General features: G+C 41.0%; 2 protein-coding genes across 10 annotated transcripts; one reads left to right on the plus strand and one right to left on the minus strand.

Moving 5' to 3' along the window:
- The first annotated feature begins 15854 nt into the window (after positions 1-15854).
- On the plus strand, positions 15855-32709 carry LOC127421955 (ADP-ribosylhydrolase ARH1-like). 2 transcript variants are annotated; one of them, XM_051665211.1, is made up of 8 exons: positions 15855-16013; positions 19913-20027; positions 20225-20333; positions 20427-20525; positions 20776-20881; positions 23455-23721; positions 24517-24731; positions 31772-32709. In XM_051665211.1, the coding sequence occupies exons 1-8, from the start codon at positions 16000-16002 to the stop codon at positions 31918-31920; spliced, it is 1074 nt and encodes a 357-aa protein (XP_051521171.1). In that variant the 5' UTR covers positions 15855-15999; the 3' UTR covers positions 31921-32709. The 2 variants fall into 2 exon arrangements, with proteins under 2 accessions (XP_051521171.1, XP_051521170.1); XM_051665210.1 differs by lacking the exon at positions 15855-16013 and having other exon boundaries at positions 17700-20027.
- An 11686-nt stretch (positions 32710-44395) lies between these two features.
- Positions 44396-110737, minus strand: neu4 (sialidase 4). 8 transcript variants are annotated; one of them, XM_051665193.1, is made up of 8 exons: positions 110484-110737; positions 110149-110361; positions 109785-110040; positions 59328-62691; positions 56681-58572; positions 56436-56574; positions 55964-56271; positions 53598-55649 (listed from the first exon to the last, which is right to left on the minus strand). In XM_051665193.1, exons 1-4 carry the CDS (start codon positions 110490-110492, stop codon positions 61850-61852), a joined length of 1320 nt encoding a protein of 439 aa, XP_051521153.1. In that variant the 5' UTR covers positions 110493-110737; the 3' UTR covers positions 53598-55649; positions 55964-56271; positions 56436-56574; positions 56681-58572; positions 59328-61849. The 8 variants fall into 8 exon arrangements, with proteins under 8 accessions (XP_051521147.1, XP_051521149.1, XP_051521150.1 ...); XM_051665194.1 differs by having other exon boundaries at positions 55955-56271; XM_051665191.1 differs by having other exon boundaries at positions 55914-56271.
- Positions 110738-112669: the final 1932 nt, after the last annotated feature.

A 112669-nucleotide genomic window follows, 5' to 3' on the forward strand; every position in this document is an offset into this window, starting at 1 on the left:
AAAGAAAGCTTAAAATGTCTACTTTTAAATAAAATAATTCAGATTTAAAACAAATATTCTCCTGCAATGTAATCTGTATGAAACAAAGAGATGTACAGTTTCTCCTGGCTCAGCTCATTATCTCTAATGTGATCACATCCACCAGCAGAGAGCACTATTCATACGGTAATGTGCTGAGGCGATCAATACAAATGGTAAACGCCCCCAACAATGCCTTAAAAAGCATCAAGTTCATTCACTTTCCTGCGCGTTTGGAAGATGGCACACTACACAGGTAAGGAAGCTCTACAAATGGTCCTAGATAGTGACGAAGTGTTCACATTTTCTCAGAAGAAGAGCGGGAATCTGACGAGGAATGTTTGAAGAGCGACTTGATCCAGCCATTTAGTTTTAATTACATATTAGTTGACATGCTATTTTATATAAACATGGACATATTTTACTAGTTGGACTATTTCCAGACTTGCCAGCCAGGATTCAGAGTACTGAAATTTGAAATATGTCCTAATAGGTAAGTTTTAGTTCATTTAAATGTTGTTTCGGCTAAAGCAGGGATTTCAATTGTATGCTGTATGATATAAATATGTAATATGATATAAAAATAATATGAATGTTTAGATTATATTTTAACTAGTGTTTATGCTGCCTCATTATCATCAACGAAGCTTGTGCTTGCAAATATCTGTTCGGGTGTAAATGTGTAAAATGTGCTGTAAATATGCCCATATTAGAAAATCAGCATATTAGAATGATTTCTGAAGACTCATGTAACACTGAAGACTGCTGTAATGATGCTGAAAATTCAGCTTTGATCACAGGAATAAATTGCATTTTACAATATATTCAAATAGAAAAGTTATTTTAAATTTTAAAAAGATATTTCACAATATCACTGTTTTTGCTGTATTTTGGATCAAATAAATGCAGCCTTGGTGAGCAGAAGAGACTTTTTAAAAACAATCTTACTGATCTAAAACTTTTAAATGGTAGTGTAGGTCTAAAGTAAAGTCTTTATATAAAGAAAATGTATAGTCAGATTACTTTTAACTTCAACTTGATTTTGTGAATAAGCTACAAACAATACATTCAATCATTAAGTCTCCTCACATTCATTCTCTCTCAGGGGAGGGGTCTTTGTCTCCTCAGGTGTGAATTACATTAATATTCATGATCATCCACGCCTCTTCACATATGCCCTTTCTAACACTAAAAGTGTCTTACAAAAGTTAAATGACTATATTGTTTTGTATGAATGAGTGATCAGGATGGTTTTCACATAATTGTGTAGCAAAAACTCTAAGCTACAAGATCCAGTCCTCAAAAGTCTTGTGAACAAATGTTTAGTATGTTATATGGCCTTATTTCAGTGACTTAATTTTTGTTTTTTCAAAATCCATGCATAAACGTTACTTTCTCAAAAATACAAACATGTACATACATGTTGCTCACATATTATCGTAGCCCCGTTTGTGCTGAATACAGTGTTTTAGCCATTAATATGTTTTTAAGCAACTGAAAAAAGCACAAATGTCAAGGCATGTCAAAACTTCTCCAGGGCCCAAAACACCCTCAGACCCCAGAGGGTTAAGACCCACACAGACCGCAGGGTAAGCAACTCCTGATGGTCAAACTAACATCTTCCAGAAGCAACCTTAGTTTTCCCTAGGTCTTGCATCCAAGTACGGACCAGACTCTGTTTAGCTTCAGTGGGAACCAGTCTAGAGCTACAGAGTGATACACCGTCGGATGTTTGACTCTCCCACTGATAGCCATCAGATATGAAGAACCCCCAACTATCACATCTGTAATGCATTATTATAAGTATTTAAAGAAAGACCATTTATTCATCATACTCAACATGTGCCAGTTATGGTCCTCAACAGCAGCTCATCAAAAAAGATGCCATTGTGAACACAGCTCAAGGGCAGTGAAAGTAGCCTAACCCAAAACACTGTTTTCATCTACCACAATGTTTTACATATGAATAAAAATGCATAGATGAATCCGTTCCATTACAAGTGTGCTTGGCGAGTCAAATATCCTTTTTATACAATGCAATTAAAACAAAAATATGAAGCAGACCATGTAAAGATAATGTACTGGTGGCTAATGTAAATAGCCGCTTTACCACCATCAGGCTGAATGGTCATCATTACAAACTGTGCCAGTTGGCACAGTTATGGTTTCTTTTTCCACTGTGGTGATTTAATGTACATTAAATGAGTCTGTTGATGACAGCATGAGAGAGGTAAACATTGTAGTGAGTGCACCTTGAGGGCGATCACACATTCCAATTTTAGGACTGCTTTTACCCCGGTTTTTACTCTGCTAAAGCACAGGAAGAGACACGTCACATATCGCAAAAAGCAAAGAGATTTACCATCATATTCCAAGGAGTTGTGTATAACACACAGATAGGTAAAAGATCCCAGACTAGGACATTTGACAAAATATTATACGAGCAATATAACGATAGGAGTTTTAATGAGCTAACCATCATCATAAAGTCATGAAGATACACTAAACTAGTGCCCGGCCGATATTAGCCTTTCACTGATATATCGGTATTGGCGTATATTTTACTGATATGCGCAGATATGAAAACTTTTTTCAGAACATATAATACAGAAAACAAAGCTTTAGAATTGGTGTCATAGCGTAGTTTATCCAGCAGAGCGCGCTCCGACTCCATTGTTTACAGAGCTGACTCTGAGCTGACGGTGGTTCTGCAGACAGGGCGGAGTTAAACGGTGTGGATTTGAGCGATCTCTTCTCGTTAAATTGCTAACTAGTTTGTGAAATACACACTGGAATGTTAAAAAAAATGACCCCATCATTTTATATAATATAACATTAACCCTGTCCCTGACAACCATGTCACTCATGTCTGTTTGCTGTTAGCCATCTATAGTTTGTCAGTGCAGTCAGTAATGTAGCAGATTGAAAGGTAAACATCAGAGCATCTTTTTGCAGCTCAGCAGACAACGGTGCGGTGGTGGATTGTGTCTGTTGAGTGTTGATTTCACACTATGTTATTACCTAGTTGGTGAGACTCAATGCTGGAAAGTAAATAAACCATGACCCCATCATTTTCCCTTTTCAATATAACTAATATAACATTAACCCTGTCCCTGACAATCATGTCACTCATGTTTATCTTTGCTATTGTTTGCTATGTTAGCCAGCTATAGTTTGTCAGTGCAGTCAGTAATGTAGCAGATTGAAAGGTAAACATCAGAGCATCTTTTTGCAGCTCAGCAGACAACAGTGCGGTGGTGGATTGTGTCTGTTGAGTGTTGATTTCACACTATGTTATTACCTAGTTGGTGAGACTCAATGCTGGAAAGTAAATAAACCATGACCCCATCATTTTCCCTTTTCAATATAACTAATATAACATTAACCCTGTCCCTGACAATCATGTCACTCATGTTTATCTTTGCTATTGTTTGCTATGTTAGCCAGCTATAGTTTGTCAGTGCAGTCAGTAATGTAGCAGATTGAAAGGTAAACATCAGAGCATCTTTTTGCAGCTCAGCAGACAATGGTGCGGTGGTGGATTGTGTCTGTTGAGTGTTGATTTCACGCTTTGTCGTTACCTAATTGGTGAGACGCAATGCTGGAAAGTAAATAAAGTCCATCTTTTACTCTCCGTGGCAACGAGCTTATAACCAACTAGCTAATCACGTAGCTACTTTCATTGTTGTCAGCATATAAACATGTATTCACTAGGGATGTGCGTTATGACTAATTTGACTGTTGTTTAAACTGAAGTTTTGTAACCGACTAGTCGACTAGTCTAAAGAGAAACCAACCTTCAGAAAATCGTAAAAAATAAAAGTTATGCGACCCATTTAAAATACTTTATTCCAAATCCGATGCTAAATTCCACTGAAAAGGGGCATTTAACTGCGACGTGCTCGCCTTGAATTATGATCATTGTACATTAAATACAGAACATGACACACATTCACTGAATCAACATTAGCGAATATTTAATAGACATATTTATTGAAAACAATTGAATGAATAGTGCATAATCATTGGAACAACCCTAAAAGCCTGTTCTAAACAGAAATCAACAAGTAAAAGTTACTTAACATATTAAAACAGTCAGGACATTGTAGAAAATAATTAACAGGTAAGCCAAATCTATGAGAAAGAAAAAAATGTGCTGAAAAGTTGCACGTATTTCAGGACGTGCAGTCGTGCATTAACCATTGATCTGATATGACAGCTGTTCGGTAAAGAACGTCAACCAATAACAGTTACGATGTAAAATACGCCTGTGCTGTAGCCTGCAATAAACCTAATGTTTTCTAAACATGACGTGCACACAGAATAAAAGATAATTTATCCCGTTAAGCAGTCGGCACCTCGTTGAAAATAGCCTTCTTAATCAGCAGGTTAAAAAAATGGCATACTTAGTCTAAAACAGTTATTTTCTAGGCTACTTACTCAAAAGCATACATTTTTGATGAGTAAAATTAACACGTCAACATGGTCCGGTGAAAGACGGGACTTGACTCACCTGAGGCGGCTATCCTGCGCTTGATAAAGTCCGCTCATCGGAAAAATAACCTACAAGCATGCACAGATGTAAAGAAGACTCAAATGTTAAAACATCCACAGGGACTTTCAAACATTTGGAAAGCCGATTCCCGCACCACCGAAGTGATTTCATAACTACTTTGCTGAGTTTTCTTGTCTAGTGAGAGGACATTTTCCTGCGCGTGCCACGAGAGGAAAGAAGCACGCGCAGCCTGAGGTGAAATTAAACTCTGTATCTGCTCCAGAAATCCTCTTAAATATTTGTATTATTAATTCTATTTAAAATGTAACATTAATATGACAGTAATTTAAGTGCAGCCTCTGTAAAAAATATAAAGCCAAATGTAAATGTGTAAAAAATGATGATCAGTTTAATGGGGGAAATATTAACCGAATAGTAATTCCAGTATCGACTAGCAGCATCAGAACCGTTTATTCGACTAGTCTCGCACATCCCTAGTATTCACCAAACTGTTTTGTTCAGGATTCACAGTTTAGTACCCCTTCAACTGAACAATTCCAGTCGTTGCATTTATAACATTTAATATTTAAAAGTCTGGTTTTCCAGACATTAAAATAGGATACGTAATAAAAGTAGATTTAATAAATAGTATAATTGCCCTGTGTAAATAATAATATATAGGAACTGTTAGGATGGAACACATCCAAAACAAGCTGAAAAATGAGCTGAATTACATGTTGCTGTTTTATACATCAGAAATCTAACCATGAAAAAACAACTGAATTCAATTTGAGTAATTTACACAGAAAGTGAGGGAAGCGTTACAAGTGACAGAACTAGACACTTTCATCTAATTCTTATTAGCATTATTAGAGTTGTTGGCAATTCTAAGGATTTGCGAATTTACAAAATTTTTAGATGTGCTGTAATTCACATGAATATGCCGGTTTGTTTTAAAAATGTGTATGATATTAAGGTGCACATTTTCAAAAGTCATTACGGAAGTCATTAGTTTCCATCCATGTATTTTTACGTGCATTTTGGGGATATTGCATAAAAACTGCTGAATGGAAACACCAAGATGCAAATAAAATCTCAAATGTGCATAAACTTATTCACTCACTTGTGGTTAAATATTTTATTCGATTAGAAGCAATGCGCATAAACTATGATGGAAAAACATTTACCAAATAACTCCTATTGAATTTAAGATGCGCATCAAAAGACATGTGACTGAATAACTCCATAACTGGACGAACCAGCGGACAATCATTGCATCTGAAATGGTGCCTTGGTCAGCCTGAAATTATGGTGTCCTGAAAATGCAAAGCCTGTATAAAGTTTGCAGAGCAAATAATCGAATACAAACTTGAACAGAGTTGAAGAGCAGGTTTATTGACACTTTAGAAAATTATACAGGTGCATCTCAAATTAGAATGTCGGAAAAGTTCATTTATTTCAGTAATTCAACTCAAATTGTGAAACTCGTGTATTAAATAAATTCAATGCACACAGACTGAAGTAGTTTAAGTCTTTGGTTCTTTTAATTGTGATGATTTTGGCTCACATTTAACAAAAACCCACCAATTCACTATCTCAACAAATCTCAAAAAATTAGAATATGGTGACATGCCAATCAGCTAATCAACTCAAAACACCTGCAAAGGTTTCCTGAGCCTTCAAAATGGTCTCTCAGTTTGGTTCACTAGGCTACACAATCATGGGGAAGACTGCTGATCTGACAGTTGTCCAGAAGACAATCATTGACACCCTTCACAAGGAGGGTAAGCCACAAACATTCATTGCCAAAGAAGCTGGCTGTTCACAGAGTGCTGTATCCAAGCATGTTAACAGAAAGTTGAGTGGAAGGAAAAAGTGTGGAAGAAAAAGATGCACAACCAACCGAGAGAACCGCAGCCTTATGACTGTCAAGCAAAATCAATTCAAGAATTTGGGTGAACTTCACAAGGAATGGACTGAGGCTGGGGTCAAGGCATCAAGAGCCACCACACACAGACATGTCAAGGAATTTGGCTACAGTTGTCGTATTCCTCTTGTTAAGCCACTCCTGAACCACAGACAACGTCAGAGGCGTCTTACCTGGGCTAAGGAGAAGAACTGGACTGTTGCCCAGTATTCCAAAGTCCTCTTTTCAGATGAGAGCAAGTTTTGTATTTCATTTGGAAACCAAGGTCCTAGAGTCTGGAGGAAGGGTGCAGAAGCTCATAGCCCAAGTTGCTTGAAGTCCAGTGTTAAGTTTCCACAGTCTGTGATGATTTGGGGTGCAATGTCATCTGCTGGTGTTGGTCCATTGTGTTTTTTGAAAACCAAAGTCACTGCACCCGTTTACCAAGAAATTTTGGAGCACTTCATGCTTCCTTCTGCTGACCAGCTTTTTAAAGATGCTGATTTCATTTTCCAGCAGGATTTGGCACCTGCCCACAGTGCCAAAAGCACCAAAAGTTGGTTAAATGACCATGGTGTTGGTGTGCTTGACTGGCCAGCAAACTCACCAGACCTGAACCCCATAGAGAATCTATGGGGTATTGTCAAGAGGAAAATGAGAAACAAGAGACCAAAAAATGCAGATGAGCTGAAGGCCACTGTCAAAGAAACCTGGGCTTCCATACCACCTCAGCAGTGCCACAAACTGATCACCTCCATGCCATGCCGAATTGAGGCAGTAATTAAAGCAAAAGGAGCCCCTACCAAGTATTGAGTACATATACAGTAAATGAACATACTTTCCAGTGTAAGGCTGGCACCAGAATGTCTACAACCAAAAGGCGCCATTTCCGGTAAAAGTCAAAGAACTCTGCGAGAATCAACGTCATAGAACTCTCTCACAAAAGCTGAAATCTACACCTGAATATCACCACAGTGTGATAAATTGCAAATCACCTTGCTGCCCCCCCTTCTCTCTCCCCTTTCTTCCCTTCATCAGCTCTGGACCAACACAAAAGACACAAGATTTATATGTAAAAATATAACAAATACCATGAAAACAAAGAATGCAACTGTATGTGTTTGATATCATTTAAGAGGTCTCTGTGGGACTGGTATAGTGGACTCTTTCCCATGCTGATAAAACTAATGGTAACAAAGTTATAAGGTCTTTGCCAAATACTGCATAATTCTGGAGGTGGCTCCCCCTCCTTGACATACAATTGAAATTATCTCCTGTATGTTAACAAGGTTAAACCACAGGAAGTCAAGAACCCATTCACCCCCAAATCCTCATTGTTCAAAGGATAATACCATTTGGTACACAATGTTTATTCTGTCTGGATATTTAAGGAAAGTTGGCATGAAGCTCTGGGAATCTGTAAGCAGATCTCTCATGCTGTACCGCTGCATGTAGTTTTGTCAGGTATGTTTCTTTGACTTGTCTTTTATTTTTAGTAATGCTTGTTTATTCTGATCATGTGAAATTGGCTTTGATCTGAATTTCTGCAACAATGTTTTATATCCTACCTGACAAATAAATTGTTATTATTTGATTTATTCTGAATTCCTCTGAAATCATTACTGGAGCTTTAATATAGGAGGAAGCCATTTAAAGACTCTCAGTTTGAATTTAAACCACTCAGGACAACCAGGTAGGACAACCACCTAGGACAGCCGGGTAGGATTTGAATTTCATTAGACCAGGGTAGACCATACTGGAGCTTTAATATAGGAGAAACCACTCAGGACAACCGGGTAGGAGAAAGCCATTTAAAGACTCTGTCACTGCTCACCGCCCATCTTAGCAAGTTGTATGTATGTGACTAAACGGCAATATCGTCTGGTTATGAGAAAAGCCAAACCAGATGATATTAGTTAACCCTACAACCGCTGACTAAGAACGGAACTGGCTATCCATTTTCGAGAGGTTTACGTAATTTAATAACAGCCGGCTTAAGTCTCCAAAGATCAAAAGGACAATGAATAGAAGAGGATTTAGAGTAATCAATAACCTAAAAATGTTAAATTAAAAGAATGATCAGAAATTAGTTAGAGCTTAAATATAAATTAGAGGTCAACTTAAAATTGGAGTCAGATTAATATAAAATTGGAGTCAGATAAAATGAATAACGAAATTAAATGTGTGTATTAACAATAATTGATTTACTTCAGTGCTCAGAAAAGACAGAACAACGCAGAGACCTTCAAGGGCAATTTATTGAAGTTCCACTCCGGAACAGATATGAAAATTATCTTCTTTTTTACACCAGAAGGCCAACAATTCACTAAAAATGTTTTTTTTTATTGGTCTTATGATGTATTCTAATTTTTTGAGATAGTGAATTGGTGGGTTTTTGTTAAATGTGAGCCAAAATCATCACAATTAAAAGAACCAAAGACTTAAACTACTTCAGTCTGTGAGCATTGAATTTATTTAATACACGAGTTTCACAATTTGAGTTGAATTACTGAAATAAATGAACTTTTCCACGACATTCTAATTTATTGAGATGCACCTGTATCTGTGGTCTGTGAAATTATCACACATTATCTAGTTAGTGAAGAAGAATAATGAGTGATTAATTGCTTAAGCTTTTAATTGGTAGACATTACCTACATATTGATATTATGTAATGTCATTTTATAAATAACATTAATATTCATTGACTAAAGGAACTGTAAATACTTTATAATCCTTTGCTTTGGCCAATAAAACCAAGTGTAAAATTCAATCCATCCATTCTTACTTATATCCATATCTCATTTATATTCTTTAACATATCCTACCTCTTCTTCAATACATCACCTGCACATAACTGTATATCTGTATATAAAATATTCAAATAACATTATTGTGCTACTGTATATTTCTCTTTTTTTATCTGTTATATCTTATTTTATTTGTTTATGTCTATATATGTCTAAATGTTTAAATGTATATGTATATTTATGTATGTATATATGTTGCATTCTCTTGTACTGGAAGCTCCAGTCACCAAGACAAATTCCTTGTATGTGTAAGCATACTTGGCAATAAAGCTCATTCTGATTCTGGAATGGAATGTGGGTGTTATAATAATTATATTCTATGAAATTTATAGAATACAAATTATTTATTAGAAGGGCTAAATATAAATACATAAAGCCCTGTCTTTGCAGTGAAGAGTGTGGAGGCCTTTCCAATGTGTTCTGCATTAAAAATATTACAGTATTAAAAACTTCCCATTAAAAGTTATAGCACATGCAAATCTGCAGTGTGTTAGACTGGAAATGCCAGAGTGAAGAAGATTTGTTAGGTAAAGGTTGCATTTTACCATAATATTGCTTTAAAAGTATAATATTGTGCATAATCTGAAATTCCACACCCACTGTGTCGCTATTAAAAGGGCACGCATGCGCTGACAGCCTCTGAAACTTATTGACATCTACCTGAAATAAACTACTCCGGAGCAGGTTATGTTCAGGGAGTAAGTTGCTACGGCTACTAATATACCCTGAAAGTTACCTCTGTTTTTGGAACAGAAAGCTGAGGTTATCCGCTTACTCTGAGTAAATTTACCCAGGTAAATCGCTTAACCTTCTTTCTGGAATACCTCTCTGGGATGGCATGAGGATGAGTAAATGATGAGAGAATATTTGGGTGAACTATTCCTTTAAGCTTAAGCTATTACCCATCACTATATATATATATATGTAGCAGGATACACTGTCACCGTCCTGCTTTAGGTAATGACATCATTCATTGACAGCCTATCAGTGCTGTAGCCAGTCAATTTAAGGCTGTTGAATGTTACCTGGGGAAGTGTCTTTGTCAACCCTGCCCTGCTTCTGGTGTCACATGGGTCAGCTGAGTGCTAATTCCCTTTAGCTCTTTGACTAAGTCATGGCCTGTTGTTTGGTCAGTGCCAGCTTACTGGTAGCAAACTTGAGGATGTTTCTGATGTTGAGAATCTTGATGTTGGCTGTATATCCCCAGGTATTTTAAAGCTTTGTTTATGTTTGCCTCTCTGAGCTGTTACAGCATTGTAAATCAGCTGAAAATTTGCCTTTTTTTGAAATTGTAATAGTAATTTTTCACATTATTAATGTCCTGACTATACATTGTGATCAGTTGGATGCCACTTTGGTGAATAAAATTCTGTATTTTGTAATATGTCTAATATAGATATGAACTACAGTATATACATTTGAAGAAAAACATAGTTATGTACAGTGTGTATATATTTTTGAGTATTATTTGTCATCATACTCAAAACCTCTCTAATTTAGTGAGCCTTTGTATTCTGACATTTGCTCATTCAGACTTTGTTGCTAACAAAATTTTGTATGATTGTTAAAGGTCTTCAGAAAGCCCACATATCCAAGACACCAACTGCACTTGTAAAGCAGGATTAGGACACTGCAATCATTTATTTGGACTACTCTACACACTGACTCACTATATAAAAATGTGACACAAATCGGTACCACCCACAACAAGTAAAACCTCTTTGCCTCAAACATGGCATGTGCCTTCAAGAACATTAGGATTAAAGCCAAAGCCAATCGGCACAGTAAAAATGTCAAAAGTAAAACCAACAAATGTTGGTCCCCAGAGAGTAAATCGAACAAGTGTGGGAATTATCCCAAATGTTTACTGCCAAGTCCCCCTTCCATTACCCTGTGTTGAATTTGGAAATACACTGTTGGAAAACTTAAACACATTAGGAAGCAGCAGCCACATGTACCGTATAAGTTATTGACAGCCATTAGGCAACAGAGAAAAACAAATCTCCACAGAGTTTGGAGACCTACCCAGTAGCGGCCTTTGCTACGTTTCAACCATTTCACTTGCCTTGTGCTCAAATCGCAAATTTCAGTGCAGTCTAAGAGGACTCTAGTTTTGGGGTAGAGTGCTCTAAAATACTCTGGCATTAGCTCATTAACTGCAGCTCTGCTTCCTAACATGAAATACAAATAGTTTGCCCATAAAACACAGTTCCAACTGACTGTGCACACAGCAAGATCTTGTTCAAGAAGGCCCTGTCTAATGAAACATGAAAAACCGATTAATGAGTGAGAGATGTTGTGCCTGGAATCCAAGCTTCATTGTATGCTGGAGGGTTGGACGACTTCTTTGCACTTGTGATCATGTGCTCTGCTGTAGGCTGTAGAGCCATAAAACCAGCTTTGAGTGTGTCATAGTTTTGGAATCCTTGTAGAACTGAATGAGTTTTAGATCATCTTGTAAATCTCTGTGGCATGGCTGTGGATTGTTGTTTGCAATTTGAGAGAGAGAGAGAGAGAGAGAGAATCACTTAAAAAATCATTATCTGAGAACCAGAGTTTTGATCATCAAGATCATTAACAGGCTTTTAGATCCATATGCCCAGTCTAAAGTAAAAGCATCTACACATTAATCAATCACCTTTCTTCACGAAAGGAATTAGTAGAACTGGAGAGACCTATAATGCCAATATTACACACATGGCTTCATTTTGCGTTGTTGTTTGAAATATACAACTTCTATATTAAGATTGCTGGCACACAAACCTGATCGAAGATCTACATTCGCACACCTATTTTAGTTACACTATTTTGGTTACATACACAATAGCTTACATTCTTATTTTCTCATTTCTTTCGTCTTCGTCACATCGTTCTTCCTCTGAACTATTCTTTCTTCGCCTGATGTTGAACAGAAACAGGAGCAGCATTGACCACTACAGTAAGTTATAAAACAAGTTTAAAACAAGTTTATCTAACTCTACTTATGCAAAACGCTCTAATATTAATTATATAATGGTAACCAACAATTCAAAATTAAATGTAAATTCAATACTTTCTACTTTATTTCACCGTTGTGTGTGAAACTCCCAGGAGATCAGCAGTTACAGAAATACTCAAACCAGCCCATCTGGCACCAACAGTCATCCATGTGATTATCTAATCAGCCAATCATGTGGCAGCAGTGCAGTGCATAAAATCATGCAGATACGGGTCAGGAGCTTCAGTTAATGTTCACATCAACCATCAGAATGGGGAAAAAATGTGATCTCAGTGATTTGGAGCGTGGCATGATTGTTGGTGCCAGATGGGCTGGTTTGAGTATTTCTGGGATTTTCACACACAACAGTCTCTAGAATTTACTCAGAATGGTGCCAAAAACATAAAAACATCCAGTGAGTGGCAGTTCTGTGGATGGAAATGCCTTGTTGATGAAAGAGATCAACAGAGAATGGCCAGACTGGTTTGAACTGACAAAGTCTACAGTAACTCAGATAACCACTCTGTACAATTGTGATGAGAAGAATATCATCTCAGAATGCTATTTTGAGATGCAGGTTGGTGCTGTTTTGTCAGCACGAGGGGGAACTACACAATATTAGACAGGTGGTTTTAATGTTGTGACTGATTGGTTTATACATGCAGAACTGTGGCTGTATGTATAAATATAATGATTTTTGCAATCTGTGGTGGTGTGTGAGATGTATGTTCTCCTTTCTATATATCTGACTGTTTTAAGCACATGGGTGCAACCATCCAGGTGTCTGAATCATAATTATTTGTTCTCTAAATATTTAAAAAGATGGGGATTATATTTTGTTCTATGTGCAGTTTGTTTTTCAGAGGTTCTTGATTAAATGATCTAATCTGTCAGTGTGTTGCTTGGAATTACTTAATAAAAACAAATAATAAGTTGAAGTGTGTTCCTTTAACCTTTCTGTCAATGACTTTTCAAATGATAATTTGTAAAACTGCATGTATATGAAAAACGTAATGTATGAAAATGCCGTTATCAGACTAAAGTCTTGAAGTCTGTCCCAAGCGCACACTTTTATTACTCATGACCCCTCATGGACTTCCTGACTAGCACCCCATCAGTCTGCACTCGCTTACATCACCAAAGTCTGGACTCAGAGGAAGACTGCAAGGGCTTAGGGTGTTTGGGACAGGACCTTAGAGTCAGAAATGTAGTCTAATAATAATAATAAATACATTTAAATAGTAGACCAGTAGGTTGGCTTTTTTAAGCCAACCTAAATAAAAATAAACATATCAATATTTTATTACAGAAAGAAAGAAAAAGAACACAGAGGTGCTTAATCAGAAAGTACAACAAGGTCTCATGCTTTACAAATTTGTTATTTATGTTGTTTTATTTTAATTGTAGTTCTGGCCACTGATTGACTTCATGCAGTGCTGCACAGTCCGATCGGTGCTGGACTTGAAGCACTGCATGTCAGTTAGAAATGTTGTCCTATTTGAGACGGCGGCATCTGTGCGTCACTGTGATGTATGCCATCAATGTACCGCGAGAACGATTTGAGATAGCCATCTGACGCAGCCGGAACAGTTTCTCCAGAGCAGCTGCACGAGTCTGAATCAAGACACAGCTTATCCATGATTGGCCAGACTCACAATGTGACAACGGTTTCACATGGTTCATGGGCTGCGTTCATAATAGAGCGCAACAGTCTAGTTCCAGAAGTAAAAATCCCATGCATTTATGAATTGCTTTTCATCGATAACTTATAAACCTTTAAAGACATACCTACTGTGAGCTACAAGGATGTTCATTGATGGTATATGCTTCTGTTAATGCCATCACTCAGGATTTTTAAACAATGAAAGTTGAAATAACACGGTTTGATAGCGGAATTCATGATAAACAACTAAGTTACCCAAGGTACAGCAGAGAAAGATCCACCAATCAGAGAACCACAGCCAACTAAACCAGCGAAGAAATGCCTCGGCACAACCGCACACTCCGTGACACACTGTGAATGACGTAATCGAGTTGTCTCCCTTCACCCTTAAACTAATATATTTGTACATATCAGAATATTTTGCAATAAACATAAAATGTATTATTTCTGTACTCATCAACAACTTTAAATCAATATTATTATATATTCCCATAGTTTTTTATTCAGTGACACCATTCACAATGCTTCATGGGATTGTAGTCTGTGCCCTCATGAAAGATGGTAAGTACAGAGCCTTGTATCCTTGTCTTTGTCCAATTTTCAAATACCTTTTTTGCTTCAAAACAAAGTTTGTAATGTTGCAATTCACCTCGGAGCTGGTTGGTTTGGTTCATGGCTTAAAACTCTATGGGAAAAATAAATGGGTAAAATACTTCCGGAACCCAGACGGCTGAAAAAGTGGGCGGGCACTGTTGTGCTCTATGACATACTACTTATACTGCTCTTACGGCAGGTTCACACATCCTCCGGCACGGTCACGTCTCTTCCATGAGAAACAGCAGCGCCACTGCACAGAAAATAAAGTTATCTATGGGATCCTGTGCCAAATGTATTCTTTAATAAGGTCATAATAAGCTGAGGTTATTGCTGCTTCGAGGACAACAGTGGGCAGTCACATGCATTTCATCTTTATCAGCACACTTGGTTGTGATTGGTTAATGTTGTGCCTATACTGTACACCTATATACACAGAATGGCAAAAGGTCTGGCAGTTTATTAATTCTTTCTTTATTTTATTGAGTTTACTTGCATGCAGACATATCAATTGTAGTGTACTATAGGTTCGGTTTGAATAATTTTTATTTGTTTAGTGTCTTTTCTATAATCTCCTGATTATTTAGTGTTGTACTGCACCCAGAGCCGCTGATCTCAGCATGAGCCGCGCTGCAAAAATAGGCTCAACGGCGAAACTATCCGCTCACTACCGCGTCTGGGCCTCACGACTCACACTTGCAGTGTAAACGGTGTCATCTGTTAATATGGGCACCGAAACGGAAACGCGCCACTCATGTCCCGCTCACGGAGGATGTGTGAACCCGGTGATACTGCTTCTGCTATGTCAGTCTATTGCAGAAATAAAAGTCATGTTATATTATGCCACTACCAAGGTGTTTTTTCTGACACCTCCAGTTCGGCAATACTCTCACAAATCCATGTTTTCAAAACAGAACATCATGTTTTATTATGTTTGTCAGAGTAATATTTATTACGAAATTAAAAAAACATTTTTATTTTATTCATAAAAAACATTCAAAATGATTAAAAATACTGAATCCTTTTTTTTTTGGTATTAAAATAATACTGGCTTTTATTGGACTTTGTGTACACACAACAGGCACTGTATTAAGCAGAACATTAACCTTTAAATGAACAATGTTTCTGAATATTTTAGTTTAAAATTAAAGCATCTGTCTATATGGCTTCCGCTTCGTCTGCAAACATCGCGCGATTTTCCGTGACTGGTGTAGGTTCAGCACAAGACGGAAAGAGCAAAGTGGGTGGTGTCTAGAAGGTAACCCCCAGTTACCTAAAGTCTCGCGAGAGCGGCATTGAACAGTCACACACTGTGACTTTTGTGTGTATTTAGAGTCCTACAGAAACCCTACCCCTACCCTTCACCTTAACCCTACCACTAAATCTAACCGTAAACCTAACCATAGTAACAGCGAATGAGACTCTCGCGAGACTTAGGCTGCCGGGGGGTTGTGTCCGGCTTGAAAGCTCAATTTTTAACTCCTCCCCCGAGTGCATCCGATCGGTAAATCGAGGAGCAGTTCAAGTTTTATAATAATGGAAGCAATAAGGTAAGTGTTTGTAAATTAATATAGTTGTATTGTATGTGAGTCAGAACTTAGGGACCGTCTATAAAGTGTGTGAATCTTCAGTTTGTCCGATCGGCTTGCTTGCTTTATTATTTTTGTATGTTATGTCTTTCCTGTACTGACAATAGGTACATTTCTACTCTTGTAACAGATACTGTCTATATTGAAACATGTTTTTCAAACAACCATAAAGTGATAGTTGACCCAAAATGAAAATTCTCTCATCATTTACTCACATAAAAGCACAAGTGGAACATGATAGGGTTATAAACCAACAGAACTGAGATAGTTCTGCAGAAGAAAGTCACATACATCAGGGCCCGTATTCGCAAAACATCTTCAGGCTAAAAGTCTTTTACTAATGCAGCAATTCTGTATGATTTAATACGGAACTCAATTTAGTTTCATCAAATAAGGAACGATTACATATTATAAATGACTCAAACGATCGAAGCATGTCTGCTGCCAATCCACATTAAAAGCAATATATTAAAATAGTATTATGACATTGACCGTTTAAAAAGATATCACCTGAATTGTGAGGGTGTTTTCATTATTATAAACTTAGGTATGCAGGTACCTCTTCATCATTGTGAATACAGACACTGATTTAGAAATATAAACTTTTAATGATTTTTGATTTTCTCTTAATAAATAAAAAGTGAGAAGCTTCTTCGTGTTGAACAGGGTCCGTGTACGTTTTGATAGTTTGTTTTTTAATTTGAAAGAAATAAACAGGAGGGAGAAAACAACACTACAATTCTGCTTAAATTTTTAGTTTTTTGGTTGATTGTTAGAAAATGGATAAACAGCTTAAATATTTGATTTGCACATGAGTGGGCATGAAACGGCACTTTCCACTGATTGGTCAACCCGCGCCCTCATCGGTTCTTCCTCAATCCCGTGTGACAAAATAAAAGTCCACCGCTGTTATAGGATTCTCAAAGTATTCGGCTGCAACGACATGTTATCTGTGTCAACAGGACTAAGGATTGCCTGTGACACAACCATACTAGTCGGGGCAGGGCCTAGACAGGGCTTTGTGCCAGCTTTCTACTGTGTTGGCATGGGTTTGGCAACACAACTTTAGGATGTTTTCTTTAGATTTGCTGCAAGGGTATTTCACTCAGCCGAGTTATGAAACCCATTGGACTACTGGCGAAGAAATAAATGCTGTTTTCTTGCATCGGTCCAAGCAGCACAAAAATATCTGTCAGCTCCTCTAACTAGTGTGGACAGTGAGCACTTATTCTCTGCTGCTGCTAATGTTGTTGATGAGAAACGAAGCCGAATAGCATGTGAGAAGGCAGATATGTTCCTGTTCCTTGTTAATTCAAAGTATTAACCCTATCTACTGTTTTATTTAAGCTGACACCTTTAATTATGAAGTGCAGAATATGACGTTGCTCTATTACAGGGGTCGGCAACCTTTTTGACATGGAGTGCCATTCTTTATTTTCCTGGTCAATGGCTGTGCTGACAGCCCCCCATGCACATGTTTGAGATTTTCCCAAGTTTGAGTCTTCTTGTAAACAATTTTCTATTTTGCATTTTTCTATTTTAACCGTTTATTTCTCATTACAAATGATATTATCAGCAAAACAGTTTGAGTTAAAAATGTGTGCAAAATCCGATGATTATGATATAATCATGATCCTGCGTGTGAATTTTCACAAAGCATCTTAAGTGCTTTAATGAAAGAAAACCTGTCTTTTTGTACGAAATGAGTTAACACAGTTAATGTCACAAATTTGCTTATTTGATTACTGATCATACATTGTGTGGAATGTTTTTTTTGGATTTTCTCCCCTTTTCTCCCCAATGTGGAATGCCCAATTCCCAATGTGCTCTAAGTCCTCGTGGTGGTGTAGTGACTCACCTCAATCCGGGTGGTGGAGGATGAATCTCAGTTGCCTCCGCGTCTGAGACCGTCAATCCGCGCATCTTATCACGTGACTCGTTGAGCGCGTTACTGCGGAGACGTAACGCGTGTGGAGGCTTCACGCTATTCTCCGCAGCATCCACGCACAACTCACCACACTCCCCACCGAGAGCGAGAACCACATTATAGCGACCACGAGGATGTTACCCCATGTGACTCTACCCTCCCTAGCAACCTGGCCAATTTGGCTCGTGATATGCGAATGGCATGCACGCGCTGCATGAGTCTGTTGGGTATACTGCAGTCTCGTCACATTTTAACTTTTTGTTTAGCCTCCCATTCAGCTGATGAAAACACGCTGCGAGATCATGAGGAAGGATTACATCAAGATGTAGATTGAAATGCAGGTGCGAATTTATATAAATAAAATAGTCTACTCCTCTCTCGCCGTTGCTGGCATGCCAGTGATCACCCCTCTGCGTGCCATAGGTTGCCAACCCCTGCTCTATGACATTTGTCATTGAATTTTGTTTGTTTATCCAGACATGGGCTTTATTTGTGTTGGTCAGTCAACTGCTTAACACTTGAAAGAATAATTAAATAAACTTTCAGGACACTGTATTTTAAAGATAATTTTGTAAAAATCCAAATAACTTTACAGATCTTTATTGTAAAGGGTTTAAAATGTTTTCCATGCTTATTCAATGAACCATAAACAATTAATGAACATGCACCTGTGGAACGGTCGTTAAGACACTAACAGCTTACAGACGGTAGGCAATTAAGGTCACAGTTATAAAAACTTAGGACACTAAAGAGACCCTTCTACTGACTCTGAAAAACACCAAAAGAAAGATGCCCAGGGTCCCTGCTCATCTGCATGAATGTGCCTTAGGCATGCTGCATGGAGGCATGAGGACTGCAGATATGACCAGGGCAATAAATTGCAATGTCCATACTGTGAGACGCCTAAGACAGCACTACAGGGAGACAGGAAGGACAGCTGATCATCCTCGCAGTGGCAGACCACGTGTAACAACACCTGCACAGCATCGGTACATCCGAATATCACACCTGCGGGACAGGTACAGGATGGCAACAACAACTGCCCGAGTTACACTAGGAACGCACAATCCCTATTAACCATTATCTATTAACCATGACCTCTAGAAAGTTTAACACAAATCTCATAATTTTTTGATTCAACAAACAGCTTCAACAGCGATCGTCAAGGACATTATTTGATATTTTTTACTTTCAGAATCTGGATGAACTTTATTACCAATTGCTGGTGAAATCTCCAAGCTGCAAATGTAGGAACTGAATTTGGACTTTGTGCTGAGAGGTGATATTAAAACGTCTTAGCGCAATGACATATTTCTCAGGAAAATAGCAAATTGCGATTTGCGGCACTTAATTTACATACAATACACCCACAGTTTGCACGCATACACCCAGAGTAGCACAACACATACACTCCCACCCTCGCCCACTTGCGCTGGCAAGAAAATTGCACTTAGATTTGTGAAAATTGGATAAGATGGTCATAGCGCTGCGCTTTGCGAACTCAGGAAAATAGAGCCAATAATTTGTAGACGGTACCTTAAAGATTGTTCACCACCATCTATAGAGATCAGTGCTTTGTTCACTTTTTAAAAACATTGTTCAAGAGAAAACAGCATTGTAGTTGATTGATATACTTGCCAATATTAATAATTAACTGATACCAACCTTTTTGGACCCACCATTAGAAACCAATTGAGAGAAGAAATGTTATATATGAAACCAACTTTACCACAGTGTGGAGCATGGTTAAAAACCTTGGTATTACTATAGTAGATTTTCAGAACACCATATGGAATTACCATGGTGCCATGTTCAAAAAACTTTGTTAGTATGATGGTAGGCCTACCAGACCTCAAGTGAGTGTTGCATGACCTCCTGTCAGAGTTATAATGACCTATAATGTGTGGATATGAATGGATGGATGTTCTTGCAGTCCTGTCTCTAAGGAACATTATAAAGCGGGCATGCTGCTCAGTGGTGTAGGAGATGCGATGGGATACAGGAACGGGCTGTGGGAATTTAACAATTCCGGTCCTGCCATCCACAAGGTCTGACAAACTACAATTACAGCATTCAACTATTTTCTGTTTAATCTGTTGGTACATCTTCAACCTAGAATAATACCAAATAATTGATTTTTAAATATGTGTTTATGTCAGTTTTTGAACTGATAAATGTGAGCAACCAGAACATTGCTTTAAAGCTGGTCAGTATTTGCCATCAGTCATTTATTGTGATCAAATAGGAACTGCAAAACCTCGGAGGACTGAAAAACATCTGTGTAAAGCTTCCTGATTGGCCAGTTAGTGACGACACAGTGCTTCACCTGGCAACTGCTGAAGCTCTAGCAACAGGTTGGTCCATCAGTCGATGTGTTTGGACAAGAAAACAGAATGATGTTGATTTCACTTAAAGGTCATTAAGGAGTCGTCATTGTTGTCTTGCAGGTAAAGAAGGTGAGGCGTTACTTCATGAGGTTGCCTTGCGTTATGTGAAGGCAATGAAGGACATGGATGACAGGGCGCCAGGAAATACATGCATTCTGGGTAAAAAAAGTTTTTAATTAAGGCAACTTTTCTGTCTGTTAGGGAACATCTGTCATCACATATTATACCAAAATCCACTTAAGGGTTGATCAAGACCATTATCACATCTTTATTCTAGGACATAAAGAAAACAAAGAACATTGAAGCTACTGAAAGAAGGAAATATTATATATTGTAACAGTGTAAGTTCTTGTGTGTTGTCCATTCATATCTCGTATCCTTCTTTTATAAATGCTTTCTCTGTGTAAAGGGGTTTCACAGTTGCGTCCGGGCACTGAAGGGGGTTACAGGGTCCCCTACAATCCAAGGAGCGCTGGGTGTGGGGCAGCTATGAGGTCCATGTGCATTGGCCTTAGGTGAGGGTCAAACATGTTTGCATTTGTATTATCAACCCTGTAAAGCCTGATGTATGAAAAATTGTCCAAAAATTCTCATTTTTTGACATTGAACTGTTTTTAGTTCCATTAGACAAACTATAAAAAGAAATCATTAAAAAAAACAAAACAATGTGCTCTTTTTTTTTTTTTTTTTTTTTTTTTGAATGTATCATATTTGATATATTAGACTTTAAAGGTCACTATCCTCCTGAGGCCCAGCAATTTATTTTTGTATAGGACTTTTGTTTTTTTTCTCCCCAATATGGAATGCCCTAATTCCCAATGCGCTCTAAGTCCTCGTGGTGGTGTAGTGACTCTCCTCAATCCGGGTGGTGGAGGACGAATCTCAGTTGCCTCCGCGTCTGAGATCGTCAATCCATGCATCTTATCACGTGGCTTGTTGAGCACGTTACCGTGGAGACGTAGCGCGTGTGGAGGCTTCACACTATTCTCCACGGCATCCACGCACAACTCACCACGCGCCCCACCGAGAGCGAGAACCACATTATAGTGACCACGAGGAGGTAACCTCATGTGACTCTACCCTCCCTAGCAACCAGGCCAGTTTGGTTGCTTAGGAAGTGCTGGAGTGGTGGTGGCGTAGTGGGCTAAAGCACATAACTGGTTGCTGGTTCAATCCCCACAGCCACCACCATTGTGTCCTTGAGCAAGGCTCTTAACTCCAGGTTGCTCCAGGGGGATTGTCCCTGTAATAAGTACACTGTAAGTCACTTTGAATAAAAGCATCTGCCAAATGCATAAATGTAAATGTAGGAAGCCAGGCTGGATTTGAACTCGTGACTCCAGGGGTTATAGCCAGCGTCTTTACTTGCTGAGCTACCCAGGCCCCATAGGGCATTTGTTATTGAGGTTTTTGTACAGTGGTAAATCTTGGGGTATTATCAGAGGACTCTATGGGCTTTTCAGAGATACCAAAATATTTGAGAGTGTGGCCATGACAACTTCCTCTGCTTGGTCAATAAATATGGATTGAAATATATCACATTTCAAATACAATATGAATAAAATATTTCTTTTCAATAAACAGTTTTTATCATATGTATTTTATGCACCAAACAGTATATTGACATTTAAAACAGGGAAATTGTTCAACTTTTTTCACTGGGTCTCATGAACTTATGGTAAGATGACATCATAATAGCTTGTAATGTAAAATAGTGAGATCTTTATAATGACAAAGCACGCTGCATATATGAAAATACACAGAAATATTAGTCCACACTTTAATATATCTTATAAAATATGTCAGAATTTTCAAAGGGGGTTTTTCAATAAAATAATATTAAACATTTAAACTGAGCACAAGTTGCTTATATTCAGCAAATACTCATTTTAAAATATCAGTAACAATATAATCATTACCATCACTTTTACTTTATTAAAATAAGATGTCATTTATCCCAACACAAGATTCACTTTTCGTGCAAGTCCGCCACCATTTTAAATAGATCGATATAAACATTGAAACCACTTTTTTCCACAAATAACCACTAGGTGGTGCCATAAACATGTGAAACTTGCATACCATAGTTTGTTTGGTTCATCAGCTTGAACAGAGAGTGAAACTGGAGCCGTCAAACGTTGTGTATCATATTTGATACACACAGTGTTATAAGGTTAAATACAGTATATTTGGCACAGGGGTGGCTAACTTTATTTGTCCAATAACTGACTAGTCAACAGCATTGCCAAACTCCTTCCTCTGAAAATCTCCAGAACCACAATCAAAAGTCAAATTTTTTCACAAAAACACTGTATATAGGTCTGACGTATGTGTGTGTGTGTGTGTATAGAAAAAGCATAGCTATATATATATATATATATATATATATATATATATATATATATATATTAGTAAAAAGTTAAATTAAGGACTGTAATTTCTGCAAGCAAAAAGGCCATATCATATGTGAAAGATGGAGTTCACAGTCCCAAGATTTCAAGTAGATGATTTCTGATGGCTTGTGTGTGTATGTTTGATAATATTTGCTTAAAGTCACAAGATATATTTAAATACAGCATAGCCAAAATAGCTCCTTAGCACAAAACCTCATTAATAGTTGCAGCAAACAATGTCGCTAAATTTGGTGAAAAATTCCCCAACTTGGCAACACTGCTAGTCAATTAGTAAGGTTGATTTAGTTTCAATATTTTACTGGCACTGCTTTAATTAGCATGCTGTGCTTTAGCTGTTAGACAGTTTGCACAGTGAACACTCTTGGATAAGTCACGATTCGCATTGTTTTTGAGCACCTCACACCATGAGCGTTACACTGTTAAAATTAGAAATTGTACGTGTCTCGAGATCCTGCAGTCTGTTTCATTCTATTGCATGCCGTCTGTTTTTGAATGCAAAAATGCATCTAATGTAAAAGCCCCATAACAAACGTGCATCTGATGATGGGTGAACCTGAAACTGGCCTAATTATACAGGGCTTCCTTAAGACAGATTTTGAAAACATGTAGTTTTGCACGTCCCTAATTTAGCAGTGGTGTTGTTGGTAGCTACAGTAAGTGTCTTTGCTCCACAGATACCCTAATCCCGAGCAGCTGTCCTCACTGGTTGCAGTTGCTGTGGACACTGGACGAATGACTCATAATCATCCAACTGGATTTCTCGGTGCTGTGGCTGCAGCTTTGTTCACTGCCTACGCGGTCCAGCGCAGACCAATCATGAGCTGGGGTTTGGGTTTGTTGGAGGAAGCTTGTCCTGTAGCAAAGCAGTATGTACAGACTGCGGGATATGCTGTTGACGAGACAGAGAAAGACTGGGGCTACTTTACTGACAAATGGAAATGGTGAGAAACTACATTAAAGGCAACAGTGGGGTTCTGGAATAACAAATTGAATGCATTTTCCTCATAGAGAAATTGGCTTAAACAATAACATTAAAACCATTTTAGACAGACTGACCATGAGCTCTGAGGTTGTTAAGCCACAGAACAATTGTATAATCATTGAAATGTAGTCATTTGAAAAATAAAAATGCATATTCAAACACAAAATCTGTGCATTCGAATTCATGCCGATGTAGGTGCTACTGGTTGTTTAGATCAGTTTTACTATCAGAAATAATCAATAATTAATTGTTATGAAACAGAAATGTATGAGATTTGTTAAACTTTTTGAATGTTTTATTAGTAGTACTACTATAGTAGTAGTAGTATTGTTTATATTGTTGGACCTTGATTTTACTGCTGATTTGAAATATGTTCTATGATTGTAATCTTGACCAACCGTGGTCTTTCCCCATTCAAGTAGATAGGAGCTGCACTGGCATGACTTTGGGAACAACTTGAATTTTTGTCTGTTCATCATAAAAAATGATCATAAGCCTTCAGAAGACTTGGGATATGAGGCGTGAGTCACATGGACAACTTTTGTGTGCTTTTTAAACTGCTATGGAAATGAATGATCGCAACATTCTTTAAAGCATCTCCTTTTGTGTTCCACATAAAGAAATTCATATGGGTTTGGAATGACATTGAGAACGAGTAAATAATGACGGAATGTTCATTTTTGTTTGAACTATTCCTTTTATTTGACCATGAAAGTTTTCACATGTGAGATATTTTCATTTCTTCATTCTTAAGGTATTTGGATCTCCGGGGTTTGTCTTCTGGTACTGGTCCAGTTGTCTGGCCTGAACCATACGGTTTAGCTGAACGAGACGGTGCCTACAAGAGCTTCAGCCTGTCTGGGTGGGCTGGTAGCTGCGGTCATGATGCTCCAATGATAGCTCTGGATGCTCTGTTGGCGGCGGGCTCAGACTGGGAGGAGCTAATGAGTCGAGCAGCATTTCATGGAGGTCAGTAGGCAGTCCATTAACTTTAGGTGTGTTCGACTTCATGGAGCACTGAGCAGACCGATTACCACATGGCTTGATGCGATGCCAGGGTTCCCACCTGTCCTGGAAAACCTGGAATTTTGCAATGTAGTTTTATTATTTGTTATTCTTATATTACATCTGTTTATTTCTCAAAATGCTTGAATAAAGTAGGCTTTTCCCCAGATTTCTACTAGCCCTAGCTCTGTAACCAGTGGAATCTCAAACTCAAAATTTTTACAGTAGAATGCTACTATAGAGGACTTGTGAAAATTTAATGTTCCTATCTGGTCCCCCACCAGAGATAATCAACCTGAAATTGAAAGGAATTTTAAAACAATGGCACATTCTTGTCCCCATAAAAAATAAAAAAAATAAGAGAAGTCTCAAACTTGAAATGTTCTGCATGCACACTACACTTACCTAGGTACCCCCTAAAAAAATTAAGACTGAGACTCGAACACTTCCCATTATAAACTGACCCTAAATGTGAACTTTGAGCAATCTTGAGCATTACATTAGGACTTAAGTTCTAAGTCTAAGGAACAAGAATGTGCAAAATGTTTATATATGTCCATGTTCTTTGTAATGTGCTCTAGAGATAATTTTTTGTTCCAAGGAGCTAGGACCAACCTGAGCTGAGATATTGAGGTTTCCATAAACCGCTGTATAACCAAAATGTGTCGTGTGCCATGACACAAAGATGGCCGTCATGGTTAAACCAAGTAAAATAAAAAACTGGTGGTTTTGCAATACCAATACATGGAGGTAATCACAAAAAAATAGACAAATTAAAAATGGTTAAACAACTTGTATTGGACCACTTGAGATGGACTGAGCCAATATCAACATATCAAATAGCATGTTATGACTCCGGCTCTGAATATCTCCAGTCATGATCACACACAGGCAAAGCTCAAATCATGAGATTCATCCACCAGAGTAATAGTGCCGAAACTCGATTCACGTAAAGTGTTCTTCTGCAAATTGCTTGCAATTTTAAGTCTCAACCACAGATGTCGCTAGAGAGCTCAAAGTTACACAGGGCAGCTTTAAGTATTGATATAAAGCAAAATTAGATTTTTGTTTTTGTTCCAACATTGCTGTAATGTTAACTAAAACATTTGAGTTTTGCTTTAAACAATGACAACGGGGGCCTGGGTAGCTCAGCAAGTAAAGACGCTGACTACCACACCTGAAATCACAAGTTCGAATCCAGGGCGTGCTGAGTGACTCCTATCAGGCTTCCTAAGCAACCAATTGGCCTGGTTGCTAGGGAGGATAGAGTCACATGGGTTAATCTCCTTGTGGTTACTATAATGTGATTCTCACTCTAGGTGGGGCACGTGGTGTGTTGTGCGTGGATGCCGCAGAGAATAGCGTGAAGCCTCCACACACACTATGTCTCCGTGGTAACGCGCTCAACAAGCCACGTGATAAGATGCGTGAATTGACTGTCTCAGACGCAGAGGCAACTGAGATTTGTCCTCTGCATGAAATCATCATTCCAACGGTGAAATACGATGGAGGGAGTGTCATGATTTGGGGCTGCTTTGCTGCTTCGGGCCCTGGACCGCTTGCCATCATCGAAAAATGTATTCCCAAGTTTATCTAGATATCCTACAGGATAGTGTCAGGGTGGCTGTGCACCAGCTGGAGATCAGTAGAAGTTGGGTGATGCAGCAGGACAATGACCCTAAACATCAAGGTAAATCCACTACAGAATGACTTCAAATAAAGTAAATCCACCTTTTGGAGTGACCCAGTCAGAGCCCAGACCTTAACCCAATAGAGATGCTGTGGAATGACCTCGAGAGAGCTGTTCACACCAGACATCCTAAGAATATGTCTGAGCTGAAGCAGTTCTGTAAGGAAGAATGGTCCAAAATTCCTTCTGAACATTGTGCATTTCTAATCCGCAGCTACTTGAAACGCTTGGTTGAGGTTATTGCTGCCAAAGGAGGATTGACCAGTTATTAAATCCAAAGGTTCACTTACTTTTGTTTAATGGGATGTGTTCAATAAAGACGTAAGAGTATAACTGGTTATGTGTTGTTAGCTTAAGCACATTGTGTTTGTCTATACTTGTGACTTTAATGAAGATGAGATCACATTTTATGACCAGTTAATGCAGAAATACAGCTAATTCCAAAGGACACAAGCCTACCGGACATAATTAATTCCTAGTGATTTTCCCCCAGTGTCTCAACCTGATGGCTCCTTTTCAACTCCTCCACTGACTGCAACTGTGAGGTGAAGTTGATGTCGAACACACCTCATATGTATGTTTGTTATATTGGGTACAGAAATTACATGATTCTGTCACCAAATCTTTACTAGCAGTTCTGTCAGAAAATATTTTGACATTTTATAAAAAAAATATCTTAAAATATGAAATGATCATCACATGTTATTTAGGCTCTATATACGTATATTTCTGGGGAGTCACATGACGCCATGCGAGTATCAGACATGTGAATGGCGAGCTTTGCGCACTTTGCTGATGTGGTCAGAAGAGTGGGGGATGTTGAGAAACGGATCGATTATCTGGAGTCATCAGAGAGGGAATTATCTGCTAATCCGCTAGTGACCAAGGTGGATTTGGAGAGTGTCTGGGAGAAGTTGGAGGACATGGAAAACCGTAGCCAGCCGAATAACGTCCATATTGTGGGAGTCTCGGAGGGAGCAGAGGGACAGAATATGGTGAAATTCTTGGACGGGCTCTTTCTTAGTCTGCTCGACATACCAGGCCATAAGCTGGAAATCGAGCAAGCTCACAGGGTTCTGGCTCGGCGAGCAGCTGAGGGTGACAGGCCCCGATCAATTCTGGCCAAATTTCTGAGATCATCTGATAAAGATCTCGTGTTACACGAGGCGAGGTGTAAAGGAAGGCTTTTTTGGAAGAACCACAGCATTTTCTTGTTCCCAGACTTTGCAAACTCGACAAGAGAGAAACGTGATTGATTCAAGGAATGCAAGAAACCTTTACATCAACAAAAGGTCGCTTTTGCACTGATATTCCTGACCAAATTGAGAATAGATGCTAAGGATGGCCATAAAACATTCACATTCCCACAGCAAGCGATGTCCTTCATTAAGTCAAAGGAGTGAGTGGGTCGTGTTGTGGTGCTCACATTGCGGCCAGGTGGACCGGCTCACTGAACATTCACTTGACTGTTTGAAGAATCTGTGCGCTCATTTTGTACTGGTTCCGCCTATCAGCTGGAGTTTATTTTGTGGAGTGTTTCTGGCAAAGTCATTGGAGTGAGTAAGTTATTTGCTTACACTCATGTTGCAGCCGAATGGACTGGGTCACTGAACATTTTTTTGACTATCTGAAGAATCTGCCTGCTCTTTTTGTGCTGGTTCAGCCTAGTGGCTGGAGTTTATTTTGTAGAATAATACACCTTTAGGACAGTTTTATGGATGAAGCTACACGCTCTTTGTGTTTATTCTGCCTATTGGCTGGAGTTTGTTTTATCGATTATATTTTGCTGTGTAATTCTGTATAGAATCACCAGACTTGAGAAATCTGACGGCAAAGTTGTCGCGGAGGTTCTCGTAGGCGTGCATAGACTGTTTGAGTTTGGAGGGATGGATGCCAGTTGGCGCTGTCGTAAGCGGGGTTAATGCGCACTTTGTTTTTCCTGTTTGTTTGGTTCTGGGGAATGTTCGGGGTTAGGGTTAGTAAAGAAGGAAGGTAATTTCTCTTCTTAAGCATAAGAAATATGATATAGTGTTTCTTCAAGAAAAGCACCTTTCCCCACAGGAAGCTGAAAAATTTGGAAAGATATAGGGTGGGCATTTTTTTTATAGTGCTAGCTCAAGTAAGAGCAAGGGAGTCATTACACTGATAAGTAAACATCTACAAACAGAGTAAAGATAAATTAGGAAGAGTAATTATTGTTTTAGCTGAAATTCAGTGACAAAGTCTTATTTTAGCAAATATTTATGCACCTAACGTTGATGATCAGGGCAAGCCACTGGCAGCCCTCATGATATAATATCGGAAGGAGATTTTAATCTATTGATGGACTCAGTCCTTGATCACAGTAAAGCAAAAGTGTGTAAACCCCCTAGAGCAACATTGACACTTCACAGAATGTGTAAAAATCTTGGTCTTACGGATATTTGGAGACTTTTGAACCCATCTGGTAGGGACTATACATTCTTTTCATCAGTCCATAAGATTTATTCTAGAATAGATTATATATATATATATAAGTCCCTCATTTCCTCTGTTGTTGATTGCTCAGTTGGAAACATCTTAGTCTCAGATCACTCTCTGGTGAGTTTAGAGGTGATGCCACATACAGAGAAAAATAAATCATATAGTTGGCGCTTTAATGTATCCCTTCTGCAAAATCCTGATTTCCAACAAATGTTAAAGACTGAAATCAGTGTTTATATGGAGACCAACTGGTCCTCAGTATCCTCTGTGGGCGTGGCTTGGGAGGCACTTAAGGCGGTTCTTAGGGGTTGGATCATACAGTATGCCTCATTCATCAAAAAATCCAAAGCACAACAACTTGTGGAATTGGAAGAGAATATTAAAAGTGCTGAGGTAGAACTGAAGCACTGAATGTCATCTGATGGCCTCAGAGAATTGACCTGATTGAAATATAATACTATTTTGTCGCGGAAGGTGGAGTTTTGGTTATTCAGGGCAAGACAGTCATACTTGGAGTTGGGGGACAAAGCAGGGAGCTTTTGGCAAGATATATAAAGCAGAGAGAGTCTTTTTCTATCATTCCCTCAGTGAAATCTGCTGGTGGTGAAATATTTACCTCAGCCATTGATATTAATAATGCTTTTAAAGAATTCTATCTTGATCTCTATTAGAGCCTTATTGATATGGGATTTTTTAGACTGATACTGATTTTAGAGGGGGAAAATTCACTGATAACCGATATGGTGGCCAATTTAGTTAATTTTTGAGCTGGAATGAAAACAGAACTTTTCTATGTGTATTGTGCACCAATTTGACCTATGACTATGCAAAGGTACTCAGAAGGCTGCTTTCTTAAATATTTTTATCAAAGAATATTTGACATTATGATTATACATTGTCAACAAATTCTAGAAATGAACACTGAGAAAATAAAGAATAAATAAAAATACAATAAATAGCTTCAAAACATCAGTACTGTTTAGTATCAGTCAGTTGCTAATTATTATTATTATAAAGAATAAATTAAAATATTAGCTAAATAAACATCAGTACTGTATGTTCAGTATCAGTCAGTTGCTGACCATTTAAATAAATAATAAATACAAATAAAATAAATAGCTAAATAAACATCAGTAGTACTGTTTAGTATCAGTCAAATACTGATAGTCAGTTAGGGGCAGGTTGTAAAACAAGAAGCATTTACACCTGCCGAGTCAAGAGATAAACAGCGGCAGTGGTGTTACACCGTATTCTGCTATACAAGTTCAGGGGAAACTTTTAAATATTACATTTTGTAAATACAATGACTGGAATTGTTCGGTTGAAGGGGGTACCAAACTGCGAATCCTGAATAAAACAGTTTGGTGAATACATGTTTACACATTAGCTTCCACTCAGCTGACAACAATGAAAGTAGTTATGTGATTAGCTAGTTAGCTATAAGCATGTTGTCACGGAGAGTAAAAGATGGACTTTATTTACTTTCCAGCATTGTGTCTCACCAACTAGGTAGCAAGGTAGCGTGACATCAACACTCAACAGACACAATCCACCACCGCACCATTGTCTGATGAGCTGCAAAAAGATGCTCTGATGTTTACCTTTCAATCTGCAACGTTACTGTCTGCACTGACAAACTATAGCTGGCTAACATAGCAAACAGATGTGATAAACATTAGTGACATGGTTGTCAGGGACAGGGTTAACGTTATATTAGTTATATTGAAAAGGGAAAATGATGGGGTCATTGTTTTTTAACTTTCCAATATGTATTTCACAAACTAGTTAGCAACTTACCGAGAAGACACCGTTTAACTCCGCACTGTCTACAGAACCACCGTCACCAGAACTACATCAGCTCAGCTCTGTAAACAATGGAGTCGGAATGCGCTCTGCTGGACAAACTACGTTATGACACCAATTCTTAAGCATTGTTTTCTGCATTATATGTTCTGAAGAAAAAAAGTTTTCATATCTGTGCATATCGGTAAACATAAACGATACCGATATATCCCCAGGTTTCAATTCTTTAGGTATTTACAGCTGCACCGCCTGCTTTGTACTATTTTTGGGAGTAGCATACACCCTCCTGAAGTGGCAGATCCTCTGGAAGTGGTGATTACTGCTTTTGGAAAAGGCCATGAGGCATCAGTGTATTACTCCCTGTTAATTCAGAGTCTGGGGGATGGCGCTTTAACTTCTATCAGGAGATTATGGGAGAAAGATTTAAACTTTGTATTGGAGGAGGGAGTGTGGGCTGGGATTCTAAAAAATGTCAAGTCTACATCTAGAGATGTAAGGGTGCACCTTAAGCAATTTAAGATTTTACATCAATTCTATTAGACCCCCTCTAGATTGTATAGGCTTGGTCTTAAAGACACACCCACCTGCTGGCGATGCCAATCAGAAGATGGAGACACAACATGTTTTTTGGTGGTGTGTTAAGATCCAAGATTTTTGGTTGAGGGTTCAGAGTTTTATGTGTGACGTATTGGATGCTCAAATTTCATTTTGCCCCAGACTCTGTATATTAGGTGATTGGGAGGTCATTAATATAGGGGATAAATATATAAAAAATTGGGTCCTAGCCAGTGTTATAATCGGCAGGCAGGTCATCCTTAGGGGATGGAAGTCGGCAGGAGCGCCTTCATTTCAGGAGTGGTGCACAGAGATGGGCAGGGTTGCAGCATTCAAAGTTTAAAACATCCCCTTTTTGTGTTTCACAGAAAGTTATATGGGTTTGTAATGGCAGTAATTAAATGCTCACAGAATTTAAATTTTTGGGTGAACTATTACTTGAATAATATTTGTCTGTTGAACTGAAAGTCTTTGCATCATTCTCTCTCTACAGGAGACAGTGACAGCACCGCAGTGATCGCCTGCTGCTGTTGGGGTCTGCTGTACGGGACAAGGGGAGTGCCCAAGTCTAACTATAGTAACCTGGAGTACAGGGACCGACTGGAGAGCACGGCTAAAAAACTGTATGCTCTTTCTCACTAATGAAGAGGCAAAACTCACACAGGAAAACACGCCTCATATAAACACAGAAAAAGATGGAATTAAAATAATTAGAGTTTTTAACTAATTCAGTAAATTAAGGTATGCCAGTGTTTAGAAGTGTTTAACTCGTTATTTAGCAGACTTTTGTGTATTTGCATAACGTTGAACCAGTGTTATTTTCATTAACAAAAACTAAAGTCAGTTTGATTTGTATAGCACTTTTCACAACACACATAATTTCAAAGCAGCGTTATAGAAAATTATGCTTTAAGACATTACATATATTACAGCTTCTTTTTCGTTAGTCATAATAGTGCAGTTTATTAAAAAAAACATGATTGTAAATTGTGCCTTAAAATAAATAAAGTAGTATAAATATATAAATAATATTTGTATTTAGACCCCTGAAGGCGACTGTGGCAAGGAACACAAAACTCCATATGAAAAAATAATTTTCGTTAACTGAAAAAAATCTACAATAACCCTGATTTGTCGTATCTCCAAAGGTTGCTGACGGCTCATTTCGCCTCAGTAACTTGCGGCTCAGTTGCTGTGTGAGTGCCTCTTTAGTTGTTTTTTGTACATTTTAATTGACATTTTTTTTACTATTTTTACCTGGATTATGTTGAGAAATTAAGGCTTTTCATAGACTAATTTTCACTACTGTAGTAGCTGCAGGATATCAGTATCCAAAAACTTTTAGGATGCACATGCATGATTGCTGAATTCTGTGCTTTAAAACCTTAAATGAGAAATACAGTGAAATAAATGATTCATCAGACAGTAAAAGTAATGCCACAATGTTTTTTTTGTGTCTTCTGTTTTATTATTTCCTCAGGGTAAGGGTGGGTAAGATAAGGCCAGATGGGTTGGGTATCTGGTAAAGGCAGGTTGCTACAGGTATAATTCATTATTCAAAGCTCCTTTTCTTGTCAAAAGTCCCATCAGTTTCCTTCCAAGATTCATTCATACTTGAATTTTGAGTCCACAAGTCTGCTTGTTCAATTAAAACCTCTTCATTTATAGTGTCCACCCACAGTCTGTGCCATTGTTGTTTGTGATTGTTCATCTAAAACAACGATTTATATGCCTTTTTCTTCCACAAAAAGCAGATTATTCAGAAAAAAACGAATCTGAAGAGACCGCTCTCTCTAAAGCCACGCTCGGCAAGACAGCAGGTGTGTTTCTTCCCACTGCCTAGAGACTGCAATGGTAAGATGTACAGTGAAAAAGGAGTTATATTTTGGTCATTTCTCACGTAAAACCGATTAGATCGCTTCTGAAGAAATTGATTAAACCACTGAAATCGTATGGATTACTTTTATGCTGTCTTTATGTGCTTTTTGGAGCTTGAAAGTTTGGTCACCATTCACTTGCATTGTGTATAATAAAACAGTTTATATTGTAAGTATTGTCACAGAACATAAATATATCGCTGGCAGTGGGAAGAAACGCACCTGCCCTGGTCTCATCAGGTCCAGGAAACGGGTAACCGAGTCGCCGCCATGACCCTTGCTTTCTGCCAGCCTGTGAGGTAGCAAGCCACTGGGAAAAGCCACCAACCACGTGTTCCAGACTGGGAAAGGTGTGCATGTATGCACCCGTTTGCCCCACCCAACGTTTAGTGAGCCCCGATCACAACGAGAACACCGCGTTTACTTTCAGTGATATCACACTCCCCTTAGACACTTTATTTACACCATTTGTGTTCATTTTTATTTAAAATAAATGACTTTCCGATGGCATGTACAGCCACTGTCTGACTTTGCTTACATGGAATAATAAGGGGAGAATAGTGAAATTGGCAAAAGGTGGACTTGAACCTGGTTCACCTACACAACTAATTTACTTATCTCTCTGTGTCTTTTCTTCAAAGTGTATGTAAGGTTTTTAATAGTTTTGATAGGTTCCATGGGATTGGTGTTCATATAGATGGGATTTTTGCCCAGTGCTATTTACATTTATTGCATTATTTGGCCACACTGAACCCATTATGGGGGCCCCGATGGCTGCGGGGCCCTATGCAGTCACACATGTCGCTTAATAGGCAGGGCCGGCACTGGATCCAATGTGACAACCTCTGTCTCTATAAGTCGCAAAAAAAAAAAATCAAACAGGCACTGAAATGTACGTTAGATCTGAACAGTGGTGGAAAGAGTACTGATTTTTTTACGTAAGTACTGCTGCTGAAGAAATAATTAGCTGAGTACAAGTAGAAGTACTGAGAAATATTAAGACTCAAGTAAGAGTAAATAAGTAGTTTGCCTAAAAACTACTCAAGTAATTACGTTACAAGTTACTTTATGAAAATGATATTATATATTGTATATACGCTTCCATTTCTAAAACACAAAGACATTTTTGTTCTTGAAAGAAATTGATGCTTCCTTTCACCAAGGATGCATTAAATTGATCAAAAATACTGCCAAAATCATTCATTGCAAATTATTATTACAGTTTGAAATGATTGTTTTAAGTGGTATTTATTCAATTTTGTCTTTACCCATGATGGCAAACATATACTGTGTCACCTATTCTTTACAAAAGCATTCTAAAGTGCTAATTTGTCTTATTATTAGAACTAATTGAAAATTGTTGCACTACCATGCAGAAATCACAATACAGTGGGTTTTTCCCCATTGGCTGAAATATTGAGTTACTTTACTCTTGCAAATCAAATTTTGGTTTTAAAAATAGGCAAAAACATTGCTGTAAGAGGATTCTTGGACAAACAGAACATTTTAAGAATACATCATTTATTTAAATAGAAATAGCCATTTGTAAAATTCAAAATATCTATAATTGTCTCTACATAATGTGCATTGTGACTGAAACATTCCTATTTCAGGTTTATTCTCATTCATGTATGTCCAAGTATTTTGGCTATTAAGTTAACATACTGTACAAAACTAATATAATGCAATATCACAGAGGAGGAAATTTATCCTCTATGATATTGCATCAATTATCCAGATATGGAATGAGATTATTAAGCAAACTGTTATCAACTCCTACATGCCAACTGTATGCAAAAATAAACATTTCACACAGTGTTTAGTGAGAGATATGATTCAAACACTAAAAGTGGCTGTTCTGTATATGTATTATTGTATTACAGTAGTAATAATAAAGTCTTAATTAACATTATGGTTATTTAACATATTGAGATATTATTATTAAGTATTGTAAATTGTAGCATTTGGTTTCATTATGTTTTGTGATTTCTCTTACCTTCTTTATATAACATGCATTCCTTGTGCACTTTTGACCTCTACCAGGTGAGGCTTTTCAGGCAGCTAAACAGCAGCACAGGGCAGAGTACAGTACAGCACCCTGAGTGAATGTATTACCCGCTAGAACAGTTTATTTTGAACAAGAGGGGCAAACGGTTACAGAATATAACACGGGAGTTCAATACCGAACTGATGCGGATTGATAGACGTGGAGAGCCCATCTGTGCGCACGATGGTGCGAGGAACTGGACGGTGGGAATAAAAAATAATGTTCAGTGAAAAGTCAAAAGAAGATCACAATGTATGTAATTGTGACTATATCACATATTATTAATAAAACACTGGAACTGTTTGTGTGTGCATTTTTTGCATCTTTATTTTGAATTCCGGGTGGCATTTTTGCACCAAGTCCCCGTTCATTTCCGACACTATTGCCATTGTATCTTTCTAAGGTATTTAAAAAGTTTGTTTTAGACATATAGTAGCAAGTAAACAAGATAACCCCAGATATATGTCAAACTACATTGTGTTATGTTTGACACAGTTAAAACATTGCATACCTTAAAAACAAGTGAAGTCTGGTCAGTGGTTAAAAGTTTTCAGACAGTTCCCTCGTACTGTACATGAATGAACGGGTTCTTTCCAGAATAAAATTAAATATGCAGAAAATCACAGTATTACAGTTCTTGTATAGTGACAGGGCAGAAAGTCTTGAAGAAGCAAGAGAAGAGAGGACACCGGCGGCATTTTATGCAAGCTGCTGTGCTCATGATGCTGAACCCTGCGGGCTTCTGTTGTGCCGCACACAGAGCGTTTTAGTTTATAAACTGATTTAGCGCTTATAACTTTCTTCCTCCCAAAAATGCAGAAATATATATATATATATATATATATATATATATATATATATATATATATATATATATATATTATTTAACTTTGTAATTGTGATGAAAATAAATGTAGTGAAGCTGAATACTTAATTTTTAATTAACTAAAGTAAAAGTATTATTATTTATTTATACTTAAAGTAGAAAAATGTGAAACATTTACTCAAGTACTGTAACGAGAGTAGTTGTAATTCGTTACTTTCCACCTCTGGATCTGTACACATATCTTGATATATACATAATAAACTGTATACAATTCCATACATTTCTACAATGGCCAGTTCCATTCAAATGTAGGCATCAAACAAACATCACTTACTATAACTTTAAAATGAAGGGAATTGTCTATAAAACTATTTACATTGTTCATGTCAGTACTTGAGTGAGCAAGTGAGCACACAAATGAGTGAATTGGAAATTAGGAACTACCTTATCATCTAATCAATGCATTACATTTTAAGTTCTTGCTTCTGAGAGTAAATCTAGATAAGATGTGGGATTATAATTACCCATTTTAAAGGTATTAAGAAGTTTCTGCAGTTTTATAGTTGGTAGTATGTCACTGACGTCTTCTAGTTGAACAAACATATAACATATACTAGTGTTGTCAGTCAATTAAAAACTTTAATCGCGATTAATCACAGATTTTGAAAGTGCTGAAATCTGACTCAAAATAAACGTCTCTTGTCAAAATGCACTTATTTCCATTTTAGGATAAAACATAATATGTAACAATATAATGCTTTATTAACATTTTCCAAACAAAGCCTTCCACAGTATAAAGATACAAATACACAAAAATAGCACCAATTCAAGTAACATTTTCAGATGAACATTTTTATTGGTTGCTTCACATCATGACACATAACAAAGCAAAACATTCATATACAGAGTCCACCATTAAACCCCATTGTTTCCCTTCCCCCCCTCCCGATCCCCAACTCCCCCCGATTCCCAGTTGTGTATGTATGTATAATATATATATAATAAAAATAATAATAATAGATGTTTACTTATCAATGTAATGACTCCCCTGCTCTTACTTGAGCCAGCACTAAAGAAAACATGTCCACCCCATGTGGAATATTTTTATCAAGTTAAATATAAATTAATCAAGTATAATCAATGTAAATATAGCCATTTTTGTCTACAATTATTTCTAAAGGTCAAGCATGGATTTTACTGTGTGTTTGGGTGTGTTTAGTGGCCTGTGGGAATGAGGCCCCTGAAAATGGAATGTGTAATCACATATGGTACTCATATATGGTAAATTTGAGTCTCATGTTTTGACACTAGAGAAAATATAGGATAAGGCCCCGTAAAGAGGTTCCAGATGGAGAGGGTCCTCTCTCATAGTTTAATGTTTTTAAGCAGACTAAAGACACAGAACAAAATGTATGGGGTGTATTGGTCACGCCCTAGGTGAATATGTGTATATAGGCCTGTTTGAATACAGAAAGTCAGTTGTGCTGGGAGCAACTCGGCTTTGCTATCTCTGATAATAAAGTCTATCTTCTGGCATCAAAACCCTAAGACTTCAAGAGTGATGTTTCACAGAGGTGGCAGAATCCACAACAAATTGGCACCCCAGATGGGACACTGGAAAGGAGCAGAGTGGAAGCCACAGCGAGCTATCTGGACAAGCAACTCAAACAGTGGCCACTTAAAAAAGGTAAGCATTTTTTGCTTATATAATTAGTTTGTGTTGCTTGCCAGAATCTGCCCGTGGTGGTAAGGACATTCAAAAAGCTCCTCCAAATTCAAAGAACAAAGGGTTCTGATTCCAGAAGAAATAATTGCATGCAACGGTCTGTTTTTACTGTTAACGGGGCCTTGACGGATAACAGTAAATGAAGAGCAGATATAATTGCATGCAACGATCTGTTTTTACTGTTAACGGGGCTTTGACGGATAGCAGTAAATGAAGAGCAGATATAATTGCATGCAACGATCTGTTTTTACTGTTAACGGGCTTTGACAGATAGCAATAAATGAAGAGCAGATATAATTGCATGCAACGATCTGTTTTTACTGTTAACGGGGCCTTGACGGATAACAGTAAATGAAGAGCAGATATAATTGCATGCAACGATCTGTTTTTACTGTTAACGGGGCTTTGACGGATAGCAATAAATGAAGAGCAGGTATAATTGCATGCAATGATCTGTTTTTACTGTTAACGGAGCCTTGACGGATAACAGTAAATGAAGAGCAGATAAAAAACCTAGGTAGGCAAATCCTGCAATGATCTGTTTTTACTGTTAACGGGGCCTTGACGGATAACAGTAAATGAAGAGCAGATATAATTGCATGCAACGATCTGTTTTTACTGTTAAGGGGGCCTTGACGGATAACAGTAAATGAAGAGCAGATATAATTGCATGCAACGATCTGTTTTTACTGTTAACGGAGCCTTGACGGATAACAGTAAATGAAGAGCAGATAAAAAACCTAGGTAGGCAAATCCTGCAATGATCTGTTTTACTGTTAAGGATGAATAACAGTAAATGAAGAGCAGATACAATTTTTAAAATTTTAAATAAAAAATCCAGGAAGGCAAGAGAGGCAAATCCTGCAGGACACCAAAGAGGGGTGTTTGAATAGTTGCGTTTAAGAATTTTATAGTATTTTTTTGAGAGCTCTGTGTTTATAAAGGCCTTGTGTTTGTAAAAAGTGTGAAAGTTTCTGTGAGAGTGTTTGTGTCTGTGTTTGAAAGTGTGTGAAGTGTGACTGAAGTGCAATTGCGTATGGAAGTGTAAGATTGAGTACAAATATGAGCCCAGTAGAGGGACTGGAATGTATGATGTGTCCTTAAAATAAAAGGAACACAATATGTATGTATGTTATAGGAGTCCTATAAATAAGAAGACAAGTGTGAATTTGAATGAAATATGAGCCCTAAAAATAAAAAAATATTTTTTAAAGGGACACGATGAATGGAGTAAATGTCTAATAAAGAAGGATTGTCTTTTATATGTTGAATGAATGTTGGGAATGAAAGTCTATCTCTTGTGAAAATTTGGAAAGGAATTTCCTTTGTTAACACAGGGAAAACTAAAATGTTTCAAGATATTGGCATTGTAGATTATTCTAGAAGCAAATAAATTAAAGTAGTAAGATATAAGTTTATCCTCTAAATTTAATGATTTATCTAAATGAATGGTGATAAAATAATTTTTCATTCTTTATATGCCAAGTAAAAATAACAGTGAAAGAAATAAAGACTCAGCTAATCTAAGAAAAAACAGCTGTTATTGTGATTTGGCACTATTTGGATACAGAGTGATCCTAAAAGTAAATTGATAACATGTAGAATATTTGGACATGTATGTGGCATAATAATTATTAAAGTGCATGTTATAGAAGAAGAAAAGGGAAATTGGTTGATAAATAAATGAAAAAAAATAAATAAAAATTAATTAATTTCTTTGGGAAGATGATGTTATTCGAACAAATAAAAAATTGTTACAAAAACTGATACATTGGTAAATTTGTAAGGGTTTGTTGTATTATAGGAAAAATCATGGCAGCCACTCCTGTGGACAAATTAAAGATTAAAATATCCATTGTGTAGAGAACTCATAAATAAGCTCTCAAGCAAATGGCAAAAGAGAACAAAGATATGATGACAAAATGGCCAAAGGAAGGGACATCTGATGTAGCGTTGTGTGAGAAAATGGAAACTTTGATAAAAAATTATACAACTAAAGATCAGAGTAAAAAATTAAAAAAAGAAATGTGCTAGCACTGAAAGGAGAAAATTCTAAGAAAAGATATGGCAAGAAAAATACTGAAGGATGCAGAAAAAGAGATAAGTAAAAAAGGAGAGGTCCTTGTCAAATCACCTCCATATGTGCCCTCTGAAGATCAGTTCCCAATACTCAAGGGAACTGTAGAAGTTTTAGTAGAAATGCAGATGGAGGGTCGTGTGGAGTTTGAAAATAAAGAAAAACAAGGCTGGGACCAAAGAAGGGAAAGGATAGAAAAAATGAGAGAAACAGAAAAATTAATACGAGACAGATAAATTGGTGAGAAATAAAAGTAGACTATTAGACAGTAGGGAGAGAAAAAGTGAAAAGTGGGCACAGGGAAGAGAAAAGGGCTACAAATCAGACTCCTGTTAATGTGTTAGGGAGAGATGCATTATGTAAATTGGGAATGTTTTTGGGAATTGCAATAATGATAGGAGGACTATTGTTTTGTTGTGTACTTCCTTTATTGAGGTCACTATTTATCAAAGCCACGGTTAAGCAAATGGAAATGTAAGATGTCAAGAAAATGAGGAAGAGAAATTAAAAAGAAGGGTGAAAATGACTAATAAGAAAATTATATTTTGTAACTTGAGTATGAAAAGTAAACCATAAATGTGAAAACGTCACATTCATGTGTCTGTTTTATGTTCTGTCTGGTGCAGTTTATGAGAGAATACAATATTTTTAATATTAAATTAAACACTATAAAGTCTTGATATCTAAATGTAAGAACCTATGATTATTTATTTTGTTTTTGATTTTCTATGTGTTTAAATATGTCTGGAGAACAAATTTACATGTGAGTTGCAACTTTATCGGTGTAAACTTGATCAGTCAACAAAACTAAGATAGGTAGAGTTTATTATTTTTGTTAGGGACTGTCTGGTGGAGAAATTGAGTGAGACCTGTTAGAGCCCTGAATAAACAGGGACCTATGACCCCATGCTCTGTAAGGAGAGTGAGCGGGAGGGGTTATACCCCTTACTCTCTAAGGATGGTGTCTGCAGACTTTGAATGGGAGAACTCATCTCTCTTGGTGTCTCCACTCAGACGGGGCGCCCCGAATTTAGAAAAAATAGATAGCAGATTGTTTTAGTTAAGATTAGATATTTTTTATTTTATTTTTTGTTTTATATAACAGTGTAGACAATGGTTGATCATGTGTATACTGAGAAGATGCCTTTGAAACAAAAATTAAAGGAAAGAACATTAAGAATAATTTGGATCATTTCATGTTCTCTGTTTTTTCAATTTGCTGAAGTTGTGCTCTTAATATCTGTTCTCATGATCTTTATGTGTGACAACCTTACCAACATTGTGATGCATTTTCTTAGGTTTGTTCTGTGACCAATCATGCCAGATAAAATGGAAAATAAAGTCCCAACCTCCAATAAGGAGACAGAACTAAGCAAACGTTGTAAACAGTTTTGCTCAGATGCTCTGATATCTAACAAAATGGAAGTTTACTCGTGCTAGAAGTTCTGATTTGAAGATGTAAGAAATATCTTGGACCTATTTGATTGTAAAAATGATTGATAATGCTAAGGAAAAATTAGTGATTGGTAGTAAGTGAAACGCGTGAAGAAACATTAAGATTAAAATTGAACATCATAAATAACTTCATACTCATGCATCTAGTCTTTGATACTAACCATGTTTTATTTCTGTTATCATCATTATGTGTATGTTGTTTCATTAACTCAGTCTGGAACCAGTCTCTCACCATTGCAGATGGCTAGGCCAGATGATTTATTAAGCTGATAATACTGCAGGAAGAAGTCCGGAGAAAAAAGACTGAGAATGATGTGGGCTTTTATATGATTGATCCTCCCGCTCACATGACTGCTGGTAATCATTACTGATTTAACATTTCAAATGTAGATTCAAATCTCTCTGGATAAGTTGATTTCAGTCTTATACCATCAATGGGGTGTATAATTTACCAGACTGCCATCAATGGGTTGAATACCCAGGTCTAAATTGTTCTGAGGGTCTAAATTTAAATCCAGCATCTAACTGCCGATTTATTGATTTAAAGAGTAAATATTACAAACTTGATGGCAAAGTTAGAGTTACCTATTGGATTGGTTACTCCCCCAAATTTTCCAGAGAGTACCCTCACTTTAAAGAAAAAGGTTAGTGGGTGCTACAAAGAGTTGATTGAGTTTCTTTTTCTAGTAAACTATTTCTATTTGGAGATTAATCCATGAAAGTATCACTTTAGAGGCCTACAGTTTCTGCACTGTGAATCTTGATTTTGCCATTTAACTGAATCATTTGTCAAAAAAATACTGAGAAGTATAAAAGAATAATAACTGAAAAATCTTATTGTTAAATGATGCTGAAACAGTAAATAAAATAAATAAATAAATAAAATAAAACAAGAGAATGATGGGAAAAAGAAAGTTGTATTAAATGTAAAGAGAATGTTGGGGAAAGAAAGGCAAAGTTTGTGTTTTACTAAAGATTTGATCATTTTTGTTTTAGGGATCATTTGGGAAATCATGCAAGATAAGCAGTTGTGAAAAAAGACAGAGATTATTTTCACAATATTGCATTCGATCTCGTTCTGCTCAACTAACAGAATTAAAATCTCTTACTACTGCATGTCAGTTAGCTAAAAGACAAACAGTTCACATTTTCACTGACTTGGCTTGTGCTCATGGTGTTTGACATCTATTTGAAGCAATATGTAAACAAAGAGGTTTTAGAAAAAGTGATGGAAGCTTAATTTAACATGCAGAACAGATTGAACAGTTGATTTCTGCAATGATGTTACCTAAAAGATTGGCTATCATTAAATGTCAAGCACACAAAAAGGGCAATGACTTTGTCATCAAGGGAAATAATGCTGTAGAGTTAGAAGCCAAGAAGGCTTTGGGCTGTCAATTGAAGTATTATTGAATCACAACCACAATAGGATGATATAATTCAAAATAAAGGTCCATATGAACATACTACATGGGAAAATAGGGGTGCAAAGAAAATTCACAAGGTATATGGCATTCTCATGAAGGACAGATTGTTGCATAAACTACATTTCTCAATGTTTGTATTTACGATGCGCATGGTTTGACCATTGCGCGAGGGGGAAGTGATAAGGAAAATTAAACAGCAGGGATATTGGTCTCCATACTTATATGCAAGGATAGACGATTTTCTGTCCACATGTGAAGTCTGTACTCAAAACAATGTCAGAAAAGAAATAAAAACACCTATAGGTAACATACCAGTGCCAGAAGGACCATTCAAGCATTTGGTTATGTATTATGTGGACATGATAAAGAAAGTGCATGGAAAGCATTATAAGCTTGTAGTAATATGCAGACTTAGCAGATGGCTGGGAGCAGTACCATCAGCTGCTCAGGGGTCAGGAACACTAATCAAATTTATAACAAGAGAGGTAATACCTAGATTCAGAATACCAAAAGGTTCTACAGTTTTTGATGTATGTTGTTTGAATGGACAAAAGTATGTAGGGAATGAGTAGATTGAAAGTTCTGGAAGAAGTTTTCTTGAAGATGGTCTAAGATGGGAAAGTTTGAAAGCAGTTCATATAATGAATTATTATAATAATCACTATTTTTACTGTTGAAGAATAACTTAAATATATTATTGTGAGATGTAAAATGAAAAAGAAGGAGTGACTGTAATGACAGCGGAGACAGTGTGGGGGAGTGGAGTGTCCCCCTCCGAGTTCCTCCCTCACCCGGCACTCTTTCACACTCTCAGTCTAAGTTTGATAAGTGTCTGCTTGAGACAGAAACACATAAGCAGATGTTGAAGAGTGTGCTAAAAGCACATCTCTAAACTGTTTTATTTTCTTTTGATTTTCTTTTCTTTTCTTTTTATATGTAAAATGATGTGATTTGGCAATGATGTTAGATACAGTGAAATGAAGGAGAGGTTCAAACAGCTTTCCTCATCATGATTAAAGATTTTATATATTCAGAGGACATTTTGAAGTTGTGTTTATACTAAAGATAAGAGATTCAGTTGAACATTCATCTGAAAGAATAAATGTATATTCAAAAACTATCTAGAGACTATTATTGAATTAAGGTGATGTTTTTTAATTAAGCTTCCTAGAAGTTTGACAGAGGCTATACTTTATTTTGTTTTGTTTTGATGTTAGTCCCCACCATGATACATGGTCTTTTGTGATGTTTGCTAAAGGAGCAGAAATACAACTTGAATGAAAATTAATGAACTGTAAATGAGTTCAATTGTAGCATTCTTACTTTTACTTTTAATTTGGACAATTTTAATAGATTGTTGAATTTTGAATAATGCTTTGTGAATTTAACCATGTTTAGAACTGTCTCCATATTTAAGCATTGTAGATGGTTCCATTGGCTGTGACGGTTCTCAGGTGATACTCCCTGAAACAACAGAAAATATCTGTTTACTGATACAAATTATTAAGGATTGGCTAATAGGACTGAGCGGTATCAAGACCAGTGTCAAGAGGTGATGGCCCAATGACGGGTAAGACTCTCCAATGGCAAGAAAGGGGGGCAACCTAAGGCTGGGCATCACCATCCTGGAAGGGGTGATATGGGTTTAAGGAAGTGGATGGATGCTTTGAGGTCAGAAGCATCAAAAGGGTGGTATAGAAGAAACCTGCCCGAAAATTGTGAGTTCCACTCAACCCGACTGCATTTTAATAACCGCTTTATTAAAACATATTATCATAGTGTTAAATACCAAGCATTCTGACACTGTGCCAACAGGGAATCATACCCTGTGTAGAAGATTAATTATAGAATTTGGGGGTAAAGTTCTGAGAACCGTTGCAGACAAACGAGTGCCTGACTTATTGAAGAAGTATTGAAGAAACCTGGGAATATTTGTATGATGAAGAATTAAGATTGAAAGATGATTTATTACTTTTACTTATGCTTTTATTGAACTCATGTACATTTTAATATTAATGAAGAATGGAAAAGAAGACATGGTGGTGACTAAAGATTAACATTGCTTGTCTTGTTTGTTTATAAATTTAAATAGAATTGTTTAAAAAATGGGGTGTATGATTGGCTAAAATTGGTATAATGATTGGAACAACAATCTGTGTGGGAGGAATAATATTCTGTTGTGTGTTATCATTGGAAAAATCATTCTTGATCCGAGCAACAGTGAAGCAGATGACACTGATCAATGTGAATGATCCAATGCAATACAATTACAACTACCCTGAATGGACAGAAAGACCAGATTGGGAGGAAATTGATTCCTATATGATGAAACAAATGATGCCCCGGGATGAAAGTGCTAGCCTAACCTCTCCCCGGAGGTAACCCTCTACGATGCGCAAAGTATCTGGGTTGAAGATATCTACACTACAAAAGAGAACTCTTAATATGATAATGAATATTTGTTTTATGTACTCTACATAACTGTGACAACCACAGGCAAGGCTGAACCAATTGCACGCTCATGATTACAGTATAACATGCTTATAGGTTTCATTTATTGAATGAAGATATAAGGAGACAGAATATTTTTACTCCGTTCTTAATCAAACTTGAATAGTGATGTTTGGTTCTGCAAATATCCACCGGAGTGCGGTCATTGGTAAAGAAGCTGTGTGACTTAACTTAGATACTAGATAGCATAGCTGAGGCGACTGAATTATGAAACTGCACTCTGAATAAAGAAAGTGAAGATGTGGCATCTGAAAGTCACAGAGGGGGGATATGTAGAATATTTTTATCAAGTTAAATATAAATTAATCAAGAACAATCAATGTAAATATAGACATTTTATTCTACAATTATTTCTGATGTTCAAGCATGAATTTTACTGAGTGCATGTTTGTGTAAGAAGTCTGTCTTGGAATGTGGGGCTCCTCACATATGATAAACTTGAGTCTCATGTTTTGACACTTGAGAAAATATAGGATAAGTCCCCGTAAATAGGTTCCAGATGGAGAGGGGCCTCTCAAATAGTTTCATGTTCTCTAAACAGACTGAAGACACAGAAGAAAATGTATGGGGTGTATTGGTCACGCCCTAGGTGAATATGTGTATATAGGCATGCTTGAATACAGAAAGTTAGTTGCGCTGGGAGCAACTCTGCTTTTTTATCACTGATAATAAAGTCTATCTTCTGGCATCAAAACCCAAGACTTCAAGAGTGATGTTTCATAGAGGTGGCAGAAGTCACAACATCACACAACCATATACACTAGTGCAATAGTGGGTGAAAGTCTTGGGTGCAGTCCTGAGCAACTTAGCAGTCATGACAGTGATGAGACATTTTCCAATTTACAATAAACAGATTTACACATCACAATTTACATATCTAATATACACATAATTACACACAACACAATATACAAATAATAATATACAATGTACAGTATACAATACACATAATATAGAATACACATACACACAATATAGAATACACATTATACAATAAAAATAGTATTCATAGTACATATAAAATATACAGTAGGTTGTATTGTACTGTATTGACATTCAGGCTGTCAGTTGATAGTCATTTGCCAGTGTGTTGTTAAGAGAGAATATAATTTATGACAGTCCAGTGTGAGATAATAAGATTAATAAAGTGCAGTGCTGATGTATATTGATCGTGAGAAATCAAGAGTTCAGAAGTCTGATTGCTTGGGGAAAGAAGCTGTCATGAAGTCCGGTGGTGCAGGTCCTGATGCTGCGATACCGCCTGCCTGATGGTAGCAGTGAGAGCAGCCCATGGCTCGGGTGGCTGGAGTCTCTGATGACCCTCCAAACTTTTTTCACACACCGCCTGGTATATATGTCCTGGAGGGAGGGAAGCTCACCTCCAATGATGTGTCTGATAGTTCGCACCACTCTTTGCAGGGCTTTGCAGTTGTGGGTGGTGCTATTGCTGTACCAGGCAGAGATGCAGCCAGTCAGGATGCTCTCCACAGTGCAGGTGTAGAACCGTGTGAGGATGTGGTGGTTCATTCCAAACTTCCTCAGCCATCTCAGGAAGAAGAGGTGCTGATGAGCCTTCTTCACAACGGCCTCAGTGTGGACGGACCATGTGAGTTCCTCAGTGATGTGGACACTGAGGAACTTGAAGCTGCTGACTCTCTCCACCGGTGCTCCATTGATGGTGATGGGACTGTGTTCTCTGTCTTTTCTCCTGAAGTCCACCACAACCTCTTTTGTCTTGCTGACGTTGAGGGAGAGGTTGTGCTCCTGACACCAGCATGTCAGAGTGTGCACTACCTCTCTGTAGGCCGTTTCATCATTGTCAGTGATCAGACCTACCACCGTCGTATCATCAGCAAACTTAATGATGGCACTGGAGCTATGTGTTGCCTCACAGTCATGTGTGTGCAGGGAATACAGGAGTGAGCTGAGAACACAGCCCTGTGGGGCTCCAGTGTTGAGGGTCAGTGATGAGGAGATGTTGCTGCCCATTCTAACCACCTGGCATCTGCTTGACAGGAAGTCCAGGATCCAGCTGCACAGCAAGCTGTTTAAGCCCAGAGCCCGGAGTTTCTCATAAAGCTTGGAGGGCACTATGGTGTTGAATGCTGAGCTGTAGTCTACAAACAGAATTCTCACATAAGTGTTCCTTTTTTCCAGGTGGGAGAGAGCAGTGTGTATTGTAGATGCAATGGCATCATCAGTGGAGCTGTTGCTGTGGTAAGCAAACTGCAAGGGGTCCAGCGATGGAGGCAGCACAGAGCAAATGTAATCTCTGATTAGTCTCTCAAAGCATTTGCTGATGATGTGAGTCAGAGCAACAGGACACCAGTCATTTAAGCAAGTGATTTTGGATTGCTTTGGTACAGGCACAATGGTGGCCATTTTAAAGCATGTGGGGACCACAGACAAGGAGAGGTAAAGGTTGAAAATGTCCGTAAAAACACCAGCCAGTTGGTTCGTGCACGCTCTGATGACGCAGCCTGGAATGCCGTCTGGACCCGCGGCTTTACAGATATTCACCCGTCGGAAGGATCGGGTTACATTTGCTACAAAGAGGTCCCATGGACCCCAAATTTCACACAGTGGTAGCCCGATGTCCCTCGAAAGACATATCAGCAGCACGAGGCTCTAGAAAAGAGGAAAAGTATTTTTCAGACTTCATGCAAGATTCTCTCACACAGGCTTCTTGCACTCAAAGCTTAACAGAGACTCTTGAATTAGACCGGAGACAACTAGGGTAGGGTTGGGATTTACATTGAGGAAGGTTCTAGAGACCCCAGATTTTGGGACCCGATTCGGGGGGCCCTGACAGTCAAGGATCTCAAATTTCAAGGTCCTGTGACCTTTGGAACCCCCTTTTCTAGACATCCCACTTGCAACTTAAACAACGCAAAGTCCATAAGTAGACCATGGCCCTTTTGGGCCAATTAAGTATTAAAAAAGGTTGTAGGGCTGCAGAACTCTGGTTCCCTATCTGTTACTCACTCGACATTGTGTCGATGCAGTGACATTAGGGGTCAATCTTGGGAGCCCGAGACACCTCTGGTCTTTGATAAAAGGCCAATGACAATTGGTGAGTGGTATTTGCATGCCACTCCCCCAGACATACGGTTATAAAAGGAGCTGGTATGCAACCACTCATTCAGATTTTCTCTTCAGAGCCAAACGGTCATGCTCATTGAGCTGAATTACTACTGTTCATTCACCTCTGCTGGATCTGACGGTGCATTTCAGCGACTTCTCCCTCCTCTGCATTGGTGCACTGCAGAGAACACCCCTGGGCGCTTTGGCATAAAAAAGAGAGTATATTTTCTGAAAGAGTTTATTTCTCTAAAAGAGTATATTTCTCTAAAAGAGCGGCACACATGGAACGTCTTTTTAAAGACGCGTCTTTTTAAAGATGCCTTTCCGATTGTGTGTTATTCCTGGTTGCGGTCGTTATCTCTCAACTTCGGATGGTCATGATCGCTGTCTTTCGTGTCTGGGCATGACCCACACGAAAGCAGCATTCGTGGATGGTTCATGTTCTCACTGCGAGAACATGACCATGGCAATGTTGCGGTTGAATGATGAAAGCAAGCCACCCCAGCGACTTCCCGCCTCGGTCCTTCTACCTATGGGTTTGAGGCCAGTGCGGCTAGCACTGGGGGTGATTTGAGGAACCCAATAGGATCGCCTCCACCGGTTATCCCCCCCTGGACCTCCCATTACCCAGCACGCTTGTCTGCCCCAGTCGGGCTTCCGGATGAGTCCGCCGGCTCGTCTCACTCCGAGTCTGGCCTCTTGTTCGGTGCCCGCGAAGATGATGAGCTCTCGAGCGCAGCATCGGAGAGCGGGCTTGTCCAGTCGGACACAGAAGCCTCAGCTGGGCTCCCCCCCTCGGGGACGATTGCCCAGTCACAGGCTGATGCACAGATGATGGACATGCTTTCATGGGCGGCCGCAAGCGAGGTAAGTGCTTCGATGTCCCTCGACTCAGCACGGCCATGATGTGGTGTGGCACCTTGAGCTCTGACCTGCCGCGAGGCCCCACCTGCCGGTACGTCCAACGACATTGTCCCTTTGGTCCCCTTGAGCGGAACTTGGATGCATGGCTTGCGCTTTCCAATCCGTTGCGATGGCTGGTCTGGACCGTCCGACTTGGCTACATGATTCAGTTCGCCAGGCGCCCGCCCAGGTTCAGCCGTATCCACTTCACCTTGGCGAAGGACGAAAATGCTGCTACTTTGCGCGTGGAGATCGCTACCCTGCTACGTGATAGAACCTGTCCCTCGGCCGAGATGAAGAAGGGGTTTTACAGCCCCTACTTCGTCGTACCGAAAAAAGGCGGTGGGTTGCGGCCAATCTTGGACCTGCGAGTACTGAACTGGGCTCTACACAGATTCCCGTTCAAGATAATGACGCAAAAACACATTGTGGCGAGCGTCCGGCATCAAGATTGGTTCGCCGCAGTAAACCTGAAGGATGCGTACTTCCATGTCTCGATCCTACCTCAACACAGACCTTTCCTGCAGTTTGCATTCGAGGGTCAAGCGTATCAGTACAAGGTCCTCCCTTTCGGCCTGTCCCTGTCTCCTCGCGTCTTCACAAAGATCGCAGAGGCAGCCCTTGTCCCGTTAAGGGAAGTGGGCAATCGCATCTCAATGACTGGCTAATCCTAGCTTACTCTGGGACAAGTTGTGCACACACAGGGACTTGGTGCTCTCACACCTCAGCCGACTAGGGCTTCGGGTCAACTGGGAAAAGAGCAAGCTCCTCCCAGTTCAGAGCATCTCCTTCCTCATTTTGGAGTTGGACTCAGTCTCTTTGACAGCACGCCTCATGAACGAGCACGACCAGTCGGTGCTGGCCTGTTTGAAGGCGTTCAAACAGAAAACAGCAGTTCCACTGAAACTTTTTCAGAGGCTCCTGGGGCATATGGCATCCTCAGTGGTAGCCACCCCGCTCGGGTTGATGCATATGAGACTGCTTCAGCACTGGCTTCAGACTCAAGTCCCGAGATGGGCATGGCGCCGCGGGACACATCGCGTGGTCATCACGCCGGTCTGTCACCGTCTTTTCAGCCCTTGGACCAACCTCTCATTTCTATGGGCAGGTGTTAACCTAGAACTGGTCTCCAGGCGTGTCGTGGTCACGACGGATGCCTCCAAAATGGGCTGGGGCGCTGTTTGCAGCAGGCATGCAGCCGCCGGCTTGTGGACGGGCCCACGACTGCATTGGCACATCAACTGCCTTGAGTTGTTAGCAATTCTGCTCACCCTGTGGAGGTTTCGGCCGTTGATCCAGGGCAAGCACGTGTTAGTTTGGATAGACAACACGGCAACGGTAGCATATGTCAACTGCCAAGGCGGTCTTCACTCTCGTTGTATGTCACAACTCGCCCACCGTCTCCTCCTCTGGAGTCAGCAGCACTTCAAGTCGCTGCAAGCCACTCACATCCCGGGCAACCTCAACACTACAGCGGATGCGCTGTCACAGCAGGTTATCCTCAGGGGAGAGTGGAGACTCCACCCTCAGGTGGTCCAGCTGATTTGGAGTCGATTCGGACAGGCACAGGTGGACCTGTTCGCCTCCCAAGAATCCTCCCACTGCCCGTTCTGGTATGCCCTGACCGAGGCCCCCCTCGGCATAGACGTGCTGGCACACAGCTGGCCCCCTGGCCTGCGCAAATATGCGTTTCCCCCAGTGAGCCTACTTGCACAGACCCTGTGCAAGGTCAGGGAGGATGAGGAGCAGGTCATCCTAGTAGCACCCTACTGGCCCACCCAGACGTGGTTCTCGGACCTCATGCTCCTCACGACAGCCCCCCCAATTCCCCTGAGGAAGGACCTTCTTTCTCAGGGATGGGGCACCATCTGGCACCTGCGACCAGACCTCTGGAATCTCCATGTCTGGCCCCTGAACGGGACGCGGAAGACCTAAGCGGTCTACCACCCGCGGTGGTAGACACGATCACTCAGGCTAGGGTCCCCTCTATGAGATGCCTGTATGCCTTTAAGTGGCGTCTGTTTGCTAAGTGGTGTCCTTCCCGACGGGAAGACCCCCAGAGATGCGCAGTCGGATCAGTGCTTTCCTTCCTGCTGGAGAGGTTGGAGGGGCGTCTGTCCCCTTCCACCTTGAAGGTGTACTTTGCCACCATATCAGCACACCACAACGCAGTCGACGGTAAGTCCTTAGGGAAGCACAACCTGATCATCAGGTTCCTGAGAGGCGCCAGGAGGCTGAATCCCTCCAGACCGCGCCTCGTTCCCTCATGGGACCTCTCTGTAGTTCTTCAGGGTCTACAGAGAGCCCCCTTTGAGCCTTTGCAGTCAGGTGAGCTTGACTGAGACTGCCCTCCTGACTACGCTCACTTCCATCAAGAGGGTAGGAGACCTGCAAGCGTTCTCTGTCAGCAAAATGTGCCTGGAGTTCAGTCCGGGCTACTCTCATGTGGTCCTGAGACCCCGACCGGGCAATGTGCCCAAGGTTCCAACGACCCCTTTTAGGGATCAGGTGGTGAACCTGCGAGTGCTGCCCCAGGAGGAGGCAGACCCAGCCCTATCGTTGCTGTGTCCAGTGCATGCTTTAGGCATCTATTTGGATTGCACACAGAGCTTTAGAATCTCTGAGCAGCTCTTTGTCTGCTTTGATGCACAGCGGAAAGGAAGCGCTGTCTCCAAGCAGAGGATCGCCCACTGGCTCATTGACGCCATAGCTATGGCATATCATGCCCAGGCCATGCCGCCCCCGGTAGGGCTACGAGCCCATTCTACCAGGGGTGTAGTGGCCTCCTTGACCCTGGCCAGGGGTGCCTCTCTAACAGACATTTGCAGAGCAGCGGGCTGGGCATCACCCAACACCTTTGCAAGATTCTACAACCTCTGGGTAGAACCGGTTTTGTCCCAGGTAGTGGCACGCAATACAAGCGGATAAGCCCGGGATAGCCGGCCGGGTGTATCGCTTGCACATAGCACCTTCCACCTCTTTTGAGCTGAAGATGTGCGCCATTAATTCCCAGTAGTGTTCACAAACTATGTTCCCTGGTTGTCCTCCGAGCCCTGTGGCAGTCGAGTTTTCGGAGAGACTCGCTGCCGGCCCAGTACACGTGCTAAGAGCCCTGTTCTGGGGTAGGTGCTCCGCATGTGGCGCAGTTCACGTAACACAGTTCAGCCAGTTGTGGCGTTTCTTATAGGGACCCCTAGTGTCACTACCTCGACAAAACGTCGAGTGAGTGACAGATAGGGAACGTCCTAGTTACTTGTGTAACCTCCATTCCCTGATGGAGGGAATGAGAAGTTGTGTCCCTCCTGCCACAATGCTGAACTACCTGCTGAAATGGCCAGACCTTGTCTCAGCTCCTCAGCATAAAACCTGAATGACTGGTTGCATACCAGCTCCTTTTATACCCATATGTCTGGGGGAGTGGCACGCAAATACCACTCGCCAATTTTCATTGGCCTTTTATCAAAGACCAGAGGTGTCTCGGGCTCCCAAGAGTGGCCCCTAGTGTCACTACATCGACGCAACATCTCATTCCCTCCATCAGGGTTAGAGTTAGGACCAGGATGATTCCGACACAGGGCACCGTGATGAGACATACAGTATATGTCAATGTTCGGATGATCGGACCTCTCTAAGTGCTGTACACGAAAAGCCTATGGAAATGAATGGAACTAGCTGCATGTGGGATGCACTGTAGCATCGCTCCTTGAGGTCCTGCGGAGTGCCCCTTATCGACATACTGAGAGGACTAAGGCCTAGGATGCAAAAAAGTATTTTTCATTATTTTCAATAGATCTCTCTGCCTGTCATAGAAGTCTATGAGACAGACTGCCTGAGAGGCCTAAATGCACCAGTACATCTATCAGATAATTTATAGTTATTTGGATGAGTTTTGGGATTACACCACAGCATTTATGGCAAAAACACAGGAAGTGCCCTCTTCTGAGCTAACTAGCTGACTTTTCTCAACTAAACCACTTGTTTTACACCCAGAAGAGTCAAATAGTGGTATTTATCAAACTTGCAGTTCAATAAAGTGCATAATTTGCAAACAAAACCACTCTGTCCACAGAAAGCCTATTTGAATTAAAAATAGATTGCATGTGGGATGTATGCTGGGATCACGTCCAGGGGGTCATACAGACCCCAAATTATACATATATATATATATATATATATATATATATACACACACACACACACACACACACACACATACCCATATACACATATATACACATACATATATATGCATACATATACACACACATACACATACATACATACACATATACACATATATACACATACACATATATGAATATATATACATACACATACATACATACATACATACATACATACACACACACACATACATAGTGCAAATCTAAATACAAATCGGTTATGTACAGTGCAAGGGAATGTAATGGCAAAAGGGGGAAGGGGGAAGATGTCAACTCATAACTTATATAGCATGTATGGGGGATCCAAATTCAACCTACAATCCAACGCACCTACTATTCGACCAATGGCAGCTTAAATAAACAGGAAAATTTCCATGAACCACCTAGTTTCCCTCAGTGGGGGGCGTTAGCCTGGGGAGTCATGGAAGACGGGATGGCCTCCTCGTCCTCCAAACCCTCGAGAAGGCCCACATCATCCTCGTCACCAGAACCAGCTGGATCATTTTCGAACGAGGGATCCCCTGAGAAAATGACCTCAGGGAACGCCGTGCTGCTTTGATCGGCCCAGCTGAGAGAGGCTGTGCCCCGGGAGGTCCCCAGGAGTGCGTTGTCATCACCGTTTCCCCCGTCTGAGTCAGAAAGTTCGGGGTCAGCACACTGAGCAGCGGCAACCTTGAGCCTCTGGCGCCAGAGTTTTTTGGGCAGCACCAGGCAGTGGCTACAGTTTTCTGGGAATTCTAGAGCCTCCTCCATGTATTTTAGTCCCATGCAAATGACACAGAAAGGATGAGGGTCTCTGGCGGTGGTGAGGGCGCCTCAAGCGGCCGGGCAGCCACGCGATAGGTTGTCGCTGGGGGTAGCCGTAGGTTTGGAAAGTGCCATACTAGAGAAAAACTCAGTAAAATCTGTGGCGAGCTGCTGTGGAGCAGGGGAAGTGGTGAGAGAGAAAGGTGGGCAGCCTGATTGGTAGGAAGCGAGGGTGGGCGGCTTGCTGCAAATTGAAACAGCTAACCTGGCTGAAGCAAAACAGTCATGTCTGGGGGAGGCTGATCTGAATGATGTGTCCTCCTGTAAACAAAATTGTGAAAGTCCAATTCCAACCGAGCTGAGAGAAACAGAGGTTGCGAGAAGCGAATGTCAACTGAGGAACAGCAGCGCGTGTGGGTCCTTATATGCTCTCAGGTGAGGGGGCGGGTCCTTACCTGGCATAGGTCATGCACTTCTGTCTTTCTAGCCAGACTTGGTGCAGTTGGATGCTTCTGCAGAGGTCAGGTATGGATGCCCTTCTCATAGATTAATCTCAAACATAAGATGATGAAAGAGAACTGCTTTTTTGCTAATTACGTTAATATTTTGACTAATGTTGCATGTGTTGGGGAATACTACCAAAGTTATCCTGATTAAAATTGAGGTACTCTGACATGTTCCCTGTTAAAAACAAAATGTGTTTTGATTCGTTACATTAGCAAATTTTCTAAGAGTACAGCAGATTTTGTGAGTTCATACTTCTGTTGTTTACATAAACAAATGTGTAAAAAATAGTTGTACTTTTACATGTTTTAGCTGTCATATTTACTGTAACCGTTCTCCAACAAATCTGCATTCTGCATTATGACCAGTAGTGTTATTATAAAGTCCTGATTTGACAAAACAGAGTTTCACTGTCAGCAGTGACCTTAAACACATGAGGACTGATATTCTTTAAGAGAAATATTTACAAACTAATCATTGTCAAATATATGTACAGTTGAAAATTACTTTAATTAAAAAGATGGACGCGAGTTGACTGCACTATAAATAGTTGCTCAGTTCAGCAACATCATATTGCATTGCTGCAGTGAAGTAAATATCCTATGGCTGGCAGATTTGACATTGTTTTGTAAGAGGAATTATTTGCATAAAATAATCAACTAATTAATCTGCATTTTATATCACCTCCTTTCTGTAATTATGTTTGAAATCTACAATATGTAAAAATTTGCCAAATTCCTAATGTCTCCTTTGAAAGCACAATTTTCTTTTAATTAAAAGTTTGACAGTGAGACACATGTTGCTTCCCAGATCAATATTTCTCCTATGCAGTGATGATGTCTCCTCAGTCAATACAAGCTTTATTCTAAATAACTGTTTTCTTGTAAGTCAGTGTCATGTTTTCCTTCTTAGGTTGTAAGACGAATGAACCAGGTTCCAGTCCCTCTGACATGCATGGTACACCATCCAGGCTTAGAACCCAACCTTTTTGAATCCCTACACCCTGCAGAACATCCAAAACATTTAGAGAACTGACTATGGACCTCTGAGGCACAGAACAGAAGAACAGTAAGTTTTTGTTGCATGTTATGACATACAACTGTGTAAAAAATAATATCATTAAAATTAGGTTTCATTATACCACAGTGCCCAAAACACAAATGAAGAAATGTGAAATAAATATTGTCCTCAAAATAAATGTATTTGTAACAAAATATAAAAATAAAAAATTGTAAATACACATAGAAACCTACATATGTACACATACTATTTTTTTTCTGCAACAGTAAGCGTCCAATTCTCTCTTACAGGCTTTACCGTCATCTCGCCTATCGCAGCTTTGTCAGCTGGTGCTGGGGCTACTTAGGACGGCATGAGTCATCCCATCCTGTGTTGTTCTCCGGATACACCAGGAGTTTCCTGATCCAGCTGGTCACTATGTTGGCTTCCAACCACCCCTTGACTGAAGCATAAGACATGGCGGGCAATCACTTCCTCCTTTGAGAGTCTCTCAAACTGGGATGACAGATATGTGGGAATGGGGATTTCCTTTAACTCTTCAACAAATGGGGTGGGGTCCTCAAACACCTCATCAAAGATGAGCCTCATCAGGTCATCCACATAATCTGTAAAAAGTTTTGCATACAGACAGTCACTCTCTTGTGTTTCTAAATTTAAGGACGATTCAGAGTCCCCACCTGCCTTGTACATATTACAAGTGTGTCCATAATTATTTATTTTTTAAATGTATTTTATTTTATTTGTAATAAATATATATTTTACAACTTACTGTATGCAGGGGGTCTGTTTTTATTGACTTCATGGTGCATTCACCCTTCTTGGACTTGGGGAACACGACCTTGTAAACAGCTTGTCCTGGAGCTGTTGTTGTTTGATTTTTATTGTAATGCATGACCGCAAGGTACAACCTGCAAAAATTTATAAGCCATAGATTAATTTTGACATATGACGTAGTAGCCACTAATGAATAACTTTGTTATAAGATGTTACAGAATCCATTATAAAGTGTAGTACCTGCACAACATTCCCTTGAAAGGGAAAACCACATTCTTGGGTGCGAAACGCAGAATCAAGCTGTGGAAGGCCTCCAGCGATGATGTCTGGTAGTGGTGACAGAGCTTCTCCACATCTTTGAGAACTCTCTTGTTGTTGAGGACATTTTGTGGAGTGCTATTGAACTTTGAGTCACATTAAAAAATACCATTATAAATTACCTGCCAATCAAAACAGTCTATACACAAAGTGATTGTGATTAATACACAGATATTTGAAGGGATATTAGGGATTACTTTTTTCATTGTACACATTATGAACATTAACACGTTAATTACTTAGAAGGCACAATTTCAATACATATCTGGTTGGAACCATTTCTTTGGATCCCTTGAAACTCTGTATGTTCACACTTTGTGAAGATGGGGTCTTCATGGACGTGTACGTTTTGAATGTGGTTGAGCAGTGAAGTCCACTTGGCCACCTTCTCAGGCCCTGATGTTGAGTAAGTTGCGCTCCAATACACGTGGTTTTTAATGCTGCGCAGCCACTTCTTCAACACCTCACAGTCCTTTATTTGTGCAATTTTGTCTAATTTCTTAGACAAACCTGATAGAAAGTACATATGCAATTAATTAATATTACAGACACTCCAGAAGATCTAGACATCGCTTTAGGCCCTCCTTCTCCATGTGGTAACTTTCATCTACTTCATTGCTCTGGGGATGGGTATAAAAAATAGCAAAGATGTAAACATATAGGAAAATGTTTCAACATGTTGCAAGGCAAACAAAATATATTTTCCTAAATGTACAACACACCTGAACAATCTGAAGGTCCATGTAATTATATAATTATATATGACTCTTGAGATCGACTATTTTGTTACACAGTTTTAGGTAAAAGCTGGCCCACAGCTGAATAGTAAACCCTTACCAAAACAATAACATTACATTGCAAGTTAGCCGAGCACTACCGTGGATTGCAGATGTAAAATGACCATTTGTAAAGATAAATCCATCTTCACACTTGATCACTATTCATAGTAGTAAGAACAACAAACAATCTGTATAATTCTACACAGTTGTAGGTAAAAGTGGGCCCGTAGCTGATTAGCAAAACTATTTCAACACAATAACTTTAGCTAGCAGGTTAGCAGAGGCCTATAGCTGTGCACTGGGTGTACACCGTAACTACAACACAAAACTCCGCATTTGAACTCTCGGTAGCAGATAAATCCACAAATAATCAAGCATACTTACAGGTTGTGATCCTAAAGCACCAGATTGTCCCAACAAAGTGGGAACTGCACCATCTTTCAGGAGTAACTGTCTTGAAAATCGGGCATTGGTTGTGGTTGTACTGCTGAGGAAGTGGTAAAAATACATTTTAACCACTGATTCTTCAATTCATCTGCCTTTGGAAGTCCAAACAAAGAGGTTTTGCTTTCGCAGTTAGAAAACAGTGTCTTCTTGACATGGCGACAACACTAACCCAACTCATCTTGGCTTCAGCTATAACAACGTTTGTTTGAGGGCAGGCCAAAGTAATGATGACTGCTCTTATTTAACAAAATATTTTTTGTCATTTAGTTGACAAATCTTTTAATGAGTTCTATCAAGGCATTTTGAGGTAAATATGTTTTAAAGAGTGTCTGTTTTTTAACACTTTAAAGCAAGTCTGTTGGCTAAAAGGTATGATTTTTTGCTTACAAATTACAGGTTGTCATGCATATGACTACAAAAGACAATACATTTGAGTACATGTATTTACACACAAACACTGGAACTGAACATTACAACTGGAGTTCTTGCATTTTGCTCGAGTTTGTTGTACATGAACATCCTCATTGCCACGTCATGGTGTTGTATCAGTTGTCTGTGACGGATACTCCTAGTCAGGGTAAGAGCATTCTGCACAAATGATTGGAAAAAATAACAGTTATACGTTAAAAACAAGTTCATTCCTGTACAGAAAAGAACATGTTACACAAACAAGATTGGGCCATGGAGCTTTGTGATGTCTTAACACCAGTAGCACAAAAGTCCCACAACTGTTTCCATCTTTTTTGTGATGTGGAGCAGAGAGCACCAGTTCTCCAGTATCCTTGCAACTCTTTTATTTTTATTATTAATGTTCTCCTTTATCTCACAGCCCATATACTTCCTGAGTAAATAAGTGAAACACGCATTGTTTTACAGGGTTAACATTATTATTTCTTGTGAGTAACATTGGACTGGTCTGCTATAACACTAAGTGCTAAAAATATAAATCTTTTGAAATATTACTTCAATGGATTTTTTAAATACATTAACATAGTGTGAAACCAAATTATTGGCATAGCAGATCTTGTACACTGTGTAATATAGGGTATTAATTTATGGTTTGTGCTCCTAAGATCATCTAATATGATTCATGTTTTATAAAGACACTATCTGTACTACTGAACTTTTGTAGTGTCTAGTAGTCGGTTTGGATCTGCCATGTAACTTAAGAGTAAAGGATCTGATGACATATTTCAGTCAAGAAAATTAAAATAGCAGACTCATACAGTCAGCCAGGTTAGCTATAAAGCTAATGATCAGGACACTCTATAAATGGGCAATTTTCAGCTGTCAGCATTTAACAATACACTTCACATGTTTATAACAGAGAAAATGATACGAACCTTAAATCACAGTGTTCCTCTGATGGCATCTGATGAAACTGATGAAACTTTGCGGTCTTGGAGCATATCTGTATGTGCTTGATTCCATGCTCATGAGAGCTCTGTGACTCTGGTCCCACCATGATAGTAAAACAAAGCATGATTGGTTGAAGACAGAACATGATATGATTGGCCTGAGTAATGTGGCCATTATCTGATTGGCTTGAGTAGACGATGGGTGGAATCCACCTATTTGTAGATTTATGTGCACGTCTTGATGCTAGATAGGTTTCAAAATTGACACATGCGCATAGCGATCCGCAAATGCACAGGAAGCCATCCACAAATAAATGCACGCAATTCACAAATGAATGCTGGACAGAGTTGTGTGTGTGAGTTACAAAATATATTTGTTAATAATTTTTTTATTTGCAAATCTCATTTTATTTATTTGTGAATTCACTTTATTTTTGTGAAACTCCGTACATTTACTTGTGGATCTCTTTCCATTTGTATGTTAATATGCAACAATTCCATCTCCATACTCACTGCACAATCCTAAATACAACATTGGAGTTATTTTTGTCAAATAAAGTGCTGCATAATGCAAAATCACAGATGTGAGATATTGCTTGAATATAATACAGTTACTATTTATTTATTAATATTATTAGTAGTAGTAGTTGTAGTATAACAGTGAATATTACATAACTATACAGTAGTGATCTACAGTATTTCTGTCGTACTTTTTTCATTTAAATTGAGCTTTTATTTTGGTGGAGCTTTTATTTTTAAGTGTTTCTATGTTGTTAGACCAAGGAGCTTGGAGTAATGATGGCAGATTCCCAATCTGGAAAAGCTCATTGCTATGTGAATCACAGTAATTATTAAACTGCAAAAGGCTACTAAATAAATAATTATGTAGTCTGTATATGACTCGCTGCTGCATAAAAAGTGAATTAGTGCTCTGCCTGCTGTCATCTGCTACAAACAGAACATGCAATGCTCATAATGGTGTTTTTCATGTATGAGCCAAGGATCTCTAAAGATATGAGCAGCTTGTGTCTCTATGTCTGCACAATACCGGCTCCACACATTCACAAGCACTCACATTTAAAACGCTGCACGTGCAAACTATCTATTTATCTCATTAATTTGCAGCTTTTGCTGTTAAATAACCTCACTAGGACATGACGTGATTTTAATCTGTGCACTGAATGTTTATGTAATGACATTCGTACATCAGATGGTATCGGAGCATTTTTACCAGTACAAGTACAAGTACACGAGCGCGGTATCAGACATGATTCTGATACCAGTATCAGTATTGGTGCATCCCTAGTTTTTATCAAGTTTCATCGCCAAAGTAATATACGCTAAACGGCTAACAGTTTATGTTCCCAATCAGAGATCTCATACAGATACTGAACCTATCAGCTGTGACCAGTGATACTGCCCCCATATCTCTTGCTCCAATTTAAAGTGCACTTCAGAGAAAGAATTTTAAAAATTCACAAAATCAGCTGTTTATGATCATTATTTATTTGCAAGAAATATATTTTGGCAGTCTTACAGCTAACCCATGCTGCTAAATGCTGTAACAACATCATAGTGGCAAAATATAATTTCTCCATTGACACAATTGCAAAACAGTGTATTGTGATAAAATGCTTTTCAAAAAACATATAAATCACAGAAACATTTCTATCATAGTAGATGGGGATGTTTTTTTTTTTTTTTTTAAGGGCTCTTCAAAGCGTGAAATGGATTTATATTTTTCCCTATCTGCTGACTTTGATGTCACACCTCAGGATAGTCTCTAGTGAAGGGTTTAATGTAATTATGTAATTTTCCATTAGTCACATGACATTTACAGCTCAGGTGATTGGCTCAAAAATGTCTCCAGTTCATGAGCAAAGTTGGCGACATCAAGGGATGACACACCAGCTGATCAATTGCTGTTGAGATGAATGAGAAAGCTAATGGGTAGAGAATTACAGGTATATTAAAGCAATATCACATGAGAAAGAGTGCTGTATGCCCATATATCAGCATGGCTTTGATTCAGCTATAGGCAAAAGGCCATAGGTATTCACAGCCATGCTGATATATGGACAAAACAACACGATTGCGAGAGTGCAACAGTTCAACGGACTGATAAATAAGGAAGGAAATAAGGACTCTCGTCAGCTCAACTCGCTCATAACACATAAAAGACGATTTTTGGTAACCACCTGCTGGCTTAAATCTTTTTCATATAGGGATAAAAGAAAATCCCCACATCTAGCTCTCTGCATTGATCATAGAATTTAATTTGGAATGCCATGAACTCAACCTGAGCGATACAAACAATGAAGTGTCCCAGTGCTGTTATGACTCCTTTATCAGCACTCTTGCAATCCCTCTCATCCAATCAGATTCAAGGACTGGGCCTAACTGTTATATTGGAAAATGAATCCCATAGTCAATGTACATGTACAACATAAGGTCAGGTACATGATGAACGCTCAAGTGAAAATGTACTTTCAAGATTGTGCATACAGTCAGCAGACACAGCAACGCTGCCACACTCTTCTCCTCTTCTTCAGCTCTCTGTCTCTATAGTTGTTTGGGGGAAGGTTGTTGATCAGCTCATACAGTGTAAAGATGCAGAAGGAAATCTCATCATAAGCTGTCCTTGTGCCATTCTCAAACAGGCAGGCAAACAAAGTGAGCGGTGGGGCATCAGCAGACATCACCTCAATATATGCCAGGTCAGAGTAGGCACTGGGGCCGTCGTATATCACCCAAGGGCCTGACCAACTGTCTGGGTCCCGTGGCAGAAGACTGAGGTACACGCCCAGGTCGCGACGGCCATTCAACCAGGTCGGGTGTGTATATACCACCCACGTAGGAGGAAGGAAATTTTGTGGAGACATCAGAGCTGCAATGGTTCTGTAGATGGACTGTCTCAAAGAATGTTGGGATTGTCCAAGCTGGTAGAGCGGAGCTGGAAATCCAATCACACTGCCATGACACCCGTTTCTCGGCTCCACAAGTTTCTGCACCAGCTGACCGTCATGAAAAACTGCACCATTATTAAAACTTACAGCCTGCACGCGGCAGCCAGATGTACTCCGAGCATTGCAGTACAGAATGTTCAGTCCATCTTCCTCATCTACTGACACCATCTGACACTCCACGCTCTCAGGCGCTGCCAACGCCTCCCCAAAATGCCACACATTTCCATGTGTGTCACTATAAAAGCAAAATGAATGCGACGAAGTCTTGCATTTCCTGCCAAAGCAATGTCTGCAGTCAATGTGATAGGCATAGGCAGGAATGATTAAACGTCCAGATTTTAACTGTGTTCCATGACCGGGACCCACAGCAAAAGTGGCCCACTCTGGCAGGAAAAAATAAATTAAGACACGGTGAGTCTCATTCCCCAACCTTATGTACGCACTTATTTGTGCTTGAAATCTGCATACAAATGTTTTCACAAAGAAAACATGATTCATAAATAAGTTCACACTAACATTTATTCTAAATTTATGAAAACATTCAGGACCAACTGAAACCACACATACGCTAAAAATCACATACTCCTGGTGTCCCCTGTAAACATGGAATGAACACAAAATAAATGAAATTATACAACCTATAATATATACACCAATCAGCCACAACATTAAAACCACTGACAGGTGAAGTGAATAACATTTATTATCTCGTTACAATGGCACCTGTCAAGGGGTGGAATATATTAGGCAGCAAGTGAACAGTCAGTTCTTGTATTTCATGTGTTGGAAGCAGGAAAAATGGGTAAGGATCTGCATGACTTTGACAAGGGCCAAATTGTGATGGTTAGATGACTGGGTCAGAGCATCTCCAAAATGGCAGGTATTGTGGGGTGTTCCCGGTATGCAGTGGTTAGTACCTACCAAAAGTGGTTCAAGAAAGGACAACCGGTGAACCAGCGACAGGGTCATGGGCGCCCAAGGCTCATTGATGTGTGTTGGGAGCGAAGGCTAGCCTGTCCGATCCCACAAAAGAGCTACTGTCAAGTCAACCTTTATTTATAGAGCACATTTAAAAACAACAGAAGTGGACCCAAAGTGCTTTACAGATCAAACAAACAAAATGACAGAGTGATATAAAAACAGATTTATTTAAAGTTAAATAAAATAACTTAATATAACATAATAAAATAAATAAAAACATTTAAATACAACATCATGTATTTATCCATTTCAAACTATTCAATGATTTATTCAAAAGCTACAGAATAAAAATATGTTTTTAAAGAAGATTTAAAAATGGCTTATGATGAAGCTGACCTCACATGGAAAGGGAGACTATTCCATAGATTAGAACCTATCACTGAAAAGGCACGGTTACCCTTAGATCTATAGCGGCAACGAGGATGAAATGTTTAATGTGAATGTAACTTTGTTAGATAGTTCATGTCAAGTTTAAGTATAGTCAAGTCAAGTTCATGTTTATGTTTATTTTCCATGTTTGTAGTTTGGGTTTTGTGGATATCACTTTTGTTAATAAATTGCACTTGGGTTCTCCAATTCTTCATCTTCGTCAATGCCAGTGCCAGCAGCATCGTTACAGAATACCTGACCAAAATATGAACCCAGCAATCCAGCTCCTCCGCCTACATCAGGGGAATCATCCCCTGGAGCATTATGTGGTGGACTTCTGCGACCTGGCCTGCCAGGTGGATATTAATGAGTTTCCGATTTGGACTGAATGAGCCCATCTCTTTTCTGGTGCCAGGCAGTCAGAGTACCCAGAGCCTGGCTCAATATATTGACCTCGCCCTGCAGATTATTTGTTCCATGTTCACTGTGGGGGAGGCGGATGCCTAGCCAGAGGTCCACGACATGGCTGCCAAGCCAGAGGTTAACGACATGGCCGCCGAGCCAGAGGTCCACGACATGGCCGCCGAGCCAGTGGTCTACGACATGGCCGCCGAGCCAGAGTTCCACATCGTGGCCGCCAAACCAGAGTTCCACGTTATGGCCGCCGAGCCAGAGTTCCACGTCATGGCCGCCAAGCCAGAGTTTCACGTCATGGCCGTCCAGCCAGAGTTCCTCGTCATGGTCGCTGAGCTAGCGCCATCTTTTACCCCGGATCCTCAGCCTGCTCCATGCCATGTCACAGCAATGCCTCAGCCTGCACCATGTCACAGCAACGCCTCAGCCTGCTCCATGCCATGTCACAACAATGCCTCAGCCTGCTCCATGCCATGTCACAGCAACGCCTCAGCCTGCTCCATGCCATGTAACAGCAACGCCTCAGCCTGCTCCATGCCATGTCACAGCAACGCCTCAGCCTGCTCCATGCCATTTCAACGCCACGCCTGAATCTGCTCCATGTCACATCATAGCCACGCCTAAGTCTGCTCCACACCTTGTCATAGCCACTTCTGAGCAATTGGATGTGGAGATGGTTCCCGCCCTTGTACCCACACTTAGTTCACCTGAGCAGTCAAGGGGAACTTTCAAACCTCCGACCCTGCCTGGACCCTCCGAACCCTGGACTCCTCCTTGGCCTATCGGTCCCTTGACATCGCCTCGGCTCTGCATTCCCTTGGCACCACTGCGGTCCTTCAGCCTGTCGGCTTTGCCGGGGTCCCTTGTCCCTCCGGCTCCTCCTTGGTCTGTCGGTCACCTATCTCCACCTTGGCTCTCCGATCCTCTGGCTGCGCCTCATCCCTCTAATCCATCAGCTCCACCGGGGACCTCCTTCCCTTCGGCTCCACCTTGGTCCTCGGTCCCACCGGCTCTGCCTCAGTCTTCCAATCCCCCGGCTCCACCTTGCTCCTCCAAGCATCCAGCGCCGCCTTGGTCCTCCTAAAATCAGAATTTCGTTTTGCTTTCATTTAATTGTAATAAATTGTTTGCCAGCCAATGTTTAATATCTCTGAAGCAATTTATGATATTCTCAGATGAACAATTCTTGTCTACACTCACTGGGAAATAAAATTGGAAATTGTCTGCATAACAATGATAAGATATGCTGTACTTCTGAAAAATAGAGCTCAGAGGAAGCATATACAGGGAAAATAACAAGGGTCCTAAGATCGACCCTTGAGGGACAACACACTGCAATTGAGCAGACATAGAAGAAAAATTACCTACATTTACAGAAAATGTCCTTTCTTTTAGATAGGAGGAAAACCACTGGAGGGCCATACCCTGGATGCCAACCATATATTCTAGAAGATTGAGAAGAATATTATGGTTAATAGTGTCGAACTTCCATCATGGAATACCGTTGCCATGAAGGGGTGTATGTGGTCTGCAACAATCTTTAAGTAGGTGGTACGTGTCAAAGTAACAACCACATGAATACCAGGACCCAAGGTTTCCCAGCAGAACATTGCCCAGAGCATCACACTGCCTCTGCCAGCCTGCATTCTTCTCATGGTGCATCCTGCTGCCATCTCTTCCCCAGGTAAATGACGCACACGCACCCGGCTGGCCACATGATCTAAAAGAAAATGTGATTTGTCACACTAGGCTTCCTTCTTCCATTGCTCCATGGTCCAGTTCTGATGCTCACATGCCCATTGTAGGCGCTTTAGGTGGTGGACCGGAGTCAGCATGGGCACTCTGACAGGTCTACGGCTACATAGCCCCATATGCAGCAAGCCGTGATGCACTGTGTGTTCTGACACCTTTCTATCATAGCCAGCATTAAGTTTTTCGCAGTTTGTGCTACAGTAGCTCTTCTGTGGGATTGGACAAGATGGGCTAGCCTTCGCTCCCCACGTGCATCAGTGAGCCTTGGGCACCCATGACCCTGTCGTCAGTTCACCAGTTGTCCTTCCTTGGACCACTTTGGTAGGTACTAATCACTGCATACCGGGAACACCCCACAAGACTTGCTGTTTTGGAGATGCTCTGACGCAGTCATCTAGCCATCACAATTTGGCCCTTGTCAAAGTCGCTCGGATCCTTATGCTTGCCCAATTTTCCTGCTTCCAACACATGGAATTCAAGAACTGACTGTTCACTTGCCGCCTAATATATCCCACTCCTTGACAGGTACCATTGTAACAAGATAATAAATTATATTCACTTCACCTGTCAGTGGTTTTAATGTTGTGGCTGATCAGTGTATACTATGTATATATATATATATATATATATATATATATATATATATATATATATATATATATATATATATATATCATATATATACACTCACACACACTCATGTATTAAATAGTCTTATTATGTAGTCTTATTTCAAAGTAATACAAATTATGTGTGCTATAGCTCGAGCTGGTTTCTGGTTGAGCCGTTCAGCTTTTCAGCTTGTGGAATGCCTCTATACAGCGCAAAAACGTTTCTCAGATGGTTTAATCATGTTGTATACTGCATCGCAATGGCACAGGGAGTTTCTTTCCCTTATGGCAGTGGTCAAGTGCGCAATTCGTGTCAAACTACCAGCAGCAATTCTAGCTCTTATAAATGTGCCGGTGCATGGTGTCCTGTTTGCAAAACGATCAGGTGAAAGGGAAGAACCACCACTGAGTTGAATAATGGAAATAAAATTCTCTGAATTAGGTACAAGAGTGACTGATGTTGAAAAACGAATCAATTTTTTGGAATCTTCGGAGAGGGAATTAACCGCTAATCTGCCCGCAACCAAAGTTGATTTGGAACATCTCCTTGAAAAGCTTGAAGATCTTGAAAATAGAAACCGCAGGAATAATGTTCGAATTGTTGGAATTCCTGAGCATGAAGAGGACAGAGATATGGTGAAATTCCTAGATGAGTTTTTCCTGAGTCTTCTCGACATAACAGGCCACAAGCTGGAAATCGAGCGAGCTCACAAAGTCCCAGCTCACAGATCTACTGAAGGAGACAGGCCCCGATCAATTCTGGCCAAATTTCTGAGATCATCCGATAAAGATCTGGTGTTGCGCCAGGCGAGGAACAAAGGGAAGCATTCTTGGAAGAACCATAATATTTTCTTGTTCCTGGACTTTGCGAGCTCGACAAGAGAAACGCGATCAGTTCAAGGAATGTAAGAAACGCTTACATCAGGAAAAGATCTCGTTCGCTCTGATGTTTCCGGCCAAACTGAGAATAGAAACGAAGGTCGGTCGCAAAGTATTTACATGTCCAAATCAGGCAATTTCTTTTATAGAATCAATGTCTGAGTAAACCATTGGATGTTTCTCATGTGAGTGGGTCTGACTCGCTGTACTTACTCTTGAGGAAGCTGGGCGACATTTTAAGCTTTTTGCGTTGGCTCCGCCGAGTGGCTGGAGCTTGGTTTGTGAATAAGACTTTCCTTAAAGAAGCTTTTGCATTGATGAAAGATTACTTTTGCATTGAAGTTCACGGACAGATTGAGAGTGGACACTATGGATGACCGCAAAATATCTACATGCTCACACAAAGGATGTCTTTTATAAAGCTGATAGATTGTGTGAGTCATGGTATATACGTTTATGCGGCCTGCGGGTGAACTGACTTGACCATCCGGGGAACCGGGATGCCGGTTTTGTTTCTTTTTGTATTGGTTCCGCCTAGCGGCTGGAGCTTGTTCTATTGAATAACACTCCTTTGGAACAGCTGTGGATTAATCTGTTCATTCTTCGTGCTTATTCCTCCTGCTGGCTGTAGTTTGTTTTGAGTTTTTTTTACGAGACATTGGAATGATTACGTCATCCGCTGAACTTATAACAGCCGCCTCACTGATCATTCGTCTGTCTGTCCGAGGAATCTGAACGGTTTTATATCAGCTGGAATTTGTTTTGTGGAAGATCACACCTTTTGAGGCAGTTCTGTGAATGAATCTACACATTCTTTGTGTTCATTCTTCCTATTGACTGGGTTTATTTTACAAAGTATTTTCTGTTATGTAATTTTGCCTCACAAATTTGTGAGGCAAAATTGAGCAATCCGATGGCAAAGTTGTCATGGGGACTCGTGGGCATTCATGGTCCTTTTGAGTTTAGAGGGATTGTCGCTGGTTGGCGCTTTCATGCACGGGGTTAATGTGCACGTTTTTCTTTTTTCTGTTTGTTTTGTTCGGGGGTTGATTGTTTCACTAATGGGGAATGTGGTCTGTATAATTTTGTTTTTGACACAGTTTATTTTTTTATTATATCAATATGTCAGTTGTTAATATGAGTGTACTATCTCTCTCCACATGGAATGTAAATGGGTTGGGGCACCCCATAAAAAGAAGGAAGGTTATTTCTTTTCTTAAACGTAAGAAATATGATATAGTGTTTCTTCAAGAAACACATCTCTTCCCGCAGGAAGCTGAAATTTTTTTTTTTTTTTTAGTGCTGGCTCAAGTAAGAGCAAGGGAGTCATTATATTGGTTAATAAACATCTACAATTCAAATGCCTCAAACAGATTAAAGATAAAATAGGAAGAGTAATTATTGTGTTAGTTGAAATTCAATGGCAAAGGTTGATTTTTGGCTAATATTTACGCACCTAACGCTGATGAACAGGGCTTTTTTGTAGATCTTGAAGGGATGCTGCAAACCGCTGGCACCCCTCATGATATAATATTGGGAGGAGACTTTAATCTTTTGATGGACTCAGTCCTTGATCATAGTGAAACAAAAGTGTGTAAGTCCCCTAGAGCAACATTGATGCTTCACAGGATGTGTAAAAATCTTGGTCTTCCAGATATTTGGAGACTTCTGAACCCATCTGGTAGGGACTATACATTTTTTTTCATCAGTCCATAAGATTTATTTTTGAATAGATTTTTTTTTTATATCCAAATCCCTCATTTCATCTGTTGTTGATTGCTCAATTGGAAATATCTTAGTCTCAGATAATGCTCTGGTGAGTTTAAAGGTGTTGCCATATACAGAGAAAAAGAAATCTTATAGTTGGCACCTTAATGTGTCCTTTTTGCAAAATCCTGATTTCCAACAAATGTTAAAGACTGAAATCAGTGTTTATATGGAGACCAACTGGTCCTCAGTATCCTCTGTTGGTGTGGCTTGGGAGGCACTTAAGGCAGTTCTTAGGGGTCGGATCATACAGTATGCCTCATTCATTAAAAAATCCAAAGCACAAGAACTTGTGGAGTTGGAAGGAAATATTAAAAGTGCAGAGGCAGAGCTGAAGCACCGTATATCATCTGATGGCCTCAGAGAATTGACCCGATTGAAATATAGATATAATACTATTTTGTCACAGAAAGTGGAGTTTTGGTTATTCAGGGCAAGACAGTCATACTTTGAGTCGGGTGACAAAGCAGGAAAACTTTTGGCTTGATATATAAAGCAGAGAGAGTCTTTTTCTATCACTCCCTCAGTGAAATCTGCTTGTGGTGAAATTGATCTCTATGGTTCCACGTCTTCATCCACTGATGAAGATATTAGGAACTTTGTGGAACCATTAGATCTCCCTAAACTGATGACTGTGCAAAAAAATTATCTTGATTCTGATATAACCTTGGAGGATCTTGATGAGGTAATTAAAGCTCCTGACGGCTTTTCCTCTGAGTTTTTCAAATCTTATGCTACAGAACTGGCTCCACTTTTGTTAGAAGTTTATACGGAATCATTAGAACAGAAAGCTTCCGCCAACCGTGACACAAGCCCGGATCAGTCTGATTCTAAAAAAGGACAAAGATCCAAGCGTGTGTAAAAGTTACCGCCCAATTTCCCTGATCCAGTTAGATGTAAAAATTTTGTCCAAAATTCTGGCTAATCGATTAAATAAAGTTATGACATCACTTATACATATAGATCAGGTGGGGTTTATTCGAGGCCGTAGCTCTTCTGATAATATTAGGCGTCTCATCAATATCATGTGGTCAGTAGCGAATGATCAATCTCTGGTTGCTGCCATCTCTCTTGACACCGAAAAGGCATTTGATATGGTAGAATGGGATTATCTTTTTAAGATTTTGGAAAGGTATGGGTTCGGGAGTACATTTACTGGTTGGATTAAGTTACTTTATAGACACCCTGTAGCAGCGGCGTAAACAAATGGGTTAATTTCAGATTATTTTACTCTGGATAGGGGCACCCAGCAGGGTTGCCCTCTTTCCCCATTATTGTTCTGTCTTGCCCTGGAACCATTAGCAGCTGCGATAAGAAAGGAGGAGGATTTTCCAGGGGTGACGGTGGGAGGTGTGGCGCATAAGCTTCTGCTTTATGCAGATGATATTTTATTATTCGTCTCCGACCCTACTAGATCTATGCCTTGCCTCCACAGAACTATTAACTCCTTTTCCAAATTCTCAGGATACAGAGTTAATTGATCTAAATCTGAAGCTTTGTCTCTGACAGTGTACTGCCCAGTAACGGCTTTCCAGCCGGACGCCTTCCAGTGGCCCAAACAGGGAATTAAGTATTTGGGCATTTTATTCTCAGCAAATTTGTGATTTAGTTAGAGTTAATTTAATAAAGTTTTCGAGCGATGTGGGCAGGTGGGCTTCATTACATTTATCTATGATTGGGAAGGTTAATGTCATTAAAATGAATTGTTTTCCAAAATTTAACTATCTGCTACAGTCTCTCCCTGTAGCTGTCCCCCTCTCTTATTTCAAGCAATTTGATGGCATAGCAAAATCCTTCGTTTGGAATGGAAAGTGTCCGATATTACATTTTAATAAGTTACATAGGCCGATTGACAAAGGTGGGCTAGGCCTACCCAAGATTTAGTTTTATTATTATGCATTCGGTCTCAGACATTTGGCTCAATGGTCGCTTCCACCTGAGAGAGCTCCTCCCTGGTTTTGTATTGAACAGGAAGTTCTTGCCCCATTTTGCCATTGCAAAGCCTTTCTATCAAACTAATCGGAGAAGTTAAGTCACATCCCGTTATCTCGCATTTGCTCACGGTATGGACAAAAGTGTCCAGAGTGTTTAATTCTTATATTTATTTAAACGTAGCCTCGAGCATATGGCTGAACCCTAAACTATGTATTAATAAGTCCCCTTTCTGTTGGTCAGATTGGATTGTGAGGGGGGTTAATACACTTGGTGACCTGTATGAGGGTGGAGTATTGAGAAAAAATTTGATTCAACATTTTGGGATTCCCAGATCTCAATTTTATAAGTATTTACAGCTGTGCCACCTGCTCTGCTCTGTTTTTGGGAGTAGCATACACCCTCCTAGAGCGGCAGATACTCTGGGAGTGGTGATTGCTGCTTTTGGGAAGGGTCATGAGGCATCAATGTATTACTCCCTGTTAATTCAGAGTCTGGTGGACGGAGCTTTAAATTCTCTCAAAAGATTATGGGAGGAAGATTTAAATTTGTTATTGGAGGAGGGAGTGTGGGCAAGGATTCTAAAAAACATAAAGTCTGCATTTAGAGATGCAAGGGTTCGCCTAATGCAATTTAAGATTTTACATAGATTTTATTGGACCCCCTCTAGATTGTATAGGCTTGGTCTTAAGGACACACCCATCTGCTGGCGATGCCATACTGAAGATGGAGACACCATCCATGTTTTTGGGGGGTGCCTTAACATCCAAGAATTTTGGCTGAAGGTGCAAAGTTTTGTGTGTGATGTGTTGGGCACTCAGGTCTCGTTCTGCCCCAGACTCTGTATTTTGGGAGATAGGGAGGTCATGGATTTGGTAGATAAGTACATGAAGGACTGGGTTTTGACCAGTGTGATGATTGGTAGGCAGGTTATTTTGAGGAGTTGGAAGTCGGATGGAGCACTCTCGTTCCAGGAGTGGTGCTCTGAGATGGGGAGGGTGGCTGCCTTCAAGGAGGGGTCGAGCATTAGGATGGGGGTTAGGGAATCTTACAATAAGAAATGGGGCAATTATTTAGCATTTTTGAGGGAATCTCGAGGTGGGGCAGTGGAGGGAGTAATTTAGAGTTTTTTTTTTATACTTGATTATTGTATGTTATTTTATGTTATTGTTTTAGTTTTCTGAGTGTGTCTCTATATTCTATTGACCACAGGGGTGTTCATGGGGGGTCAGGATGGGTTGAGAGTTTGGTAGGGGGAGGGGATATAGTGGGGGTTCAATGTTTAAAGTGTTTGATTCATTATATAGATGTTGTTGTATTTTTTGTGTTAATTTATGAATCAATAAAAATGTTAATAACAAAAAAAAAAAACAGTATCACCATTAAGTTCTCCTACCCGTTACCCTTGGTTCCAGCAGCCTTGGAACTCCTATGAGGGGCAAACATCTTCACCAAACTCGACCTCCACAGTGCCTATAATCTCATCCGTATCTGCAAAGGGGACGAGTGGAAAACCGCTTTCATCACCTCTAGCGGCCACTTTGAATATCGGGTGATGCCGTACGGCCTGGTCAACGCCCCCTCAGTCTTCCAATCTTACATGAATGAGATCTTCTGTGACATTCTCCACCGCTTTGTCCTGGTCTATATTGATGACATACTTATCTATTCCACCTCCCTAAGTGAACACATCCGCCATGTAAGACTGGTACTCCAACGTCTGCAGGAACACCGCCTATACCTGAAGGCAGAGAAATGCCTATTCCACCAGTCATCCAACTAATTTCTGGGATATGTCATCAGCCTAAATGGAGTTCAGATGGACAGCTCCAACGTGCAGGCAGTGACAAACTGGCCTCAACCTACCACCGTGAAGGAGTTACAGAGGTTCCTAGGTTTTGCAAATTTCTATCGGAGATTTATCCGAAACTTCAGCACCATAGTTGCCCCTCTCACCAGTCTCCTAAAAGATAAATCAAAGATCCTCTCTTGGTCCCCACAAGCCACCAAATCCTTCCAACAACTAAAGACTTCCTTCACTGCAGTGCCTATTCTCTGACATCCCAACCCAGACCTTCCCTTTGTCGTTGAGGTAGATGCTTCAACCTCAGGAGTGGGGGCAGTGCTCTCCCAGCGTCAAGGTGATTCTCCCAAACTGTACCCTTGCACCTTCTACTCTAAGAAGCTTTCTCCAGTTGAGATCAATTATGACTCTGGGAACCGTGAACTACTGGCCATAAAACTGGTGCTTGAAGAATGGCACCACTGGCTGGAGGGCACTCATCACCCCTTTACAGTCATAACCGATCACCGCAACCTTGAATACCTGCAATCCACCAAGCGCCTAAACCCACGCCAAGCCAGATGGGCCCTATTCTTCACACGATTTCATTTCGCCGTCACCTACCGCCCAGGTTCCAAAAACACTAAAGCTGATGCCCTTTCTCGCTTACACTCTTCTGACCAGTCCACACCTTCACCAGAACCTATATTACCTCCCTCACTCTTTGTTAACCCCATTCAGTGGAACATGGACCAACAGATCACCCAGACAGCATCTTCGGAACCTGTACCAGCATCCTGTCCACCCGGATTAATCTACATACCCTCTGATCATCGCACAGCACTCCTAAAGTGGCTCCACTCTTCTCTTGAATCGGGACACCCAGGTATCTCCTATACCCTTTACCTGATCAAGAACAGATATTGGTGGCCCCAGCTCACATGAGACATTACCAACTATGTCCATTCCTGCTCTGACTGTGCCATGGCTAAAACACCTTGACATCTCCCGGCTGGTAAGCTTGTACCTCTCCCCATTCCACATCTTCCTTGGTCCCACATAGGTGTGGAATTTGTTACTGACCTTCCTCCTTCCCAGGGGTTTACTTGCATCTTCGTGGCAATAGACTGTTTTTCCAAGTCTTGCCGTCTAGTGCCTCTCAAGGGTTTACCCACAGCCATGGAAACTGCTGAGGTACCTTTCCAAAATGTATTCCGGAACTTCGGGCTACCCGAAGATATAGTATCTGACAGAGGACCCCAGTTCATTTCAAGGGTATGGAAGGCTTTCTTTAGTCATCTGGGTGTCTCATTCAGTCTCTCCTCGTTATCTCCCTCAGTCCAATGGCCAAACAGAGAGAAAGATCCAGGAGATAGGACAGTTTCTCCGGACCTACTGCCATACCAACCAGCAGGAGTGGAGCCGCTATCTTCCTTGGGTGGAATATGCCCAGAACTCTCTCTGTCACCCCTCCACTGGTCTCACCTCATTCCAATGTTTCCTTGGTTATCATCCACCCCTTTTCCCCTGGTCTGGAGAGCCCTCCGAAGTGCCAGCCGTGGATCACTGGTTCCGCAATAACGAACAGATCTGGAACGCCACTCACGTCCACCTTCAGCATGCTGTCTGATGCCAGAAAACCCAGGCTGACATTAGACGATCTTCAACACCCAAGTACCACATAGGGGAAAAGGTCTGGCTATCCACCAGAGACATCCGTCTCAGACTCCCCTGCTGAAAGTTAAGTCCTCGTTTCATTGGTCCATTCACCATCACAAAACAAGTCAACCCTGTCACATACCACCTTGCACTACTTTCACAATATTGTATTTCTCCCTCTTTCTATGTATCCCTTTTAAAACCCTATATATGTTCTCCTCATTCTCCCCCCACAGAGCCTGATTAGGGTAACCTACCTCCGCCACTGATCCTGGAAGATGGCCCCGCTTACATTGTCCGGGCCATCTTGGACTCTCAACATCGCCAGGACCAACTAGAATACCTCGTAGTCTGGGAGGGCTACGGTCCTGAGGAGCAGTCTTGGGTTCCCCGACATGACATCTTGGACCCATCACTCCTTACCCACCTTCATAGTCAACATCCTGATCGTCCAGCTCCACGGGGTCGAGGTCACCCAAGACGTCGAGTGTTATGGTCTGGAGGAGCTGCCCATGGAGGGGGGGTACTGTCACATCCTCATCAGCCTCTGCTCCTCCAACCGCCTCTCACTCACCTGATTACTAATCACTCTCACCTGTCCCTCATAAAACCATCAGCCAGTCCTGTATAAAGCCTCACCACTCACTTCAGTCACCATCTAGTCTTGTTTGGACTCATCCTAGCTAACTCAGCTCTCTATTCATCCTAGTCTTCAAAAGGAATATTCCTGTAATTCTTCAGTTCGCTAGATTATTATATATCCTGATATGCCCTTTGGTTACTTCTTTGTGTTTGCTCTGCTTTCTCCTGAGTTTGTTAATAAAACTGCAGTTCAACTCATCGTCTTGGCTTCCTGATAGACTGTATTAAGGGAAATCATTTAATCAAATTAATACAGAAAGTAAAGGAATGATCTAATGTTTTAATTAGAACAAAGACAGGCACTTGCTGGTACCTGCCTGAAAGAGGCAGAGGATCCATGTGCGTTAATTATTGCTAGAAATTAGATGAAACAAATGTATGTGGGTGTGCACACATTTCCCATCTTACAGGAATGTGTGTAACCAATGATTTTAATAAGGAAAAACATTTAATATACTAATCAAATTAATGCAGAAAGTAATGATTGTTAGTGAATATAAAATATGTAACCATATAAAGTGATTACAGAATGTTTTATGCATATAAAATAGTCATGCTTTTGCCATCATTGAAGCAAGTTGGGTCAAGGTGACCAGCTAGAAGGGAGACAGTGATGACAAAACTAGGGGGGCATGAGATAATTTTATTGGATGAAGAGGCCATCACTCAAAGAGAGAAGGTGGAACAGAAACTGTATAAAAAATGCATGAATCTGATGTGAAATTTCAGATGCTCCACAGACCACCTCGGCTTTGTAATTCTGTAATAAAAGTTTGTTTTTGGAATCAGAAATTTGTGCCTCCAAGAAATCTTTGACTCAGCTGTGCTTCATTTGCTCTATTGCGAAATCTGCCATGATATAATTGCTTGGTGTCAGATGTGGGATTGGAACAGGAGCAGAGTGCAGGCTACCATGTCGGGCTGGCAGGAGGCGAGCTGCACAAACTAGTGGCCACTTGAGGTAAGCAATTTTGCTTTTAGTATAAATTGTTTATTTAGTTCGCCATAGGTCTGAACATAGTGGTAGGAGCATTCTTAAAAAAGCTTCTCCAAATTAAAGAACAGACAGATTTCTGATTCCAAAAGAATTTACTTTCATGCAAAAAATTGTGTTTTACTGTTAATTGGGCCTTGATGGTTAACAGTGAAAATTTAAGATAAATTGATGTGTAGAAAGTCCTATGGATACCGCTCTATTGCGTAACTATGAGAGGTCTGCACGGGTAGGCAGGAAAAGAAAGTCCTACGGATACCGCTCTGCTATATTAGCGATAAAGTGGTCTGCATAGGTAGGCAGGAAAAAGTCTTACGAATACCGCTCTATTGCGTAGTGATAAGAGGTCTGCATGGGTAGGCAGGAAAAGAAAGTCCTACGGATACCACTCTGCTATATTAGCGATAAAGTGGTCTGCATAGGTTGGCAGGAAAAAGTCTTACGGATACCGCTCTATTGCATAGTGATAAGAGGTCTGCACGGGTAGGCAGGAAAAGAAAGTCCTACGGATCCCGCTCTGCTATTTTAGCGATTAAGAGTTCTGTATGGGTAGGCAGGAAAAAAGACCTACGGATACCACTCTATTGTGTAGCGATAAGAGGTCAGCACAAATAGGCAGGAAAAGAAAGTCCTACGGATACAGCTCTGTTATATAAGCAAGAGGGCTGCATGGGTAGGCAAAAATCCTACTAATACCACTTTTCGTCATGTCGAGGAAGTGAATCGGTGAGAAGGGCTGCTTGGTAGGTTGCCTAAGAGAGTTGGTAGAATTGTTGTGTTTTAGAATTGTATTGTATTTTTTGAGATCTCTGTGTATATAAAGGCCTTGTGTTTGTAAAAAGTGTCAATTTCTGTTTGTGAGAGTACTTGTATCTGTATTTGAAAGTGTGTGTGGAGCGTGACTGAAGTGCGATTGTGTATGGAAGTGTATGACTGAGTATAAATATGAGCCTTTTTTTAAAGGACAAAGTGTGAATGAGTTTATGAGCCCTGTAGAGGGACTGGAATGTATGATGAGTCCTTAAAATAAAAGGAACACAGAGTGTATGTTTAATGAGCCCTATCAATAAGGGGACAGGTGTGAATGGAATGTTTTATGAGCCCTATCAATAAGGGGACAAGTGTGAATCAAATGTTACATGAGCACTAAAAAATAAAGGAAAATGATGAATGGAGTAAATATTGTCTAATAAAGAAGGTTTGTCTTTTACATGTTGAATGAATGTTGGGAATGAAAGCTTGTGAAAAATTGGAAAGGTATTTTCTTTGTAAAAACAGAGAAAACTAAACACGTTCCGAGATTTTGGCTTTGCAGTATATTTGGACATTTTCCGAATTGTAGAATTTGTGACCCAGAGAGAAACTCAGTATGCCATTAATATATGTGATATATACGGAAGGAGATTCATTCATTTTTAATCTTCAAATAGAAAATGAACATAGGGAAAATCGTTCCCTAAGATATTCACCATTAAACTTAGAGGATCCCAGAGATAGATTAATTGCAGAAAATCCTGGTTGCACAGTAGTTTATATTAATTTTCATCAGGGCTATCCTGATCTTGGCCTCGCATGGTTAACTGTAAGACAGTTAGTACGGATAGAAAAGCAAATAGTATCGGTAACCCAAACACATTGGTATTATTTGAATTGAGTAGTAAATATCAGCTATCTGTCAGGTTATTGATTACAATTTAGCCTTGGGCTGTTGTTTTCATGCCACAAAGGAAGCATGATAAGAAGTACAAGATTGATCAAACTGAGAAAGAGCAACTGTTGTTATTGTTGGATATGTGCCAGATCATAACTCCTAAACCAGACTGTAGCATAGAAGTTCCCTATCTGTCACACACTCGACGTTGGTGTCGATGTAGTGACACTAGGAGTCACTCTTGGGAGCCCGAGACACCTCTGGTCTTTGATAAAAGGCCAATGAAAATTGGCGAGTGGTATTTGCATGCCACTCCCCCGAACATACGGGTATAAAAGGAGCTGGTATGCAACCACTCATTCAGATTTTCTCTTCGGAGCCGAACGGTCATGCTCACTGAGCTGAATACTACTGTTCATTCACCTCTGCTGGATCTGACGGCGCATTTCAGCGGCTTCTCCCTCCTCTGCACTGATGCACTGCAGAGAATGCTCCTGGGCGCTTCGGCAGAAAAACTAGAGAGTATATCTTCTGAAAGAGCATTTTTCCCCTCTAAAAGTGTATATATTTCTCTAAAAGAGCGCACACACGGAACGTGTTTTTAAAGACGCGTCTTTTTAAAGATGCTTTTCCGATTGTGTGTTATTCCTGGTTGTGCTCATTATCTCTCCCCTTCTAACGGTCACAATCACTGTCTTTCGTGTCTGGGCACTGTTCACGCGGAGACAGCGTTCGTGGATGGTCATGTTCTCATTGCGAGAATATGTCCATGGCAACGTTGCAGTCACGGCTCGCCTTCGTAAGAAAGTGAGCCACCCCAGAGGCTCCCGCCTCGGTCCTTTTACCCACGGGTTTGAGGCCAGCGCAGCTAGCACTGGGGGCGATTTGGGGATCCCAATGGGACCGCCTCCGCTGGGTATCCCCCCGCAGACCTCATCAGACAGAGTACATCAGACTTCTGGGTGAGTCCGCCAGCTCGTCTCACAGTGAGTTCGACCTCTTATTCGGTGCCCGCGAAAGTGATGAGCTCTCGAGCGCAGCATCGGAGAGCGGGCTCCTCCCTTCGGGGTCGATCGCCCAGTCACAGGCTGACGCGGAGATGACGACATGCTTTCCCGGGCAGCCGTGAGCGTCGGTTAGAGTGGATTTCACCGCTCTTCCCTGAACCCTCGCGGCTCAGTAATTGGTTCCTGGGCTCGCGGCGCCACTCAAAGCCATGCCCCGCCCCCGTTCCTTTCTTCCCAGAAGTGCATGAAGAGCTGACAAGGTCGTGGGAGGCACTTTTTGCTGCCCGGTCCCGATCTTTTCAGCTTCCCTGCTCTCACTACCCTTGATGGTGGGGCAGCCAAGGGTTATTCGGCAATCCCCCGGTGGATAAAGGCACTCGCGGTGCACCTATGCCCGCAGAGCGCCGCCACCTGGCGCGGGTGTCCAAAGCCCCCGTCCAAGGCCTGTAGGTTTACGTTGTCTCTGACGGCCAAGGCCTACGGTGCCGCTGGACAAGCCGCCTCCGCCCTGCACGCCATGGCTCTCCTGCAAGTCTGCCAAGGCGCTAAGGAACTGCACGAGGGTAGTTCCGCCCTGGAATTGATGCAGGAACTGCGCCCGGTGACCGACCTCGCTCTCCGAGCGACGGAGGTCACGGCGCGGTCTCTCGGGCGGACGATGGCCACACTAGTGGTCCAGGAGCGCCACCTTTGGCTCAACCTGGTCGAGATGGGTGAGGCCGACAAGACACGATTCCTTGCTGCCCCCATTTCCCAGGCGGGCCTTCGACTTTGCCCACCAGTTCTCAATGGTAGAGCAGTAGATGGATGCTAGCCGGCATATCCTGCCCCGGTGCGGCTCAAGATCCCGCACCCCATCTACTCATCACCAAGGGTGTCCCCCTGCGGTGACTGCACCGGCTCCGCTGCAGCCCGCCCCTTCGGCCCGGCCCCGGCGTGGAGCCCACCACAGGAAGCAGACGCCACCCGTCTCACGGCCGCCCAGAACCCGTGAAAGGCTTCAAAGCGCCCTTGAGACGGGCGACCCAGGGACAACGAAACCCGCTGCTCTGGAGCTGGTAAGCAGATCTTCATTTTTTTGTTACCTTTTGCATTTAATTGCGCTGCATGCCCAAGTGGCTGCAGTACTCAAAAGCTCAGCAAGAGTAGTTTCCTTGTTCCCTGGGTCACATATCCGGTGTGTACGGCTGGCATCACGACCACCGTCCACCACTCCATTTGGCAGGTTGGCGCTCCAGCGGCGGTCTCCCACCCTGAGCGCCCAGCTGTGGCACAAATCCACCCCCGATGTGACAGTCTCCACGGGTCATGAGGACAGGCCTCTTCCTCCCCCATCCCAGGCTGTTCCGGGGGTGGTCACAAGGAGCCAGGTTAGTGCTTCGATGTCCTCGGACTCAGCACGGCCACGACGTGGTGTGGCACCTCGAGCTCTGCCCCGCCGCGAGGCCCCACCTGCCGGTACATCCGATGACGTTGTCCCTTTGGTCCCCCTTGCGCGGAACTTGGATGCATGGCTTGCGCCTTCCAATCCGTCACGAGGGCTGGTCCAGACCGTCCGACTCGGCTGCGCGATTCACTTCGCCGGGCACCTGCCCAGGTTCAGTGGTGTCCACTTCATCTTGGTGAAAGACGAAAACGCTGCTACCTTGCGCGGAGATCGCTACCCTCCTACGGAAGGATGCGATAGAACCTGTCCCTCCAGCCAAGATGAAGAAAGGGTTTTACAGCCCCTACTTCATTGTACCGAGAAAAGGCGGTGGGTTGCGGCCAATCTTGGACCTGCGAGTACTGAACCGGGCTTTACACAGACTCCCGTTCAAGATGTTGACGCAAAGACGCATTCTAGTGAGCGTCCAGCATCAAGATTGGTTCGCAGCGGTAGACCTGAAGGATGCATACTTTCACGTCTCGATCCTTCCTCAACACAGACCCTTCCTGCGGTTCGCGTTCGAGGGTCAGGTGTATCAGTACAAAGTCCTCCCTTTCGGCCTGTCCCTGTCTCCTCGCATCTTTACGAAGATTGCAGAGGCTGCCCTTGCCCCGTTAAGGGAGGTGGGCATTCGCATTCTCAACTATCTCAATGACTGGCTAATCTTAGCTCACTCTCGAGACATGTTGTGCGCACACAGGGACCTGGTGCTCTCACACCTCAGCCGACTAGGGCTTTGGGTCAACTGGGAAAAGAGCAAGCTCCTCCCGGTTCAGAGCATCTCTTTTCTCGGTTTGGAGTTGGACTCAGTCTCCTTCACGGCGTGCCTTACGAACGATCGTGCCCAGTCAGTGCTGGCCTGTTTGAAGGCGTTCAAACAGAAAACAGCGGTTCCACTGAAACTTTTTCAGAGGCTCCTGGGGCATATGTCATCCTCAGCGGTGGCCACCCCGCTCGGACTGATGCATATGAGGCCGCTTCCGCACTGGCTCCAGACTCGAGTCCCGAGACGGGCATTGCGCCACGGGACACCGCGTGGCCATTACGTCAGTCTGTCACCGTCTTTTCAGCCCTTGGACCGATCTCTCATTTCTACGAGCAGGTGTTCCTCTAGAACTGGTCCCCAGGCACGTTGTGGTCATGACAGATGCCTCCAAAATGGGCTGTGGCGCCGTTTGCAACAGGCATGCAACCACCGGCCTCTGGACGGGTCCGCGGGTGCGTTGGCACTTCAACTGCCTCGAGTTGTTGGCAATTCAGCTCGCCCTGCGGAGGTTTTGGCCGTTGATCCAGGGCAAGCACATGTTAGTTCAGACAGACAACATGACAATGGTAGCATATGTCAACCGCCAAGGTGGTTTGCGCTCTCGTTGTATATCACAACTTGCCCGCCGTCTCCTCCTCTGGAGTCAGCAGCACCTCAAGTCGCTGCAAGCCACTCACATCCCGGGCAACCTCAACACTACGGCAGACGCGCCGTCACAACAGGTTACCCTCAGGGAAAAGTGGAGACTCCACCTTCAGGTGGTCCAGCTGATTTGGAGTCGATTTGACAGGCACAGGTGCACCTGTTCGCCTCCCAAGAATCCTCCCCACTGCCCGCTCTGGTACGCCCTGACCGAGGCCTCCCTCGGCATAGACGTGCTGGCACACAGCTGGCCCCCTGGCATTTGCAAATATGCATTTTCTCCCAGTGAGCCTGCTTGCACAGACCCTGTGCAAGGTCAGGGAGGACGAGGAGAAGGTCGTCCTGGTAAGCACCCTACTGGACTGCCCAGACATGGTGCTCGGACCTCACGCTCCTCGCGACAGCTCCCCCCTGTCAAAATTCCCTTGAGGAAGGACCTTCTTTCTCAGGGAAGGGGCACCATCCGGCATCCGCGCCCAGACCTCTGGAAACTCCATGTCTGGCCCCTGGACGGGGCGCGGAAGACCTAAGCTGTCTCCCACCTGCAATGGTAGACACGATCACTCAGGCTAGGGCTCCCTCTATGAGGTTCTTCAGGGTCTACAGAGAGCCCCCTTTGAGCCTCTGCAGTCAGCCAAGCTTAAGGCACTCTCCTTGAAGACCGCCCTGCTGACTGCGCTCACTTCCATCAAGAGGGTAGGTGACCTGCAAGCGTTCCCTGTCAGCGAAACGTGCCTGGAGTTCGGTCCAGGTTACTCTCACGTGATCCTGAGACCCTGACCGGGCTATGTGCCCAAGGTTCCCACCACCCCTTTAGGGACTAGGTGGTGAACCTGCAAGTGCTGCCCCAGAAGGAGGCAGACCCAGCCCTGTCGTCGCTGTGTCCGGTGCGTGCTTTACGCATTTATTTGGATCGCACACAGAGCTTTAGAATCTCTGAGCAGCTCTTTGTCTGCTTTTGGTGCACAGTGGAAAGGAAGCACTTTCTCCAAGCAGAGGATTGCTCACTGGCTCGTTGACACCATAACTATGGCATATCTTGCCCAAAACATGCCGCCCCCAGTAGGGCTACGAGCCCATTCTACCCATGGTGTAGCAGCTTCTTGGGCCTTGTCCAGAGGTGCCTCTCTAACAAACATTTGCAGAGCAGCGGGCTGGGCAACACCCAACACCTTTGCAAGGTTCTACAACCTCCGGGTGGAACCGGTTTCGTCCCAGGTAGTGGCACGCAACTTAAGCGGATAAGCGCGGGATAGCCGGCCGGGTGTATCACTTGCACATAGCGCCTTCCACCTCCTTTTGAGCTGAAGACGTGCGCTGTTAATTCTCATTAGTGTTCACAAAATTTGTTCCCTGGTTGACTTCCTCCGAGCCCTGTGACAGTCGAGTTTTCGGAGAGACTCGCTGCCGGCCCAGTACATGTGATAACTAAGAGCCCGGTTCTGGGGTAGGTGCTCCGCATGTGGCGGTTCCCTGTAAGGCTAACCCCATGCGATCTATATCTTCCGCTAATTCGTTTCCCTGCTGACAAACTGCATCTTCCTTGGGCAGAGCCCCTCTGCCCCAGTCTCCATGTTGTAGTAACTCCTCCCCCATTGGGCAGGATCTACCTTGAAGGCTCTCCACATGGTCGGAAAGACCATGTGATGTATTCTTCCACTTAAATATCCCCCCTCTCTTGGGGCGAGGTGTGGTCTCCGCAGTACCCTCCCCTTGGGAGGGACACCCCCCGACTAGACCTGGCGGCCCAGTCGGATAATCCCCCTTCTCTTTTAGGGAGTGGAAAAAGAAAAGGGGAAAAGAGGCCACGATTGGGTTAAGCCTGTCTCTATCTTTGGGTAGTCGACTTGTCCCCAAAAAGGGCCGTTCGACACTCATAACTGTGTTGGGGGAGGTTACGTGTCGACCTGGTGTGCTGGCTATGAGGCACACAGCAAGTCTGTCCACCACACACCGCCAGTTCACGTAACACAGTTCAGCCTTGTGGCGTTTTGTATCGGGACTCCTAGTGTCACTACATCGACACCAACGTTGAGTGAGTGACAGATAGGGAACGTCATGGTTACTGGTGTAACCTCTGTTCCCTGATGGAGGGAACGAGACGTTGGTCCCTCCTGCCACAACGCTGAACTACCCGCTGAAATGGCCGGACCTTATATCAGCTCCTCAGCGTAAAACCTGAATGAGTGGTTGCATACCAGCTCCTTTTATACCCGTATGTTCGGGTGAGTGGCATGCAAATACCACTCGCCAATTTTCATTGGCCTTTTATCAAAGACCAGAGGTGTCTCAGGCTCCCAAGAGTGACCCCTAGTGTCACTACATCGACACCAACGTCTCGTTCCCTCCATCAGGGAACGGAGGTTACACCAGTAACCATGACGTTTATTTGACTTTATACAGGGAATTTATACATTCAAGTGGTATAACTGTGCTTAGAGTTAAAGTTCATATCACATTGAGAAGTAAGAATATTGAAATTACAAAGAACTTTAAAGTGGTTGAATTCCATTTGGGAAATCACATTATCTAGTCAAACAATAAAGCTTTAAGTCCAGTGTATCGCTTTAAACTAAAGTCAACTAAGTAATTGGATTTTAAATAAAGGTTGTATTAAAGATAAGTGTTGTTACATTACGATATGGCAAAAACTCTAATGCTAAAATCTAGAAATCCACTGTGTAAAGAATTGATTGATAAAATCTCAAAGAAATGGGAAAAAGAACTAAAACATTTAATACAAAGTGGCCAAAAGAGGGAATATTTGCTGTGACAGTTTGTGAGGAGATGGAAACTATGAAGTGAACGATGAGAGTAAAAAGAGAATGATTAAAATGGAAAGAGAAGAGGAAGTGTTGACAATGTTTAAAAAAGAAAACGTTTTGAGAAATATAAAACAGGCAAGAAAAATGCTGAAAGATGAAGACAAAAAGACAGATGAAAAACTAGCATAAGTGTTTGCTAAACCCCCTTCTTATGTGCCCTCAGGTGGTCAGTTCGAGATGTTGAGAGGAACAATGGAAGTGATTGGAGAGGTTGACATAAAAGGGGAAGCAGAGCTAGATGGATGCAGAGTAAGCACAGAAAGAACTTCAGAAAAAGAACGAGCAGAAGGAAGACAGAGTGTTAGATTTGGATTGTTATAAGCAAGTGAAGGAGGCACTGAGGAAGTCAAAAGAACAATACAAAGAATGCTCAGGATGGGAGACACTGGATGAAGAAGGAAGGAAGGATGAAGGTAGTGAAGGAGAAATGAGGTAGATAGGGTCAGAAAGAAGCTTTAATAAAGTATATGATACAAGTGTGGTCAGACGTAGTAACAGACTAAGAAAAAAGAAAGAGAGCAGGCAGAAAGACTCGGAGAAAGAAACTGGACAGAGGAATTAGGGGCTAGACCTAAACAATGTCCCATTCTAGTTAAAGGTACACAGGCACAGTATGTGCCATGGACCACACAATACCTGGAAGGGCTGGTCTCTCGTCTGCCTGACATCCATGAGGGCGCAGGTTGTTTGAAGAAGAGACAATGGGTAAGCTCTTGGCAGTAGGTGACATCAAGGCACTCCTAGCAAAGATACTGGGCAGAGCTAAGACGGAAGAGATCCTCTTTAAATCTAACCTCGGAAAAGCTGTGGGCACAACCACCCTGGATAGCATAGCCTTTGATCTAACCCGACCAGATGTGTGGAAGGCAACAAGAGCTGAATACACTACCAGAATTGTTCCAAGAGCACTGAAGAGAGAACAGATAGGAGAAGCAGAAAACCTAACAACATATGTCCAGAAACAACTGAAAAGATGGAAACAAAAAATAGAAGGAGATCCAGAAAGAGACCCTTTGATGACCACACTCTTCAGAAATGCAGTGGTTGACACCATGCCACAAGCAGTCAAGAGCAACTGGAAGATGTGGTAGGTCTGAACTCTAAGACATACAGTATAAAGTGTTAAGTGACCATGTGTCCCATGCTGTAGATCAATACAGAAAGAATGAACAGAAACTCATGAATCAAGAAAGAGAGCTGCAAAGAAAACTGACACAGTTGCAACTCGAAGAACTGACAAGCAAGAATAAAAAGAAGATACAGCTTCTTATAAAGAAAGAAGAGGTGGAGCAGACAGCAGTGATAGCTCCAATGAACATCTCTCCTTCTCAGATGAACACTCCAAATGCACCAATTGTCCAACCCACTCAAGCTGCACTGGTACCTACAACTGTGAACCAGGCTGCCAATTGTCAATGTCTACACTCAGCAACCAGAACAAGTGGGATGGAAAAGAAAGCCACTAAAAGGGGGACAAAGAGGAAAAGGCAGATCAAATTTTGGTCCACCTGGAATGTGCTGGAGATGTGGTCAAGCTGGACACAACAGACGCAACTGCCCAACCAATCTATGGCAACAGTCTCCTTATGGTGAAGGGGGGGATGAGATGGCAGTGGCCCAGTCAGGTCCATCAGCAAGGCCTAGCAAATTGGCAACAACTAAATAAAACCCTACCTCAAGGTCCAGTAAATCAATGGGGGGTCCTAATTTAGGGTACTAGGGGTGCCTAGAGAATCTTAAAGGGGAGAGTCAGCTTCCAATCTTGACAACAGAAGCTGATAAAGAACCTATGCTGCAGGTTAAAATAGAGGGTAAAGTCACACCCATGTTGATAGACACTGGAACAACTTACACTTGTGTAAATTCAAATTATGCCTCTCATCTCCCCATGTCTGGAAAATTTGCAAAGACAGTAGGTTTCTCAGGTAAAATGCAGCTAATTCCTATGACAGCTCCAGTCTGTCTACAAACTGAAAATAAAAATGTATCTCTACCAATTCTTGTATCAGATCAAACTCCTGTCAATTTGTTAGGAAGAGATGCATTATGTAAATAGAGACTGCAAATTTGGTGTACTCCAGAAGGAGTCTATATTGATACAAAAGTAATAGGAACACAAATGATGGCATGTGAGCCAGGTGCAAAGGTGTATTGGTTAGGTCAGATAGAAGATGAGGTAAGAAAGACAATCGGTAAGTGGGGAAAGTTTATCAGGGCTCAGATCCCTGAGGCACATTCACCAAAATCAGAATTTCATTGTACAATGATGTATGAGCCAACAAGAGATTTTGAGGTAGAAAAGGAATGGCAGGAAGGAACTAAAGGGCAAAAAATCCAGTTGACCTCACAATACATCATAATAGGTAAACAGGGAGTGGCTATGAATATACACGAGTATGAATTTGTGACAGAATGGTTCAATGTACCAAACTCAGTTCTGCATATTTCATTGTATGTAGGAAAAGACTGGGAATCAAAAGATTTGGGACAGATGATGAAAAAAGCTAAACAGTGTGTATGGGAACCAACTATTAACCCTTTGATTTTTCATTCAGCTGACAAAGTGTACATTAAGATTTTATGTGGCGCAGTAATGACAGTTATTCCACAGGAATTAGTCATAAATCGGAAAACTGAAAAACAAATGTCGACAGTACCAGACTCAACAAAAAATTTAAACAACTATCTGTTCGATGAAATGGAACATCAGGTGCCAGCCGAAGTATGGTCAAAACATGATACAGACGTAAGGCTGCTAAAATCAGCTAGTCCAGTAAGAATTAAAACCAAGCCAGGTGTTTGTTTGCCAAGAAAATCACAATATCCACTGCGACCAGAGGCCAAACAAGGCATTAAAAAAAGAAGTGCTCAATAAATTGGCTCAAGGAGGCCACAAAGCTTCAAATACTAAGTTGCAGTACTGTCAACCACAAGTTGTTTACTTAGGACGACTGGTAGCCTACGGAACAAAAGCCATAGCTCCAGCTCAATTGGAAGGCATAGGTAAAGTGTGATTGCCACAAACAGTAGGTCAAATGATGACCTTTTTGGGAAAGACTGGTTTTAGTGCAGACTGGATAGAGGAGTATGCAGTAAAAACTGCACCACTGCATGAAATAATGAGACAAGCAGGGTTAAAGAATTTGAATATGCCATTAACATGGAGTATTGATGCATTTCTAGCATTTCAGTCGATAAAGAAAGAACTCCAAAAAGCACCTACCTTAGCTATGCCAGACTACACTAAACCATTTCATTTATATGTTGCTAATAGGGACGATGGATATGCATCAGCAGTGTTGATGCAAGAAACATGCAGTGGAAGGTAAAAACAGACAATAGCTCGTTATAGCACCAAATTGGATAGTGTAGAGCTCAGTGCTACCTGCCATGTTTCCAACAGGGCCCTGCAGCTGTATATTATGCATATGAGAAAGCTTCAACAATAACTATGGGATATCCAGTGATTATATATACGCATCACAAAATTGTGGAACTAATTGAACAGGGCAAATTTGTTTTGACTCAAGCTCGCATTCTAATATATGCACTGCTCCTTACATACCCAGATATCGCCATTAAGCAATGTAATACAGTTAACCCAGCTGAATTGATTCCTTTAGCCCATGATGGAACACCACATTACTGGTTAGCTAATTCATTAGCATTCACTAGATTAAGGCCAGATATTGAGTCTATCTCTGAAGCAGATGGCACTTATTTTGTAGATGGGTCTTGTTTCAGGGATCATTTGGGAAATCATGCAGGATATGCAGTTGTGAAACAAGACAGAGATGTCTTTATATCGGTAATATCACAACATTGTACGCAACCTTGTTCTGCTCAACTAACAGAACTGAAAGCTCTTACTGCAGCGTGTCAGTTAGCTAAAGGACAAACAGTTAATATTTTCACTGATTCGGCTTATGCTCATGGTGTTTGTCACCTGTTTGGAGCTGTATGGAAATAAAGAGGTTTTAGAAAAAGTGAGGGAACCCCAATTCAACATTCAGTTGATTTCTGCAATGATGTTACCTAAAAGATTGGCTATCATTTAATGTCAAGCCCACAAAAAGGCCAATGACTTTGTCATCAAGGGAAATAATGCAGCAGATTTAGAAGCCAAAATGGCTTCTGGCTGTCAAGTAGCAGTATTAGCACCATTGGTTCTTACTGAACCACAACCACAACTGGATGATATAATTTGAATTCAACAGGAAGCAGGCCCATATGAACACACTATGTGGGAACATAGGGGTGCCAAGAAAGATTCACAAGGTATATGGCGCTAAAATGAAGGACAGACTGTTGCATCAACTTTGCTTCTCAATGTTCTTATTTCAGATGTGCATGGTTTTGACCATTGCACAAGGGGGGAAGTGATAAGGAAAATTAAACAACAGGGATATTATTCTCCATTTTTGCAAGCGAAAGTTAATGAGTTCTGTCCACGTGTGAAGTCTGTGCTCAAAACAATGTCAGAAAAGGAATAATAACACCCACAGGTCACATACTAGTACCAGAAGGACCATTCAAACATTTGGTTATTGATTATGTGGACATGATAAAGAGAGTGCAATGAAAGTGCTATATGATTGTGGTAGTATGCAGATTTAGCAGATGGCTGGAAGCAGTACCATCAGCAGATCAGGGATTAGGAACAATAATCAAATTTCTAACAAGAGAGGTAATACCTAGATTTGGAATACCGTCGGAAATTAGTACAGGCAATGGATCTGTGTTTATACAACAAACTGTAAAGAAAGTATTCCAACAACTAAGAATAAAACAGAGACTAGGATGTGTTTATCATCCACAATCACAGGAAATGGTAGAAAAGGTAAATGGTACCCTCAAGGCCAAACTTAACAAAATATGTGCGATCACTAAGCTCAATTGGATTGATGCTTTGCCTCTTGCTTTAATGAGCTATCACATGCAAACTATCAGAAATACCTATCTAACCCCACAAGAAATGCTTACGGGTTGACCCACGCCTGTGTCAAACTGGAATACCCTGTACAATTGTTCCAGGTGATCAGGTGTATCTGCGAGTATTCAGGAGAAAGTGGAATGAGCCCAGGAGAGAGGGACCCTATAAAGTGGTAAGGGCAACCCCAACAGCAGTCCAAGTGGAAGGAAGCACCACATGATACCATCTAAATCATTGCACCAGGGTACCCAGTGTGAGAGAAGGGCCTGAAGAGGAATCTGAAGGAAACAATACTGAAGATCCAGAGACACCAGGAGAAGGGCCACATGATGCTGAAAAAATGTACAAGTTGAGGAAGGCCAAGAAGAAATTACACGTGGAGAGGGAAATACACTGACAGACCATCAGGAGATGGAAGATGAGTCTGATAATGTGCCTGATACTGGGGACAACATACATGCTACAACAGACACGGAAGGTCCAAGCCACACTGACCCCTAAGAACCAGGAGAAGGACCAGATTTCAATAGAATCAACTTCACAGGCTTGGACTGGTTTCAAGAACGATCTCACAGTAACACAAATAGAACAGGGGTTAGAAAGAGAAAGAGTCATTAGTCTAAATAATGATAAGGGAAAAATTAGTCAAGATGAAAATGTGTTGTGGCAACTAGCACAAAACAACCTTTGTTATGAATGGGCAAAGTATACAGCAAAAGAGGCAGGGAAGGAAAATTGTTTATTGTGTGCACCATCACCCACTTAGTAGTCCCTAATCCACATGACTATCGAGAATGTGCTAAGTTTAACAGAAACTTTTGTCATCTAAGTAAGGATGTGAGACCCTATTGTCCAGCTGAGTGTCTAGCTTATTTTGGCAGTCAGACTTACAATAGTCACATTTATAGGCCAGATTGGGGAGATTGGTGTAGAAATTGGGACATGACTAAACACACTTAAGTTGCAGAAGAAGAAGTGGAAATCCCAGAATGGTACAAGATAGATTATAGGCAAGAATATGAATGTTATAAAAAGAATATATGAAATTATTATTTGGGAAAATTCAATGGAATATGTGCTACAGTTTGGTATATAGATAAAGATACTCCATGGGATTCAGGTGTGCTACTCAGAACTCCAGTTAAGCTAGCTCCAGGAGTAAACAAGGGAATGGGAATAACCCCAGAACAGTGTGAAAATCAAACTATAGCGTTACCTTCATTGGAGTTGTATATAGATCAGACTGTAGTTATAGCAGATTTCTTTTGGGTCTGTGGAAAAAAGAAACGTATGGCCTCCTTACCGTGAGAATGGAAAGGAATATGTGCTAGAATATGGATTGTTCAGGAGGTCAACATAGTGGAATGGGAAACAGGACTGCCTATTAAGTAAAATGAGAAGAATCATAGAGCTAAAAGATCTTAAAAACCTTATAAACCAGACCCTAGAGTATATTTAGACTCCATAGGTCAGCCTAGATGTATACCTAATGAATATAAGACTAGAAATAAAATAAAGGCAGGATTTGAGTCAATATTTGTTTGGATAACACCAAACAAGAATACAGAATGGATCAATTATATTTACTACAATCAACAGAGGTTTATCAATTATACTGATATTGCTTTATCCTCATTAGAAGAACAGGTAGATGCAACAAGTAGAATGACAATGCAGAATCGACAGGTATTAAATTGGATATTAGCAGATAAGGGGGGTGTATGTGTTCTGTTTGGTTACCATTGATCAAATCATTCTTGATCCGAGCAACAAGGAAGCAGATGACATTGATCAAAGTGAATGGTCCACTGCACTACAATGACAGCTCTTCTGGATGGACAGAAAGTCAAAAATGGGAGGAAACTGATTCCTCCAATGAATATATATTGGGAGATGAATGATGAGCCATGCCCTGGGATGTAAGTGCTAGCCTAGCCTTTCCCCAGTGGTGGCCCTCTACATTACGCATAAAGTAACTGTGTCGAAGATCTTTTGTCAAACAGGATCTTTGAAAGAAAATAACTTTTAGTGTTAAGTTATTTCTAATATTTTTTGATGTTTTTGATATATTTATTGATTTTGATCTTTATGGTTGTTGTTATATTATCTAATCAAAATGTTATGATTTTGAATGGTATATTCTGTTATATTCTACATAACCGTTGAACCATTTACATGCTCATGCTTATGACACAATATTATCTCTCTCTTGAGTGTAGGGTTGAGGGAGACAGGATATTTTACTCCTCTCTTTAAGCATGGGGGGAGACGTTTGGTCCTGATGCTCCACAGGAGTGCTGTTCTATGATCTGTCATTGATAAGAGAGACTGTGTAACCTAAAATTGGTCAATAGAAAGTGATGGGTGAAGGGAATGGATTGTGAAGTTGCACCCTTGAATTAGGCTTAGTTAGTGGGACTTTGTAGGAAGTCCCAACAGAGGGATTATATGGAATATTTATATTTAATCATTCAATTAATAATTGAAATAATACATATGCAATATGCAGAGATCTAAAAATGACAATGTGTAATCAATATACTATGAATAACTGCATTATGAATGTTATTCAATATGTTATATATTTAATTATTCATTTATTGATTTAATTATCATTTACTTAAAGTGCAAATCAATGGAAAAATGCAGCTTGATGGAGAATTACAGCCTCTCTGTGTATGACCCTTTCTTTGAATGACCCAGAAAAAATGTGTGTGCTGATAGTAAAGGGATGATCTAATGTTTTAATTTGAACAAAGCCAGGCACTGCCTGGTACCTGTCTGAAAGAGGCGAAGGATCCATGTGCATTAATTAATGCTAGAAAAGAGATGAAACAAATGTATGTGGTGTGCACACATTTACCATCTTACAGGAATGTGTGTAACCAATGACTGTATTAACGGAAATCATTTAATCAAATTAATAAAGAGAGTAAAGGGATGATCTAATGTTTTAATTAGAACAAAGACAGGCACTGGCTGGTCTCTGCCTGAAAGAGGCATAGGATCCATGTGCGTTAATTAGTGCTAGAAATGAGATGAAACAAATGTATGTGGGTGTGCACACATTTACCATCTTAAAGGAATGTGTGTAACCAATGATTGTAATAAGGAATAACATTTAATATACTAAACAAATTAATGCAGAAAGTAATGATTGTTAGTTAATATAAAATATGTAACCATATGAAGTGATAACAGTATATTTTATGCATATAAAATAAAATAGTCATGCTTTTGCCATCATTAAAGCAAGTTGGGTCAGGATGACCAGCTAGAAGGGAGATGGTGATGATGAAACTAGGGGGCATAAGTTGATTTTATTGGATGAAGAGGCCATCACTCAAAGAGGGAAGGTGGAACAGAAACTGTATAAAAAATGCATGATTCTGAAATGTAATTTCAGATGCTCCATGGACCACCTCGGATTTGTTACTCTGTAATAAGTCTATTTTTGGAATCAGAACTTTGCGCCTCTGAGAAATCTTCGATTGCTGTTTTGGGAAATCTGCTACGACATTAGCCAGACAATTGACAGTATTTTTACATCTAGCTGGATCAGGGAAATTGGATGGTAACTCTTACACTCGCTTGGATCTTTGTCTTTTTTAAGAATCAGACTGATCCGGGCATGTGTCATGGTTGGCAGAAGCTTTCCATTCTTTAATGATTCCATATAAACTTCTAACAAAAGTGGAGCCAGTTCTGTAGCATAAGATCTGGCCCCAGAGACTTGCCTGTAGGCAAGGCCTTAATTACCTTGCCAAGCTCCTCCAAAGTTATCTCAGAATCAAGAGAATTGTTTTGCTCAGTTGTAAGTTTAGGAAGTTCTAATGGTTCCACAAAGTTTCTAATGTCTTCATCAGTAGACGAAGACATGGAACTATAGAGATCAAGATAGAATTCTTTCAAAGCATTATTAATATCAATGGCAGGTAAATATGGTAAATATTTGACAACCAGATGATTTCACTGAAGGAATGGTAGAAAAAGACTCTCTCTGCTTTATATATCTAACCAAAAGCTTCCCTGATTTGTTCCCTGACTGAAAATATGACTGTGTTGCCCTGAATAACCAAAACTCCACCTTCCGCGACAAAAGAGTATTATATCTGTATTTCAATCGAGTCAATTCTCTGAGGCCATCAGACAACATTCAAGCTTCAGCTCTGCCTCTGCACTTTTAATATTCCCTTCAAACTCCACAAGTTCTTGTGCTTTGGAATTTTTTTTTTTTGATGAATGAGGCATACTGTATGATCTGACTGCTAAAAACTGCCTTAAGTGCCTCCCAAGCCACGCCCACAGAGGATACTGAGGACCAGTTGGTCTCCATATAGACATTGATTTCCATCTTTAGCATTTGTTGAAAATCAGGATTTTACATTAAAGCGGCAACTATATGATTTCTTTTTCACCATATGTTTCAACACCTCTAAACTCACCAGGGCATGATCTGAGACTAAAATGTTTCCAATTAAACAATCAACAACAGATGAAATGAGGGATTTAGATATTAAAAAAAAATCTATTCTAGAATAAATCTTATGGACTGATGAAAAAAATGTATAGTCCCTACCAAATGGGTTCAAAAGTCTCCAAATATCTGTAAGACCAAGATTTTTACACATTCTGTGACGTGTCAATGTTGCTCGGGGGCTTACAGAATTTTGCTTCACTATGATCAAGGACTGAATCCATCAAAAGTTTAAAGTCTCCTCCCAATGTTATATCATGTGGGGTGCCAGCAGCTTGCAACATCCCTTCAAGATCTATAAAAAAGCCCTGATCATCAGCGTTTGGTGTGTAAATATTAGCCAAAATCAACCTCTGACCCTGAATTTCTGCTAAAACAATAATGACTCTTCCTAATTTATCTTTAATCTGTTTGAGACATTTGAATTGTAGATGTTTACTTATCTACATAATGACTCCCCTGCTCTTACTTGAGCCAGCACTAAAGAAAACATGTCCACCCCATATCTTGGAGACAGTGCTTCCTTTCCACTGTGCACCAAAGCAGACAAAGAGCTGCTCAGAGATTCTAAAGCTCTGCGTGCGATCCAGATAGATGCGTAAAGTGCACACCGGACACAGCAACGACAGGGCTGGGTCTGCCTCCTCCTGGGGCAGTGCTTGGAGGTTCACCACCTGGTCCCTAAAAGGGGTGGTGGGAACCTTGGGCACGTAGCCCGGTCGGGGTCTCAGGATCACGTGAGAGTAACCCGGACCAAACTCCAGGCACGTTTTGCTAACAGAGAACGCTTGCAGGTCACCTACCCTCTTGATGGAAGTGAGCGCAGTCAGGAGGACAGTCTTCAGGGAGAGTGCCTTAAGCTTGGCTGACTGCAAAGGCTCAAAGGGGGCTCTCTGTAGACCCTGAAGAAGTCCAACGAGGGAACGAGGCACGGTCTGGAGGGATTCAGCCTCCTGGTGCCTCTTAGGAACCTGATGATCAGGTTGTGCTTCCCTAAGGACTTACCGTCGACTGCGTCGTGGTGTGCTACTATGGCGGCAACGTACACCTTCAAGGTGGAAGGGGACAGCCTCCCTTCCAACCTCTCCTGCAGGAAGGAAAGCACTGATCCGGCTGCACATCTCTGGGGTCTTCTCGTTGGGAAGAACACCACTTAGCAAACAGACACCACTTAAAGGCATACAGGCGCCTCGAAGAGGGGGTCCTAGCCTGAGTGATCGTGTCTACCACCACAGGTTCCACGTCCCATCCAGGGGCCAGACATGGAGATTCCAGAGGTCTGGTCGTGGGTGCCAGAGGGTGCCCCGTCCCTGAGAAAGAAGGTCCTTCCTCAGGGGAATTTGCCGGGGGGGGGGCTGTCGCAAGGAGTGTGAGGTCCGAGAACCACGTCTGGGTGGGCCAGTAGGGTGCTACCAGGATGACCTGCACCTCGTCCTCCCTGACCTTGCACAGAGTCTGTGGAAGTAGGCTCACTGGGGAAATGCATATTTGCACAGGCCAGGGGGCCAGCTGTGTGCCAGCACGTCTATGCCGAGGGGAGCCTCGGTGAGGGCATACCAGAGTGGGCAGTGGGAGGACTCTTGGGAGGCAAACAGGTCCACCTGTGCCAGTCCGAATTGACTCCAAATCAGCTGGGCCACCTGAGGGTGGAGTCTCCACTCTCCTCTGATGGTAACCTGCCATGACAGTGCGTCCGCTGTAGTGTTGAGGTTGCCCGGGATGTGAGTGGCTCGCAATTACTTGAAGTGCTGCTGACTCCAGAGGAGGAGACGGCGGGCGAGTTGTGACATACAATGAGAGCACAGACTGCCTTGGCGGTTGACATATGCTACCGTTGCCGTGCTGTCTGTCCGAACTAACACGTGCTTGTCCTGGATCAACGGCCGGAACCTCCGCAGGGCGAGCAGAATTGCCAACAACTCGAGGCAGTTGATGTGCCAATGAAGTCACAGACCCGTCCAGAGGCCGGCGGCTGCGTGCCCATTGCAAAAAGTGCCCCAGCCCGTTTTGGAGGCATCTGTCATGACCACGACACGCCTGGAGACCAGTTCTAAAGGAACACCTGCTCGTAGAAACAAGAGGTCGGTCCAAAGGCTGAAAAGACAGTGACAGACCGGCGTGATGGCCACGCGGTGTGTCCCGTGGCGCCATGCCCATCTCGGGACTTGAGTCTGGAGCCAGTGCTGAAGCGGCCTCATATGCACCAACCCGAGCGGGGTGGCCACCGCCGAGGACACCATATGCCCCAGGAGCCTCTGAAAAAGTTTCAGTGGGACCACTGTTTTCTGTTTGAACACTTTCAAACAGGCCAGCACCGACTGGGCGCACTCGTTCGTAAGGCGCGCCGTCAAGGAGTCTGAGTCCAACTCCAAACCAAGAAAAGAGATGCTTTGAACTGGGAGGAGCTTGCTCTTTCCCCAGTTGACCCGAAGCCCTAGTCGGCTGAGGTGTGAGAGCACCAGGTCCCTGTGTGCGCACAACATGTCTCAAGAGTGAGCTAGGATTAGCCAGTCATCGAGATAGTTGAGAATGCGAATGCCCACCTCCCTTAACGGGGCAAGGGCAGCCTCTGCGATCTTCGTAAAGACGCGAGGAAACAGGGACAGGTCGAAAGGGAGGACTTTGTACTGATACACCTGACCCTCAAATGCAAACCACAGGAAGGGTCTGTGTCGAGGAAGGATCGAGATGTGGAAGTACGTGTCCTTCAGGTCTACCGCCGCGAACCAATCTTGATGCTGGACGCAGGCCAGAATGCGTTTCTGCGTCAGCATCTTGAACAGAAGTCTGTGTAAAGCCCGGTTCAGTACTCGCAGGTCCAAGATTGGCTGCAACCCACCGCCTTTTTTTGGTACGATGAAGTAGGGGCTGTAAAACCCTTTCTTCATAAGGGGCAGGTTCTATTGCGTCCTTTCGTAGGAGGGTAGCGATCTCCGTGCGGAGGGTGGCAGCGTTTTCGCTGTTGACCAAGGTGAAGTGAATACCGCTGAACCTGGGCGGGCGCCTGGCGAACTGAATCAACAGGAGGCACTTAAGGCAGTTCTTAGGGGTCAGATCATATAGTATGCCTCATTCATCCAAAAATCCAAAGCACGAGAACTCGTGGAGTTGGAAGGGAATATTAAAAGTGCCAGGCAGAGCTGAAGTGCCGAATGTAATCTGGGGGCCTCAGAGAATTGACCTGATTGAAATACAGATATAATACTATTTTGTCACGGAAGGTGGAATTTTGGTTATTCAGGGCAAGACAGTCATACTGTGAGTCAGGGGACAAAGCAGGGAAGCTTTTGGCTAGATATTTAAAGAAGAGAGTGTCTTTTTCTACCATTCCCTCAGTGAAATCTGCTGGTGGTGAAATATTTTCCTCGGCCATTGATATTAGTTTAATTAATTTTAGAGAATTCTGTCTTGATCTTTACAGTTCCACATCTTCGTCTACTTCTGAAGATATTAGAAATTTTGTGGAACCATTAGAAATCCCTAAACTTTCGACTGAGCAAAAAAATTATCTTGATTCTGAGATAACCTTGGAGGAGCTCGGCGAGGTAATTGGGCCTTGCCTACAGGCAAGGCTCCAGGGCCAGATGGTTTTGCCTCTGAATTTTTTTAGATCTTATGCTACAGAACTGGCCCCACCTTTGTTAGAAGTTTATACGGATTCATTAAAGAATGGAAAGCTTCCACCAACCATGACACAAGCCCGGATCAGTCTGATTCTTAAAAAGGACAAAGATCCATGCGAGTATAAGAGTTACCATCCAATTTTCCTGATCCAGCTAGATGTAAAAATATTGTCAAAAATTCTGGCTAACCAATTAAGTAATGTTATGACATCTCTTATAGATCAGGTGGGGTTTATTCGGGGCCGCAGCTCTTCTGATAACATTAGGCGTTTCATCAATATCATGTGGTCAGTGGAGAATGATCAGTCTCCGGTCGCTGACATCTTACCTTACGCCGAAAAGGTGTTTGATATGGTAGAATGGGATTATCTTTTTAAGATTTTGGAAATATACGGGTTCAGAAATACTTTTATTGGATGGATCAAGTTACTTTATAGACACCCTGTAGCAGCAGTAGAAGCAAATGGATTAATTTAAAATTATTTTACTCTGTATAGGGGCACCCAACAGGGTTGCCCTCTTTCCCCATTATTGTTCTGTCTTGCCCTGAAACCATTAGCAGCCGCGATAAGAAAGGAGGATGATTTTCCAGGGGTGACGGCAGGAGGCGTGGCGCATATGCTTTTACTTTACGCAGATGATATTTTATTATTCGTCTCCATCTCTGGAGCTTTGGCTTCTCTCAAGAGATTATGGGAGAAAGATTTAAACTTGGTATTGGAGGAGGGAGTGTGGGCTAGGATTCTAAAAAATGTCAAGTCTGCATCTAGAGATGCAAGGGTGTGCCTTATGCAAATTAAGATTTTACATAGATTCTTTTGGACCCCCTCTAGATTGTATAGGCTTGGTCTTAAAGACACACCCATCTGCTGGTGATGCCAGTCTGAAGACAGAGACACAACCCATGCTTTTTGGGGGTGTGTTAAAATCCAGGAATTTTGGTTGAAAGTTTAGAGTTTTTTGTGTGACGTTTTAGGCACTCAAATTTCACTCTGCCCCAGACTCTGTATTTTGGGCGATGGGGCGTTCATACATTTTGAGGATGAACACATAAAAAACTGGGTTCTGACCAGCATTATGGTGGGCAAACAAATTATTTTAATGGGATGGAAGTCGGATAGGGCACCCTCATTTTCAGAGTGGTGTGCGGAGTTGAGGAGAGTGGCTGCTTTTGAAGGGGTGTTAAGCAGAAGGCTGGGGGTTCAGAATTTGGTTGACAGGAAGTGGGGTAAATACTTGCTGTTTTGGGGGGCTCTTGGGGAGGGACTTGGGAGAGAGATGTTTTGTTTTAATTATATATGATTATTATGTTTGTTTGTTTGTTGTTGGTTTTTTTGCTTTTGTTTTGTGTCTGTGTGTGTGTATCTATTTGTGACCACAGGGGTGTTCGTTGGGAGTTAGAGTGGGTTTGGTGATTGGGGAGGGGTACTGGGGGGGTTAATTGTTAAATGTTGATTCAGTGTATATATGTTGTGTTTTTTTTATTTTGTTATATATTTATGAATCAATAAAAATGTTAATTGAAAAAAAAAATGAAAAAATACAGTGGTTTGGGATTCCCAGATCTCAATTCGTCAGGTACTTACAGCTGTGCCATCTACTTTGTACCACCTCTGGGTGTAGTACACAGCCCCCTAAAGAGGCAGACACTCTTGAGATGGTGCTTGCAGCTTTTGGAAAGGGTCACGAGGCTTCAGCGTACTATTCCTGGCTAATTCAGAGTCTAGGGGATGGTGTTTAAACATCTTTTAAGAAGTTATGGGAGAGAAACTTGAATTTAGTACTGGAGGATGAAGAATAGGGTAGGATTTTTAAAAATGTCAAGTCTAACAAATTTATTAATTTCAGATTATTTTACTCTGAATAGGGGCACTCGGCAGGGTTGCCCTCTTTCCCCATTATTGTTCTGTCTTGCCCTGAAACCATTAGCAGCCACGATAAGAAAGGAGGATGATTTTCCAGGGGTGACGGCGGGAGGCGTGGTGCATAAGCTTTTACTTTACGCAGATTATATTTTATTATTCGTCTCCAACCCCACTACATCTGTGCCTTGTCTCCACAAAATTATTAATTCCTTTTCAAAATTTTCGGGATACAGAGTTAATTGGTCTAAATCTGAAGCTTTAGCTCTGACTGCATACTGCCCAGTAACGGCTTTTCAGCTGGGCGCTTTTCAATGGCCCAGACAGGGCATTAAGTATTTGGGTATTTTATTCCCAGCAAAATTATGTGATTTAGTCAGAGTTAATTTTGACCCTTTAATAAAAAGGTTTTCGAGTGATGTGATCAGGTGGGCTTCATTACATTTATCGATGACTGGGAAGGTTAATGTTATTAAAATGAATTGTATTCCAAAACTCAACAACCTTCTACAATCTCTCCCTGTAGATGTCCCCCTCTCTTATTTCAAGCAATTTGATAGCATAGTGAAGTCCTTCATTTGGAATGGAAATCGTCCCAGGTTACATTTCAACAAGTTGCATAGACCGATTGACAAAGGTGGGCTAGGCCTACTCAAAATATTGTTTTATTATTATGCATTCAGTCTCAGACATTTAGTTAATTGGTCACTTCCACCTGAGAGAGCTCCTCCCTGGTTTGGAATTGAACAGAAAGTTATTGCCCCTATTTTACTATTACAAAGCCTTTCTACTAAACAAATTGGAGAAGTTAAGTCACACCCCGTTATCTCGCATCTGCACGCGCTATGGACAAAAGTGTCCAGAGTGTTTAATTCAGACATTTGTTTAAATGTTGCCTCGAGCATATGGCTAAACCCAAAGTTGCGTATTGTTGAGTCCCCTTTCTGCTGGTCGGAGTGGATTGAGAGGGGTGTTAATACACTCAGTGACCTATATGAGAGTGGTGAGTTGAGATCATTTGAAAATTTGGTCCAACATTTCAGGATTCCTAGATCTCAGTTCTTCAGGTACTTACAGCTGTGCCACCTGCTCTGTACTATTTTTGGGAGTAGCATACACCCCCCTAAATGGCAGATACTCTAGAAGTGGTGATAACTGCTTTTGGAAAAGGTCAAGAGGCATCAGTGTATTACTCCCTGTTAATTCAGAGTCTGAGGGATGGAGCTTCATCTTCTCTCAAAAGATTATGGGAGAGAGATTTAAATTTGGTATTGGAAGAGGGAGTGTGGGCTAAGATTCTAAAAAACGTCAAGTCTACATCTAGAGATTCAAGGGTGCATCTGGTACAATTTAAGATTTTGAATCGATTATATTGGACCCCCTCTAGATTGTATAGACTTGGTCTTAAAGATACACCCACCTGCTGGCGATGCCAATCAGAAGACAGGGACACAACCCATTTTTTTTGGGGATGTGTTAAAATACAAGAATTTTGGTTGAAGATTCAGGGATTTATGTGTGATGTGTTGGACACATGGTTTTCATTTTGCCCCAGACTCTGCATTTTGGGTGATGGGGAGGTCATACATTTTGGGGATAGCCACTTGAGAGGTTGGGTCCTGGCCGGAGTTATGGTGGCCAGAAGAATAATACTTAGGGGGTGAAAGACGGCTGGGGCACCCTCGTTTCGGGAGTGGTGTGGGGAGATGAGTGAGGTTGCGGCATTTGAGGAGGCAATCAACAGAAGGTTGGGAAAGTGGGATTTGTTTAATAGGAAGTGGGGTGGATATTTGGATTTCTTGGAGGGTTCTCGGGGAGGGGAAGTGGAGAGGGATTTTTAATTTTTAGTTTGATGTGTAAGTGCTCTCTTGTTTTTTGAAAGTATTTTTTTTTTTTTAGTTTGTTTCAAATGTTTTGTTATAATTGTAAGAGACCACTGTAATGTGTGTTTGTGTTGGGTGTGGGGGATGTTCGGGGGGGAGGGGTTTTAATTTGTGATTAAAACTGATTCCGTATTTTATGTTGTGTTTATTGGTTTTTGTGTATGGAATCAATAAAAATGTTAATAACAAATAATGTCAAGTCTATGTCTATGGATGCAAGGGTGCACTTCATTCAATTTAAGATTCTGCATCATTTTTATTGGACTCCCTTTAGATTGTATAGGCTTGGCCTTAAAGACACACCAACTTGCTGGCGATGCCAGTTGGAGGATGGGGACATAGCCCATGTTTTTTGGTTCTGTACTAAGATTCAAGAGTTTTGTTTGAGGGTTCAGAGTTATGTCTGTGAGGTCTTGAGCACTCAGATTTTATTCTGCTCCAGATATTGTATTTTGGGTGATGGAGCGGGTATTAAGGTAAGGAACAAAAACATAAAAAACTGGGTCCTTACAAGGTGATTTCGGGGGATGGAAGTCGGCTGGTGCACCCTCATTTCATGAGTGGTGCAGCACTATGGGCAGAGTGGCGGCTTTTGAAAAGATGTTGCATTGACGGCTGGGCAGTTTTGGTGCTTATGGCAAGAAGTGGGGCACTTATTTGGCCTTCCTAAAGGGTTGCCAGGGAGGAGCAGTGGAGAACCATTTGGATTAAATATATGTAATTAATTAATATGTGGAACCCTTTTTCTATTTTGTTGGTACATTTTTATGTCTTTTTATGTCATCAAGTATTTTCTTTGGACTCTCTGTTTATATGTGTGTCTGTTGTTATCCAGTGGTTGACCACAAGAAGAAGAATCACTTCTGAAGATATTGATTTAACCTCTAGAGTCTTATGGATTACTTTTATGCTGACTTATGTGATTTTTTTTTTTTTTTAGCTTTAAAATGTTGGCACCCATTCACTTTCATTGTATAGACCAAAAGAGCTGAGAAATTCTTCTAAAATCTTCATTTGAGTTCAGCAGATGAAAGAAAGTCATACATATCTGTAATGGCATGAGGGTGAGTAAATGATAAGAGAATTTTCATTTTTGGGTGAACTATCCCTTTAAGGGTTCTTGTCAGATCTGGATGAATTTATCCATAAGAAGAGAGGTTTGGAAACCTTTCTAGTAATTATTGCTGTGAAAATGTGAACAATGTCCCAGAGGGACATTATATATAATGCTGAAAAATTTACCAAAGTAAGATCATGCTTTATTAATCCCTACTTTGCTATTTCATAGCTTTTAAAGTTCTGTGTGGATTCTTAGTTCAGTATAGTTACAGTTTTCAGTGTCAAAAGAATTTAGATCATTAGTTCTGTACAGCAGTACCGCTGCTCGCTAAATGCAGAGTACGCAGTCTGCATAGGGCACCAACCCTGGTCACGGAACTCTCTTTTTGCCGTACAATCTCTCACGTGCGCACCTCGCTGTGAAAACCGCAGAAATGCTGTATGTTTGTGCTCCAGTTGTCAATCACACAAACTGCAGAGCAAAAGGCATTTACACTTAATTTGGATGTTTACATATATTTATAGAGTAGGCACTTTAATCCACATGTTAAGGATGTTTCCCTGCCTTATTCAGCCCGAAGTACCTGCGATAGATTCCAGTACCCCCACAAGGGTGCAAGGTAAATGTATAAATACTGTTCATGACATGCGGGACGCAGGACATAGTGCACTGATATATTGCTGCACTGACTTAAAAATGTACACTTAAAAACTGATGTCAAAAGAACCCATATTTACAGAATCACCCTGAAAATGACCATCACCATGACACAGAAAAGCCTGCATTATCATTAAATCCACAACTCACCTCAGCGTGCTGCCTTAAGTTGGAGCTGCAATTTTAATCTTGAAATATCAGCTTGACTTGGTGTTAAATGAAGGCACTGCATGATGAAACTATTCTTTTTTTTACTGTGTGGAGTGAAGAAAGTGTTTCACTTAGAAGAGCATGATGCTGCAGCATTGATGGACTCGGCTTGAATGACAGTCTGTGACAGCGTGCGCAGCTGTGTGAACTTCCGCTGTTGTAAAAGTCCCATTCAATAATTCTGCATTCATTCAAATTAAACCAGTAATGTAACGACAGGAATGCCGCCCATTGTAACGAAGTAAAAGTAAAACATTTTCATTAGAAATTTACTTGAGTGAGAGTAAAAAGTATTCACTTTTAAACCTACTCTAAAAGTTTTCAAAAGTTACTCAAGTAAATGTAACTGAATAAATGTAGTGCACTATTACCCACCTCTGTTGAACAGGTGCAGTGGTGCTGAAAGTCCTTGTATGGAGATGGTTTGGCCATGTTGTATGCAAATTAGTGAAAACTAGTGATGTCTCGATACCATTTTTTTGAGTAAGTGTTACAGTACCGAATACCTACTTATTGTTTTTGTTTTCTGAACTCCATATCAACTGATTATTTCAATTTTATCATGAAAATGGTATTTAAGTAAATGAATACATTAAAACTTTAATCAAGCGAAAGTATAATTCATTTTCAACATGATATTGTATTATTTTTTTATCAAATGAAGGGCTTTTATACATAATATCACAGCATAATCCAAAATACAATATTAGAGTTATTTTTCTCACATAAAGTACTGCATAACAGAGCATCACAGACATGAGATATTGGTTAAATATAATACAATTACTATTGATCTGTTATAATTATTAGTAGTAGCAGTAGTAATGCAGTGAATATTACATAACATTACAATAGTGATATATTTCTGTCATACCTTTTTTTATTTAAATTTAGCTTTTATTTTGACGGAGCTTTTATTTTAAAGTGTTTCTGTGTGATGACAGTACTTTGCAGTCTTGAAAATCCGATTGCTACGTGAAAGTGATTATTAAACAGCAAAAGCCTGCTATTTCATTAAATAAGTATGTACTCTGTATGTGCCTCATGCTACAAAGTGAATTAGCACTCTATTCGCTGTCATCTGCTACAAACATAGCACTCGATGCTCATGATGGTGTTTTCCCAGTATGAGCCAAGGAGGAGCATTAAAAGGTACGTGTAGTGCAGCTGGCATCAGCACAACACCATCTCCACACATTCACAAGTGCTCATATTTGAAGTGTGCAGCACATGCAAACTATATATTTATCTCATTAAATTGCAGCTTTTGTGGTTAAATAAACTCACTAGGACATAACAATTTTAATTTGTATGCTGAATGTTTACTGAATAACATTCGTACGTCAGATGATATCGGTTCCCTATCTGTCACTCACTCGACGTTGTGTCAATGTAGTGACACTAGGGGTCACTCTTGGGAGCCCCAAACACCTCTGCTTTTTTTAAAAAAGGCCAATGGGAATTGGTGAGTGGAATTTGCATGCCACTCCCATGGACATACGGGTATAAAAGGAGCTGGTATGCAACCACTCATTCAGATTTTCTCTTTGGAGCTGAGTGGTTGTATTCAGTGCACTGAATTCAATTCCCTCCAAAGACGCACCTTAAAACTGCTGGATTTACGGTGTATTTTAGCAGCTTCTCCCCCTCTGCACCCGTGGAGTGCAGAGAACGCCCCTGGGCGCTTCGGCAGAGCGAAAATAAGAGAGTATATTCTTTTTTTTTTGTTGTTGTTTTTTTTTTTTTTTTTTTTTTTGGCGGGGGGGATTTTTCCCCTTTTTCTCCCAATTTGGAATGCCCAATTCCCAATGCGCTAATTTCTTCAGTGATTCGCTTCAGTCCGGGTGGCGGAGGATGAATCCCAGTTGCCTCCGCGTCTGAGACAGTCAATCCGCGCATCTTATCACATGGCTGGTTGAGCGCATTGCCACGGAGACATAGCGCGTGTGGAGGCTTCACGCCATCCACCGCGGCAACCACGCTCAATTCACCACACGCCCCACTGAGAACAAACCACATTATAGTGACCACGAGGAGGTTACCCCACATGACTCTACCCTCCCTAGCAACCAGGCCAATTTGGTTGCTTAGGAGACCTGGCTGGAGTTAGCGAACTCCAGGGGTGGTAGCCAGCGTATTTTACCACTGAGCTACCCAGGCCCCCTAAGAGAGTATATTCTTAAAGAGTATATTTTCATTCACAAAAAGAGCGGCACACATGGAACGTCTTTTTAAAGATGCCTTTCCGTTTGTGTGTTATTCCTGGTTGCGGTCGTTATCTCTCTGCTTCTGACGGCCACGATCGCTGTCTTACATGTCTGGGCACTGCCCACGCGGAGACGTCGTTTGCGGATGAGTCATGTCCTCATTGCGAGAAAATGACCATGGCAACGTTGCGGTCACAGCTTGCTTTCGTAAGCCACCCCAGCGGCTCCCCGCACCAGTCCTTCTGCCTACGGGTTTGAGGCCGTGTCGGTTAGCACTGGGGGCAATTTGGGGACATCAATGGGACCACCTCTACTGGGTATCCCCCCACGGAACTCCCATTCCCCAGCACGCTTGCATGCCCCGGTCGGGGGCTCAGACGAGTCCGCCGGCTCGTCTCAGGGTGAGTTCGACCTCTTGTTCGGAGCTCGGGAAGACGGTGAGTTATCGAGCGCAGCATTGGAAAGCGGGCTCTTCCAGTCTGACACAGAGGCTTCGGCTGGGCTTCCTCCTTCAGGAATGGTCGCCCAGTCTCCGTTGATCCAGGGCAAGCATGTGTTGGTCCAGATGGACAACACAGTGATGTTAGCGTACATCAACTGTCAAGGTGGTCTACGCTACTGTTGCATGTCACAACTCACCCACCTTCTCCTCCTCTGGAGTCAGCAGCCCCTCAAGTCACTACGAGCCACTCACATCCCGGGCGACCTCAAAACCACAGTGGATGCGCTGTCATGTCAAGTTACCCTCAGGGGAGAGTGGAGACTCCACCCTCAGATGGTCCAGCTGATTTGGAGTCGATTCAGTCGAGCACAGGTAGACTTGTTTGCTTCCCGGGAATCCTCCCACTGCCTGATTTGGTACGCCCTCACCGAGGCACCCCTCGGTATAAATGCACTGGCACACAGCTGGCCCCCTGGACTATGCAAATATGCGTTTTCCCCCAGTGAGCCTACTTGCTCAGACCCTGTGCAAGGTCAGGGAGGACGAGGAGCAGATCATCCTAGAAGCACCCTACTGGCCCACTCAGACATGGTTCTCGGATCTCACGCTCCTCGCACCAGGAGTCCTTTGAGGTCTACAAGGAGCTCCCTTTGAGCCCTTGGAGTCAGCTGAGCTTAAGGCACTCTCTTTGAAGACTGCTCTCCTGACTGCGCTCACTTCCATCAAGAGGGTAGGGGATCTGCAGGCGTTAGGTGCCTGGAGTTTGGTCCGGGTTACTCTCACGTGATCCTGAGACCCCGACCAGGCTATGTGCCCAAGGTTCTCACGACCCCTTTTAGGGATCAGGTGGTGAACCTGCAAGTAGGACATTTCGAATGCAGCCTTCGAATGCAACCATCTTTCACGGGAATTTGGAGGATGCATGAGGTGTATCCTTTGTGGGCACTCATAACCCACAATACTTTGCTTCAACAGAAATGTCTAAAAAAAAATGACGCCAATTTGCCCATAAATATGATGTTCAAACGCAAGTAATGTTCATTCCCAAGTTGAAGTACCTCAGTAGATGGGTTCAGAGTATATAATATGTATAATTATATTAATATATAATTAAAGTATTAGACTAAAATTACACCTGTAAAATCTATTTTCTTTTCTCTTTACATCATTATAACTCTCCTAAAATGTACCTCATACATTCTCTTCAAAAGGGACTTTATTCCCTTCTCACTCAAAGCGCTCGCGCTTGTTAAAGAGTGGTGTGCTGTCATAGCAACCGTTACGTTCCATCTCCGTTTGTCCTACGAAGGCTGTCTCATTTAAACGAGGCTTGTTTAAAGGAGGACACTCGGTATACTGCAGCTTTCAAAGGACACATCCTATCTAGCACGCAGCCTTCCAAATGAGACACAGCCAACATAACATGAGAATGCACTCTTGCGTTCAAAACACAGCTTGATGGAGCGCAAATCCGAAATTAGGGATCTCAAGATGTGTTTCTAAGTATTAACCCTCTGAGCTCGGATGGGCCCGTCAAATGAAATTGTCTAAATATTAACAACTACAGTCTTGACAAACAAAAAATAGGTATCATTTGAAAGCTCAGAAGCTCTACTTTCCAATGCATGTAGACATTATGACCAAAACTGAACAAGTGCTTTGAAGTTTGCAGACAAATCAGAAATGTTCCGTTTTGATAATTTATTAATAATTTTGCACTGTATGTATTCTTGTAATCAGTAAAAAACATCAAACTGATCAAATAGCCATGTGTCATATGTTGTTGAAAATCTCTTAAAGAACGGAATACAACCAGACTATTTGTTTTACTCACAGACAAAAATATAGCGAGCAGCTAAGTATATGCATGGTTGGGAGGGTTACTTTTGAAATGTATTCCACTACAGATTATAGAATACATGCTGTAAAATGTCATTTGTAATGTATTCCGTTAGATTACGCAAGGTCAGTAAAGTATTCTAAATACTTTGGATAATTTCTTCAGCACTGGTAGATTTTTTCACTTGTTTTGACTATAAAAACTCTGCCAGTACAGTAAGACAAAATACACAAAAATACATTCTCTGAAAAACCTAAATATCTTATGCAGTGTTGCTTCTAAAACAAGATAAATCAAATTGATCTTGTTTTAAGGATTTTGTTGATATTTTTACGAGAAAACAATACAAATTTATTATCAAGAATATGATTTTTGTCCTAATATCAAAGGTCTTACTAGAAAAATGAAATTATGATCTAACGTGAATTTTCTTGATAAAAAAATATGATCGTGCCTGGTAACGTGCATGTAAAATGGATAGAAATAGTATTTTAGCTTAGCATAAAGCTGACAATTTAAACAACTTTATCTCTATTTGTTCTGCTCCAAACTTACTTCAAACTTACTTCTCTGTCTGCTCGTATGAATGTAACACATCATAAGAAAGTGTTTCACCGCTGTTCAAATGCACTTTGGATCGCATCATTTATATGTATAAAAGTTTTCCATCTGAAAGGACTAAATATTAAATGAAACAAATGACAATAAAATGCAAAATAATCTCTTCAGTAATCTAAATACTTCTTGAATGTAACTGTATTCTAATTACCAATGATTTAAATTGTAACTGTAGTGGAATACAGTCACTTATATTTTGTATTTTAAATACATAATATGTCTTTGACAATTATGTTGGTGTTGCTTATATGCCGCATTTTTGCTTATAATGTCAGGAAAAATAAATGGAACATAAAATATCACATGGAGGAGGCGATTATCTTTCAAACAAGCCCACACTCAAGGTAATCAGATGCATAGATCATTAGATAATCCACATGAAGCACAATGTTACATATGGCCACCAGGAGATGGCACCAAATACATGACACAGACTCAATGATGACACAAATGACAAAGAATGGAACTCATTCTGTGAAATCTCATTATTAAAATCATGTCTCCATGCTATGCAAACCTTTAGTCATTGCTGTGTTTCCATGTGTAATAAGTTCTTATGTACAATTATTATGTTTTATTTGTTTGGAGAGGCTTTTGGGCACATGGAGATGTTTTTGGAAACTATGATAAATTATTTTTGTAATGCTATAACGTTTGATTGCTTTGTCATATCAACACATAAAATTTCTCAGATACAGTTGACATGATTTGGAACAAAACAAAAGTAGTTTTTCTGAGCCACCGTATTTACACCCCAGAGATGTATAATGTCAAATAAGAAAAATAAGGGGGAAAAAAGTACATTTTTGGCTAAAATTTTTGTGTGTTTTTTTCAGCAGTTTCTTAGGCTGAGAGTCTCAGAGTGTATCATAATCTGTATCATTAAAACATTTGAAAAGTTTTCTTTACAGTGACATCAAACACTTGACCCTCCTTGTTTTTTTGTTTTGTTTTTTGTTTTTTGTCGTTATAAGCCTTTAAAGATTTCCTGTTTCAGTGGCATACCTAAAATTAAAAACACCTTCAGAGCTTAAAGGGTTAAACTATGTTTAATAATAAATCATATTAAATCTTGGATTGATTGGCAAATCCAAATGCAAAATTGTTTGCTGTGAACTGTAGACCAATGATTGCCTTATGTTCAGTAATATACAAATAAACAATACATTGGATTCTAAAGCCACTTTTTATATTGTCTTAATAATGATTAACTCCTCTGATACAATAATATATATTATAATTATAATATATTATAATTATCTGAATATTATTGTTTTTACTAATATATATATATATATATACATATATTTGTAATTATTTAAATATAACTATTTATAATTATATTATCATTATATATTGAATTATTGTTATTTGAGGGGCTTTCCGAGCAAATATTTATATATGCAATTATTTGCAATTAATTTGATTAATTTATGGGCACACCTTGTTCTTAATTCGATTACAAATTTTTTCAATTGAGAGCCCTAATTTTAACATTGAAAAAAAATTACACACATCACCTTAATAACAGAACAGATTAATATGATCTATCAGACATCACCTTTAATAGTGTCTCCTATGACGGTCTTAGTGAGGTCAGTTACGGAGCTCCAGGTGTCACCCTGGTCGCTGCTGGACACAAAACAAAGACGAGTCACATTCTTCCCTGTTATAAGCTGGTAAGACTCGGAGGTGTGACCCAGAACAGCGATGAAAAACAGGAAGATTTTGCCAGTAAACTCATCATAAACAGGGCAAGGGTTCATTGAGCGATGGCCGTGGAGTTGCGCTGTGCTCAAAACCTGCATGTCATTCCACTGCGGAGGAGAGGAAAACACAACATACAATTATAGTAAGAGGTTTTGTCCTGAAGTACTGTATTTTAACAAGTTGAGGATTTTGGCATATGCTAGAGTCCTGCTTACTTCCACATAGTTTTTGTGAAAAACTCCTTTGCGGATAACGAGCAGATGTGCTTGAGCGTCTGCGGGCATCAGTCTCTCCTCACAGAATGCCAGGAAACGGCTGGAACGAGGCAGATAGATCAGAGCAGGAACACGGTACGTGACTCCACTCAATTGTTTCTGGAAGAGCACAGAGCGGGCTGGGAAATACTGAGAGCCCATCACGCCACAGCACTGAAAAACATCAAATATAAATCAATGGACACACATCTGTTAATGCAACATGTCTTAAACACTTCAACAACAAACTAAAACAAACTGTCTGAGCTGAGGTATAAAAATCTGTTTGCACATACAGAAAACATGCAGAATGTGTGAAACGTTTATCAGAGTGTCTGTTCATCGAGTCCAAGTCAGCATCATTGTGTCGACAGAAAGCTCTCTGTCAGCAGTATTCAAAAGGCTTTTGGCTGACAGCTGAAAAACAAAACCAGCCAAACTTTGAAAGGTTTTTTCTTCACAATTGATTTTATCAGCAGTAAAAGCATAATTCTTATGAATGTGGTGACAAATAGACATAGACAACATCTTAGTGCCACTACATGTTACCAGCCAATATTCACTGAAAGTCACTCAACAGTTAATGCCTTTTATTAACAAATGATAAACACTCATGTATACAAATAAATTGTTTTTAAAAAGTTTTTGGTGTGCTTAGTACTTTAATATTTTTCCTGTTTTTAAAAACAATTTTTTATGATCAGTGTCTTAGTTAAAGTAAAAGAATGCAACATTTTATAAAAAGAAAAAAAAACTAAAAGAAAGCTAAAAGAAATGAGTAAAGAATAAGAGATGAAGAGGTTATTTACACAGCAGTGAAGCGTTCATAAAGTGAGTGTGAGATAAACGGATGTGTGAGAGTTACACGTTTCAAGTGTGTGAAGTGTGTGTCTGTGACTAGTACACACTATACACACGCTGTACATGACGGTCTTGTGTATCAGATCTGTTCAGTGTTTAGTTCACTGTTTGTGCATTGAGCTAGAAGTGCTTGACTTGTCAGCATCATGACACAATACAGATAGTAAATGAACACTTTGTGTGCCAAACTTTAATTTGTCTTTAATCTGATGACTATTCTTCACTCTTTACAATGTACCATCTAAATTAACATGGGATGAACTCACTGCCTATTTCGCTATATAAAAAAGCTAAAAACACCTTAATTCTTGTCCACTTTTGCTTAAAATATGCAAGGTCTATTTTATCTATCTTATCTATCTAGGACTTTGCTCATGTGTATTATATGTATATCAGGGATGGCATTTAATATGGCCCATTGGATGATATTAGACTACAGACTGATTTTAGTACATTGACAAAAGAGATCATGTGAATAATGTGTTCAGGCTAGTATGTTATTACTGCTATTGATCAGCAGAGGGTTGCATGTTCTAAATAAGGCAAGTTTATTTATATTGCACATTCATAAACAGGACAGTCCAAAATTGGAGGACAATAAAGGCATTAATACTCTTCAAAATTAGTTCACATTTTCTAATGATTATTTTAAGAAAAGAGGTAATAGGACGGTGCGGCGGGAGAAATTCGGCAGCAACTGTCCAGCATGTCTGTGATACTGACGAAGGTTGTAGCAGACCTGGAGGATCTTGCTGTAATACGTCGTTCGGTTACGGTGATGGAGGCGAAATTCTCTGAGTTGGTTACAAGAATCGGGGACGTCGAGAAACGGATTATCTGGATTCATCAGAGAGGGAATTAGCTGCTAATCCACTAGTGACCAAAGTAGATTTGGAAAGCATTTGGGAAAAGCTGGAAGACCTTGAGAATCGTAATCAGCGAAACAAAGTCCGAATTGTTGGAATAACTGAGAATGAGGAGGGACAAGATATGGTGAAGTTCCTAGACGAGCTCTTCCCGAGTCTGCTTGACATAACAGGCCATAAGCTGGAAATTGAGCGAGCTCACAGAGTCCCGGCTCGCAGATCTGCTGAGGGAGACAGGCCCCGATCAATTTTGGCCAAATTTCTGAGATCATCCGATAAAGATCTTGTGTTACACGCGGCGAGCAGTAAAGGAAGGCTTTCTTGGAAAAACCACAGCATTTTCTTGTTCCCAGACTTTGCGAATTTGACGAGAGAAACATGATCGATTCAAGGAATGCAACAAACTCTTACATCAACGGAAGATCGCATTTGCACTGATGTTTCCGGGCAAATTGAGAATAGATACTAAAGATGGCCGCAAAATATTTACATGCCCACAGCAAGCATTGTCTTTCATATAGACAATGGGGTGAGTGAGCCATATGGTGTTTCTCACGTGGCCCCCAAGTGAGCTTAACTCGCTGAACATACACTTGACTGTCTGAGGAAGCTGGGCGCCATTTTGTTTCTTTTTGTGCTGGCTCCGCCTACTGGCTGAAGTTTGTTTTGTGTAGTAACACTCCTTCAAGAAACTCTTGTATCGACGGAGGATCGCTATTGCACTGATGTTTCCAGCCAAATTGAGAATAGATACT

Source organism: Myxocyprinus asiaticus, chromosome 31 (genome assembly GCF_019703515.2).
Source record: "Myxocyprinus asiaticus isolate MX2 ecotype Aquarium Trade chromosome 31, UBuf_Myxa_2, whole genome shotgun sequence".
NCBI lineage: Eukaryota > Metazoa > Chordata > Actinopteri > Cypriniformes > Catostomidae > Myxocyprinus > Myxocyprinus asiaticus.

Excerpts from the sequence above, each read along its gene's own strand:
- LOC127421955 (XM_051665210.1), top strand. The coding sequence starts at position 19,893 with ATGGATGGATGTTCTTGCAGTCCTGTCTCTAAGGAACATTATAAAGCG. Across the intron at positions 20,882-23,454 it reads TCCATGTGCATTGGCCTTAG|ATACCCTAATCCCGAGCAGC; the intron begins GTGAGGGTCAAA and ends TTTGCTCCACAG. Across the intron at positions 24,732-31,771 it reads TCGAGCAGCATTTCATGGAG|GAGACAGTGACAGCACCGCA; the intron begins GTCAGTAGGCAG and ends CTCTCTCTACAG.